At 40.7% G+C, this 110,011-nt stretch overlaps 4 protein-coding genes and 1 pseudogene across 4 annotated transcripts; 4 read left to right on the forward strand and 1 right to left on the reverse strand.

Moving 5' to 3' along the window:
* The first annotated feature begins 26,319 nt into the window (after positions 1-26,319).
* LOC139784041 (putative nuclease HARBI1) lies at positions 26,320-31,670 on the forward strand (annotated as a pseudogene).
* Positions 31,671-36,804: 5,134 nt separating this feature from the next.
* On the forward strand, positions 36,805-63,083 carry LOC139784042 (esterase E4-like; the record flags this gene model as incomplete). Its single annotated transcript, XM_071723209.1, has 3 exons — positions 36,805-37,135; positions 62,284-62,428; positions 62,512-63,083. Coding segments are annotated over 3 exons (639 nt in total), but the record flags the coding sequence as incomplete, so codon positions are not given.
* A 15,110-nt stretch (positions 63,084-78,193) lies between these two features.
* LOC139784043 (uncharacterized) lies at positions 78,194-78,808 on the forward strand. The gene has a single exon (XM_071723210.1). It carries the CDS (start codon positions 78,194-78,196, stop codon positions 78,806-78,808), a length of 615 nt encoding a protein of 204 aa, XP_071579311.1.
* Positions 78,809-89,721: 10,913 nt separating this feature from the next.
* On the reverse strand, positions 89,722-90,366 carry LOC139784044 (uncharacterized). Its single transcript, XM_071723211.1, has one exon. The coding sequence runs from the start codon at positions 90,364-90,366 to the stop codon at positions 89,722-89,724; it is 645 nt and encodes a 214-aa protein (XP_071579312.1).
* A 275-nt stretch (positions 90,367-90,641) lies between these two features.
* Positions 90,642-96,652, forward strand: LOC139784045 (uncharacterized). Its single transcript, XM_071723212.1, has 3 exons — positions 90,642-92,127; positions 92,219-92,295; positions 93,737-96,652. The coding sequence occupies exon 3, from the start codon at positions 95,487-95,489 to the stop codon at positions 96,183-96,185; it is 699 nt and encodes a 232-aa protein (XP_071579313.1). The 5' UTR covers positions 90,642-92,127; positions 92,219-92,295; positions 93,737-95,486; the 3' UTR covers positions 96,186-96,652.
* Positions 96,653-110,011: the final 13,359 nt, after the last annotated feature.

Here is a 110,011-nt window from a genome sequence, read left to right on the forward strand (position 1 = left end):
ATCTAATTTTAATGATTTAATAGCGATTTAAATGAACGATTTCTTTGAAATATATGTATAAGAGGTACAATTTTTTATTATATTTATATTCACATTTACCAATCATATGCAAAAAAACTTAGATAAAATAACCAAAAATCCAGAAAACGACGAAAAATAGGCATTTTTATACAAAAAGTAGGGTTTTCTCGTTGAGTTATGACTGATTTCATGCTCAAAAACATATGAGACGTATCGGAATGTATCAAATATTGACAACATATATCCGAAAGTAATATATTATTTTTATTTTAGAGTCAGTTAAGGCACTATCAATCATTTGAGGACCATAAAAGGCTCAAAAGTGGCTAAAAATAGGGTTTTTCGCATTTTTGAGTACGGCCCACCATTCCGAAAAATCTGGAAAAATTCTAATACATGTAGAACACTAAAATATACAATTTTCTAGAGTAATTAGACCTGCAACTATCAAAGAAATTAGAAAAAAATTGATTCAAATATTTATTTTATTTTTTTAGGTTAGGTATTCAACGCGCCTAAAGCTAAAAAAAATTGTGTGCTAAGTACTTTTTATAAGCTATATTCTCAAATTTTTTCAAAATTTTTAACATGAAGGAACCGGAGAAAAAAAATAATTTTCGAAAAAAGCGGTTTTTTGGTGCCACTAGGAAAAGGAGGGGGGATGGATGGTCGGAAAAATCGTAGAAAATTCTTTTTTTAGTGTACTTATGCAAATCCAAAGTTATTTTTCCGTTTCATTGACAGTGGCATTTTGCCTATCTTACCGTGAGGTACCCTTTGTAGTACAAAGAATGGAATTATAATAAAGTAATAAATAATCCTGTTTATATATCCGGAATTCACGGATTCTATCAGTTTGAATCGGTCAGTCAATCCGTATAAATCATTATAATTTCGCGATTTCGGGGTTCATGAAATCATAACGATTTAAACGATTGACTAAGACCGATTCAAACCGATAGAAAACGAGTGAAATTACATCCTTGAGTACGAATCCGTTTCAATCGTTTCCAATCGGTATAATCGTTATGAAATCATGACGATTCAAACCGATAGGAACCGATTGAAATTACATCGTTAATTGATTACGAATCCGTTTCAATCGGTTTCGATCGGTGTAATCGTTACGAAATCATAACGATTCAAACCGATAGGAACCGATTGAAATTACATCGTTGAATACCAATCCGTTTCAATCGTTTTCAATCAGTGTAATCATTTATAAAATCATAACGATTCAAATCGATAGAATCCGATTGAAATTACATCCTTGAATACCAATCCGTTTCAATCGTTTTCAGTCGGTGTAATCGTTATAAATCCGTGATTTCCGGATCAAGAATCCAGATTCATTCGGATTCAAAATTTTTAATCGGATTCAATCGGTCATTTTTAGCAGGGTAGACGCCGGCGCTAGCTACAGACCCAGTGAGAAATACCTCATCAAAACGATATCAAATTGACGTCAAATAGATGAATTTCATCTATTTGACGTCAATTTGAGATCGGCGACCAATGATCGGCGAGAAGCCGCGACACGTGACGGTAACGTGATACGCACACTACAATACTGGGTGCTCTGCGCCGCTAAACGACTTAGCAACAGCAATTTTCTTACAGTTCGGCCAGCCTGAAAGAGCATTCGTCCCGAATGATAAAATTATACAATGAATTTGAAATCAGACGAATCGTATAAAAGAATACAAAATAATTTGATAATTCGAATGTCAAAGTTAGACATCGCAGGCACAATAATAAACTTTAAAATATGTGACAAGACTGGTGAACTTAAACAAAGATAACTTTGACCTATAATAGCTTAATGTAAAACACAAAGTAAAAGTTTTCCGAAATTGACGTATGTAATTTCTTAAGAGAATAAACGCAAACTTAAAGCTAATTCCTTATAAAGGATTTCGCATAATACAGAGAATTCTTATAAACTAAACGTAAAAAGGGCAGGTAATTATTTAACTTGTATCACGCACGACTGGTTTTATCCAAGGTTTAATACAATCGGTAGATAAAATTGAATTGGCCTGGAAGAAACGTTAAATCCAGGGATATCCTGAATAACATACCGATTGTTGTTCAAAGCTTTTGCAACTTGATAGGACCTTTATATTCAGGTTTAAATTTTCTATCCTCTCCTGGTTTAACTACCGAATCTCTAATCATGACGTAATCGCCAGGGTTATATGAAGAAGGTTTCTTATGCCGTTGGTCGCGTAATAAACCTTGTTGTAATTACGTATTTTATCAACAGTTTCTAACGCTAATTTACGACTAGCGTCACGCTCACTATCGCAATCAAGTTCAACTTTAGCGATATTATTAAGATATCTAACTAATTCAGCGTCCGAATGATTCCGCTGATCATATCCTAAGAATAATTTTGACGGTGAAGCTTTCATAGACGAATGGTAAGTGTTATTTATTACATATTGTACAGTACTCAACAGGGTGCTCCAGGTCTTAGGTTCTTCAGTTATTTTCCACGCACGTGTGATATAAAATAGTAACACGTGTAACACGTGCGGGTTGAAAATTGGACACGCGTGCGGGTGATCGCACTCGCCTTCGGCTCGTGCGTCCACTCCGCACCCGTGTCCAATTTTCAACTTCCCGCACTTGTTACACAATAACTATTAACTGTTTCTTTTGAACTTGTTGACTTAACCGCAAAGAGCCAAGTAAATCGAGTGAAAACATCTATGACAAGCAAAACGTGCTTGAATCCTTTTGAAGATTCTTTAAAAGGATCAAATGATTTGTATGTAAGATCTGAAATGGCTCAGAGGGATTGTCAAAAGCCTGTAATTCACCTTCGCGTGAATTGGTTGATGGATTTATAATTAGACAAGTTAAACAGTTATCAACGTAATCGCGAATTCATTTTCGCAAAGAAGGGAACCAATAATTAGCGGTAATACCTTGCAAAGTTTTCTCAACGCCGCAATGTGCTATCTCATCGTGGTGTGCACGAATTATATTATTTATTATTGCATCAGGTATCGCAAAACGCGGTTTATTTGCGCATTTCCTGAAGACCAGACCATCTATTAATTCAAATTTCTCATCGTCGGAAAACTCTAAATTTTCCGCGATAGCTTTAAGACGGGGATCGAGTACTGTTTGAGCTCGAGTTCCCTTTCCAACGGTACTGGTTCTAAATAGTGACGATTCGACTTAACGCATCTACATGAGCCATTCGGCGTCCTTCTCGGTGGACTACATTAAATCTATAATTTCTGCAAACGAAGAGTCCATCTCGAGATTCTAGGATTAAGATTAACCTTATTGACCGCACAAGATAATGCTTGACAGTCTGTAATAACCGTAAAATTTAATCCGTAAAGATAATATGGAAACGTTGATGGCTTTGACTACGGCCAACATCTCAAGCTCAAAGCTGTGATAATTCTTTCAGCTCTATTTGTAGTTTGACTATAATAGGCAATCGGTGCCATTTGATTTGAGCTTTGCTTTGTAATAGAATAGCAGCAAGGGCTAGAAAACTAGCATCGGTATGCAGTTCTGTATCTGCATGGGTTACATAACCGCAGAACAGGGTAAGCCGTTAATTCTTTCTTTAAGTTTCAAAGGCTTGAACGCAACTATCATCAAATTAAATTGAACTGACTTACGCAAAAGATTGTTTAAAGGTCTTGCTTTAATAGCATAATTCTGAATGAATTTGCGGAAATAATTTATAAGACCAAGAAACGTTAAACCTCTACAACCTTTCTGGGTTGCGGGAAATTTCTAACCGCTTCTGTATGGCGTTCACTTAGGGTAATACCCGACGGTGTAATAATATAACCGAGAAATTCGATTTTGGTCTTCAAGAATTGGAATTTTTTATAATTAAGTCGGAAACCATATTGCTTAAGTGCTATAAGAACCTGTCTTAGGACGTCTAGATTTTTCTCAACCGTATCAGAGGGTATAAAAATATCATCAATATAATTTACAACTTTACCCGAACGAATTAATTGATCGATTGCTTGAGTCAGACGTTTTTTAAATTCGGCTGCCGATTCACAATAGCCAAATGGTAAATACATAGACTCGAATTGACCATCAGGGGTCTCAAATGCGAAATATTTAGTATGATCCGGATGAATCTTAATCTGGTGGAAACTATCGATCCTTTAAATCGAGCGACATAAAAACGGACTTATTACCCGCACTCGCTATACAGTCCTCTGTCGCAGGAAAAGGACATTTTTGTTTAACAACTCTATCGTTTAGAGGCCGGAAATCTACACAAAGACGCAATAAGCCATTTTTTTACGCACTAAAACAACGCGAGCACAATAGGGAGAAGTGCTAGGCTTTATAATACCTCGTTTCAGTAAATCGTCAGTAATCTCTCTAATTTGCATCCTTTCTGCCCATGAAAATCTTCTTGGGGCATATGCATAAATTGAATCATCCTTCAGATTGACTTTTACAGAGTAATCGTGCTCTATAAGCGGGAAATCAGTATTTTCTATTTCTGAAATTAAAGAGATTAGTTTATCTTTTACATTATTATCAAAATTAATCTCGATTTTGGATAATACGGTATTCAAACTCTCAGGCGATTCTTCGGCAACCTCCGCTGAGGCTATCTCAGAAAACAATTGTAGCCTTTCCTCCAAACGTTCCTTATTAGGATTTATTAGAAAGGAAATATCATTCGCCGTAAAAAAATCTAGGCCTAAAATCAAATCGGTAGACAGTGAATCATTATTCAAAACATTAATATCGATTGCTGACAAATTAGGAAGTGACTGTAAAACAATGTCAGACGATATCGTACCCAAAATCTGAATAGGCATACTATTAACGGCTGTATATTTTTTACCATTAGCTTTAATAGAATCAATCGAGAAATCAAAGAATTTCTTAAAAATTGAAGGACGAATAAATGAGATCGGACTTCCCGAATCCATAAGAGCAATCAAATTACAATCTACATACCTATTGATCCCCGTCCTAAGGCCAGCTCAGCGAGGACAGAAACCTTGCGTAGAGCAAAAGGGCAAAAGCTGGCTTGATCTCGATGTTCAGTACGCATAGAGACTGCGAAAGCACGGCCTATCGATCCTTTTGGCTTGAAGAGTTTTCAGCAAGAGGTGTCAGAAAAGTTACCACAGGGATAACTGGCTTGTGGCGGCCAAGCGTTCATAGCGACGTCGCTTTTTGATCCTTCGATGTCGGCATACCGTTTGTGACGTCGAAGAAGACGTAGAGGAAGACGGGGCTGATGAAACGTCCTCGTTGACTGCTGAAATTGGTGCTGTCGTTGCAGGGGCTGCGGCAGGTTGAGCCTGTTCTTTCCTCTTAAGTTTAAAGCAGTCTGCTCGCAGATGTCCTTTGGCATGGCAGTAGACGCAAAAGATGCCCTTCGACTCCTGCTGGATACGGTCTTTCTTTGGAGATCCATTGGGACTTTTCGTTTTCTGAGGTTTATGAGAAGCCGGCACTGGTTTTTTAGAAGGTTCCCCGAAAGCAAGAGTAATTCGATGCATCTCTTCCAAAAATTCATCTACCGAGTTGACCCTTAGAGTAGCTGCGACCTTATGCAACGAACGACTGCCAATTCCATTTATTAATAGATGAATTGCATCAATATCTGGTAATCTCAAATTTTTAATGAGAACCAGTTTATCCATGGCATAATCCTGGAAGGATTCTTTGAGGTAATTCCATTTACGTGCCTCAACTTTTTGCATGGCCACATGAAAGAGAACGGTTCGTTTAAACCGACGTAAGAACGAAGTCTTCAATATGGACCAGGATTCGATCAGTGTACGAATATTAAGATCGAACCATTTACGGGCATTGTCCTTGAGCTTTTCCGTAGCGGCGAGTTTGTATGTATGTATGTATGTATGTATGTATGTATGTATGTAATGTAATTTATTGCTTTCCCCGTAGGGTTTACAATCTTGTCTCTGTGGCGTTTTAAAGGGACGTACCCAACCCTGTACACAATCGCTTATCCTTAGACACAACTCTTATCATATGGCGTTTTCCAGGGACGTACCCAACCCTTTACAAACGAAAGTTTCCTGTCCCGGCCTGACCATAGCAGCCTTTTACACTCTAGCTCCCTCCCTCCCTTCCTCGCACCTCTTCCTTGCCCCTCTCCCTCTCCCCACCCTTCCATTTCCCTCCTTCCCTACCAACTCTTCCTCCTATTCCTCCCTCTCTTCATTCCACTCTCTATTCTCTATCCAGATTCTCCTGTTCGTAATCCGCACTTTCCTTCCTTTCGCCCTCTCCTCCCTCGCCTTCATCACGATCCTCCACCTTGATTTCCTCTCCTCCATTGTCAAATCCTCATCCACCACCACCTCCCACTTCCTTCTTATCTCCCAGCTCCTTTCTAGTATCTCAACCCTATCCCTTTCGTCCTCCACCTCCACTAGTAGCACCACTCTACCCGCCTCTCCTTTCCTTTCTTGCACCTCCTTCACCCCTATCCTTCTCCCTAAAACCCTCATCGCTAAACCCTCCATAAATTATCTCCTTTCTTCCGCGTCTCTCCCCTCAATCCCCCTCCAGACCAAGTTCCTTTTCCTTGCTTCCCTCCTTTCCCGCTTTTCCTCCTTTTCCTTCCTTTCTTTCTCCTCTCTTGCCCTCTCTCTCTCTTCTCTCTTCCTTCTTACTTCCTCCTCCCTTCTCCTTACTATGTCTTGACCTTCTCCTCCCTTTCCCTTACCTAGTCCTGATGCCTCTTCTACCTCCTCCTCAACACTTCTTTCCTTCCCCTGCTCCCTCCACTTTTTCAGCCGCTCTACTCCAAATTCGGCCTCCACTCTCTTCCGCGACACATCCTCTATCCATCTCCTCATCCTTTCTCCTACCCCCTCTCCCTGAACCTTCCTTTCCTCCTTTCTACCCTCCTCCACACCCTGACCTCTCATCTCTTCCAACTCATCTATCTTTCCCTCACTCCCCCCTTTTTCTACTCTCCTCTCGCTCACCGTCCTCTTCTCCCTTTCCTCCTCTTTCTCCCTCTCCCCCGCTTCCATTGATAATTTTTCCCACCATCCCTCCGACCCGCACTCCTCCTTTTTTTTCCACCCTACTATTCCTTCACCCTCCTCACTCTCCTGTCTCTCCACCTCCCCCCCCACTCTTACTTGCTCTCCCCTTACTACCCTCCATAATTTTTCTAATCTTCTCCAGCTCTTCCCCCACCTTCGCTAACCCCCTCGCCATCTCTTCCACCCACTCCATCTCCCCCTGCCCTCCCTTACGTTCCTCTTTCTTCTTTACTTATGTCTGTGAAGTTGGCATATCATTTTCCAGCAGATCAAAAATAAAAGGGAGTTCTTGTCGCATGCAGTTGAGTTCTATAGTTCCTGATACTTTTTAGTAATAGTTCTGGTGATTTTACCCAAAAAACAGTCGATCGAAAAAATGATCTGCTAACTTCCCGTAGCAGATCATTTTCTAGCAGATCAAAAATAAAAAAGAGTTCTTGTCGCATGCAGTTGAGTTCTATAGTTCCTGATACATTTTAGTAATAGTTCTGTTGATTTTGCAAAAAAAAGTCCATTGAAAAAATTATTTGCTAGTTTTCCGAAATCTCGGAGTTCCGGTTTATTTAAAATATTTTTCGAACAGTTCTGAGCATACTGAAGCATTTTCTAAAGAGTTCCCGACACTAGCAATGTTGTATGCTTGTTTAAAAAATTAATACTGCCCAAAAACCGAGTAATTAGAGAGAAAAGAGTGATATGCTGTACGAAATGTCGCAGTTCCGGTTTATCTAAAATATTTTTCGAATAGTTCTGAACATACTAAAGCATTTTCTAAAGAGTTCCCGACACTAGCAATGTTGTATGATTTTTTTATAAATTAATACCGCCCGAAAGCCGATTATTTAGAGAGAATAGGGTGATATGCTGTACGAAATGTCGCAGTTCCGGTTTATCTAAAATATTTTTCGAATATTTCTGAACATACTAAAGCATTTTTTAAAGAGTTCCCGACACTGGCAATGTTGTATGATTGTTTAAAAAATTAATACCGCTCGAAAACTGAGAATTTAGAGAGAATAGGGTGATATGCTGTACGAAATGTCACAGTTCCGGTTTATCTAAAATATTTTTCAAATAGTTCTGAGCGTACTGAAGCATTTTCTACAGAGTTCCCGACACTAGCAATGTTGTATAATTTTTTTATAAATTAATACCGCCCGAAAGCCGAGTATTTAGAGAGAAAAGAGTGATATGCTGTACGAAATGTCGCAGTTCCGGTTTATCTAAAATATTTTTCGAATAGTTCTGAACATACTAAAGCATTTTCTAAAGAGTTCCCGACACTAGCAATGTTGTATGATTTTTTTATAAATTAATACCGCCCGAAAGCCGATTATTTAGAGAGAATAGGGTGATATGCTGTACGAAATGTCGCAGTTCCGGTTTATCTAAAATATTTTTCGAATATTTCTGAACATACTAAAGCATTTTTTAAAGAGTTCCCGACACTGGCAATGTTGTATGATTGTTTAAAAAATTAATACCGCTCGAAAACTGAGAATTTAGAGAGAATAGGGTGATATGCTGTACGAAATGTCACAGTTCCGGTTTATCTAAAATATTTTTCAAATAGTTCTGAGCGTACTGAAGCATTTTCTACAGAGTTCCCGACACTAGCAATGTTGTATAATTTTTTTATAAATTAATACCGCCCGAAAGCCGAGTATTTAGAGAGAATAGGGTGATATGCTGTACGAAATGTCGCAGTTCCGGTTTATCTAAAATATTTTTCGAATATTTCTGAACATACTAAAGCATTTTTTAAAGAGTTCCCGACACTGGCAATGTTGTATGATTGTTTAAAAAATTAATACCGCTCGAAAACTGAGAATTTAGAGAGAATAGGGTGATATGCTGTACGAAATGTCACAGTTCCGGTTTATCTAAAATATTTTTCAAATAGTTCTGAGCGTACTGAAGCATTTTCTACAGAGTTCCCGACACTAGCAATGTTGTATAATTTTTTTATAAATTAATACCGCCCGAAAGCCGAGTATTTAGAGAGAATAGGGTGATATGCTGTACGAAATGTCGCAGTTCCGGTTTATATAAAATATTTTTTTAATAGTTCTAAACATACTAATTCATTTTCTAAAGAGTTCCCGACACTAGCAATGTTGTATGATCGTTTAAAAAATTTAACCGCTCGGCTTTCGAGCGGAGATAATTTATAAAAAAAGCATACAACATTGCTAGTGTTGGGAACTCTTTAGAAAATGCTTTAGTATGTTCAGAACTATTCGAAAAATATTTTAGATAAACCAGAACTGCGACATTTCGTACAGCATATCACCCTATTCTTTCTAAATACTCGGTTCGGGCGGTAATAATTTATAAAAAAAATTATACAACATTGCTAGTGTCGGGAACTTTGTAGAAATAGCTTCAGTACGCTTAGAACTATTCGAAAAATATTTTAAATAAACCGGAACTGCGACATTTCGTACAGCATATCACCCTATTCTCTCTAAATACTCGGTTTTCAAGCGGTATTAATTTTTTAAACAATCATACAACATTGCCAGGGTCGGGAACTCTTTAGAAAATGCTTTAGTATGTTCAGAACTATTCGAAAAGTATTTTAGATAAACCGGAACTGCGACATTTCGTACAGCATATCACTCTTTTCTCTGTAAATACTCGGTTTTCGAGCGGTATTAATTTTTTAAACAATCACGCAACATTGCCAGTGTCGGGAATTCTTTAGAAAATGCTTTAGTATGTTCAGAACTATTCGAAAAGTATTTTAGATAAACCGGAACTGCGACATTTCGTACAGCATATCACTCTTTTCTCTGTAAATACTCGGTTTTCGAGCGGTATTAATTTTTTAAACAATCACGCAACATTGCCAGTGTCGGGAATTCTTTAGAAAATGCTTTAGTATGTTCAGAACTATTCGAAAAGTATTTTAGATAAACCGGAACTGCGACATTTCGTACAACATATCACCCTATTCTCTCTAAATACTCGGTTTTTGAGCGGTATTAATTTTTTAAACAATCATACAACATTGCCAGTGTCGGGAACTCTTTAGAAAATGCTTTAGTATGTTCAGAACTATTCGAAAAATATTTTAGATAAACCGGAACTGCGACATTTCGTACAGCATATCACCCTATTCTCTCTAAATACTCGGCTTTCGGGAGGTATTAATTTATAAAAAAATTATACAACATTGCTAATGTCGGGAACTCTGTAGAAAATGCTTCAGTACGCTCAGAACTATTCGAAAAATATTTTAGATAAACCGGAACTGTTACATTTCGTACAGCATATCACTCTTTTCTCCCTAAGTACTCGGTTTTTGGACGGTATTAATTTTTTAAACAATCATACAACATTGCTAGTGTCGGGAACTCTTTAGAAAATGCTTTAGTATGCTCAGAACTATTTGAAAAATATTTTAAATAAGCCGGAACTCCGAGATTTCGGAAAATTAGCAGATAATTTTTTCAATATACTTTTTTTTTTTGGCAAAATCAACAGAACTATTACTAAAAAGTATCAGGAACTATAGAACTCAACTGCATGCGACAAGACTCTTTTTTATTTCTGATCTGCTAGAAAATGATCTGCTACGGGAAGTTAGCAGATCATTTTTTCGATCGACTGTTTTTTGGATAAAATCACCAGAACTATTACTAAAAAGTATCAGGAACTATAGAACTCGACTGCATGCGACAAAAACTCCCTTTTATTTTTGATCTGCTGAAAAAATGATATGCCAACTTCACAGACACTCTTTACTTTCCCTTTTTTCACCCTTTGCACCCTTTCTCTCTTTCTGTCCCCTCTCCGACTTTCTTCCCTGCTCCTGCTTCGCCTCGTCAGCCTTCTTGTCTCGTCCCTCTGCCCGCTGCTTCCGCTTTCTGTCCGCTCTTCCGTATTTCTTCCCCTTTTGCGTCTTCCTACAAACAAACTTTCCTTAACTCCTGACTCTTCACCTCCTCTCTCTCTACCACTCCGCGTCTCCTCCACCTTCCGTGCGTGATTGCGTGCATGCATGTGTGTATCCCCTGCCTCTCTTCTCCATCTCCCCCGCTCTCTTCTTCCTCCTCTAACCCCCTTACGTGTGCGTGCGTGTGTGGGAGTTGCGTGATGGCTGCTGTAGCGTACACACGCGTTTTAACCTAGCTAGCGATCGCGAAAGTTTTAGATAGTTTTGAGGTATTTTAGAGGGTTACGAGAGTAGTTTAGGGGTTTATAAGGGAGTTATAAATAGAATAGAATATAGGGAAAAAGAAGGAGGATAGGATTTCTCCCCCTCCGGGAGGGGGAAATATGAGTAAAAGCGTAATAGCGAGAAAGTATAGGACAAAAATCCCGCAAGCCAAGAAAGCAACGTTAAATGTAGCAGCAGTTAACGGAAAGGAGAGAATAATGGCTGGACAAAAAAGATCAGCGGGTAATGAAGATATGGAGAACAAGGAAGAGAAGGATACAAAGGGATATTCACAGGAAGAAGGAGAATGGAAGATAGTAGAAGGGAAGAAAATGGCGAAGGATAAGCGCGCCAAAATACAGGCGGAAGTGGCAGCCATGAAGATGAACAACAAGGAAGACGTTAGCAACCAATCAAAAGAGAGTGACGTCAACACGGAAGATCCAATGGACCAATCAGGAGAGATCAACCTGGAAGAGACAAGGTATGACACGGCTAGTGAGATGGAAACGGACACTGTAAGTGTAGCACGTGCGAATACAGCAAAAGCGAGAAGTGAGAATACGGAAGTAAACACGAGCGAAGTAAAAATGGCAGAAGAGGATACAACAGCAAAGAAGAAGTGGTCGAGGGATGAATATATTTGTTATAAAGGAATGCTGGAAAGGATAAGTGAAATAGATGCTTCAGAAGTAATGGGAAAGAAGCAGGTTAAGTTTAGAGAAGGGACCAATGACACGTATAAAATAATATTAAAGTTAAAAAGGGATGGGATACAAACAAGAAGAGGTAAGAACTTTTTTAAAATATGGAAAGTACTTACACGGGAGGCGAAAAAACCGGATGAGATAATAATGCTGTCATTTTCGTCAGCTTTATGCAAATTTAAAAATTGTAATGATGCTAATATTTGTTTAGAAGCAATCAACAAAAGTTCGGACACCATAGGGTTCACAGCGGAAATCGACCAAAGAGGTTCAAAATTCGTAGGAGTTATCACAGACTGGGGAGATAGTATAATCGACCTGTGGGACTCAATGGATGATCATGACAACGTGGAGAAGATCGGACGTATGTACAGAAAGAAATGGGACAAGGAAGAGAATAAACTAATAGAAGAGGATACAGGAAATTTAATAATTACATTTAATGGAGATACAGTGCGGAAAAAGCTGAATTTATTTGGAAGAAGCACGGCGATTAAGATAAGACCATTTATTTCGTCAGTGAAACAATGTTTTAAATGTTTCAGATATGGCCATATCAAGTCGGCCTGTAAGAGTGAGGAGAGATGTATCATTTGTGGAGAAATAGCTCATGGAAATTGCACGAAGGAAAACAAATGTAGGAATTGTGGAGGAAAACATAGATCCACATATAGAGGGTGCAAAGTATATGAAATGAATAAGAACATCAATCTGACAATGGGATACTCTAATGTTTCTCGTAGGGAAGCAGAACGAATATTAGCAGGGAAAGAAAAAGACCAAAATCAAGAATATGATAGATACGAGAAACCGGCTGAATGGCCAAAATTACCACCACAAAGAAGGGATGGAGAGAAGAGGGAAGTTCAACCGGTAGTAAGGAAAACAATAGTATATGAAGAGGAAAGGGAGAACAACAAACAAAGAAGAATAACAACATATAAAGACAAAGTGAATACAAATAAAAATTACCAAGGTAGAAGTAATAATGAATACTATAAACAATTTGATAATAGAAGTGAGGAGATAACAAAAGAAAAAAGAGGACTCGCATATACCCAGGACATGAAGCGACGAGACGAAAGATGGGATGCAGAAGTATCAGAAAATGAAAATGAAATGGAAACAACAGAGGAAGAGGCACAAGACAACGGAGCAGAGTCAATACAAAAGATCCCGGTAGAATTGAATAGGGAACAGGATATTATTATAAACTTGGCTGCGAAATTGAAATATTATACAGATCATGATTGAGAATTCAGAAGGATCATACAGGAAATGATACAAGGACCAGAACAAAAGGAATTAAGGATAAGTGACCAAGAGGAAGCAGGAAGAGTTAAAGAAGAAATTATACAAAGAAAAAAGGAGTTAGAATTAGAAGAAAAAAATAGAAGACAAAGGATGATAGTAGGCGATATCAAAAAAGATTTTTGGAAAGGAAGAGGCAGGGGAGTGGCACGTGAAGGAGACCGACCGGGCACTTCACAGAGCCGCTTCTAAATATTAGTCATGTTCACACTAAAAATAGCAGTTTAGAATTGTAGAGGTTATCAAGGAAAGAAGAACGAAATATATAAAAGAATACAAGACTACGATATTATGATTTTAACGGAAACAAAGAGTAATAAAAATAATATAAATTTTTCAGGATATAGAACTTATCGGAAAGATAGTAGAGGTAAAAGCGGAGGAGTAGCAATATGCATTAGAGATAATATAGAATTTGAAATAATAAACGGATGGAAGAAGATACATGAAAGTTTGGACATAATAGGAGTAAGACTGATAAATACAACAGAGAAGATGAATATAATAGCAGTATATAGAAGACCAGGAAATCTCACGGAAACAGCATGGAAGGATATATATAAATTTGAGAAAAAGGACTTGGAAACAATAATAGCAGGAGATTTTAATGCTCATCACACACAGTGGAATTGTCAAGACATTGACCAGAATGGAGAGATATTAAATGAGTTAATGTATAATCGGGAATATATTTGTGTTAACGAAGATACATTATCTAGAATCGGTGCGATTGGTCAAAACTCTAATAATTTGGACTTAGCATTCGCTACTACAAATATATATGACAACATGGAATATGAACAAATAAAGGACCCGTGGGACTCGAATCATTATCCAATAGAGATTAGAATAGGAACAGAAATTACAAGCTATAATAAGAAGTCAAATAAATTTACCACCAAGAAAACGAAATGGATGGACTACAAGGAAAATATGAGAAGAGTTATAGATAAAAATAAGGACAAGATTAAGGACGCACTTTTTGACAATAATACCAGCATGGATGAGAAATATAGTGCCTTTGTGGAAATTATTAAAACAACAATTGAAAAAATTACATCAAATTATAGGAAAAAAAAGGCAACGACTAGCGAAGAGGAAAAGAAGAAGAAGAAACAAGAAGAAAGACCAAGGGGAAAAAAAGTTAAATAGTGGGATGCGGAATGTGAAGAAGCTATAAAGAGAAGACAAAATGCATTAAAGAATTAAAAAAAAATAAAAAATTTACATTTATTAATGGAATACAATAAAAGAAAAGCTGAGGCGAAGAAAATTATCAACAGCAAGAAGAGAAATAGTTTTGACAAATTTTGTGCGTCAATCAATAGATTTACTAGTCCAACTTACGTTTGGAACACAATGAGAATATTTAAGAACGTCAAGAAGAAAATAAATTGGAACAGCTGGACACACAAGAGTAGAGAAGAAGAAATTAGGAAAGAAATACAGAAACTGCCACCACCAAGTGTACCAACGGAAATGATGGGAAAGGATGGAGAAGTATACAAGGAAACAAGTCTGGAAGATAAGTTTACACGGGAAGAACTACATAGAGCACTGGAGATGATCAGAAAAAATTCAGCACCAGGAAGAGATGGAATAGAATATAAAATGCTGAAAGATATGACAGAGGAAATGGAAGAGGCATTACTGAACATCTGTAATGAGGTTTGGACAACAGATTGGTACCCGGAAGATTGGAGAAAATACCAGACAATGTTTATAGATAAAATAGGTAAGGAAAAAGTGAGACCTATTGCATTATCATCATGTGTGGGCAAGGTAATGGAGAGAATGGTTAACGAACGCTTAGTCTGGTGGGCTGAACGAGAAAACAAATTAGATAAGGATCAGAATGGATTTAGAAGAGGACGGTCATGTGCGGAAAATTTAGTGAAATTGACGACGGACATCAGAAATGGTATGTACAAAAACCAATACATACTGGCAGCTTTCTTGGATGTGTCATCGGCGTACGATAACGTAATATACAGTATTTTAATGAGAAAGTTAAAGAAACTCAAGTGTCCAAAAAATATTTTGAGATTTATAGGTAAATGGCTTTATTATAGAGATACGGAATTTATAGTTAATAGTCAGGAAACAGAACATAGAAGAGTTTATAAAGGGTTACCACAAGGAGCAGTACTTAGCCCGATACTATATGCTTTATATACTAGCGGTAATACAAATAAAGACGAGGTAGAATATGAATCGGTGCAATTCGCGGACGATATAGCGGCATATGTTATAAGTAATAATAGAAGAGAAAATAAGAGTAAGTTGGAAAAGGCTGTGAATAATATAAATAAGAATCTAGAAGAACTAGGCTTACAATTAGAACCGAACAAAACAGTTCTAGTCCAATTCTCCAAATACGGTGACTGTGATGATACATATATAGAAATACAAAATACAAAAATAAAGGCACAGAAAGAGACTAAGTTTTTGGGAATATGGCTAGATAATAAGCTAAATTTTCATAAACAGGTACAAGAAACAAAAGGCAAAGTGAGTAAAGCGAACTCACTAATGACGTATTTAAATAAGAAATCGAAAGGTATGGAAGTAAACACGGCATTGATGTTATATAAAAGTTTGATTAGAGCAATTACGGATTATGGGAATTTTGTATATTTCCCTAAAGAACAGAATCAAAAATTAAAAATGGAAAGGACACAGTATTTAGGAATAAGAACAGCGCTAGGATATAGGAACAGTACTCCGAATAATGTGATAATAGCAGAAGCAAAAGTTACCTTGTTAAGAGATAGAGCGGAGCTACTAGCAAGAAATTTTCTCAGTAAGATCAGTATATATGGTGAAGAAGATCTCTGCAGGAAGATAGAAGAGTTAATTCAAAATGAAGATTATGCAAGATATAGACAACCTCTACATCAGAAGAGTATAATAGGAGAAGCGTGGAGAAGAATTAAGTGGTGTAAAAGAAAAATGGGACCAAGAAGAAAATTTGAAATATTTGATATGGACTATAATACAGTTACACAACGAATACATATAGATTTATTTATAGGATATAGTCGAAAGAAGAAAGGAGCCACAGACAGAGAATTACTGGAGAAGATTAAGCAAAAATACGACCTGGAAGAAGGACACACAGTAATATACACAGATGGTTCTAAGAAAAAGAAAGAAAAATCACTAGGCGCAAGTGTAGTGATAGAAGAACAAGAATTGGCATATAACATCAGTATCCCGAAGAACTGTTCGTCGTTCACAGCAGAAGCAATTGCTATAAAAGCAGCATTGGAATTAATGGAAAGTGAAGTTGATAAAAGACCCAGGGATATTACGATTTTAACAGACTCTAAAGCAGTGTTACAGGCAATACAAAACAATCACCTGAGTGTATATAAAAATAAATATATAAGTGAAATTAGAGAAAGACATTTTTTAGACTAATAAATACACACGAGAAAAGAGTTTTTTATATATGGGTTCCGGCACATGTCGGGATAATAGGTAATGAGATGGCGGATAAACTAGCAAAGGAGGCGACAGAGAAAGAGGAGGATACACAAATAGAAGTCCCGTTTATGGATTTTCGACAAGAGTTTAAAAGGGAAATATGGAACATGACACAGGACTCATTGGTTAGGGATGCTAGCTACAAGGGAATCTATTATTTCAAGAATTTCTATAATAGAACGAGAAAAAAACCGTGGTTCCATAAGATGAATGAGGAAAGATATTATGTAACATTGATTAACCGACTGAGGAGTAACCACTTCAACGTCAATGAATCTCTGGCAAGAAAGGGGTACATAGAGGACGCTAGATGTGAGTGCGGTAACGAGTGTGAGAGTATCGATCATGTGTTATGGAGATGTAGCAGATACGATGAGGAGAGGGAGAGACTGGATAGGGAGCTTAGGGCTAGAGGAATAAGAGAAGAAATAGATGTGACAAGAATACTTAGAAGAAAAGAATGGATAACAATCAGAAGCATATACAACTTTATTAAAAGAATAGGAAGAATAATCTAAGGGACAAGAGATACAAATACTCAGGACAAGTACCGATGTGCTATATAACTCCAGGGAGGAGCTGAAGGCACCTATTATCCCTCATCCGAGGGAAACATAAAAAAAAAGCGTGCGTGTGTGTGCCTCCCGCCTCTCTCATCCTCCTCTCTTACTTACTTTTACTTGCCCTTTGCCTTCACTCTGCTTTCGTCAACTCTTTTCTTCCTTTCTTCTAGTCCTTTCTTTATTCTCCCTCGATGCTTGCTTTCCACTTTTTCTCGGTTCGTCTCTCAACTCGCATTTCGCTCTACTGCCACTACGTGCGTTTCCTGCGTGCTCGCCTCGCTCTATCGATCCCTTCCTTCGATCTCTCGATCTCCGCCGCTTGTCTCTCGGTCATTGTCTCGGTGACACGCGCTGCGTATCCGCCTTAACCTTTTCCTTTCGCCCACTCGCCTCTTGCGCCATCTCCTCCTTCGTCGGTGCCTGCATTCTCCTCCTTGCCGACCCGTTCCGTGCGCCAGCCCCGTACACGCTTCCCGCCGCCCCGCAGTGGTGCCAACCTACTCTTTTGAAGCAGTTGACACCCCGCGCCGGCTCGGACCGCTATCTGGAGCTCACCTCTGCCTTGCCTCCTTCCCGTCACCGGCCAACCAACGCGCCACGCGTCACCACTCTGACCGACCACCTTGCTCCGTATCATCCATCACTCCCCTTCCACAGCCTCTCACCTCTTCCGTCCCATCCCTCTCTTCTTCCTGCTCCTTATCCTAACCTCCATGCGCACCCTTACTTTCTCCTGTCACTGCTCTCCAACCACGCCAATCTCGACTCCTACTTCACTTTTTCGCCTTCTTTCTAGCCTCCTCCACCCACTCCGCCACACTGCTTCATCTTCCCTGCCTATCCTCCTCTCAGAACCCTTTATTTTCTCCTCTCACACTCCGAACCAACCGTCCGCTCCGACTCCCTCCTCCCACTCCTTATTAATTAAAATATGTTGAGTTTTAAGTGCAATTCTTAGTAGCTATTAACTTTGGTAAATGTATCTCACAACGAGTTCTGTTAGAAATATTAACGGGATTAACGAGATTCCCACTGTCCCTATCTACTATCTAGCGAAACCACTGCCAAGGGAACGGGCTTGGAAAAATTAGCGGGGAAAGAAGACCCTGTTGAGCTTAACTCTAGTCTGGCACTGTAAGGAAACGATGAAGGGCGTCGGCCATTACGACGGCACGGCGTCTAACGGTCGAACATGAGTTTCGCGAGTTCGATGTCGAGACTCGGAATCGTCTGTAGACGACTTAGTATATAGAATATATATATATATATATATACAATTTCGGAAAATGACCGCATGGATATATAATAAACTTTTTTATGATTTAACATTTACCAGCTTGCCAAATGTCGACCATTATCCAACCATCTTTTGCAGTATGCCTCATGAACGAATATGGCTTTTGCGGTGTTAGCCATACTATATCACCTCCTTTTAACTTTAAAGATTTTGTCATTAGACTTATGGGTATCCGCCATCTACCATAACTGTGACTCGATACATTGAATTGTGTTAACTTTCCGTGATAGGCATCCTCTTGTGTCCAGTTTATGACAGGATAATGTTTGGAGATTATCCAATTTAAACAATCTTTTGGCATGTAATATTTAGACTCGACCCGTAGCAGCGAGTAATAACACATCATCCGATACACCATGTACTTATGCGACATGTTCAATGGTTAGAATCCATTGTTCGGCAACTTCTTCTTCCGCAGCTTTGAATTCTGGGATGTGCGTGGCGAGCAAATTAACCGAATGGGCCTTCGTGACCGATGATACCGGTGCACGCCACAAGTCCGACGCGCCAGGGATTTGCTGATGATTATGAACCGGCCCTGAACGGCTTTGTAACTGCGCACCATCGCGGTTACTGTTTATTGCTGATAATAATTGCTGCATTGTTGCATATAGCTGAGAAATATCGGATGACCCTGATTGGATACCACTATTTGTATTTACTTGAGTGGTACTTGTTGATTGTATAGTATCCGGAACTGTGGAACGCGCCTCATTTTGTTGTAAAGGCGTATCGTTTTGGAGATCTCGTAACGCATCCTTCGTTAAATGCGCCATGATTGCATCTATGCATTGATTCCGCTGATTTCTTGTCAAAGGGGGAGACAATCCGTAAAATCGAGCCTCTTCCTGCAGTTCCTCCAGAGATAATTCTTCTAATCGCTGGCGATCCATTCTTATGTTGGATAACGCGACGTAAATTCCACAATGCGAGCGTCGAACAACACGAGTGTTTATTACGACACGAGCGCATAAACGACACAAGCACAACACAAGCGTAAACGACGCGAGCGTAAAAACGACACGAGCGTTAACGACAAGCAATGGCGGCACACGACGGATTACTATCCCACTTCTGAATTACTGTAAGGTATTTGTAGAAGACCCGAATATTATTGAGACGGTATAGAACGAGTCGAAAGAGAGTATTGGCGATTACCAGACCTCTCGTATAATGTCAGGAATGTCAGGAAAGTAAGAGGGCAGAAAAATGGGTACGTCGGTGCATAAAGCCAGTCTCTATGTGAAAGAGATAATTTACGTATATTTCGGATATCGCGTACAATAAACGATAACTTAATAGCGCGGATTAAAATGATTCGGAAGTCTCGCGACGACCGGCAACGGACTACTAATGACTTCTACGGACTTCAACGGACTTTTACGGACTTCGCAGGATCGTGTACGCACGAGCCTATATATTTTAGCGCGTAGGAATACATCGCCCTAGACGCCGGCGCTAGCTACAGATCGGCGACCAATGATCGGCGAAAAGCCGCGACACGCGACGGTAACGTGATACGCACACTACAATACCGGGTGCTCTGCGCCGCTAAACGACTTAGCAACAGCAATTTTCTTACACAAGCTTTAGTGTGCACTCAGTGTGCACTAGTAGTACATTACAAACGGTCGGAATTTACTATAAATCTTTTGCAGTAAATGCTCCCAGGAGATTCAGCCCATAATTTATCTGTCTGCAAAATAAATGACAATGAATAATTAGTACATATACAGTGTTAGCAGTGCAAAGTTTATCTCATAGAGAAAGATACTTACGAAAATGTCGTCTTCATATTCCACATCAGATTTTCTATTTAATTTTTTTATTAAATTTATTGCTCATTCAGCAAGAGCTTCGTTGAACATAAAATTTGTTTTCTCTTGCATTTCTGCCCTTCCGTTTAAAATATTATTAATAATTGTGCACCATTTAATTATAAATTCTTGTGCTATTTCCTCATCTAAGGCCTGCTGCAGAGTGAGACAATGTATTGTCTTCATTATAGATTCATCTTCGTGAAAGATTTGTATTAGTTTCTCCTTTATTTTGCATGTATAGCAGAAGTAGGGAAATCGTATTTCTGCAAGTTCTACTTTCTTCTTATGTTGCACCTTGCCGATCTGGAAGGATCGGCAGCAGGTTTACACTTTATTGCAATATGAAGTTTTACAATCGACAACGTATGCGAGGCGCGCGACTGTGAGCGATTCTCCCTTTTGAAAAATCCGAAGATACGTACTCGTCTAAAGCGACTTATAGACTCCCTTACGCCCACTCACGGCTCGCCCGCCCTCATTCCCCCGATCAAGCTACTCGATCCACTCGACACGGGGAGAGGGCTAAAGCGAACACGCGAGTGTCGCGTGTCGCAACCGCGTACACGGAAGCGAAAGTCGGAGACAAACTCGATTTAGGCTCCGAGTCTGAACATCTTAATTTCTTCCAAAATCCTGTCACCTTTCACACATTCTGCGTATTCAAAACATTCCATTGCTACTGTATTTCTTATATTTTTCAAAATTTTTTGCGCATTCACGTATATTTCAGTGTTCGTTGTTTCTGGTATCGCAGGTTCAGAATATTCCACGTCTGTATTGTCTTCTTCGTTTAGAGACGCTAGGTTACCAGCGTGAAACATTTTTAATAAGGCTAATGATGTGCCTTCGTCACTCTCCTCACAATTGGAAGATAGGGATTTCTTACAGGTCAAATTTGTGCATAGTAGCGTTTTAAAAGATGCACTGAAATAATGCGGCGAAGAGTTGTTATTCCTATAACCGTGGTCTCTAACTCGGCTGAAAAAATTTTCCACGATGTTCTGATTAATATATTTTAAATTCAGCGCTGGTAATCCACACTGTTCGAGAGCACGCGGTAGCGCGAGGAAGCGCGAGGTGATAGAACGACCACAAAAAAAAACAGCAAGTCCACAAATACAAGAAAATAAAGCAAAGTCTATTTAAAGTCTAACAGTATGTACAATTATTTACAGAATGGTATAGTGCCGTGAGTGATAGCTCGCACAGAATCTATCACAGCGAAAAGCAGAGAAGTTAGCTGCACAAGCTAATTCGGTGTCGAGAGCGGATTGCGAGTTGTGTTTAAGCGGTTTGCACGAGCGGTGATTCTAAGCGGGTGAACTTCGGCAAAGAGAGGGCCCTCGGCACAGCGGCGAACCTTTTATTATCTCCGAAACGAGGCTCTCTCCGAACTAATCACCAATAACTTTATCGCATTTGAAAAACATAGAAGGTTGTTAAAGGACTCAAGTGCGTGATTGGTAGCCACAGGCCGCGCGCGGAAACGTATGTACGCGCCTGACATGCGCGGAGCTCGGATTTCGGGAGGGTGATTGGCATCGGCGGCCCACGTCATCGCAACTACGTCTGTAGTGAACTGTTAGCTTGACTTTGTTATTAATAAAATGTTAGCGAATGTTCCGGAATGCGAGTAAAGAAAAGATCCATGCTATAACTTGACAATAATACGACTTCTTTAATGCGATTTCAATCGAATACTTTATCAAAAGCGTGCTTGCGCTGACATGCAACCGAAAGCGATTTTCTTGTGATACGGATTATTACGATATCAAACACACACTGTTGTAATGTTTTCCACAAATAGATACTGCTTTGGATCGTCCATATCCAATTTTTCAGACATTTTGGTTTATTTCTTCGTAAAGACCTGTGGCTTTCTTGTTCAACGTATTCCATGTCACGAAGTTTTTGTACTGCTTCTTGCCAAAATTGTACGTGTGCACTTGTCGCATTTATTATACTTGTGAGGCCTTGTCCTTTTTTCCCATTAATTAAAGGAATCAAACAGATCGTCGAAAAATAATATGACGTCTGTTGTTCCAGCGGCACTCTGCGGTAATAACTTTTCACCGAATTGAGTTGTCATACTACCTATTACAAAATTTAATTGTTAATTTTTATTATTTATTTAATTTTTATTATTTATGTTACACTTTGCTACGGCAATCTTCATATTTTTTAACCGCAGAATTATTTACTTCCAAACTTTTACTTGCTACAAAAATTTTATTTTATATTGTATTAGTTTACTGTTTACCTTTATTCAAATTTAGCACCACATCCATAAAGTTCGCTACAGTGTGACTTAATATCTGTGTTGCATATTTCACTTTCATCTTTGGTATTAATGCAGGTATAACATGTTTCTTTGTTAATTTGGGCATCTGCCGCTGCCTCAGAAAGGAATACTGATCCATCTCGTATGCTTGTTCAATGTCCTTCCAACAAGCATATTGTTTATTCTTGTCTTTATTATATTTGACAAGTAAATCTTTTGTTAGGAGATTATTACGGACTCCTTTTTGTAAATGTACATAATCGTACAATGAAATAATTTCTTGGCCTTGTATCACAAATGTATTTCCTAAAAAAAACGCACAAAACATTATAGGTATATTACTCACTGTACAAGAAAAATTGCCAAATTAAAATCAATTTAATTGTTCACAATATGTAATTTACAATTGATATTATAATGTTTAATAAGTAAAAACATTAATGGATATATACTTACTAGGTTTCTTATGCTCCATATGCCGATGTTTATTAGCATTTTCAACCAATAAGTTGATACATGCTACATTCGGGCCTCCCTGATCACATACAGTGGCAACAGGCTTAAATCCAGATTTTATGATAAACATTAGCCACTGTTTAACCCTTTACGGCACAGCGGGATAGAATCTATCCCACCTAGATTACCACCATTTTTTCCGTTTTTAAGCCAGTTTTTAATCGATTTTTTCGGGTTTTTTTTGTAATTTCAATATTGTAACATGTCAGAGAATCTAAAATTACACGCAATTGGTGAATATTGTCACCGAATTTGTTGATATCAATAAACAAATGCTAAAAAATATCACTTTTTAAGCAAAAAATTCATTATTAGGAAAAGTATTTACCGAATTCATGTATAATATCATACATAGGGGCTTTCGGGGTCGCTGATCACGAATATGACCTCAGATTTTCAAAATTCAAAATTGCGGATCCAATATGGCGGACCGAATTCGTAAAAAGTTTCTTGCTCAAGCTGAAATTTGTTACTCGGGGGTTTTCGGGGTCGCTGATTACGAATATGACCTCAGATTTTCAAAATTTAAAATGGCGGATCCAATATGGCGGACCGAATTCGTAAAAAGTTTCTTGCTCAAACTGAAATTTGTCATTCGGGGGTTTTCGGGGTCGCTGATCACCAATATGACCTCAGATTTTCAAAATTTAAAATGGCGGATCCAATATGGCGGACCAAATTAGTAAAAATTTTTACCATAACCACCATTATTTTATGACATTGATCCGCCATATTGGATCCGCCATTTTGAATTTTGAAAATCTGAAGTCATATTCGTGATCAGCGACCCCGAAAACCCCCGAGTAACAAATTTCAGCTGTTTTCCGTGTAAAGAAAAATGTATGCTTCAAAGGGTTAACGCATCTCACAAGTTGTATAGCGTTATGTGGCACTATTGCAAAATCCATAACCAAGGGGTATATGGTTGCCAGATGTAAGACACCTCATATAAAACACTATGGCATGATCTGCAAATTTTCTAGTTCGTTTAATGCCCCTATCTTCAAAGCCAACAATATAGTCTCTTGATTTATCGTAATAAACGGCAGGTTTGAGAGACATTTCATCCCACAATAAAACGGTATATAAATCTAGTTTATTTGTCATTTCTTTAGTAGCCGAATCAAGATATCTGAATATAATGCTGTTACACCCAGGATATAAAGGAATATGTTTTAGTTGGGTATTTAATGTGGTTGTAGAAGGACACAGCAAGTATTTAGACAAAAATTTATAAGAGGCACGAGATCTCTTGTACAAGCCAATACAAAACATTTTATCCTCTATAGTGTAACGTCTTGCCTATCAGAAACACATAAAAATATTTATACTTTAAATACTTAAATACTAGGTGAAGATTATTAAAAATAGTTCAAATAAATCATTACTTGAATAAATCGTCAATTGAACAAAGTTTTCTTTAAATAACAAATAATGGAAATGTTTAAACTTCTTTTATTAAAAACTTGAAAAAAAAAATAGTGAGCAGAACATTTCCAATATTGCTCAGAAGACAGACAACAACATATATCTATGGCCATTAGTATTCATAGTTAGATCTATTTATATAATATATATAAATATATATATTATATATATATATTATATATGTGTGTGTGTGTGTGTGTGTGTGTGTGTGTGTGTGTGTGTGTGTGCGTGCGTGCGCGTGCGCGTGCGCGTGCGCGTGCGCGTGCGCGTGCGCGTGCGCGTGTGCGTGTGCGTGTATATATATACATATATATATATATATATATATATATATATATATACTTATTTAATTATATATATACATATATATAAACATATAAATATATATTCTATATATAGGGGAGACCGGGGCCTAACCGTCGCCGGGGTTGAACCGTCAAATCAAATATCTCGGAACCTGTATATTGTGCGAACTCGCTATTAACATTGTAAACGCTGCTTATGGTACCCATGTGACCAACGGAGTTTCGGCAGGTTACCTGCCGTGTTATGATTTTTACGAGGGCAAACGTGTTTTCGGAAGGTGAAAGTTACATTTTCTGCGCGTGGAAATTTTGTAATATCTGCAATAATATTTGCTCTCCAAATCTCGAGGTACGCGATTATAAAGAGTAATGCATGCTGAACACGAATCCAGTGTAGTTTTTTCATTATCGTTGATGTCTAATATTTCGTGGGCGATCAAACCTGAAACTTGTGTTTGGGGTTAATCCGTCAGTAAGCAGTCCGGGTGCATTTCCAAGGCATTTCCGGGTATTTCCAGGCTCACTACATATGGAATATGGATGAGACGGGAATTACAACCGTTTAGACACCGAATAGAGTCATCGGACGTCGAGGAGTGAAACAAGTCGGGCGAGTGACTTCTGCGGAAAGAGGAACCCTCGTAACTATTTTTTAATAATGTTTCGCATAAAAATTTTAAATAAATTTTTATATTTTTCTCTTAAAAAACAATTATTAAGATGTATCCTATCATTTTTCAGGATTAGATGTACGTATATGTATTGAAAATGCAGTGTGACGGTTAAACCCCGGCATTTTTGAGATTTCAATTTTTCCACCGTTGTCGTTTTTGCTCTATACCGGTTAAACAAAGCAACGTAGATAAAAATTTCCTATATAAATTTTGTAGCTAAAGGTTCACTCTTTACAGTAGTATACCACATTTAACTAAAATTATTTATTTTCTTGTTAAAAATCGGCACCGAAAAAAAACTGACGGTTAGGCCCCGGTCTCCCCTATATATAAATATTGTGACGGGACAAGTCACGTCCCCTGTCCAGACGGTAGCTCGGCCGAGGGGAGCGTCCGGGATGTCGCCTCCGCCCGAGCGGGGCGGGGCGACCGCGTCGTAATCGATTATCTTTTATTATCTTTTTGCGAGCTTTTTAGATGTTGAGTAGTTGGCTGATGGAAATTGTAACGGCTTGAGCCGCACCGTGGGAACTATCAGGGGGCATACTGTGGAGGAGTTGGCCGGCGGGCGGGTCACGCTTGGGCCCATTGTCGGTGTTGCTTGGAGCGACTCGCAGGGCGAGCGCTCAGCCCAATCGGCGCTGAGAAGCCCGATTACAGAAGAGATCGCCACGGATACTGCCTCCGGTTGACGTAACCATGGCCCGGCCAGCCTGGCAGTCGAATACCGGTCCCGAAGTCGCGGCCTGGTCAGCCGGACTCGAAGCAGCATTTAAATACACCGCCGGAGAGCGAGGAAGGCGCGAGGGGCGCCGACAGGAGCGGAAGGCGCTCAGTTCGGACGCGGCGCTCGCGAAGGGCCGATCGGTTGAGGAGGGCTCAAGCACGGCGCGCAGGCGCGCGGGCCCAGCGTGGTCTCGCCGGGCCAGAATCGTCACTGTCGTGTCAGCGTGGCGAGAGGAGACATCCTGAGGAGCTCCAGCTGCCGTACCTGCGACGACGAAAACTGTAAGGCCACTGCTCGAACATTTTATAATCAAGTAAGGTTCTTCTCAAGGCCGAGACCCGTCCGAGAGTCGCGTAAGATCGCGGAAGGCATGAGTACCGTAAGTAAATACCGGAAAGAAACTGACGGAGGGTCCGGCCGAGAGAGTGCGTAGTCGCCCCTCTCGAGAAACTGTACGCGACCGGCAGTCACCGCGGTATTAGAGCCACGCGGTAAATTCCGTCCCGCGATGCGGGAGCGCATATCGAGGATCGGCGGAGAGTCAGCCGTAGTACCGTGTACTGACCGGTAAGGCGGCGTAGAATCCGTGCATTATTACCGGAAATAAGTTGGCGCTGGAAGTTCATATTTTTTAATGAATTGTAGCTTAAACGATTGCTCCTTAATTGCTCCTTCAGATTCATGAATTGCTCCCCTTTTAAAATTAATATTTTTTAAAATATTTACAAAAAACAAAAATTAAAATTTTTACTCCAAAACATATTTCTAATAGCTTTGTGCAACTAAATCCGGCATCAAACGATTGCTCCTTATTGCTCCATCATTACTTTAGTGATTTATTGCATTTTTATTGAAAAATAAACTAATTAATTATTTCACAAGTGACAACGCCGCCACCTATCGGCCGCCTATCGTAACTATATGGTTCGGCAGCCAACGGCGGAAATATTCGAACGTAACATAACAGCTATATCGTTTATAACTATATCTCAAAGAGTTTAATCAACATTTTCGATTGATTTTTGATAGATAATTGTTCCTCGCTTGCTCTATTGGGATATTCAATCGCTCCATTCGTATAATTAATTTTGCATAATATTTTAGCAAAAAACTATTCAAATGCAATAAATCATTAAAGTAATGATGGAGCAACGCGTAGCAATTAAGGAGCAATCGTTTTATGTTGGATATACTTGCAGAAGACTGTGGAAAATGTATTTTTTCAAGAAAATGAATAGTTTTTTGCTAAAATATCATACAAAATTAATTATACGAATGGAGCGATTGAATATCCCAATAGAGCAAGCGAGGAACAATTAATCTATCAAAATCAATAGAAAATGTTGATTAAACTCTTTGAGATATAGTTATAAATGATAGAGCTGTCATGTTACGTTCGAATATTTCCGCCGTTGGCTGCCGAACCATATAGTTACGATAGGCGGCCGATAGGTGGCGGCGTTGTCACTTGTGAAATAATTAATTAGTTTATTTTTCAATAAAAATGCAATAAATCACTAAAGTAATGATGGAGCAATAAGGAGCAATCGTTTGATGCCGGATTTAGTTGCACAAAGCTATTAGAAATATGTTTTGGAGTAAAAATTTTAATTTTTGTTTTTTGTAAATATTTTAAAAAATATTAATTTTAAAAGGGGAGCAATTCTTGATTCTGAAATAGCAATTAAGGAGCAATCGTTTGAGCTATAATTCATTAAAAAATATGAACTTTCAGCGCCAACTTATTTCCGGTTACATTATTCGGGTATAGTGCGGTCGCATCCTGTATACTACGTTTCGTGTGATCGCGTCTTGTAGATTGCGTTCGAGTGATAGCGTGCGTTTTGTGTAATCGCGTTCTTTAGTGAGGTGTCCTTCGCGCCAATCGGACAGTATTGTCGCGGAACTGAGGAGTGTGTTTGCGTAATCAGGTTCTGGGGTGCGAGGCACTTATATTCGGTATGGCGGACTTCGCGAGGTATCGTCGCGTGATTGCGGGATACAATTCGCAGAGTTATTACGGACCATTCGCGAGACGTCGCGGAGGGTTATTACGGGACTACTCGCGAGACGTCGCGTGTAGCCACTACGGGACTATGTGCGAGACGTCGCGCGTAGTTAGGAGAATACGGGCGAGATACCAATCGCTTCCTTAAGTGTAGTCGTCGACGTGATTTATTGTGCATTCGTGTAATCGCGTCTTGTGCACTGCGTTCGTGTAATCGCGTCTTGTACATTGCATTCGTGTAATCGCGTCTTGTGCACTGCGTTCGTGTAATCGCGTCTTGTGCTCTGCGTTCGTGTAATTCGCGGCCATCAATTGTATTAGCCGATGTTATTTGCGTTATTGCTATTCGCGGTAATTAATCGTAGTAGTCGCCGTTATTCGGGAGGTGATTTATCATTCACCGATTCCTTCTGAAGTAACTTTGTTTTCTTTTGAAATACATTATATTTGTTATCCTTATTATTATTTGTGTGTGCTAATTGCGCTGCGCTCCCTCTCCTCCTTATATCCGATATCTAACAGCGATCTAAAACATTAGGAATTCACGCCTGAGATATTTGGCGTTTGGACCTAGTGTACCGTGGTGCGAGCATTCGCGCCTGGCGCTTATACCGAGCTTTAAAGGACATGCCTGGTCGAGCTACCAGTCTGTACCAATAATACCTTTTACCGATTTCTGAAATCTTTTGTGAATTGACGGCGCGCTCCTTCTCGGCGGGCGAGACCGAGGCGGACTCGTCGTCGTCATAATATATACAAATATTTATTTATTTATATATATAAATAAATGTGTGTATATATATATATATACATATATATATAATAGAAATAATGCCATTCCACCTGTGATCCAATTAGTGGTTGCTCTGCGGTTTTATGCAACTGGATCATTTCTTATGACTGTTGGTGATTTCTGTGGCATCAGCGAAGTAAGCGCTCATAGTATTGTTCATCGAGTTTCTCCTGCCATTGCTGCGTTAAGAAATCAATTTATAAAACTTACTACTTCACCAGAAGAAATTTGTCGAAATCAGCAAAAATTTTATCAAACAGTTATACGTGTTGTTGGTTGTATGGATTATACACATGTAAAAATTCAATCATATGGTAAGAATAATGTAATTGCAGGATATATAAACATATATAGGGGAGACCGGGGCTAGACCGCTAACGGGGTAAATCCGCCAAATCAAATATCTCGGAACCTGTATATTGTGCGAACTCGCTATTAACATTGTAAACGCTGCTTATGGTACCCATGTGACCAACGGAGTTTCAACAGGTTACCTGCCGTGTTATGATTTTTACGAGGGCAAACGTGTTTTCGGAAGGTGAAAGTGAAATTTTCTGCGCGTGGAAATATTGTAATATCTGCAATAATATTTGCTCTCCAAATCTCGAGGTACGGGATTATAAAGAGTAATGCATGCTGAACACGAATCCAGTGTAGTTTTTTCATTATCGTTGATGTCTAATATTTCGTGGGCGATCAAACCTGAAACTTGTGTTTGGGGCTTATCCGCCAGTAAGCACCCGGGGCTGGTCCGCCAGCTCGTCACTGTGGCGCGCCGGGCGCACGACTTCAGCTCACGGCGATTTCAGGTTAGGTTTCCCTCGAGCGTGATTCTATCTTCCCTTGCACGTGCGTCAGTTTGTGTAGGAGGGAAATGGTACGCACGTATCGTCGCAAAACGGGTGTTTTGGCCAACCGAAAAGATGGCGGACCGTTGTTTTCGAGATCGCTCGCGCTCACGGCACGTCGGCGAGGTACGGCGAGACACGGCACGGCTCTGAGATCCCGCGATTTCCGCGCGAGAGTTGACATGCCGCGCGCGCGGTAGATCGTCGTTGTTGGTCGTTGTGTCAGTGACAGTCGCGCGTGCGACCGCATCGTCCAGCGTTCGCCGCATCGTCTCGGCGTCATTGTCGCCGCCGTTGTAGTGGTGGTGGTGTCGGTGGTGGTCATCGTCGTCGTCGTCGTCGTCGTCGTCGTCGTCGTCGTCGTGGTCATCGTCGTCGTCGTCGTCGTCGTGGTGGTGGTCGTGGCCATTGTCGTCGTGGTGGTCGTGGCCGTCGTCGTCGTCGTCGTCGGCGCGTCGAGGAATCGGCGCGAGGACGCCGTCGAGTCGATAAAATGGTCGCGCTCCACCGCGAGCTTTTCTAACCCCCCTGTCGGTATTTATCGCTCACCCGCGAGAAACGCGGCTTGGTTAGGTTGCTCGAGGGTCCGCGCTGATCCTATGGCACCGGAACACCGTCACGCGTGTTCCCCGTGGTTGCCCGCGTTGACAATGTGACGTGCCGTTGGGGAGTTTACGATTTGGTTAACCTCTGTATTCACGTACCTAAATTGTTTTATGGAATAGGTAAAACAATTATTTTTTAATGTTTCGCATAAAAATTTGAAATAAATTTTTATTTTTCTCTTAAAAAACAATTATTAAAATGTATCCTATCATTTTTCAGGATTAGATGTACTTATATGTTTTGAAAATGCAGTGTAACGGATTAACCCCGGGGGGTGGCGGTTCAACCCCGGCATTTTTGAGATTTCAATTTTTGCACCGTTGTCGTTTTTGCTCTATACCGGTTAAACAAAGCGACGTAGATAAAAATTTCCTGTATAAATTTTGTAGCTAAAGGTTCACTCTTTACAGTGGTATACCACATTTAACTACAATTATTTATTTTGTTGTTAAAAATCGGCACCGAAAAAAAACTAACGGTCTAGCCCCGGTCTTCCCTATCTTGTTTTTACAAAGTTTCTTTATATTCTATAAGGTGGAGAAACCAGTGAGTCGTACCGTAATAGAAAAGGATTTTTTTCAATAAACGTACAAGTGATTATTAATGCAAGATTGGAAATAATTGACATAGTAGCGCGTTGGCCCGAATCTACTATTTTTAATCACTCAAGAATTAAAACATTGTTTGAATTGGGTACATTTGGTGACGGTTTACTCTTTGGAAATTCCGGTTATCCAAATTTACCATACTTGATGACTCCGGTACTAAATCCCACAACACCAGCAGAGTATTATATTTGAACACGCTCAAAAATTGAAAGATGTTTTGGAATTTGGAAACAAACATTTGCAGTTTTGTCAATTGAAACACGTTTTCATATAGTTAAAAGGGCGCTTCCTGTTATTGTGGCAACAGCTGTTCTACATAATATTGCTCAACAGAAAGTTATTCCAAAATCCAATTAATCCCCAGATATACAATAATGCTGTTGCGCAAATGCGATATGTAAATAATGAGATAAATATCAATAATAAAAAAGATTTAATTTTGGAATATTTTAATAGGTAATGTTGATATGAATCAATTATAACATATAGGTAATCTTATATTTGATATTATGACTAATATATATTTCAATAATAACAGGTTACTGTAAAACATATAATTAAGAACAACATATTTGGAAACAGCAAATAAATGTTATCTGCGGGCAACTTTGAATCTGTTGGTGCATCCATATTTTGGTAAAAAAGGAGTAACGAATTGTAAAAATAATAATTAATGCCTAGAGAATGTTGCGTATATATTTTATTATAACATCTTTTAGTTTATTTTGAAACGTTACAACATAAGGAAACATTTTATAACAAACATGTTCTCTTCTTCATACAAAATATCTTTCCCTGCTTAACATTAAGAGGAATGAGAAATGATAACTACCACATTTTATTTCTCATTTAATAACAGAAAACAAATTATTTTGTATGTTTCTGCTTATACTTTGAAATAAAAAAGTAATGCACATAAAACGTAAAAATTAAAATTATTTATTATTGTAATACTGTTTATATATTTTAGTATTATAGTTAAGGGGATCCTGGAGTGACGGCCGAACTCCGACGGAAAAGCGCACTCATCTAAGCGGAATTAAAAATATCGATTATTTTGATCATTATGTCTTTATCCAACGAGATCCTACGAGATATCTGTCCTTGTCAGATTGCAACGCCATGTACACTGACAAGGGAACGGTCGGGGGTGTCCGAGACCGATTTGGATGCGCTTTGGATATGTTGTTGAGCATAAAAAAATATTAGACTCGTATTTTTTTTTTGCGGCTTATCTCGACGTTTATTGGTCGAAAAAACCCGATTTAGAACCTACCCGATTTGGATGCGCTTTGAATATGTTGTTGAGCATCAAAAAACATTAGACACGTGTTTTTTTTTGCGGCGTATCTCGACGTTTAGGGGTTGAAACAACCCCTCGAAAATAACGGATTTTATAGTTTTTAGCGAATATCTTCGAAAATATAAGGCGTATGAAAAAAAGTTTGGTACAAAAGGTTTATGGCTTTTTGTGCTCTTTACAATGGCGTAATCAGATTTTTCAAATTTGTCACATTTTTTAATTTAACCCCACCCCCACCTATTATTTTTGCCAAATATAACAATTTTTCCAACGCAAATTTAAGAGCGTCAAATGCCAAATACATCCATGTGTATTTTTATTATGATACCATTATTAGATTTTTGGCAAGACGAGATGATATGTGGTATAGGCGTCGCGCTGTAGGTAGGTGTTGCGTTATTTCTGTTCAAGTTGCGCCGTACGCTTAAAAATTTCCATTTCAACTCCGGGATGACCGAAAGCGCTGATGCGAAGGCCAGCGCAAGGCTATTTCGAGAGTCCTGGACTAGCAACGGAATGTCGACTCCGACATTATAAATACCGCCGAATTGTATCGGGCGGGCAGTCGCAAATTGGAAAGAGACGGTATCAAACCTAACAAAGACCACTCCATTAATTATAAAGTGCGTATTTATTTATATAATTAAAGTTCGAGACAAATATTTAATTTTAATATCTTTCAGAATGAAGTTTAATCCATACAATGTAATAATGCTACTTTCTGCAACTTTCACTGCTTTCAACTATTCACCTCTCTCTCTCTCTCTCCAAATTATGTTATGTACTTCTCGCTCAGCGACTCAAATCTATCTGCCGTCCGTCCGTGCCTTCCTTCAGAACGCGCGAAGGCTTTCCCCTACTCCATATAACCTTTCGGACTTCCTGCTTATTTATTTTCGTGCTAACGCTATCGAAATAGCGTAAACTCCTCGCTGTCAGCGCCTAGTGCTGACCTTCGCATCAGCGCTTTCGGTTGTCCCGGAGTTATAATTGGGATAGTGTATTATTGTAGCGGTTAATGTGACGCACGTTCAAATTTGCGACTGCCCGCTCGATCTTACAATTCGGCGGTGGTATTTATAATATCGGAGTCTACATTCCGTTGCTAGTCCAGGACTCTCGAAATAGCCTTGCGCTGGCCTTCGCATCAGCGCTTTCGGTCATCCCGGAGTTGAAATGGAAATTTTTAAGCGTACGGCGCAACTTGAACAGAAATAACGCAACACCTACCTACAGCGCGACGCCTATACCACATATCATCTCGTCTTGCCAAAAATCTAATAATGGTATCATAATAAAAATACACATGGATGTATTTGGCATTTGACGCTCTTAAATTTGCGTTGGAAAAATTGTTATATTTGGCAAAAATAATAGGTGGGGGTGGGGTTAAATTAAAAAATGTGACAAATTTGAAAAATCTGATTACGCCATTGTAAAGAGCACAAAAAGCCATAAACCTTTTGTACCAAACTTTTTTTCATACGCCTTATATTTTCGAAGATATTCGCTAAAAACTATAAAATCCGTTATTTTCGAGGGGTTGTTTCAACCCCTAAACGTCGAGATAAGCCGCAAAAAAAAAAAATACGAGTCTAATATTTTTTGATGCTCAACAACATATCCAAAGCGCATCCAAATCGGTCTCGGACACCCCCGACCGTTCCCTTGTGAGTGTGTGTACGCATCCATAAAATCTGCGATCAGTGAAAATCTTTCTTATTAGGCTTTTAATCTTAGTTTCAATGATTTAACGTTGTTCTTTGATCTAGTCCGATTAATGGGGTATTTTCGATTTGTACACGTAAGCTATATAATTCGTATATTAAGCGAAAGTTTCCATGAAGTGACAGCTCTAGATACAAAAGGTTAGGTACACCAAGTAGTATCAAATATAATTTTTAATTTTTTTAAGTTTTTAGTCTTCAATTTACCACTTCACCCATCATTTCTGTATGTACTTTAAACGTGTTAAAGGGATTTCAAATCTGTAAAGCCAATTCGAAGAAAATCATACACCTATAAATATCGGTCATTGCTGTCGCTCCAGAATCCCCTTAACTTATAAAAAAAAACTTATTTTTGTACTTTGTTTTTGGCTTATAATTTAAAAGTTATATCACTCTGTACTTTACATTTATTTTTTATTATTTTTAATAAATCGATTTTTAACTTCTCTTTTTCTAATTTAGCTTTTAGTATTTCTATTTCATAATTTCTTTTTTTTTCTATATCTGCTTTCAAGATACCTGCTAATTCAGTTTTTGCTTCATCTAATGTCTTGTCGTCTTCAAGCTTCCTTTTTGTAGGTTTTACATTTTTTGATGTCGTCGGTATATTTTCTTTCAACGGAGAACTTATTTTAGATTTCAATTTTTGTCTATCCCAAGTTTTCCAATCACTAATTTGTTTATTTTTCATTAGATACTAAAAATTTAAAGCAGATAGTAAACTCTCACAGATCTTCCATATTTTTTTATTTTTTTATAACTTGCTGTAAATACCTGCGCCGGATCATTATCGTCATTTTCTTCTGAAATAACAGAAGAAGCATTTTCTTTCTCATTGTCAATGCAATCAGAATCAAATGGATTATTTAATCCATGTACTGCTGTCTCACCCATGATTTCTTGGGCTAGCTCAAACATCTCATCTTTTTTACATTTACTGTACCTCCACCTACAAATTTAATTAACATAAAAGAAATGTACCTTAATTATAATTTTAATGATAAATTTATACATGTTTTGTAACTTTCTTGCTTAACTGCTGCACAATATTTTCTGGTGTCTCTTTTTATGTTATCCCAACAACTGCGTAAATTTTTTTCGGTCCGTATAATTGCCCTGTTCTCATTATATTCTCTGGTAATGTTGGCCCCTGCTTCGTCTTTTTTCAAAATTAATGTAATATTACTCGGTAATTATTCAGTTTACACCCCGCACCTCCGATTTTGATGAACTTAGGCTTATTACTCTGTTTCTTTTCAATAATATGACGATATACGAATATCTTATCTAATAAATCAATTTTCTCCTCATTTGTAAAATTGGTTTTGTTGCTCGTATTGTTTGCATATTTTTGAGAGAGATATTTTAATTTATCACTTATCACAATATGCACATACAATAGATATATCACGCAGAGATGATGACAGATTCGCGATTTTTTTTTGCGTCATACCGATTAGTTTTATGTTGTAATTCAACATAAATTTTTTCTAATATCATGTTAAAGTTTTGTTTTGATATTGCAAATCTTCTTTTAAAACGATCATCATCAAAAATTTATAAATAATTTATACGTGGCCTGATTATACGTGGTTTTCGTCGATTTCTTCTTATTGGAAGATCATAACCCTTGTATTTATCATTAAATAATAAAAAATTAATAATTCTATCTATGTTACATAAACACGTTTTTGAGATAGATATTTTAAATAAAAATCGAAACAGCTTTATTCAAATTAAAGAGAAGTGGTATATTATTTTGAAAAGATTGGTTAAGAACGACATACACAACGACAAATATCTTGCTGTTGGCGACACTGCTGATTGAGTTAATCGTCGATTAAAGTTAATCGGCGTTGGTCGAAGTGACCCTAAAAGAGCGTGTGATTCACGAGTTACGATTTCTCGTAAATGCTTGAGAGTCGCATCGTATAGCATCTGTTACTTCTATACAAATACTACATTCTTGCAAAAGTTCGCCAAAATCGGTGATCCGGAGGGTTAATCTTTTCCTTAGATAGAATAACGAAGCTGACTATGTACACAGCGAATAATGCGTGAGAAACTAATGTACCTGGCTTATAAATAAATAATTTATTGAAATAAATTTATTTTGAAATCGTGGAAATGATAAAAGTAAAGACAGTTGTTGATAAAAAAGATAGCTCTACACTACTCTACAGTACCTATTACTTCTAGCAATAAAAAATACGAGCAATGTATAATTGTTCAAGAAAAATATTGAAGATAGGAAAAATGTAATATTTACTGTTAAAATATAGAACATTTATAGAAGTAGTCTACTTAGAAATAATTTCGTTACTTTATAACCGCATTTCGAATATATTAACATACAAATGTCATGTTTTTTAAGCCATTTTACATAAAAAAATAAGTATTTTAAGAACAAGTTTTGTAATATTACGAAGTCAATTATTTCTTATATAACGAAAATGTTCTTAAAATATTATTTTTATTTATTATTTATTATTATTTATATTTATTTTTTATTTATTATTATTATTTTAGCAATATTCTATACATATAGTTATTAATTACGATTTTTAAAAATTATTTCAGATATAAGTAACAAGGTTCTTAAACAAATCGATTCTGATTTCGAGAAGGCCGGACAAGCCAAAGTTTGGTCTGGATTATCACAAATACCGATTACACCGGAAGACTTACGATTTTTATATTTCGGCAATAAGCCAGTGTCAGAGGAAACTTTAATGGATTATTCGAATTTTCTCGGCGACGAACTCTTTTATCGCGGCACTATGGAAATAGCCGACATCCAAACGAAGCTGAATAGTGTAACGTATCTATATCAATTTTCATACAAGAGTGAAACTTCAGTCGTCAGGAAATTACTGGATATAAATCTCTCAGGTATTATCGATAATTAATTTAGGATTACATAAGAGAGAGTTTTTAATCCTAAAGAATACGTTTATAAAGGTATATAATTTTAAAAAATATGCTTAAACATATGAAAAACATTGCATTTAAAAAAAAAAGTTTCAAAAAGGTGTTTGGTTTTGAGGGGGACACAAAATGATAAGTCAGTATAACCTTGCGTTACAATTCCAAAGTCACGTAAAGGTCACATTAAAATTTTTAAATAAAAACTCTAATTTTTTGTTGTAGATTCTTGTAGCTGACATCAAGACTTTTTCAAATTACTATGATTAAATTGAATTTTGTTCAGGATTTTCTGAGTTATGAGACATTAAAGTTTGAGAATCATCGGCATTAACGTTACTCAATGTACACCGCGGGAAGATTGCTTAATTTTGTAAAACATCAAGTAAAGACCGTATTTATAGTCGGATCTTATATTTAAGACCGTCTTAAGTACGATCTTAAGATGTTATGAATAACCAATCACAGAGCCGTATTGGCATCTTAAGACATTACTTAAGATAGTCTTGAAATAAGATCCAATTATGAATACGGGCCGTAATCCTAAAAAGGGCTGATATAAGTATGTACGTGTGGGTGTGTGTGATTTAATTGGGTACAAAACAGAAAATTAAGATGCTTTGAAAAAAATATGATAATTATGCATATTAGCTCCGACTTCACGGATTTCAATAACCTTAACATATATTGTCAAGGACATAACCCTGTTTGAGTAACGCTCAAAAAGTTTTAGCCGTCGCTCATTATTTATTAAAAAGTTATTAACAAATGTAACTGAGAAATATAACAGTTTGTGTCGATACTAAGGGAAGTAATTTGCTGATATGTGTGGTATAGACAGTACACATATCAGCAAATTAATTTCATAGCACTGGCACAAACTATTATATTTCTTAAATTCTTTTGTTAATAACTTTTTAATAAATAACGAGCGACGGTTAAAACTTTATATATATATATATATATATATATATATATATATAAGCGTTACTATTTCATATATAATTCTTTAAGATTGGGTCAATTATTTCCCGAAAAATTGGAAAAATTTCGGAACCGGTTTCCAAAAAATCGGTAACGAAAAATTATACACTTTATGGCAATCCCCGGAAAATTCTACCCCTACTTCATATATAATTCTTTAAGATTCGGTCCATTAACGAATGAGTAGTTCTCGGTCAGACAGACATCAGGTACTTATATATATGTCGTAGGCAAATGGTTATTTTAGGAAAATAGCTTCTGACTAGGCAAATGCTATCTGCCTGGCCAAATAGCTTTCATCATTTATTCTTGCTATTTTCCTAGTCAAATGCTATTTTCCTAGGCAGATGCTATTTGACTGAACCGCTGTTAGGCAAATGGTATTCCGCGAAGGGTAATTATTTAGTTTAGGGGTCTCACCTCAAATATCGATGAAATTATGCTCAATTGACGCGTTTTTGCGTGAAACGACCGAATCTGGCAGAAAAAAGTGTCGCTCTGCCTCGCGACGCGAGATATTAAACGTTAAAGTTGGCAGAAATCAGGTTATGATTCCTGTCATACCGACGAGCTGTAGCGACTACGAACATGCCCTGCAGCCATATGCGCATGCTCAGTGACCGCACGCGCATGCAAAAGTGCGCGAATTTGAAACGTATGTATACTTATAATGCATATCACTTACAATTAGTTTTCAATGTTATATAAGATATCATATCAAAGTACATGCGTGTGCGGGGGGGGCTACGCCCCCCCTGCACCCCCCATTGTGTGAGTAAACTTAGGAGTGTGGGCGGGGGGGCTCCGCCCCCCTGCACCCCCCGTGCACCTGGCGGTGTGGGTTGGGTTGATGGGTGGGTGGGCCCCATGGACACGCTTTCGGCGTGCCCGGGTAGGAAATGTATTTCGCTTTAAGCGTGAGCCCCCCCCCGGCTTCGCCCCCCCTGCCCACCCATCAACCCAACCCACACCGCCAGGTGCACGGGGGGGTGCAGGGGGGCGGAGCCCCCCCGCCCACACTCCTAGGTTTAATCACACAATGGGGGGATGCAGGGGGGCGTAGCCCCCCCCGCACACGCATGTACTTTGATATGTTATATAAGATATCATTGAAAGCTAATTGTAAGTGATATGCATTATAAGTATACATACGTTTCAAATTCGCGCACTTTTGCATGCGCGTGCGGCCACTGAGCATGCGCATATGGCTGCAGGGCATGTTCGTAGTCGCTACAGCTCGTCGGTATGACAGGAATCATAACCTGATTCCTATCAACTTTAACGTTTAATATCTCGCGTCGCGAGGCAGAGCGAAACTTTTTTCTGCCAGATTCGGTCGTTTCACGCAAAAACGCGTCGATTAAGACTAAGTTCAACGAAATCGGTGAGGAGGCCACTATTCTTCAGATTTACCAGAATTACCCACCAATGCATGCTTCGCCTAACAGCGGTTCAGTCAAATAGCATCTGCCTAGGAAAATAGCATTTGACTAGGAAAATAGCAAGAATAAATGGTGAAAGCTATTTGGCCAGGCAGATAGCATTTGCCTAGTCAGAAGCTATTTTCCTAAAATAACCATTTGCCTACGACATCCCTTACGAAAAAGTAGTATTAGCAATCAGTACTCAGTACTGAGTGATCAGTACTCGTAGTATTGAGAGTATTAGTATGTTAATACTCATGAATACTGCAGAATGGTCAGTACTGTGTCTGTCAGTGCTTACAGTACTGGCAGTACTACAAGCAATAATACTCATTAGTACTTCAAGTATTGAAGTGGTCAGTACTTTATCAGATTAATATTCGGAGTACTATCATGATAGTACTGCCAGTACTGTAAGAACTAATAGGCACAGTACTGACCATTCTGCAATATTCATGAGTATTAACATACTAATACTGTCAATATATACTACGAATACTGATCACTCAGTACAGAGTACTGATTGCTAGTACTACTTTTTCGTAACGTATCTTGGAAATATTAAATTAATAAAATACTAAATTAACACACTAAACTATCAATATAACGTTATTTTGATATTGTTACGTCCAACCCCGGGATTAGGATAAGAAAATCCGGGAAGCAAAGGAAAGGCTAACCAGAGGGGTCGGGGTAAGGAAGGACGCAACTAGACGCTTAAGAAATTTGCTCGCAGGTACACGCTCTGAGGCGCGTGGCGCGAGCCGGACGCGCTTTCGATGGCTCGGGAAGGGTCAACGTCCGTAGAGACGATAGGACGCCTTCCGTGAGCGGTGCGACCGTAGGTCCTCTTTCGAGTCAGGGAATTTAATCCCTTTAACTCAGGATCGGACCTCGTGCGATTTTGAGAGGAAGGATGGTACTGAGAGTGAGGTTTTATTTAAAATAAAAGAACATTTAATTAAATTTTATAAACAAATTAAACATTTATTACACAATAAAACAATACGTGTTGCTGAGATTGGTAGAGTGAACATTACAATAAAATAATGGTTGTACTGACATTGGTAGAGAATCAGGTATTGAGATAAGCCGGAGTGTATGTTATTTGAGTGTGTGAGTGTATAGTTATCGCGGGTGTTACATTGTTGCGGGGGTGATCGGGCAGGATCTTTGAAGGGGAAACCTATTCAATGCACCTCCTGCCCGCTATTATTACAATTAGTTTAGGATTGGAGTTACACGAATTTAACTGTGTGCGTGTGGGATGTATGTGAGTATTTAAATTAAACTAAAACATAAAAGAAAAGTAAATAATTTTTATGCTATAAAGATGTTAATTATTAATCGAGGGTAACTACTTCGGGTTCGACTTCTTCCTCGAGATCGAGAGTCGAGGCGGTCGAGGAGGTCGGGGAATCGGGAGGTTCTAGTAAGGGGGCGGGATCGGGATTGATGGGGACCACGCGAAAAGGGGCCACGCGACAAACAGGGCGAGAAGATGCGACGAAAGGGCGAGAAGGTAAGACGACAGGGCGAGAAGGTGGGACAACGGGGCGATTCTCCTGTGACGTACAGGGTTCCTGCGTAAAGGCTGGTGGAGGTGGTGGAGTGGCGAGTCGCGGAGGACTTGGGTTGCCTGACCCCTGAGGGAAGTCAAGTTTCCTTCGCGCCCGTTTGTTCCGTCGGTTTCTCTTCTGCTTGATCATGCGGAGATTCTGTCCTTGAAGGGGTGGAACTTTTGGGTCCACTAAAATTATTTTATTTATTTAGTGGTCGATCTCCCTCGGACCCGGTCGGAAGCATACAAAACGAGCAAGGAAATCGTTACGGGCTCAGGGGGGTCGGTGAACCAGCCGAGTCCGCAACAGCGACGAAGACGCCGGGAGTCAAAGGCCGACAAGTCAGCCAGACCCGCGACAACGCCAACGACCGCCGGGAACTCAATACCTACACCGATCGACCCAAACCCACGATGACAATCTATCACGAGCTCAAGGTGTCAGTGGACCAGCTGAGTCCGCAACGGCGACGAAGACGCCGGGAGCCAAAGGCCGATAAGTCAGCCAGACCCGCGGCAACGCCAACGACCGCCGGAAACTCAATACCTACACCGATCGACCCAAAGCCACGATATCAGTAGACTCGCCATAATAAACTCCCGGGGATCCAACAATCTATAGACCACTTGAGAAGGGGGATAATAACACGAGAAAGAAAAGGAAAAAGGAATTACGAGACTTACTACTTGTTGAATTTCAAACGTGGGAGCGGCTCCTTTTTCTGAATGGACCTTAGTTGGAGGATGAGTCGGGGCGACTGATCTGCTGTCGGATTTCTTGCACTGACTCTAAGTGCGGAATCGTGGCTCAAAAGAGATCACGATTATAATGCCGAGATTAAAAGGGCGAGACTAAGGCTTGAGATGCTTGAAGAGAGTTGAAAGCTTTTTTGTGTCCCGAGTGCCGCAATGCCAGGGTTTATATAGGAAAATGTAAGGAATGGAAGGGATGGGTTTCGTGTGGAATGTGTCTGGTTTTCATTTTGGGAACTTCTGGTTGGCGGGATGTTTCTAATTTGGGTTTAAAGGATTTCCCATTGGATGGGTTGGTCTTCACCCAAGAGGTGGATTCTTCAGTTTTCGCCTATCCTAGAGAGCTAGAGACGGTTATCGATTTTTCCGGCTGTTCATTGGTGAGTCGTCTCGTAAGGCCCCCACTGTCTTATCGGGGGTGCAACCCAGCGATTCTTCCAGTGACTTATTTGTTTTCGACTATCGCCGATTTCTCTTTTTATTAGGGTCCCTTATTTATCTCGCGACTCTGCTTTCAGTATCGACAGACAAATGCATTCCGTCTAATCTTAATTGCAGTTTTATTGCAAACAGAAACTTCCGCCACGTGCTCTTACAAGATTTCCAAAAGCACGCTTTAGATCTCGCCTCTATTTGTCGGAACATTGCGCGGGCAATTTTGAGCTAGTCGCGCGATGCAATAAGGATCCTAAGCAAACTCTTCGTCTGGGATTAAGGCCCTTTTTGGCGCGTCGTGGCCCCAGGTTTATAGTTATGGGTTGATAAAGACCGATCACGTAGGTCCCGTCTGTCAGTAGTTTGTCATCTGGAAGGTTGCTTTTAGTTGCCCAAGCAAATAGGTATTTTGATCATAAAAAAAGGAATGTGAGGGGATCAAGGCTCACTCGCCGATCGATAACCGTCCGTGCTCAGTTTACTTATCTTAATCTTAAGGCCTATCCTAGGCGCATAGGAATTTCCGCGAAAAAGGGAAATCGTTTAGTTCGCAGGACGTAACAATATCATCTTGACTTTTTGTTCTACTTGGATAGTACTGCGCAAGTAGGGGAGAGTGGGCTCCCTTGAGCCACGGGGTCCAATGTGACAGTGCGAGTTTTCTGTATTAACATTCTGCAAAATAGTGACGGTGGGTATAAAAACTTTCGTTTTCAAAATATATAACTTCCATCAAAAAATTATGCCGAAATAAGCATATATACTTTAGTTAAAGGCAGATATGTAATTGGAGCCTTGCAAAGTAAATTTTTACTTGTCATAACTTTTTGATATGTATAATATGGATTTCTAGGGATTCTACAGTTAAAAAAAAAATCATAAGACACGTTCGTCGGGATCTAGGTTCAATATCAACGTGCGCACAAAAACGTTTAATTGTTCTGTATCTGAAATATTTGCGATAAATAATATCGATGTTCAGTGGGGTCCAATGTGACGCAGGTTGATGGGGTCCTCTGTGCTACGCTTACAGAACTACCTAACCTACCTACGTGACAGCGAGAGTTTCCGTAGTGTGTTTTGATCGCGGAATAGTAAATGTTAGTGCCTAAATTTTCCTATAAAATGAAATAATTACCATCGATAATCATGTCCACACTTTCATTTTCTCTTTTTTTCACCCTTTAGTTACAGATCACATGTAATCGAGTCGCTGTGAGGCAATATTCGTTGATCTCTGCTAGGTTACGACAAAAAGTGAGGTTAAAGGACTTTGTTTTCAGTTTTCAATTTCTTAGGTCATCTGATGAAACAAATATGACACGATTATTGATAAATTGGTTCTCTAGCACAGTCTTGGTTTTTCCTTTTTGTAGAGAGAAGAGTTAATAGACTACGTGTCACAGGGTATACCCTACCTTTCACATTACATGTCACAGGGTACCCTACGCTATGGCTCAATCGACCCCACGCGTGGGGTCCACTGTGACAAACGCAGCATTTCGAAATATCATTATTTTTGCAAAATATTTCTGAAAATTTACTTCTTAAATCATTTACAAACAAAGTTTATTATATTAAACATCGAATAGTCTCATTTATATTATAATGAAGTTACTAAAAACCATTTTTAATGTAATTTGAAGAAACGTGGTTCAAGGGTGCCCACTCTCCCCTACTGCGCCTGTACCACACGTTAGTATCCCACGAGTATTCGATAAGTACTAAAAGAGTACTGGAGGGAGTACTGGAGGGAGTACTGGTGGGAGTACTGGAGGGAGTACTGGAGAGAGTACTGGAGGGAGTACTGGGGGGAGTACTGGGGGGAGTACTGGGGGGAGTACTGGGGGGAGTACTGGGGGGAGTACTGGAGAAAGTACTGGAGGGAGTACTGGAGGGAGTACTAGAAAAAGTACTGAAGGGAGTACTGAATGAGTATTGGATGAGTACTGGGAAGGAGTACTGACGAAGTCAGTATGGTCGAATTTAGTAGTACTTTGAGTAGGGGAGACCGGGGCTAAAAGGTCAGTTTTTTTCGGTGCCGATTTTTAACAAGAAAATAAATAATATTAGTTAAATGTGGTATACCACTGTAAAGAGTGAACCTTTAGCTACAAAATTTATATAGGAAATTTTTATCTACGTCGCTTTGTTTAACCGGTATAGAGCAAAAACGACAACGGTGGAAAAATTGAAATCTCAAAAATGCCGGGGTTTAAGCGTCACCCCCCCGGGGCTAATCAGTCACACTGCATTTTCAATACATATACGTACATCTAATCCAGAAAAATGATAGGATACATTTTAATAATTGTTTTTTAAGAAAAAAATATAAAAATTTATTTAAAATTTTTATGTAAAACATTATTAAAAAATAATTGTTTTACCTATTCTATAAAACAATTTAGGCACGTGAATACAGAGGTTAACCAAATCGTAAACTCCCCAACGGCACGTCATATTGTCAACGCGGGCAACCACGGGGAACACGCGTGACGGCGTTCCGGTGCCATAGGATCAACGCGGACCCTCGAGCAACCTAACCAAACCGCGTTTCTCGCGGGGGAGCGATAAATAGCGACAGGGGGGGTTAGAAAAGCTCGCGGTGGAGCGCGACCATTTTACCGACTCGACGGCGTCCTCGCGCCGATTCCTCGACGACGACGACGACGACGACGACGACGACGACGACGACGACGACGACGACGACGACGACGACGACGACGACGACGACGACGACGACGACGACGACGACGACGACGACGACGACGACGACGACGACGACGACGACGACGACGACGACGACGACGACGACGACGACGACGACGACGACGACGACGACGACGACGACGACGACGACGACGACGACGACGACGACGACGACGACGACGACGACGACGACGACGACGACGACGACGACGACGACGACGACGACGACGACGACGACGACGACGACGACGACGACGACGACGACGACGACGACGACGACGACGACGACGACGACGACGACGACGACGACGACGACGACGACGACGACGACGACGACGACGACGACGACGACGACGACGACGACGACGACGACGACGACGACGACGACGACGACGACGACGACGACGACGACGACGACGACGACGACGACGACGACGACGACGACGACGACGACGACGACGACGACGACGACGACGACGACGACGACGACGACGACGACGACGACGACGACGACGACGACGACGACGACGACGACGACGACGACGACGACGACGACGACGACGACGACGACGACGACGACGACGACGACGACGACGACGACGACGACGACGACGACGACGACGACGACGACGACGACGACGACGACGACGACGACGACGACGACGACGACGACGACGACGACGACGACGACGACGACGACGACGACGACGACGACGACGACGACGACGACGACGACGACGACGACGACGACGACGACGACGACGACGACGACGACGACGACGACGACGACGACGACGACGACGACGACGACGACGACGACGACGACGACGACGACGACGACGACGACGACGACGACGACGACGACGACGACGACGACGACGACGACGACGACGACGACGACGACGACGACGACGACGACGACGACGACGACGACGACGACGACGACGACGACGACGACGACGACGACGACGACGACGACGACGACGACGACGACGACGACGACGACGACGACGACGACGACGACGACGACGACGACGACGACGACGACGACGACGACGACGACGACGACGACGACGACGACGACGACGACGACGACGACGACGACGACGACGACGACGACGACGACGACGACGACGACGACGACGACGACGACGACGACGACGACGACGACGACGACGACGACGACGACGACGACGACGACGACGACGACGACGACGACGACGACGACGACGACGACGACGACGACGACGACGACGACGACGACGACGACGACGACGACGACGACGACGACGACGACGACGACGACGACGACGACGACGACGACGACGACGACGACGACGACGACGACGACGACGACGACGACGACGACGACGACGACGACGACGACGACGACGACGACGACGACGACGACGACGACGACGACGACGACGACGACGACGACGACGACGACGACGACGACGACGACGACGACGACGACGACGACGACGACGACGACGACGACGACGACGACGACGACGACGACGACGACGACGACGACGACGACGACGACGACGACGACGACGACGACGACGACGACGACGACGACGACGACGACGACGACGACGACGACGACGACGACGACGACGACGACGACGACGACGACGACGACGACGACGACGACGACGACGACGACGACGACGACGACGACGACGACGACGACGACGACGACGACGACGACGACGACGACGACGACGACGACGACGACGACGACGACGACGACGACGACGACGACGACGACGACGACGACGACGACGACGACGACGACGACGACGACGACGACGACGACGACGACGACGACGACGACGACGACGACGACGACGACGACGACGACGACGACGACGACGACGACGACGACGACGACGACGACGACGACGACGACGACGACGACGACGACGACGACGACGACGACGACGACGACGACGACGACGACGACGACGACGACGACGACGACGACGACGACGACGACGACGACGACGACGACGACGACGACGACGACGACGACGACGACGACGACGACGACGACGACGACGACGACGACGACGACGACGACGACGACGACGACGACGACGACGACGACGACGACGACGACGACGACGACGACGACGACGACGACGACGACGACGACGACGACGACGACGACGACGACGACGACGACGACGACGACGACGACGACGACGACGACGACGACGACGACGACGACGACGACGACGACGACGACGACGACGACGACGACGACGACGACGACGACGACGACGACGACGACGACGACGACGACGACGACGACGACGACGACGACGACGACGACGACGACGACGACGACGACGACGACGACGACGACCACCACCGACACCACCACCACTACAACGCCGGCGACAATGACGCCGAGACGATGCGGCGAACGCTGGACGATGCGGTCGCACGCGCGACTGTCACTGACACAACGACCAACAACGACGATCTACCGCGCGCGCGGCATGTCAACTCTCGCGCGGAAATCGCGGGATCTCAGAGCCGTGCCGTGCCTCGCCGTACCTCGCCGACGTGCCGTGAGCGCGAGCGATCTCAAAAACAACGGTCCGCCATCTTTTCGGTCGGCCAAAACACCCGTTTTGCGACGATACGTGCGTACCATTTCCCTCCTATACAAACTGACGCACGTGCAAGGGAAGACAGAATCACGCTCGAGGGAAACCTAACCTGAAATCGCCGTGAGCTGAAGTCGTGCGCCCGGCGCGCCACAGTGACTGACCAGCCCCGGGTGCTTACTGACTGATTAGCCCCAAACACAAGTTTCAGGTTTGATTGCCCACGAAATATTAGACATCAACGATAATGAAAAAACTACACTGGATTCGTGTTCAGCATGCATTACTCTTTATAATCACGTACCTCGAGATTTGGAGAGCAAATATTATTGCAGATATTACAAAATTTCCACGCGCAGAAAATTTCACTTTCACCTTCCGAAAACACGTTTGCCCTCGTAAAAATCATAACACGGCAGGTAACCTGCCGAAACTCCGTTGGTCACATGGGTACCATAAGCAGCGTTTACAATGTTAATAGCGAGTTCGCACAATATACAGGTTCCGAGATATTTGATTTGACGCTTCAACCCCGTTGACCTTTTAGCCCCGGTCTCCCCTACTTATGTCTCCAGTACTTTCACCAATACTTTTTCCAGTATTAAAACCAGTACTACTTTTTCATAAGGGATATACATTAGTACACGCTTCGCGCGGGCTCAAAATCTATTTCCCTCTCCCCAAACTCACTCATTAATTAGGATCACCTTTGATATTCTTTCTCCTCAAACTCTAACCTACATCTTCGAATTCTTTTTAAAAAATAAAAGATAATAGATAATATTATAAATGCAGATTAGCATAGTTGTCAAATATTTCAAAATGTAATCCCCTATATTAAAGTCTTTAAATTTTATTTTTGCTCGCGCCTCACGCGTTTTTACCCTCCGTTGACCCGCCATTATTAACTCTCTTTCATTTTCTTCCATTTTATTTTTTCTTTTCAAAATCATCAAAAAATTAGAAAAATTTTGGCACCGGTTTCAAGAAAATCGATTCATTAATGAAAAATTATCCATTAATAAAAGATTAAACTTATCCTCCAAAAATTAAAAAAATTTTGACACACTTGACTCCTATTTCATATATAATTCTTTAAGATTCGGTCAATTAATTCCCGAAAAATTGGAAAAATTTTTTAACCGGTTTCCAAAAAGATTGGTAACGAAAAATTATACACTTTATAGTAATCCCCAGGAAATTCTACCTCTATTTTATATGTAATTCTTTAAGATTCGGTCGATTAATTCCCGAAAAATTAAAAAAATTTAGTAACCGGTTTCCCAAAAGATCTGTAACAAAAAATTATACACTTTATAGCAAACCCCAGGAAATTCTACCTTTATTTCATATATAATTCTTTGAAATTCGGTCAATTAATTCCCGAGAAATTGGAAAAATTTCGTAACCGGTTTCCAAAAAAATCGGTAACAAAAAATTATACACTTTATAGCAAACCCCAGGAAATTCTACCTTTATTTCATATATAATTCTTTGAAATTCGGTTATTTAATTCCCGAGAAATTGGAAAAATTTCGTAACCGGTTTCCAAAAAGATCGGTAACTAAAAATTATACACTTTATGGCACTCCCCGGAAAATTAGAAAAATTTTGGCACCGGTTTTAACTAAATCGGTAGATTAATGTAAAATTAAATTATTAAAATTTTTAAACCTGTTTCAACAAAAGCAGTAGATCGTTACATTACTTAAAAATTAAATCCCTCGTCGCAATCTCGTTCGAATCGGTTTCCAATGGCAATTAAACCCATCCTTGAAAAATTAATAAAATTTTTAAACCGAAAAATTGGAAAAATTTCTGATACCGGTTTCCAAAAAGATTGGTAACGAAAAATTATACACTTTATGGCACTTCCCTGGAAATTCTACCCCTACTTCATATACAATTCTTTGATATTCGGTCAATTAATTCCCAAAAAATTGGAAAAATTTCAGTACCGGCTTCCAAAAAATTGGTAACAAAAAATTATACACTTTATAGCACTCCCCGGAAAATTCTACTCTTGTTTCATATATAATTCTTTGAGATTCGGTCGATTATTTCCCGAAAAATTAGAAAAATTAGAAAAACCGGTTTCCAGAAAATCGGCAACAAAAAACTATACACATCATGGCACTCCCCGGTAAATTCTACCCCTATTTCATATACAATTCTTTGAGATTCGGTCAATTATTTCCCGAAAAATTGGAAAAATTTCGTAACCGGGTTCCAAAAAGATCGGTAACGAAAAATTATACACTTATAGCACTTCCCGGAAAATTCTACCCCTGTAGTAGTAGTAGTAGTAGTAGACAAGTGGGTGGTTCCACTAGGGCCCCTGACGGTACCTAGATCTAACTGATCCTTTGTGCCTCCCCACTCTTTTAACTGTTAGGTCTATAAGATTAGCCCTGAGCCTTGTACCAGGTTTATTAAGTCTATAACCCTAGCATTTGCCAAATCCTGGGGACTTAGGTACGCTTGTCCCCAAGTTTTATATCTTTTGCATACAAGTGCCAGACAATGGCATAGTATATGCACGTTGTCTTCTTTCTCGTCCCCACATAAGCGGCACTCTTTTTGTTCCGCGAGTCCGAGATTGAATAAATGGGCTCTAAGTAAGGCGGAGTGGCCAGTGAGCAGCCCCACCGCCATTCTCAGTTTTTGTTTAGTCAGCTCCAGTAATTCTTTAGCTCTTCCTGGTCTGCTGTTTTCCATCAAATTCTTGGCCTGGCGGCAGGTTTCTAATTTCTCCCACCTGGACAAGTGCTCCCTTTTCATGCAGCTTTTGATGTTTTCTTTTCCTACTGCGAAGGGTATTCCCGCTACCTGGTCAGATGGTGCTTTGTTAGCTCCCTTCTTAGCCAGTGAGTCTGCGATTTCATTTCCGGGTATTCCTTGATGCCCAGGTACCCATTCCAAGGTGACTTTATTTAGTCCACTTAGTCTCTCTAGCGCCAGCATGCAATCCCAAACCAATGCTGATTCGGTGGTTGTTTTTGCTAGCGCTAGTATAGCTGCCCTGCTGTCTGAGCAGATATTTATCTTCCTTCCCCTCGTGTTGTTACTAAGGAGGTGTTCCGTGCACATCAGGATAGCCAATATCTCAGCAGTAAATACTGTTGAGTGGCTTCCCACAGGAATACTCTCCCTGTGGTCATCCTTCGGCCCATAAAATCCTGCTCCAAAGCAGTTGTTGATGCCCGACCCGTCGGTGAACCATAGATCCACATTGGGATCCCTGACTCTCTTCGGGTCCGTCCATTCTTTTCTGGTTGGTATTCGTATCGTAAAACGTTTTACCAACTGGTATTTCCTTAGAATTCTATCCTGTTTTAGAGTGAAAGGGTTTTTCTGGAGTAGGTCGAGCCTTGTGTGTCCCAGGCCTGTATTCCTCCATTCTCCCTGACACTTTAGTCTGTATGCTGTGTTCCTGGCTGCATGTTCCACGGCAAGGTCCAGTGGAGGTATACAGAGTGCAATTTCTAGCGCCTCCGTGGGTGTGGTCTTCATAGCCCCTACTGCAGCCCTTAGGTAACTCCCTTGTAGGCTTTTCAGCAGGTTCTTTGCCTCCACTTTCCTCGCCCTGGGCCACCAGATCACAGACGCATAGAGCAGCCTCGGCAACAGCACCGCCCTGTATAGCCATAATGCTATACTAGCTTTGATGCCCCAAGACTTGCTCATAGCTCTTCTACACATCCACATGCACGAGTAGAATTTCTTCCTGCTTTCTGCAAGGTGTATTTTCCAGCTAAGTTTGGTGTCTATAAACAGGCCCAAATACTTAACTGATGTTGTGAACGGGATAACCTTTCCCCAGAGTTTAAAAGGCTCAATAGGTTCTGGTTTGTATTTCCTGGTGAAGATCATTATATTGGTTTTTGATGGGTTAACCATCAGACCTTTGGCCTCGCACCACTTTTGTACGATTTTTAAAGCATCGTTCATTCGATCCCTTAAAATATTTAGAAAGGATCTTGTGATCACTATGGCTATGTCGTCTGCATACCCATAGGTCAGGAAACCTTTTCTTTGTAGTTTCATCAGAAGGTCATTGACTACGAGGCACCACAGCAAGGGAGATAGAACCCCTCCTTGCGGGCACCCCTTGCTCGGTTTGCCACTAATGATAGTGTCGTTGTGCGTGACCGTTAGGTTCCTCCCCGCCAGCATACTCATTACCCAATCCACTAGCGGTTCCGGGACCCCGTGTTTGATCAGCGCTTCCCTGATGGCTGTGTTCGAGGTGCTATCAAAAGCCCCTTTTATGTCCAAGAAGGTTCCAATAGCATATCCTTTCGCCTCTAGCTGTGTCTCTATCCTGCCCGTCAGGTGGTGTAGGGCGGTCTCCGTGGACTTGCCCTCCCTGTAGGCATATTGAGCACTAGCCAGAGGATGGTCTGCTAGTGGTCCGTTCTTGAGAAACCTATCAATCAGTCTCTCCAGGGTCTTTAGCAGGAAAGATGTTAAGCTGATAGGTCTGTAATCCTTAGCCCTGGTGTGTTCATTTCTTCCGGGCTTGGGAATAAATACCACTTTAGTGGCTCTCCATGTTTGGGGGACATGTCTTAGAGCAATGCTTGCCCTAAAGATTTTGGTCAATGGGCCTATCATTTCTCCCAGTCCCTCCTGTAGAAGTATGGGGTGTATGCCGTCCGGTCCCGGTGCCTTATAAGGCTCAAAGGAGCGAACTGCCTACTCCACTGCTTGTGGATAAACCACCTTTGCCGCCAACGCCCATGCCCTGGGCTTATAAGTAGCCCTAGGTTGTTGTTGGTTTTCCATGGCTGAGGAGGACTTCCGAAATCCCGGAAAGTGGACTTCCATGAGATAATTTAGAGTCTCCTCAGTTGTTTCGGTGAATTCCCCACTAGGGAGCTTAAGGCAGCTCCACTGTGGGTTACTCTCTTTGCAGAGGATTTTGCAGAGTCTGGACGCTTCTGGAGCACTCTCGATACCCTCGCAAAAGTTCCTCCACCCCATCTTTTTCGTCTTAACTATCGCTTTTTTGTAAGTACGCTGAGCGTTTCTGTACTTTTCCCAGTCTCCCGGCGTATTTACATTTTTGGCCCTATTGAATAGTCTTCTTGCCTCAGCCCTGAGTCCCGATAGCTTCCCATTCCACCACGAGATCCCGGTCGAAGCATTCCTCAATTCCGAAGGGCAGTTTATTTCAAAGAATTCCCTGATTGCATCACTCATAAAGTCTGACGCTGCCTCTAGGTCCTCCCTTGTGTGGAATCTGGTCGGTGCCTTTTTTAGCCGACTAGTTAAGTCAGCCCTAAAGCCCTTCCAGTTTGTTTTCCTGGGGTTTCTCCCCCATTGTTCCTCTTTTCGCACTCTCACAAGGTCGAATCGAATCTGTCTATGGTCGGACCCTGAAGGTTCATTCGAGACCCTCCATCCCGCCACCAGATCCATCACGCCCCTTGTGCATAGTGTGATATCAATTACTTCCTGTCTTATAGAGTCCAGGAAGGTGGGTTCCGTTCCTCTGTTTAGGATTTGTAAGTCGGTGTTCATGACAAAGTTAAGTAGGCTTTCCCCTCTTGAGTTTATATCGGTGCTCCCCCACACCAGATTATGTGAGTTCGCATCGCACCCCAAGAGTAGCTCTAGCCCTCTTTCCTTTGCATAGGCCACTAACTCTATCATGTTTCTCTGGGGAGGCAGTTCTTCCGAATCGTAGGGCATGTAAACAGACCCCACTATCAGATCCCTGACCCCCCCGTCGTCCATTTTGAGTTTCAGTTTTACAGCGACCAAGTCGCCGTCACTAAATTGTGGTAATAGACAAGCGTCTAGTCCTTTTGTCACAATGCAGGCCCTTGGTCGTTCTGCATTGTCGGCTTTAAATAGCCTACCACAACCACCCAGGCCCCTAATGTGTCCCTTAATGAGCCACGGTTCCTGGATGAGGAATAAGTGCTTTGTGTGCATTTCAGCTGCGCACCTGGCTAGTACCGCCGAGGCGCTTTTGCTGTGATGCAAGTTAATTTGAATGAAGGGGACATTCGAGTCTGTCATTTTTAGGCAGTACCCGTCTTGTCCTCCTTCTTACTTGAAGCCCCTCCGCGATCACCCCCAGGCAACTTAACCGTCGCCTGGCCGAGTCCGCAGAAGGGTTTGAAGTTGAGCGCTTGAAGAGCCCTCAACGCTCCCTCCCCAATAAGGGCAGCAAAGTGGGTGCTCGTGGCATCCCTGCTCTCACTGCCCCTCGCGACCACCCAGTCCGCGGCTTGGAGACCCTCGTTTTGCCTGTCAAGTAGCTCTATCGCTTCCTTGACAGGCATCTTAGGGTCCTCTACATGCACTACCACTCGATGTCGCCTAGGCAATTCATCGAGCCGCATTGCGCGCAGCCGGACCCCGTTTAAAACTATTACCGAAGTTAGGCTTCGAAGCCACCCTTCGGTTTCTACATCGGTGCAGTTAAAAATAACTGCACCGTCCCTATCTGCGGTGCCCTTGAAGGTGGGAGCTTTAGTACCCCTCGCAATGCTGAGGATACTTTCCCTCACTTTTTCCTTCAAGAGAGCCGCCTCTTTGTCGTCCAGCTTTCGTTCGGGATATTCCATGGGTACCATGGCCACCCTTACTAGGCCGGATGTTGTCTGTGCAAAAGTCCTCTGATCTACAGCGATCTTAGGCCTTTTTTCCAGCTGTGCAGTGCTGGGACTGGGTGTGCTCTGTTCCGATCTGAGTCGTTTGCACAACCCAGCGGATGCTCGCTCCCCCGTCCCTTGCATTGCTGCAGAAGCAGAGTTCAGTTCTGTAGCGGGCTTTTCAGCGCCGCTGCTCCCCTCCATCTGCTTCTGCTTTCTGTAGCGACGACGTGCCGCTCCACTATATCTTTTCCGGCTTTTACCAGCTTGTGGTTGGGCCTTATTCGGCTCCTCCCCCAAGCTGCCCGGTCTAGTTTCCTCTGGTCGCTCGTCACCTAAGGTGGCCACGCCCTGGAGGACTTCCTCATACTCATTGTTGTTGTTGTTTATGTTTTCCATTTTGATCCCACGAGTACCGCGGTCGCGCGATATCACCCGGGCAGAGTCGCGAATGCCCGGGGCTTGGCTTCCCCCGAAGGGGTTACTCCCGGAGGTCGCCCGGTTTCCGGGAGGCACCGTTAGTGACGCAGCACCCCCTGCGCCACGCAGCCATCAGCACGGTTGCTCACACCTTGGCTTGGGGGGTTCCTTTTGGTCGGGCGCGCCCGGCTACACCCCTGAGCGGGTGATCCCCGTGCGCGCCTTTAAGCCCCCCCACCCGCCTCAGAGCGGCCACCCGCAGCCCCCGAGATCACCGGGTCCGACGAGCGGTCCCGCCGTCCCCGCGCCCCGCGAACCACGCGCACCCACCCCGAGGCTTCGGCAAGGTAGGAACCCATCGGGGGAGAAATTCTACCCCTACTTCATATACAATTCTTTGAGATTCGGTCAATTATTTCCCGAAAAATTAGAAAAATTAGATAAACCGGTTTCCAAAAAGATCGGTAACAAAAAACTATACACTTTATGGCACTCCCCGGGAAATTCTACCCCTATTTCATATACCTTTGGTAAAAATTCGGTCTACTAACGAATGAGTAGTTTGCGGTCAGACATACATACATACATACATACATACATACAGACGACGGTACTTATATATATAGATAGATTATATATAATGTAAATAATATAAAAGGCAGCACCACTACACATGGTCCCAAAGCGGACCTGTGGAGAGCATGCGGAGACTACCGCCCACTGAATAACCGGACAAAGCCGGACACAGATACCCGGTACCACATATTGAAGACTTAAACATTTTTAATATGAAATATGAAATATCTCGTGAAGTATTTACTTTTCGATAATTTTATCTTGATACTTTTGTACGTAAAATAATAAAAAAAATCGAATATTAATATTAATTTTTACATTTGCAATTTTGCAAAATTGAATGCGTCTACAAAATGCAATCAAATTTTTTAAAAATCATTTTTTTCTAAAATTCGATGTTTTTTTTATATATTTAAGTATATTTTTTAAAATAAGATACTCTGTATATGGCAAATATGAAATAGTATAATACTTCTAAATCTGTATACATGATTGTTTGACTGTGATTTTGTAATATTAATAAAGAATTTTTTGTATATTTTTTTAATATACTAGTCTTAAAATTAAAAAATATTAATATATGTATATAATGTGTTAGGTTTAAGTGTAGACTTACAACTAGTTATTTTTTTTAAATAATAGAATCATACAAAAATTTCTTGAATAAAAATTATTTTGTTCAAAATTTATACATATACATATAATGACTTAAATGAAAGTTTTATGTTTTTAATAAACACTTTTTTATTATTGATATTTTGTTGTTCCGCTCATATTTAAAAACAGCACAAACGACATCTCATAAACAACTACTGAAAATTACATTTTCTTGCACCGTATGTATGTCATAAAATTTTTTACAAAATTGTAATGAAATAGATACAATGTTTTATTTAAAAAAAGACTAAAACTCATTAAAAATGTTTGAAAAATAATAATTTAAAACTTTTGCTTAAGTCGTTATACATGACGTAGTCTTTTCGTTATATTCGTCATTTCATGAAATACCTAGGCACTTCCAGAAACGTCGACGTTTGGTGAAACTTATTCAAATTACTTAACGTGCCTAGGTAGTTCGTGAAATGACCACTCGGCGCCGGCGCTTCGTGATAAATACTCATATACGTCATCTGACTAATTTCACACTTCGATGTTTCATGTAATGCCTGGCATATCGTAACACGTCCTAGAGTCAAATACTTATTCTACAACAACAGGTTATTAATGAACAGACTTGATACGTTCTTTAACGTGGATAGTATTTAATAGAATTTCTTGCCATTAACAAATTTTATAAGAATTTTTTTAAATAATATTAAATTACATTCATAATAATAAAGTATAAATAATCATATTATTTCGTCAATTTTTTAAATTAGCCAGATTTGAAAATTATTTATTAGCACATGGTCCACTTTTATGGCACCGTGAGTTGCATTGAAGCTTGGACTTAAAGCACAAACACCGGTTCGTTTGACATTGAGTCTTCGATGGCTGACACAAACATTTAACAAAACCTTGTCCTTTAAATAAAGATTGTGCAGCAACTGCTTCTCGGAGTGATATAAATGTATTTGAGTTGACCTGCTCAATTTTGAGAAAATTTGATGATGCTTTCTTGAGATCGCATTTATTAAACCAAGATTTTATTAAACCTGCAACCGTACCAACTTGATAGACTTCATTTTTAAAGTCAGTAATTACCGCAACGATATTTTGTGGATCTCCTGGACTTCGATCAACTTTATCTACATTGACTAGTACACAATCACCAACAGTTATATCTGGCAATATTTTTTTAGTTACGGTTAACATTTTTTCAGCTTGAGTTTTAATACCATTGTATGATTGGACTTGGTTACAATCGATATTTTTCGCTGAAATACACAAATGACACAATCCATTTTTCCCCATACATGATAAATGAATCGGCATAGCACACGTCTGGCAACGGTGATTCAGATCAGAAACATTTTTTTGGCAAACAACACATTCTTCCGGAGTCGTCATCTCAATCGCTGCAGCCTCAGTCAAATCAGACAAATCGGTACTTACATTATTATTATTATTATTACTATTATTATTAAGATTATTATTATTATTGTTGTTAATAACGTCATTCGATTTAATAATTACGTCGGCGTCTGCTAAATTTAGCTCGTCTTCATTTGAATCAACTGTCAATCCATTAGAATTAATTTCAATTTTTAAATTATTCAGTTCTTCTTCTGTAGCCACTGACGATAGAACATGCTGAGGAAGATTAGTTGAAGCAAGTCCTAATTTTGGATCACTACCAAAAACTTCTTTAAAAGGACTTCTGCCGATCACCCGATGCAAGGAATTATTTTTTTGCCACTGAACGAAGTAACAACTTGTAGCCCAAGAAGTTGAATGATTATCCGTCATCCATGCGCGAAGCATATTTTCAACATCTTGGTTTGCTCTCTCAACACTACCCTGACTTTGTGGATGCCGAGGTCTGCCATGAACAATATGCAATTGCGGCCACAGAACTTTGAATTCTTCTATGACTTTATTTACGAATTCGCGTCCGTTATCACTTTGCAGTATTGCTGGAGCACCGAATTGTAAAAATATCTTGATGAGTTCGTTAGCCACATCTACTGCCTGTTTGGCTTTCAAAGGTCTGAGACATAGATATTTAGTAGCATGGTCTTGATAATTCAATAACCATCTGTACTTTCCATCAGGAATCGACTGAAAGTCTATCAAGTCTACCTGTCCTCTAGTCATGAAACTTTTTGTTAGAATTGGCTTCACGACCACTTTAGCGACAGTTCTACCTTTTTTCATTTGGCATGTTTTACAACATTTTAAAAAAAGTTCTACACATGGTCGCGGAATAGAACAGCTTTGCTTAATAATGTCCATCATTTTGTCTCGAGATTCATGGCCACAGTTTACGTGAATGTCAAGTAATAACCTGTCGAACACATTCTCCTCAGGTGTTAAATAAATAAGTTTATCATGTTTTTCAGATTTTTTGACCACCAATACATTGTTATCTACCGTGATGATGTCATACTTTCTCAATAGATAGTACTCTCGACGAGTTTTGGTAAGTGCTTTTTTATTTATCGCTGTGATAATTTCATCAGCAATCTACAAATTGAATAAGAAAACTGTTAGTTCAGTAAGAGTTGTCCTAACCTCAAAAGTATTTAATATGAGTACTTTGATCTTATATTTACCTCTTTTAATTGAGCTGAAGTATATGGTCGTTTACCAGGTTGTTCCTCATAGTATTTATTGTATTTTTCGATAAATAATTCTTTACTCACTATATCTTCCATTTCCAAAATAATTAATTTTCTCGAAGCACGTGTTACGATATGCCAGGCATTACATGAAACATCGAAGTGTGAAATTAGTCAGATGACGTATTTGAGTATTTATCACGAAGCGCCGGCGCCGAGTGGTCATTTCACGAACTACCTAGGCACGTTAAGTAATTTGAATAAGTTTCACCAAACGTCGACGTTTCTGGAAGTGCCTAGGTATTTCATGAAATGACGAATATAACGAAAAGACTACGACATATAGATCATTTTAAACAAAATAGCTTTATTCGAAAAATTTTTATAACTCCCCACACAGAACATAACATCCATTAGACGTCCCTACAACCTCCATGTCTGTCACGTTACACTGTAGCGCGACAAAGTTGCTCGTCTATTTGCGCCCTTACGAGTTATAGTTGTTTGTACTCCAGTGGAGCTGCTTAACATTATAGATGCTCGAAATGCCATTCGGTTTATATTGTAAACAATGCTCAATATCTCCACACTATTGGGATCTGATGACATGGAGGCGGGGCTTAACCAATATGGTTAAGCCCCGCCGATTGGCTCACAATTTTGGTGGGCTTCAAACGCTGTGTTATAGTCTGTTAGGGTTAAAATGTTAATATCCATGGAAAATATTTGTGATTGGGCTGGTGCAAATCCTGCGCAGAGACAATTTATTGAAGGCGAAAGAGTTTTAAAAGCAGGACATATAATTAAAATGAGTAGTTCGCGGTCAGACAGACAGACAGACAGACAGACAGACGTCAGGTACTTATAATAATAGATTTTTCGTCCCCGCTTCGCACGGGCTCAAAATCTATTCCTCTCTCCCCAAACTCATCCACTAATTAGAAGCACCAAATTTGATATTCTTTTTCCTCAAACTCTAACCTACATCTTCGAATTCTTTTTTAATAAATAATAAATAATAGATAATATTATAGATGCAGATTAGCATATTGTCAAATATTTCACAAATGTAATCCCCTATATTAAAGTCTTTAAATTTTATTTTTGCTCGCGCCTCGCGCGTTTTTACCCTCCGTTGACCGGCCATTATTGACTCTCTTTCATTTTCTTTCATTTTATTTTCTTTCTGTTCCTCCTTTTTCTATAATGTTTAAAAATTTTACCGGGTTTAGTTTTACATTTGCTGCCTTTCTGTTCTAATATCAATTCATTTTTTCTTTTTTTTCGCCCGCGCTTCGCGCGCTTTCACCCTTTGAAAAATTATCCATTAATGAAAAATTATACTTATTCTCCAAGAATTAAAAAAACTTTGGCACTGGTTTCAAGAAAATCGGTCCATTAATACTTATTATTTCTCGAAAAATTTGAAAAATTTTGAAACTGGTTTCCAAAAAATCGGTAACGAAAAATTATCCATAAAAATTATCCATAAAAAAATTTAGCTTGATATCTCAAAATTTGCGAAAATTGGAGCAATCACGTACATTTTTTTAAACAGAAATCGGATACTCCTTTATTATTAGCAATTTTTCTAATTCTATTACATTCTTTAGTTCTTTCTACCCCTATTTCATATATAATTCTTTAAGATTCGGTCAATTATTTCCCGAAAAATTTAAAAAATTTCGTAACCGGTTTCCAAAAAGATCGATAACGAAAAATTATACATTTTATGGCAATTCCCGGGAAATTCTACCCCTACTTCAGATACAATTTGAGATTCGGTCAATTATTTCCCGAAAAATTGGAAAAATTTCGGTACCGGCTTCCAAAAAATCGGTAACAAAAATTATATACTTTATAGCACTCCCCGGAAAATTCTACCCCTGTTTCATATACAATTCTTTAAGATTCGGTCAATTATTTCCTGAAAAATTGGAAAAATTTCTGATACCGGTTTCCAAAATGATCGGTAACGAAAAATTATATACTTTATAGCACTCCCCGGAAAATTCTACCCCTACTTCATATACAATACTTTAAAATTCGGTCCACTAACGAATGAGTAGTTCGCGGTCAGACAGACAGACAGACAGACAGACGTCAGGTACTTATAATAATAGATCTGGAATAAATGAACAAAACATGAGAAGTGATGTTGTGAGCTTTACAGCTCTGTGTTTACAAACTTCTCACAGCAGTTTTCTTCAAGCGTCTCGTTTTTGCAACAACATCTATCATCAAATTATTCACCATTAATTATTATTGAAAATGTATCATTTACACATTCACGATGTTCACGCTTTAAACAAAATCTCAAACTAATTTTTCCTGTCAAAAATTAACTTACCTGGCAGTATATAATCCTCTTTCTTGAAACGCAGTGAACACACTCTCATACAAGGGGTCACTTTCTCCATTTTTAATGCATTTTTCCAGGCTTTGAAACGATCAATTTTCTCTAAATTGCCAAAATAATTTTTGACTTGTACGAAGCACTCTTTGGGCTTGGGAAAGCGATAAAATAGAACATTTAAATTACTATCAACCTTACTTCCACAACCGCGAACTAAACACTTAATTCTGCTCGTAGATTTGCAACGTGGAGAAAATTCATCCATATTAATAAAAATACAACGCAAACCCAGTACGACCGCACTTAAGCCTGTACAATGCCACGAGATCTGTGAGCCCTGAGTGCTTTCACTTTCGACCACCAGATGTCATGGCGACGAATGTCAGATCCCAATTTCCTGACCTTGTTGATTTCACACATTTTATTTGTGAATCTCCGTATCAAATCCGTATTAAATCTCGGATTATACCGGTGTAAACCGAGATTTGATACGAATTTGATACAAATGTGAGTATATACACTATATACATGGTACGTGTACCAAACAGTCGGTGTAAACTAGACCATTGATTGAATTTACTCACTTCAGTTGGTTCTCTTGCTAGAACCACTTAATAATTCATTTAATAGAATGTGTGAAATCAACAAGGGGAATATTCTGAAAATATATTGCACTGTTTACAAATACAAACCAAATAAGGACGATTTCGAGCACCTCCTATAAAGGTAAGCAGCTGTAAATTACTAAAGCACAAAAATGACTATAACTTGAAAACAAGGTCAAATAGCTGGACATATGTTTATATAAACTTCCTTCATTGTTTTTGTATCCTGAATCCACCACTGTAATACTTCTCACATATTTCGAAACACTCTGTATATATTTTAATCAAACACTGTAGATTAATATATGTAGTAGATGTTAAAAACTAAAGAGATTGTTGTTTCTCTATATAGCAATATAGTCAGTACACTGGTTGATAAGAGAGAAAGAATTATATTCTAACACAAGTTCACAATATGACAGTCGGGTTTACAGCAAATATAATTTGAACAGACATATCACTTATCTCGTATGTAGCTCACAACACGGTTTACATCACTGCATGTATCACAACACAGCTCACAACGTCTTATTATATCTGCTCACAATATATATTTGCACACGTCCGCTCCGTCTTATTATATCAGCGCACAATATATATATTTGCACACGTCCACTCTAGTCCACACACGTCCACACAGCACGACGGTTCGCGAAGGAAAGGGACGAGCAATAAGGGACTAGCAACACGTTGTTCTAACGTTATTTTAATATTTGACTAGTTCACTCTATTAGACTTTTCATAATTAATTTGATGTAAATTACTTCACTACTTCAACAGTAGAAATTATCGGTTTGCATTTTTAACATTAATTTATTGTATGACAATACATTTTATAGGTTCAACTCATTTCGAGGATGTGGGTTATTTATTTTGTCCTCACATGATGAAAGACTTGGGAATATTGTTGCCTACACTTGATTCGAAGGATTATAAAATGATAAATTACATAACGCAGCTGTGGGCAGATTTTGCTAAAACAGGGTATTATGGACTTAATATTTTTATTCGCATTTTATATGGAGAGTATATATTGCATATTAATAATTAATGCTAATTTTATTTAGGAATCCAACGCCTGTTATTTCGGATTTGTGTCCTATTAAATGGATACCGCTAAAAAGTGCAAATGTATACGATTATCTAGACATCGATATAGAACTTCAGATGAAAGTTTTCCGTAAAGGAGAACAACGATGGAACTGGGAAAATATTAAAAAAAAATTATAAACAATTATATACACATTGCTGAGAACTGCTTTTACAGTTCAGAGTATATATATTATTGAACTTTTCGGAATGGATTCTGATTAGAATTATTCCATTTTCTCTAGAAAACGTAATAGAAATCTAGGAAATAACTACACAATTTCGGTCAAAATCCATTTCGAAAAATTTTATAATATATGTCCAAAAGGGATCTTAGTTTAAAAGAAACAGGTGAAATTTTTGTTGAAATAATAACCAATAACACAAGAGGGTTGGGTACGTCCCTTTAAAAACGCCAATGGAAATATGTATGAGGATAAAAGAGGTGTTGGTTTTGTAAAGGTGTAAAGGGACCGTTCCTTGAAAAACGCCTTTCAAATCCTGCGGGGACAAGAAATAAACCATTACATACATACATAATAACCAATAACATGACGTTCTAATCTCTTGGAATTAGTAATTAGTGCAGTTTCTTAAGAGAAAAAATAAATAGGAAAAGATCGGTATACATGGTGCAATATGATCCGTTTGAATACGATTAATCCTTATTAGTTGATTGTGGATCAGATGTTCAGGAAAGGATTTTAGATATTATAAAAAGTAAATGAGTCATGAGGTAAGGGTTTAGACAAATAGTGGGCTTATTGGAGTATTTGTTTGGGAAAACTGTTAAAAAAAATTTTGGAATAGAAATCATAAATATTTAAAAATATTTAAAATATGAGTTGCGACACGCAACAGCGCACAAAATGTGTGTACGATTTTTTATATTAAAAAGATCAACTTTTTCTTATGACAAAATCACATTTGTGTAGTTGTTTTTAAATGAAAGCCAGTATCAGATATTTACTTATGTGACTGTTTTTGAATAAAAAGTTTGGCATATTGTGTTTGAGAAAAACACTTTATTTTCAATCGAAGTATGCACCCATATTATTAATACATTTTTGTCATTTCAATGGTAAAATCCTGACAAATGCGTAGCGATGAAATCACGGAAGGCACTTTCGACAGCCTCTTGTGAATTGAATTTCTTCTCGTGTAAAAAGTTGTTCAAATTCCAAAAGAAGTAGTCTGTTGGTGTAAGGTCTGGGGAATACGGCGGTTAACGGAGAGTTTCCAATTATAGCTCTTGCAATTTTGACACAATTTTTTGTGTCAGGATGGGGGAAGAGCGATTGATTAATCTCGATTATTATTTAATTGCAAGCTTCTCCATCATGGTTTACAATTCCTTGCAGTTACATCTGCCGTAATCGAAGTTTCATGCCAAGTTTCATGAAACTGAAATGAATAACACCGGCAGAAGATCACCAAACAGTGATTATAATCTTCTTCTGGTAGACGTTTCAGGCACTGTTTTGGTACTGTTTAAACTTCTACTGCTCCTGACCGAATACCCAGAAGTATCTCTCCTAAATTATGTTCAAACAGCGACAAGTCGCAGTAGGGCGAATAGTCCGCAAGAAGCACACAGTAAAGTTTAGCACCCTTTGGTTTATTGCACTCTAGTCTAACTATATACAGATTGATTATCAGAACTAAAAAGCGCATATGTTTTCGAAACATGTCCCTTTCGGGAAGTGCCGGCGTAACGCGCCTTTATTTCTCACTTCTCTCTTCCGCTCATTGTTAAACTACTCGATCGACAAGCCATCTGACTAGAGCCTGGAAAGGAGAAGTGACATGGACGCGACTCGCGAGCGTGACTACGAATTCGGAATTGGGGAATATTCCAAGCAGGTGCTTTACTTGGACCCAACTATTGCAATTTTCGTACAGGATCCATTTTTCATCACAATTAATAACAATTCGATTAAAAAATTCATTTTTGTTTCGACAGCAAAATACAGACTTTAAAACGTGCTCTTTCGGGCGTTCATTCAATTCGTGCGGCATCTACTTTTTCAATTTTTTTATTTTACCATTTTTATTTCAAATGACCAATATTGTTTTAATACTAACATTAAACCTTGTTGCTAATTCACCCGAAGTTTGAGATGGATCCGCTTCCACTATCGCCTTTAAAGATGTATGTCGCTATAGCTATATGTAGTATAATTTTGTTTTCTTGATTAAACAGTGTAGAGCTAATCTCAGAAATTATTCATAAACAACATGGTATCATTGGGACAGAAAAAGCGTAAAAATTGCAATTTTGTCCCATTTTTGTACTTGATATTGTTTAAATAAATCATTAAAAAATTGAAAAAAAATATAAACAGAAAATCTTAAAAAACCGTAACTGCAATTCTCGATGTCATAGAAGTGTACCACAAAAAGGACCCCGCACTAAACCACGTGATTTTGGGCCCCGGTGAAAATGGCTGAATTTTTAATATGTTGTACTTTTTGAGTCACTGAACAAATATTTCTTCGGGCAAAATGTCAAAAAATGGACTGTTTCAGCGTTTCAACCCTTAGAAGCTTGAGGTCAGACCAGCAAAGATATCACTTTCGGATCAATGCGGTTACTGTTATAAGGGAACAATATGAATTTTTGGTGAACAAAATAATTAAAAAGTAATTTGTTTATGATAGTATTGTTTAAACAATATGATAGTATTGTTTAAACAACATGATAGTATTGTTTGAACAATTTGAAAACGTCATTGTTTACAGGAACGATTCGGGGTGCTTTCTGTACGTGAGTCCCCTTGCCTCTCACGATTCGGGGTGTTTTTTGTACATGAGTCCCCTTGCCTCTCACGATTCGGGGTGCTTTCTGTACGTGAGTCCCCTTGCCTCTCACAATTCGGGGTGCTTTCTGTACGTGAGTCCCCTTGCCTCTCACGATTCGGGGTGTTTTTTGTACATGAGTCCCCTTGCCTCTCACGATTCGGGGTGCTTTCTGTACATGAGTCCCCTTGCCTCTCATGATTCGGGGTGCTTTCTGTACGTGAGTCCCCTTGCCCCTCATGATTCGGGGTGCTTTCTGTACGTGAGTCCCCTTGCCTGTCACGACTCATAAATCTCGCTCATCTATTTGTGTGAGGGGCAAGGGGACTCACGTACAGAAAGCACCCCGAATCGTGAGAGGCAAGGGGACTCACTTACAGAAAGCACCCCGAATCGGGAGAGGCAAGGGGACTCATGTACAAAAAACACCCCGAATCGTGAGAGGCAAGGGGACTCACGTACAGAAAGCACCCCGAATCATGAGAGGCAAGGGGACTCACGTACGGAAAGCACCCCGAATCGTGAGAGGCAAGGGGACTCATGTACAAAAAACACCCCGAATCGTGAGAGGCAAGGGGACTCATGTACAGAAAGCACCCCGAATCGTGAGAGGCAAGGGGACTCACGTACGAAAAGCACCCCGAATCGTGAGGGGCAAGGGGACTCACGTACAGAAAGCATTCCGAATCGTGAGAGGCAAGAGGACTCATGTACAAAAAACATCCCGAATCGTGAGAGGCAAGGGGACTCACGTACGGAAAGCACCCCGAATCGTGAGGGGCAAGGGGACTCACGTACAGAAAGCACCCCGAATCGTGAGAGGCAAGGGGACTCATGTACAAAAAACACCTCGAATCGTGAGAGGCAAGGGGACTCACGTACAGAAAGCACCCCGAATCGTTTCTGTAAACAATGACGTTTTCAAATTGTTCAAACAATACTATCATATTGTTTAAACAATACTATCATATTGTTTAAACAATACTATCATATTGTTTAAACAATACTATCATATTGTTTAAACAATACTATCATAAACAAATTACTTTTTAATTATTTTGTTCACCAAAAATTCATATTGTTCCCTTATAACAGTAACCGCATTGATCCGAAAGTGATATCTTTGCTGGTCTGACCTCAAGCTTCTAAGGGTTGAAACGCTGAAACAGTCCATTTTTTGACATTTTGCCTGAAGAAATATTTGTTCAGTGACTCAAAAAGTACAACATATTAAAAATTCAGCCATTTTCACCGGGGCCCAAAATCACGTGGTTTAGTGCGGGGTCCTTTCATTCATTTTTACCGTACATGAGCAGAGATACATATTATAATATTTACATGAGAAGTATATCTATATATGTATATACAATTTCTGTAACTTTTAAAGCAAATATCTCAGAAACGGGTCGGACAATCAATCGCAAATTTAACACAGGTTTTTGGAATATATAAGTGCACAATCTCTGTAAATTTCAGCTTTATTCCTTGTCACGTCTTTTTCGCGCCCGGTCGTACCCGGGACGTGGGACGGATCAAAAGGGGAAAGAAGAGGAGGATAATAGGCCTCTCCGACTGTTCTCTCGCACCTCCGACGCTTCACGAACCGAAAGTTTATTGTTGGGCGCCAGACGCGTAAATTCGCGTCCACTAACGTACGCTAAGATCGCGGACAACCAAAGAAAGACGCAAGACGCTATAATTTCGGCGAGAAATCGGCCAGCTCGACCTAACGGTGATGACCTAACAAATGAATAACAACGTTTATTCGGAGGTAATTCTCCGGGGAAATAATCAGTGCCACTTCGGCTTCCATTACCAAATTATAGAAATCTAGTGAATAACTGATAACGCGGGCGTCCGGATTTGAGCAACAAAAATAATGGTAACGCGGACGCCAGAGATGAACGGAGCATTACATTATTGTAGAGTAAACGCGCGGAATGCGCTGTTATCAAATCAGAAAAATATAGTAGAACTAAACTTACAATTAATATAGAACATCGGCAAAGATACGGCCGAATACGGAAAAATCAAAAACGCGAAATACTCGTGTAAATAGGAAGTATGGTCGCGCAGGAAATATCGCGAAATGGAGGTGCGTTACGCTCGGAGTGCGGGAACGCCACGTCCAAAGCCGCGCAAGAATTCTGTCGCCAAATTATCTTAATTTAACGCAAGTAATTAGGACCGAACGCAACAAGGACATGCCGAGGCATTCGGCATGATACCGAATGCTATAACTAACGCGAAAATACGGTGCTACCGCGAGTAATAATGGAACGCGAAGAATAAGTCGACGCGAACGACATTCCGACGCGAATAAATCCAACGAGAGTAGTATCTGAACGCAGTTATTCCAACGCGAGTAACGTTCTCACGCAATGAAACCAACGCGAATCACACTCTCACGCAATTAATATCCGAACGCAACTATCCCAACGCGAATAACGTTCTCACGCCAACAGACCAACACGAATAACATCCTCACGCAATTAATATCCGAACGCAAGTAGCATCCTAGCGCGAATAATATCCTAACGCGAGTAATATCTTAACGCAAATAGTCGACACGAACAACATTTTAACGCAACTAATGTGTCGACGCGGATAACATTCCAACGCAAGTAATATTTGGTAACGCAAGGACGAACTCGATACGCCGCGAACGCCGGGCGCACGAAACGCAACCACAAGCGCGGACATTACGCGACAACGGGCTCGCAATACCAGATTTCGCCAACGAATCTATCGCGATCTCCAGAGGCTCGCCATGACGTTTCTACCGCGATACCATCCCGAGGCCCTTCGCTCTCGCTGTCGATCGCAAAATTACGCTCGGTTCACGAGGAACCGTACATACCGTGGTATTACGCACGTTTTCCCGAGCGAGAGCGCGCACCGGAAGGCGGCGTCGTGGCTCGACATTTACGGTACTACTTGCGGGCAACCTCACCGATGCAATGCCTTCCCCCGGGGCTCCTCGCCGTCATCTCGTGCCACAATTGCAGTAATACGGAACTGATACCCGTTTTGGGGCGGCTATCGCGGATCTCAACTCGAGATATTCGGGCGCGCCGACGGACGACCAGAGAGTGTCGCGCTAAATCCGCTCGATTGCGGAATCGATGTGGCACCCCCTTCCTTCGGGGCATGCGGACCAATCGGGGCGCGAGCTTGCAAGCTTGCGGTATCCCGGCGCAGGGTCGTCGCGAGGGGATCCTTCGGTGGCGTGCAACGGTCCCTCGGCGGCGCAGCGACTCCTTGAATTTTGTCCTTGGTAACGGACGGGACTTCGTCCCTTCCGGTGTGCCTCCGGTTTGACCCCGGGGCGGTGGCCAGCTACCCCGTGGGCCGGTATTCCGTGTAGACGGATTGCTGAGGCGTCTGGGGGGGGGGGGCTATCGGCGGCCTAGTCCGTCGCTGCTTTACGCGCCGCACGCCTTCCTGCCTCGTTGCTCTCGCCGACCCGTGATCCCTGCCGTTTCCGCTCTCGCCACTCCTCCTCGGTCCTTAGTCCTCCCGGACCCTTCCTTTACGGGTACTCCGGCGGAGAGGTTCGCCGTGGTTTGGGTGAGGCGCCGCGTGTATTACAAATATATAAAATAAAAATAAAAAAGGATCAGATTGCGGAAACGCGATTAAATTCGGCCCCTGGAGATCTCGCCGTTGCCTCTCTGGTTCGTCCCTGGGCGCGAAATTCCGCGCCTTGTGACGGCGGCGGGGCGCTGCCACGATGCGGCGGGCCGCAACGTCACACCCTTTATTTTGACATAAACGACATACATCTTTAATTTATCATTATCGACCTTCGTCTCAGGTCGCACACACGACTCATTCTCGAGATCACCAGAAACAAAAACGATTACACCAATAACGGACTGTACAAGTTAGAGTCAGGCAAGTATATTTAATTGTTTCACTCTAACTTATTGCGAATGTGCATCAGTTAAGAAATTCCTTCGAAAAAGAATAGACGCCATGGTATAAATGGTACATGTATAAAGCTTTTAGAACATTCTGACGCATGTCTCAAAGACGTCATAAACACGTTCAAAAGACGTGAAAAATAGGAATTTTAAATTTTATTATTAAAAAAAAAACGTTTCTATAATAGTTTCTTAAACGTTATTTTATCGGGAAAGAAACGTTCCATCGAATGATGTTCAAAATTGCCGTTATGAAAATGTACACTCAACTTTGATGGTTAACACCCAAAGTTTAGTGTTTGTCATCAAAGTTAAGTGTCAACACTTAAATTTAGGTGTAGATTGAGTGTTGACCATTAAGGTTTAGGTAAGTTGTGGGTTTAATCCTCAATGATGAGTGTATATTGAGAGTTTATTCTCAATGATAAGTGTAGGTTGGGGATTAAGCCTCAATGTTTAGTGTAGGTTGGAGATTGATCCTTATCGTTGGATGTTGGTTTGGTGTTAACAGGGTGTTAACCTTTAATGTTCTATGTCGATTTAATCAGTGTCGCCATGATCCCTTTATCGTTGGGTGTCGTTTAAATGTTATTGTGTTAATCTTCGTTAAGTGTCAATTGACGGCTTGGTTTATTGGAAAAGTGTTTCAGATAAAAGTTGAAAGGTTTGAAGGGGGCCAACAGACGATCTTATTGGATTTTGGATCCAGGGCCTGTATTGAGCCCAATAGGGCCTAAGTCAAATTTTTTAAATGAAAACTCCTATTTTTTATTGTACCATCTTTCTATATAATACTTTTATATTGTATAATATATAATACTTTTTGAGATATTCAAGGAAAACTTGGTAACTTTTTCAATATATATTTAGCTTGTGATATCTTGATGATTGTTTGCCAGAGAAAAAAGTGGTACAGAGGACTTTTTAACTTAATTTTATTTCAAAAATGTGCTATTGCAATAGTATACTCCAATTTTTTTTAAATATTTGTGTATGCATCTTCTTAGAGTGTTTACAAATATTAAAAAAAATTGGAGTGCTATTGCAACAGCATATTCTTAAGATAAAAACAAGTCAAAAAATCCCCTATACCACTTTTTCCTCTGGCAAACAATTATCAAGATATCATAAGCTAAATATTGAAAAAGTTACCAAGTTTTCCTTGAATATCTCAAAAAGTATTAGGCAAATAAAAGAATTTTTCAAACAAAAGTTGTTCAAATTAATTAATAGAGAAAGATGGTACAATAAAAAATAGGGGTTGTCATTTAAAAAATTTGACTTAGGCCCTATCCCATCGAATCAACGTCTAATTGACGTCGAAATCATCGATATTACATCATATCGAAATAATGCTCGAAATTTGAAGCTTATTTCGATGTTTGTGCTATATGACATTTTTTTAAAGAAGAGATTATTTGTGACATACATTCATCGCGCCAGACTCTAAACAGGCAAACTATGTATTTTCTGTTAAGACATCGATATTTCATCATTTCGATATCGATTCAAAGCTATTTTGATTTGCGTGTCAAATATATAATAACATTGCCATTATATAGAATGCAATATGAATAAAAAATTATATTGTATTGGCAGACATGGATAATGTAAATATTTTATGATTTGAGCATTATAATAATTGCGTTACAATATTAATTTTTTTAGGCTTCCATTTCCATTAAATAGTTACTTTATAACTGTAAAATAAGTCACAACAAAATTCCTGTTTGTGATTTGACAATTTTGAAAATTAAAATATTACATAATAGGTACATTTTCAGTACTGCATCCGCTCATTTATTAAACAAGAAGTTAAATTAAGCAACTAATTAAATTATTAATATTAAATATTAATACAATAAGGTATTTGTATTTACATTTATCAAAATAAAAATTAAGTTTAATTATGAAAATAAATATTAATAACACAGCCCCACAAAAAAAATTTTTTTTCTGTCCGGCGGACCGGACTAGTCAATTCTTACGTATTTTTGGCCGCTGAATCCGAATCCGAGGTCAGAATTCAAAAGTTGGTTCGTTTTTTTTTTTCTAATCTCAAAAAACATACTTTTTTAGTACATTTTGAGCCGTAATGAAAAAGCGCGAGCTAGTTTCGAAATTCTGACCGTGGATTCGGATTCAAAAGCTTGAATTACATAACAATTGACTAGATTTTTTAATACAAAATGGCAGATCCAATATGGCGGACCCAATACGGCGGATGTTTTTTCAAATTGATCCGATTCGCTTGAAACTTGGTACTCGGGGGTTTTTGTGGTCGCTGAGTACGAATCTGATGTCAGTTTTCCAAAATTCAAAATGGCAGATCCAGTATACCCGATGAGTTTTTGAAAATTGACCAGATTCGCCTAAAATTTGTTACTCGAGGGTTTTTGGGGTCGCTGAATACGAATCTGACGTCATATCATAACATAATCAAACTGAAAATGCAGTTTTTCCCACATGACTCTGAGAAAGTACAAATCTTATATATTTGACGTCCAAGACCACAATAGTCAAAATATATCCACCCTGGCGAAAATGAGAAGTTTCATAAACGTTTGTTTGATGTTTACGTGAGCGTTTGCGGAAGTTCGTTGAGAGTTTAGAAACGGTCAGTAAAGAGTTCGTAGAGCGGAAATTGCAACGCTGCAGCGTTTGAAAGGCGTTTGTATATAGTGTTTTTGAGAGTTTGCACAGCGTTTACATGACGTATGACGTTTGCTGAGAGTTCTTTAAAACATTTAGAGATCCTCTGTTAAGCGTTTAGGCTGCATTCGGAAACGTCACCCGGGTACACACGGGTATACTCCCTTCTCCTTCTAACTCGCTGAGATAGAAAGAGAAGGGAGTATACTCGTGTGCACTCGGGTGACGTTTTCGAACGCAGCCCTGATAAGTCGAAAGCGTTTGCTTTCATCATTGAAAACTGCGTGCAGCCTCTATTGAGCTTATGGCCCTAAGCAGAATGGCTGTCTTGGCAATGTTTTATGCCTTAAGTCTTTGTCCCTAAGTTATGCCTTAAGTCTTGGACCTAAGTCGTCTACAGACGATTCCGAGTCTCGACATCGAACTCGCGAAACTCATGTTCGACCGTTAGACGCCGTGCCGTCGTAAGCGGTGAGATCCCGACGACGGGCAGAGGCGCCGTACGGCAAACCGGGCTCGTGCGACGACCGGCCCGCGAGGACCGGCCGCCTAGTAGTGTGTCACATTGTTTTGAGCCTTTCGACTCACGAGACTCCTAGAGATATCATTGCCACCTTTGACTAGAGAGGATACGGCCTTAGAGGCGTTCAGGCATAATCCCACGGATGGTAGCTTCGTGGCCCGGTTTTGGGCCCCTGTACTGTACAGTATTGTGCGTTACATAAGACAAAGACTTAAGGCATAAAACATTGCCAAGACAGCCATTCTGCTTAGGCCCTAACGGGCGTTTACTCTTGTCGTTAGAAGAAACGGCGTAAAGAGCGTTAAATGTTAAAATCTGCTTTTCGCCTCGCAGGGGGTCTGCTTATATACGCGGCTGGATGTATTTTAAATGCGAGAAAGATACGCCGCCTAGCGGCATTGTTAGAAGAACGTTTGCTGAACGGAGGGAAAACGCTTGTGTTACGGAGTCGGGAAAAGCGTTTCTTGGGCGTCTTTAAGCCGTTTGCGTTAACGCCTTACAAATCGTTCACTGCGCCTCTATAATTTGCCATCAGAAGAGCGTTTGCTGAACGGATTGAAAACGCTTGTCTTACGGCGTTGGGAAAAGCATTTGCTAAACGTTTGAAAAATCTGACAGCAAACTCTCTGCACGCAGCGTTTACTGAGCGTTCTCTGAAAAGCGTTGCCTCAGCTTTTCAGAACTTTCATGAAACGTTATATACAGCGTTTTAATAGAGGCTGCACGCAGTTTTCAATGATGAAAGCAAACGCTTTCGACTTATCAGGGCTGCGTTCGAAAACGTCACCCGAGTGCACACGAGTATACTCCCTTCTCTTTCTATCTCAGCGAGTTAGAAGGAGAAGGGAGTATACCCGTGTGTACCCGGGTGACGTTTCCGAATGCAGCCTAAACGCTTAACAGAGGATCTCTAAATGTTTTAAAGAACTCTCAGCAAACGTCATACGTCATGTAAACGCTGTGCAAACTCTCAAAAACACTATATACAAACGCCTTTCAAACGCTGCAGCGTTGCAATTTCCGCTCTACGAACTCTTTACTGACCGTTTCTAAACTCTCAACGAACTTCCGCAAACGCTCACGTAAACATCAAACAAACGTTTATGAAACTTCTCATTTTCGCCAGGGTGGATATATTTTGACTATTGTGGTCTTGGACGTCAAATATATAAGATTTGTACTTTCTCAGAGTCATGTGGGAAAAACTGCATTTTCAGTTTGATTATGTTATATGACGTCAGATTCGTATTCAGCGACCCCAAAAACCCTCGAGTAACAAATTTTAGGCGAATCTGGTCAATTTTCAAAAACTTATCGGGTATACTAGATCTGCCATTTTGAATTTTGGAAAACTGACATCAGATTCGTACTCAGCGACCACAAAAACCCCCGAGTACCAAGTTTCAAGCGAATCGGATCAATTTGAAAAAACATCCGCCATATTGGGTCCGCCATATTGGATCTGCCATTTTGTATTAAAAAATCTAGTCAATTGTTATGTAATTCAAGCTTTTGAATCCGAATCCACGGTCAGAATTTCGAAACTAGCTCGCGCTTTTTCATTACGGCTCAAAATGTACTAAAAAAGTATGTTTTTTGAGATTAGAAAAAAAAACACGAACCAACTTTTGAATTCTGACCTCGGATTCGGATTCAGCGACCCAAAATACGTAAGAATTGACTAGTCCGGTCCGCCGGACAGAAAAAATTTTTTTTTGTGGGGCTGTGTAATTGGACTTATTAAAAATTAAATAATTTGTTCAAATATTGCGCTCGAATTCTTTTCGCGTTTTACAACGCCCGATCGTTTCACATTAGATGGCGCGACACGCGAGTCGCCACTCTCAAAGAGCCCCCGCCTCCTTCCTCACTCGTTAGGTGTCATGGCAGCACTTGCTTGCGTTTCTTCGAACGTGTCGAGTCCGTTACCTCTTTCTTGACGGATTGATCGTTGCGGCGCGTGTTCTGGAGACCAACCGAGCGAGAGTCGGATCACCAGGGAGAGCTCACCGCCAGGAAAGGGAGAGCTGCGGCAGCTAGCGTCCGAGAGGGAGGATCGAGGCGAGGAGTCCGGTTCAGCGAGCGGAGCCCTTAAGAGATTCTCATTAGGACGCCATATTTGTTACTTTCATTTGAGGGTTCATATTTTTAGGGTTTATACCGTCATTTTTAAGGATTAACCATTAATTGAAGGTTAACTTTCACTTGAAGGTTAACCATCATCCAAAGAAAAACCCTTAAAGTTGGGTGTGATTTCGGACCGCCAATTGAAGATTAACCTTCAAATGATGGTTAACCTTCAATTGGCGGTCCAAAATCACACCCAACTTTAAGGGTTTTTCTATGGTGTTTTTTTAACGGTTAACACCAAAAGTTGAGTATTTTTCCATAAGGGTAGAATATTGTTAAATTCGTTAGCTTATTAAAAACATCATCTAAAAATATAAATTATTAATTTCAAAAATGTAGCAATGTGTTTTTTGTGAACTTACAGCTATCTTCGAGTGATTCTCAATATCGAACCACATTTCCATAATAAAATATATTTATACGTCTTATTTTTAAAATTATAATTGCGAATTATTATTGCGATAAGTAAGTAAATAAATATTATACGCTGCTTCTATTCTCTTGATAACGAAAAATATGTAATATCGTCATATAAAATAAAATATTAACTTTTTAGGTTATGACAATAAAAATCTGCTAAAATTATTTACTAAATATATACATATACATGGAGATCCCCCGTGGCCCTCGGCGGGGGAACAGGTGGGGCGTGGAAAGGGAGGAAAAGAGTACCGGAAAAAGGTGATATAGGGGAGAGGGAAGGTGGAGGAAGCAAGGTAGGCGTGAAGGATGCCAAAAGAAGGTGGAGTAAATGGAGACGATGTGGAAAATATAGCTGGACGGCGGAAATCTGTTGAAGATGAGGAGGCCCGAGAAAGAGGTTTAGTTAACGGTGAGCTTTGGCTACGGAGGAGATGGCACAAGAGGCGAGAGCGGCAGAAGGAACTAAGGCGGATGCGCAACACGCGTCTTCGCAACGTGTGTCGACGGATAAGCGGCGAGATTGAGAGATCGAAAGAAGGGATCAATAGAGCGAGGTGAACATGTAAGAAACGCACGTGGTGATAGTAGAGCGGGCGAACTGTAAGACGGAGAAAACGGTAGTAGAAAGGTAAGCGATGATTATTGAAAGAATCGTTTGCGGAAGGATCAAAGGTAAAGGTAGAGGTGAAAGAGATAAGCGTAATAGGTCAGAGAGAAAGGGAGGGGAGCGGGAGAGAAAGCAGAGTAAGGGAGAGGAAAGTAATTATATGTGCATGTTACAGATAACCAAAGAAAGATGGAAAGGAAGATAATAATAGAGAAGGAGGCGGTGGAAAAGATAGTGGAAGAGAAAGTATGGAAGATGATAAAGAAAGTTAAAGAGGAAATCCTTTGAACCCTCTAGAATAAGAGATAAAAGGTCTCATACCTGCCAGAAATCGTTTTCATTGAAATTTTGAGCTTTTACCCAAGCGCTCCGGAGTGCTCCAAAACGCCTACCTGCGGCAAATCGTTACCTGCTCGGCGGGTACAGCGTAATGATTTACTATTCATTTTTAACATTTTTTTCAACGTTGAGTGAAATGGTGAAATGCAAAGAGTGCGGTGGAAATATCACCACGCTATGATATGGTCGTTTGCTCCGAAACGAGTGTTTAGTGGCGCAAAAACAGTTGAAGTGGCATCGTATTTTGCAGCAAGCATCTTCAATCACGGCTACGAGAGTATCCTGCAAATGATGAGCGTCCTGAATTTGTAAATTGGGCCAAATGCCGTTGAAATGTGCGACAAAGCAGATGAGTTGAGAATTTCGTTTGCTGACAAGCGGTTGTTCGACACCTCTAAAGAAGGACGAATTGAGAGAAGAACAGCACGATCGGCTCTCGAAGAGGATTTTCACGAGCAGGAAGGTTCACTGTATGACGCAGGAATGGCTGATTAACGGTAAGACGCTTAAAATGCAATTTTTCACTAAAAAAAACTAGTCATGAAACTTTAAATGCGTTTTTCTCGAAACTATGTTTTTCAAAACGGTGTACACGATATCTCGAGTTCTAATCGATGAATCGACTTGAAATTTTGCACACATATTCTATGGAATAGTAGTTTCGGAATGACGGACGATTTTATCGTTATAATATTTTGTTCAATAATTATTATTAATAATAATAACATGTAATTTGGGTCCAAAAATGCAGTTAAAAATTCAGGAATTTTTTTCTTGACGCCAAAAACGAGGAGAGAAAAAAAGTTCCGTCATTCCGAAGACAATACAATATAGTTAATGACCATATTTTTTTTTGTTTCAGACCACCCACATTTCAGAAACCATGTACACCGTCTGACCACCTCTAAAAAGCATAGTTGCGCGCGAAGGAGTGCCTCATCGCCATATTGAAATTTTTTACACCAAAAAATTTGTACATGTTCTTGAAACCCTAATAAAGATAATGAAAAAAAAATCATTCATGTATCACCGATATTTTGTCTGAAATTAATTCCTGAAAATTCGCCTGTTTTTTTGCTCTCCAGGGTAGACTAACCCCTTAAGAATAAATGTTAATCGCGTTTCCTGTTTTACGTAATGCTAGCGATTGTATATTGACTATGTTTATCGATAAGTCCGTACTCGCAGAAATCGAGATGAGCGCCGAGCTTATTCCTGTTAGCATTCGCGCGCACTAAATCTCGAGCAAGCCGGTCTCGCCTAGCGACTGAACAGTCGCAGTCCGGAAACATATGAGAGCGAACACGCGCCATACATTGTAATACAATGAAGCTTATATATAGACAGCAACAAGTGAAATTAACCCGTTTCTCTCCCGCTCGGTTTCATGCAACTATTCTGCTCTAACAGTAGGTTATGGGCCCAGCTACTTTAATCTGTGCAATAGTTGCGTGAACGGAGAGAGGTTACAAAAAGCTTCGCGAGACATGAGGCAAAAAGTCGGCCATCTTGAGTCGTGAGTGAGTCGCGAGTAAGGGCCAGCGCACGTACATTGTCGTAGCGTCTTACGCCTTACGTGAGAATCTTGTGTTACGCGACACGTAAGCCAATCTTACGGCAACGCACAAAGAAAAACATAACGTAACTAGTCTTACGTTACGTATGTACGTTACGTTACGTTTTTTTGTAAGATTGGCTTGCGTGTCGCGTAATGTAAGATTCTCATATAATGCGTAAAACGCTACGGCAATGTTCGTGCGCTGGCCCTAAGTAATAGTGTCGGACACGTGTGAGCAAGAGATTTGCATCCGCGTCTACAGGAATCTTAGTAAAAGGGATCAAGAGTTTTGACGGGACGAATTTCCAGGGATGGAAGGCTCAAATAGATGCACTATTTTTAATGAACGACGTCCTGGACGGAGTCGATGGCACAAGAACAATGCCGGCTGCCGTCGCCGGAAACCAGGCTGAAGCGAAGAAATTCATAAAGGACAATGCCATAGCACAGTACATCATCTTATCGTCGATGGAAGAAGCGCAACAAGTGAGTATGTTATCCTGTGAGAGTGCAAACGCTATGTGGGAGAAACTCGGACTCATACACGAGCAGAAAACTGAGTCAAAAAAGCTGGGGCTGCTGCAAAAATTCCATGCTTATCGCATGAGTGAGAAAGACACGGCGGTGCAGCATGTGGCAAAAAATCCAAAACATGGCGGGTCAGCTCAGAGACATCGGCGAAGCAGTGTCTGATGCAACAATTATGACGAAGGTTTTGGCGAGTCTTACCTCACAGTTTAGTACGCTACAAATTGCGTGGGACAGCGTAGATCCGGCTCGACAAACGTTGAACAATCTACATGAGAGGCTCATACGAGAAGACATGCGACTCAGTACGGACGAGGACGCAGCGAGTGCGTTAGCTGCAACGAAAAAAGGGAGTGATAGGAAGAAACCGCGAAAGCCGAAAAAGGACACAAAGGACATCGAGTGCTACAAGTGCCACGAGATGGGACATTTCGCGCGACAATGCAGAAATGCGTGTCGAAAGAAAAGTGACGACAAAAAGTCTCGCGAGTCTCGCGACTGCGCGTTTGTGGTGGAAACCAGTGTGAAGCCGAGTGCGAAGCGTGCGATAAGTAATCGTGCAGAGCCAATGAGCAAACAGGTGCGAGAGATAATGGCCGCGAAGCAAAGCGAGGTTTGGCTTATCGACAGTGGCGCATCGCGACACCTCACTTACCGACGCAAGTGGCTCACTGATTATTACCATGAGAACAAAGACGGCGGAGGGATTTCGCTTGGCGACAACGAGGTGTGTGGCATTGTCGGGGAAGGAAGAGTACGAGTCAAAAAGTTAATCGACGGTGTGTGGTGAGATGCACACATTGAAAACATATTGCTAGTCCCGAAATTACGAAAGAACCTATTCTCGTCGGCGTGTGTACGAATATCGGCTTAGAACTGCGTTTTCGAGAGGATTATGTCGAAATAATACGTGATGACAGTGTAGTCGCGACGGGAATGAAACAGGGCAACGACGTCTGTCGTATGCTATTAAAGTCGTGAAACCGAAAAGTGTCGAGGAGACGAATATTGCGACAACAAACCTGAGTGTATGGCACGAGCGGCTGGGGCACGTGGACAAACGCGCGATACGTGAGCTAGTGAAAAAGGGCTTGGTAAGTGGAGTATCGCTCTCTGATAAGACTGACCTTTTCTGTGAACCGTGCCAGTTAGGGAAAGTTCATAAACTGCCGTTCAAGAAGAACGCGGAGAAAGTAAAAACGGAGCCCGGCGAACTAAAACACACGGACGTGTGTGGACCAATGTCCGTAGAGTCACCCGGTGGATCGAAATTGTTGAGGACGATTAGTTTTCGCGCTGTTCGAACTTTCACGATAGGAATGCTGACACGAGGTCGGCACGAGGCGGGCCGGGATAGGCCAAACCACCCCTCTTATCACCTGTGCCCCTACTCCGAATTCTGTCGCGGACACGAACTACCGACGTGCGAGTGTATATCGTCTTCAGAATAAACGCGACTTTCATACACAACGGTCTGATTTCTCTGTGCTACCCTATCTCTCACCAACCGTGCGTTCCCAGATTATCGCAACAGGTTATGGGCCCAGGACGTGTACCCACCTGAAATTATCTGGAAGGAGAGACTTAGAAAGTCCCGCGAAAAGATCGGGAAGACGCGTGTGGTAACAGATCTCCGCCGCGTGGCAGATCGGTATCGCGATCGAGTTACGGCATTGTCTGCCATTTTTCTTGACCTCTTTTTGTGTCGTGCGAGTTGAGTTCGACGATGGCAGAAGAAACGACGACGAGGAACATTGCGAAACTCATCGGAAGTAATTATCAAACCTGGAAGTTTCAAGTGACCGCCCTGCTCATCGCGAACGGCGTTCACGACGTCGTCTCAGGGGAGAGACGTATGCCGACAGATGCGGCAGATGCGGCGAGTCAAAGTGCACGCAAGCAATGGGTGAAAGACAACGCGAAGGCGATGGTCCTGATCTCCACATCCATCGGAGAATCGCAGCTCGAGTGCCTGCTGACGTGCACGAGCGCAAGACAAATGTGGGATCAGCTCAGTGCCATTCACGAGCAGAAATCCGCCTCGAACAAGCTCGTACTCACCCAGCGCTTCCACGAGTACCGCATGTCCCCCAGTGACTCCGTCGTGCAGCATGTTGCCAAAGTTAGAAATATGGCGAGCGCTTTGAGTGATCTCGGAGAGAGAATTTCCGAAATATCGATAATGGCCAAAATTCTCGGAAGTCTCCCTCCAAAGTACCACGCCCTGCAAACTGCATGAGATAGCGTTGCTTCGAGCAGCCAAACGATTGATTATCTGCAGGAGAGATTAATCAAGGAAGAAAGCCGGCTCACGGCCGAAGAAGACCGCGCCAGTGCACTCGCTGCCGCGAGTACCGACGGGAATCGCAAGTCGTCGGATTCCGGTGCGAAGGGGCAGCGGAGCAAGAAAAAGGGCCTCGAGTGTTTTTATTGCCGTAAGAAGGGTCATTTCGAGCGGAACTGCCGAAAGAAAAAGCAGGACGAAAACTTGGGCCGAGGCAAAAACAGTGCGCAAGAGGCCGCGTTTATTACTGTGTGTCCTTTGGCCGGAGGCGACGGACGGCGGAACGATCGAGCCTGTGGGCCAACCCATGAGCAGGTGAAGAAGATATTGGATGAAGATCTAACGGAAGTATGGATCACCGATAGTGGGGCGTCCAGACACATCACCTACAGACGTGATTGGTACAGTGATTTTCGTCCAACGAATAATGTTTCCGTATCGCTCGGCGACAACGGGATATGTCAGGCATTAGGCTCAGGGACAATCTTCTTCGAGAGACTTGTCAACGGCATTTGGTGTGGCGGACGTATCGAGGATGTCCTCTACGTGCCGCAAATAAAGAAGAACCTGTTCTCCGTGGGTGTTTGCACAACCAAGGGATTCGATGTATACTTCCAAAATAAACAAGTCATGTTTCTGAAGGACGGCGAGATGATAGCGCAAGGCGTTAAGCAAAGTAACGAAATCTACCGAATGTTCTTCAAAGTCACCTTCAAGGAAGAAGCGAACGCGTCGTCGACGAGCCTTCAGACCTGGCACGAGCGGCTGGGTCACGTCAACAAGCGGACGGTGAAAGAAATGGCCGAGAAAGGACTCGTCAAAGGGATCGAACTCACGGGCGCCAAGGATTTCTTCTGTGAACCATGCCAGGCCGGGAAATCGCACAGACTTCCATTTCGCCCGCGGGAATCGGAGAGGGCGTAACAACCCGGTGAGCTCTTCCACTCCGACATTTGCGGTCCGATGTCCGTGGAATCCATTGGCGGTGCGAGATACTTTGCGACCTTCAAGGACGACGCCTCAGGTTTCAGGAAGGTATACTTTATAAAGCATAAATCCGATGTACTTGAATGCTTCAAGGAGCTCGAGAGTCTTGTGCTGAATCTATTCGGACGACCGATGAAGAAGCTTCGCACGGACAACGGCCGCGAATACTGCTCCAAGGAACTCAAACAGTACCTGGCGAAACGTGGCATCCAGTCGGAGTACACGGCGCCATACACACCGGAGCAGAATGGAAAGGCCGAGCGTGACAACCGGACGATCGTCGAAAGCGCTCGAACAATGCTCCACTCAAAGAAACTTCCCCTGACTTTGTGGGCGGAGGCGGTGAATACGGCGGTCTACATTCTGAACAGGACTCCATGCGCCCAGACTCCAAGGACGACGCCATACGAGATTTGGACGGGCAGGATGCCGAATTTATCTCATGTAAAGATCTTTGGATCAGACGCGTATGTTCATGTACCCGGACAGCTCAGGACGAAGCTGCAACCAAAGGCGAAGAAGGTCATCCTCGTGGGTTACCAGGAGGGTACCAGAAATTATCGCCTCTTTGATCAAAGCACCAGGCGTGTTTCAGTTGCGAGAGATGTCACGTTCAATGAGGAGACGACGCGCGCGATACCCTCAGCCAAGGGATCCGGAGACTTCGAGCCGGCGCTGCCAGTGAACGAAAACGTACGAGTCGACGGCGTTGGGATGGACGAACCAGCGGATAATGGAGGGCCGGTGGATGAGATTCCCGCCGACCAGGCTTCTGGAGCACTGGAAGAAGAACCTCCGCTGCGTCGGGACTACCGTCAGCTCAGAGACAGGCAGAACATCCGACGACCGGACAAGCTTGAAGTCAACGTCGTCGAGGTTAACGTGCCTGCAACATATCGAGAGGCGGTGACAGGTCCAGATGCATCAATGTGGACGAAGGCAATTGAGGATGAGCTGCAAGCTCACCGGGATAACGGCACGTGGACTGTAGTGCCTCGAGGGCAGGACCGACGACTCATTGATGCAAAATGGGTGTTCAAGGTTCAGCGGACGACAACTGGAGATATCCGGCGTTTCAAAGCGCGCCTGGTCGCCAGAGGATTCAAACAGAAGGAGGGGGTGGACTACACCGAAACCTTCTCGCCTGTCGTACGATACGACTCGCTGCGTGTTTTGCTGGCCGTAGTCGCTGCGATGGACCTCGAGCTCGTCCAGTTTGACGTGAGGACGGCATTTCTCTACGGAGATCTCACCGAGGAGATACACATGGAGATACCGGAGGGTCTTGTCGTCGACGACGCCGAAAATCGGGTTTGTAAACTTGAAATATCACTATATGGTTTAAAACAAGCTTCTAGGTGCTGAAACAAGAAATTTTCGGACTTCTTGAAGCGGTTTAACCTGGTGGAGAGCATCGCCGATCCATGCGTGTTTTACGGTTACATCAAAGGGATTGCGGTCCTCTTGGCATTGTACGTCGATGACGGACTGCTGGCTGCAAAATCCCGGGAAGTGCTCGACGCAATAATCTGTGCCCTACACGAGACCTTCAAGATCACGCTTGGAGATCGGAGCGTCTTCGTCGGGTTGCAGATCGAGCGAAACAGGCAAGATCGCACCATTTTTATCCACCAAGAAGCTTATGTTACGCGATTGATAAATAAATTTTTAATGACCAAGGCTAAAACCACAAGTGTACCCGCCGACCCGCATGCTCCGTTAATTCCGGCCGAAAGGAATGATTTTCCTTGCGTCGAAGTACCTTTTCGCGAGGCGGTCGGGTCGTTAATGTTTTTAGCCATGGTCTCGCGCCCCGACATTGCGTTTGCAGTGAACGCTGTCAGTCGTCATTTAAATCGGCATAACAATAGTCACTGGCAGGCTGTTAAAAGAATTTTCAGGTATCTGCTAGGAACGCCTAATTTAGGTATTATGTACGGAAACGGCGGGAGCGAGCTTCAGCTAGAAGGATACTCCGATGCAGATTACGCCAGTGATCTTGAGACCAGAAGGTCGACAACGGGATACGTTTTCGTTCTGGCCGGCGGGCCAGTGTCGTGGACATCCCAACGGCAGAAGCTCGTCACGCTCAGTACAACAGAAGCGGAATATGTCGCGGCCGCAGCCGCTGCGAAAGAAGCCGTATGGCTTCGAAGATTGTTAAGTGATCTCGGATGTCAGTGTCGAGATGCCACCACCCTTTTTGTCGATAATCAAAGCACGATCCGATTAGCAAAGAATCCCGAGTTTCATCAACAAACTAAGCACATTGACATTCGACATCATTATATTCGAGAAAGAGTTCATGATTCTGAACTCCATGTGAACTACATACCGACCGCTCTTCAGCGAGCGGACATTTTTACGACACCTCTGCCGAAGGATCGTTTTAAAACTCTCGCATCTCTAGTATAGGGTTAACGAAGCGCTCAAACGGCGAGAGTGTTAAGGACGATTAGTTTTCGCGCTGTTCGAACTTTCACGATAGGAATGCTGACACGAGGTCGGCACGAGGTGGGCCGGGATAGGCCAAACCACCCCTCTTATCACCTGTGCCCCTGCTCCGAATTCTGTCGCGGACACGAAATACCGACGTGCGAGTGTATATCGTCTTCAGAATAAACGCGACTTTCATACACAACGGTCTGATTTCTCTGTGCTACCCTATCTCTCACCAACCGTGCGTTCCCAGATTATCGCAACAGAAATATTTCCTAACATTTAAAGACGACGCGAGTGGTTATAGACACGTATATTTTCTAAGACAGAAATCTCAAGTGTACGAAAAGTTTAAAATTTTCGAGAAGATGATATTTAATAAATTCGGGCGCTCAATTAAAATCCTGAGATTGGACAACGGCCGCGAATTTTGTAATAAACAAATGGACGAATATCTCGCATCGCGCGGTATAAAACGGGAGACAACCACGCCGAACATCCCGGAGCAAAACAGGAAAGCCGAGCGGGATAACCGCACAATCGTCGAAAGCGCGCGCACAATGATTCATGCGAAGAACTTATTGCCTCTCCCTTATGAAAAAGTAGTACTGGTTTTAATACTGGAAAAAGTATTGGTGAAAGTACTGGAGACATAAGTACTACTAAATTCGACCATACTGACTTCGTCAGTACTCCTTCCCAGTACTCATCCAATACTCATTTAGTACTCCCTTCAGTACTTCTTCTAGTGTACTCCCTCCAGTACTCCCTCCAGTACTTTCTCCAGTACTCCCCCCAGTACTCCCTCCAGTATTCTCCCCAGTACTCCCTCCAGTACTCCCTCCAGTACTCTTTTAGTACTTATCGAATACTCGTGGGATACTAACGTGTGGTACAGGCGCAGTAGGGGAGAGTGGGCACCCTTTTGAACCACGTTTTTTCAAATCACATTAAAAATGGTTTTTAATAACTTCATTATAATATAAATGAAACTATTCGATGTTTAATATAATAAACTTTGTTTGTAAATAATTTAAGAAGTAAATTTTCAGAAATATTTTGCAAAAATAATGATATTTCGAAATGCTGCGTTTGTCACAGTGGACCCCACGCGTGGGGTCGATCGAGCCATAGCGTAGGGTACCCTGTGACATGTAATGTGAAAGGTAAAGTATACCCTGTGACACGTAGTCTATTAACTCTTCTCTCTACAAAAAGGAAAAACCAAGACTGTGCTAGAGAACCAATTTATCAATAATCGTGTCATATTTGTTTCATCAGATGACCTAAGAAATTGAAAACTGAAAACAAAGTCCTTTAACCTCACTTTTTGTCGTAACCTAGCAGAGATCAACGAATATTGCCTCACAGCGACTTGATTACATGTGATCTGTAACTAAAGGGTGAAAAAAAAAGAAAATAAAAGTGTGGACATGATTATCGATGGTAATTATTTCATTTTATAGGAAAATTTAGGCACTAACATTTACTATTCCGCGATCGAAACACACTACGGAAACTCTCGCTGTCACGTAGGTAGGTTAGGTAGTTCTGTAAGCGTAGCACAGAGGACCCCATCAACCTGCGTCACATTGGACCCCACTGAACATCGATATTATTTATCGCAAATATTTCAGATACAGAACAATTAAACGTTTTTGTGCGCACGTTGGTATTGAACCTAGATCCCGACGAACGTGTCTTATGATTTTTTTTTAACTGTAGAATCCCTAGAAATCCATATTATACATATCAAAAAGTTATGACAAGTAAAAATTTACTTTGCAAGGCTCCAATTACATATCTGCCTTTAACTAAAGTATATATGCTTATTTCGGCATAATTTTTTGATGGAAGTTATATATTTTGAAAACGAAAGTTTTTATACCCACCGTCACTATTTTGCAGAACGTTAGTACAGAAAACTCGCACTGTCACATTGGACCCCGTGGCTCAAGGGAGCCCACTCTCCCCTACTTGCGCAGTACTATCCAAGTAGAACAAAAAGTCAAGATGATATCAAAATAACGTTATATTGATAGTTTAGTGTGTTAATTTAGTATTTTATTAATTTAATATTTCCAAGATACGTTACGAAAAAGTAGTACTAGCAATCAGTACTCAGTACTGAGTGATCAGTACTCGTAGTATATATTGACAGTATTAGTATGTTAATACTCATGAATATTGCAGAATGGTCAGTACTGTGCCTATTAGTTCTTACAGTACTGGCAGTACTATCATGATAGTACTCCGAATATTAATCTGATAAAGTACTGACCACTTCAATACTTGAAGTACTAATGAGTATTATTGCTTGTAGTACTGCCAGTACTGTAAGCACTGACAGACACAGTACTGACCATTCTGCAGTATTCATGAGTATTAACATACTAATACTCTCAATACTACGAGTACTGATCACTCAGTACTGAGTACTGATTGCTAGTACTACTTTTTCGTAAGGGTCTAAACCTGTGGGCAAAGGCAGTAAACTGCGCGATTTATGTTCTAAACAGAACCGTGTGGTCAAGTGACAGAGTTACACCATACGAGATGTGGGTGGGGAAGACTCCAGATCTGAGTCACTTGCGAATCTTCGGTTCAGAGGCGTTCGTGCACATTCCAAAACAGTTTACGCAGAAACTCGACGCTCGTGCGCGGAAGGTAATCTTTGTGGGTTACAAGGACAATTCCGCAATTTACTGACTGTATGATCCCATGACGAAAAAGATGAGTGAGGCGAGAGATGTCATTTTCAACGAGTGAATTGGTAAAGTATCTACAAAGATGGAACCGCAAGATGAAAGCGAAAAAGAGATAGTGCTTCCGGTAACCGGGGAGGGGCAGGATGAAGAGAGCCAGAGTGAGAAGAGAAGGAGACACCGGAGAGCGCAGCTGCTGCGAGAGCGGACACTGCAGTACCGGTAGCAGCAAATCCTCAAGTTACTCCGCACGCACTCAGAGATCGGTCGAAAATTAAAATCTCGATGAGATTCAATGCGGACGTAGCCGAGTATATGATTCCCAATACATGTAAGGAAGCAATGGATAGCACAGAAGCCACGCAGTGGGCAGACGCTGTAGAAGACGAACTAAAAGCACAAGAGGAAAATCATACCTGGACACTCGTACTGAGAACTCCGAATATGAAGACGATCGACTCCAAATGGGTTTTTCGAGTGAAGACAGACGCAAAAGGAGGGTCACATCGATTCAAGGCTCCACTGTGCGCAAGAGGATTCTTGCAACGCGAAGGAATTGACTACACCGATACGTTTGCTCCAGTAGTCAGGTTGTAACCGAACACGGCTAAGTGACGGCTCAGATTCGCGAATTATATGACTCTACTGCCCGGTCGCCACTCGGTTTAACCAAAATCTACCGAGAAGGTTTAGCTTTTATTTCTCGTTAACTTATACGAACGATATCATCGTAGTTACTATAAAATCTCCCGTTTATGCGGAGGAATTATCGTATCGTTCGTAAGTTACTACAGAATTAAGTAACGCTCGCGTAAACGTAGTATAGGTTAGATTACCGATTTCTTACAAATTTTACATAAAACGCAAGATTCACTTATGGGAGTTTTCCAGCAAGCGACACAAGTCGACACAGGTATCGTTTTGTCTTTGTTACTTATTGCCAAAAAAGAAAGATAGAACGACGTTTGTGTCGGCTTGTGTCACTTGCTGGAAAGCTCCCTATGTATGCAAGTTTAACGCCTATTGAGTTAATATGAAATAATTTTCCTAAATGTAAAAATAACACGATGTTATATGTGCGGTTTGGCGTGAATATATATATGTACATATATGTGTGATTTCTGCCCAGTGCTCTGAATGTTATGTGATTTTTGCCCAGTGTTTTATGCTTTGATAGAAGGAACGTGAAAAAGAGCAGGAAAAGGAAAGAACGCTAGCGGCGAAGCAGATAGAAAAGAACAAACAGAAGAGACAGATTCAAGCTTTGTCTTTTAATCTGGACGAAGACGAAGATGAAGCTGAGATGTCTTCTGACGAAGACAATGCCGAAAAATCCCCGCAGTCAGAAAATGTGCAATCTGATGGCTCCGCGATTAAGAAGATTAAGAAAAATCCAGATGTAGATACAAGTTTCTTGCCAGATAGGGAAAGGGAGGAGGAGGAAAATAAACTTAAGGAAGAATTGAGGCAAGAATGGGCTAGAAAACAGAACGCATTGAAGGGAGAAGAAATTGAGATCACATTCAGTTATTGGGATGGATCTGGCCATCGTCGGAGTGTTATAATGAAGAAAGGTGAATGTCTTAGTGATTTAGAGAATTTTTAAGTTATTAAAATACTCCAGTGTCACTTTTGGAGTAATTGGCGTGGTATATAATGTTCTACTGCATAAATTAAATTTTCACATACAGGTAATTCTATCTATCAGCTTTTTCAGAGATGTTTAGAAGTTCTGAGGCGTGAATACAGCGAGCTTAAAACAGTAATGACAGATCAGTTAATGTATGTCAAAAGAAGGATCTTTCTTATATTACCGCACCATTATACGTTTTACGATTTTATTGTAACTAAGGTAAAGATACTAAATAAAACTATGAAGCAATATCACAATGTTGGCATGTTATTTTAATGTATGTAATATTGCAATTAGGCACGAGGAAAAAGCGAACCTCTGTTTACATTTGACGTTCACGATGATATTCGTGTTATGCACGATGCTTCTGTCGAAACCGAGAAATCACATACCGGAAAAATTTTACTTAGGTATTTATCATTAAAAGAATACTTTGTATAATTCTCTTTTATGTTATTTCTCATTAGATCATGGTACGAGAGGAACAAACACATTTTTCCAGCGAGTAGATGGGAACCTTTTGATCCAACGAAAAGTTACGACAAGTATACAGTGTCGGATAAAAATATGAAGAAAGATAAAATCTGATAAACTTAGATTCAACGAATTGTCCAATTTCGTTTAAAGAATTCAGATTCAAAGCCGATCGTTACCTCCGGTCACCTATTCGGCGGTTCCGTCGTCGGTCTCGCTGTCTCCGCTCGGGCTGTCGAATTCATCTCTCTCGGCTGGCCTGGTATCTCGACCATAACTCGTCATTACACTTGGTAGATCAAAAGGAAATCGCGCTTGTATACTCCTCCTATTCTGGGGAATAGGAGTTACTACTCTTATAACAGTAATGGTCAATATACCACAAATGCATAAACATTCGGCCCGAATATTACTATATGTCTATATTTATGTGAAAACGAGTGTGTCATCGGAACCGGTAATCGGTTAAATGTAATTGTCATTACACGTATATCGCACGCAAATGTTAAATCATGGATATGAAAGAAACCATAACGAAGTCGAATGTCTATCAACGAAAAGAACATCTCCTTACGGAATGCAACGGGCTGCCCCGCAAAAGGAAAACTAATCTATTTTCTTTTATTTATACGGCCCGCTGGCCGTCGCAATTACCCATCGCATGGGTCCGTCGCTGCCTCTACTCGCCTTTATCCATCGCTTAGGTGCATGGTCAGCTCCTTTGACTGCTCGGAAGGGGGCGGTTGCAAGGTATGACTCACTGCGAGTGTTTTTAGCGATAATCACCATGGAAGATTGATGGTAATTGTGAGCGGGTGATAATGATCAACGAGCGATTGCAAGACAACGTGGTACACACCCAATATATTTTCTGTAGTATACGAAGAAGAATCCAAGTTACATAGATACATGAATTTAGTGTGTATATATGGAAGCATAGATACGTATCGCGTGTCGATAGAAGCGCAGTATATCGATCATATCGAATCGAGATCACAAGCTATGATTGGACAGTTTCAACATCCCCACTTGAACTCGAGTCTTAACGAAACAATGCTAATTATTTTTCAAACCCATACCCTCACGACATAAATTATTCTTTTCGCTGAAAACTCTTTTAGTCAAAGAATCTGCAATCATTTCACGTGTATTCAAATAATGCAAAGAGACAACTTTATCATTTATTTTTCTCGAATGAAATGAACTCTAGTGTCTACATGCTTCAAACGCGCCCGATATGCACTATTTTTGGCGGATTTGATTGCACTCTGATAGTCCGTGTATATCACTGTAGGTTCTTCGACCAACTCCTCCTTGATTTCCTTGAGTAGATGACGAAGCCAGATGGCCTCTTGAGCTGTTGCTGAGACTGCCATGTACTCTGCTTCGTTGGTAGATAAGGCAACTGATCTTTGCCTCTTGCTATTCCATGTTATTGCTCCACCTTGCAATATGAAGTCCCCTGTCGTCGACCTTCTATTGTCGGTGTCGTCGGCCCAATCGGCGTCGCTGTAGCCAATCAGGTTGGAGTTACCATCACGTGAATACTCTAATTTATAGTGGATGGTTCCTTTGAGATATCGATAAACTCTTTTCAACGCTGTCCAGTGTGGTTTGCCCGGGTCGTTGGAGAAGCAACTGAGCGTCGTGATTGTACAAGCTATGTCGGGCCGAGTGCCTTGGCATGCGAACATAGCACTTCCTAACGCTTGTCTGTATGGAATCCGCTCCATCTCTGATCTTTCCGCTGTCGTCTTCGGTGACATCTCCTTGCTTAATTTTTGATTCGGATCGAGGGGTGTCATCGCTGGATTTGCGTCCCACATGCTGAATCTCTTCAGTATTTCTTGTACACTGACTGGTCGATTGAAATTTTGCCTTCCTTTTGATTCCTGATGACTCTCATCCCCAGTAGACTGCTAACTGGTCCCAGAGCCTTCATTTCGAATCTATCATGTAACTTCTTCTTGATCGTGGCCTTCATGGACTTATCATTCGTTGCAAGGAGCAAGTCGTCGACGTAAACGCATATAATTGCGATTTTTCCCTTGCGTATATATATATATATATATATATATATATATATGTCGTAGTCTTTTCGTTATATTCGTCATTTCATGAAATACCTAGGCACTTCCAGAAACGTCGACGTTTGGTGAAACTTATTCAAATTACTTAACGTGCCTAGGTAGTTCGTGAAATGACCACCCGGCGCTTCGTGATAAATACTCATATACGTCATCTGACTAATTTCACACTTCGATGTTTCATGTAATGCCTGGCATATCGTAACACGTCCTAGAGTCAAATACTTATTCTACAACAACAGGTTATTAATGAACAGACTTGATACACTTTAACGTGGATAGTATTTAATAGAATTTCTTGCCATTAACAAATTTTATAAGAATTTTTTTAAATAATATTAAATTACATTCATAATAATAAAGTATAAATAATCATATTATTTCGTCAATTTTTTAAATTAGCCAGATTTGAAAATTATTTATTAGCACATGGTCCACTTTTATGGCACCGTGAGTTGCATTGAAGCTTGGACTTAAAGCACAAACACCGGTTCGTTTGACATTGAGTCTTCGATGGCTGACACGAACATTTAACAAAACCTTGTCCTTTAAATAAAGATTGTGCAGCAACTGTTTCTCGGAGTGATATAAATGTATTTGAGTTGACCTGCTCAATTTTGAGAAAATTTGATGATGCTTTCTTGAGATCGCATTTATTAAACCAAGATTTTATTAAACCTGCAACCGTACCAACTTGATAGACTTCATTTTTAAAGTCAGTAATTACCGCAACGATATTTTGTGGATCTCCTGGACTTCGATCAACTTTATCTACATTGACTAGTACACAATCACCAACAGTTATATCTGGCAATATTTTTTTAGTTACGGTTAACATTTTTTCAGCTTGAGTTTTAATACCATTGTATGATTGGACTTGGTTACAATCGATATTTTTCGCTGAAATACACAAATGACACAATCCATTTTTCCCCATACATGATAAATGAATCGGCATAGCACACGTCTGGCAACGGTGATTCAGATCAGAAACATTTTTTTGGCAAACAACACATTCTTCCGGAGTCGTCATCTCAATCGCTGCAGCCTCAGTCAAATCAGACAAATCGGTACTTACATTATTATTATTATTACTATTATTATTAAGATTATTATTATTATTGTTGTTAATAACGTCATTCGATTTAATAATTACGTCGGCGTCTGCTAAATTTAGCTCGTCTTCATTTGAATCAACTGTCAATCCATTAGAATTAATTTCAATTTTTAAATTATTCAGTTCTTCTTCTGTAGCCACTGACGATAGAACATGCTGAGGAAGATTAGTTGAAGCAAGTCCTAATTTTGGATCACTACCAAAAACTTATTTAAAAGGACTTCTGCCGATCACCCGATGCAAGGAATTATTTTTTTGCCACTGAACGAAGTAACAACTTGTAGCCCAAGAAGTTGAATGATTATCCGTCATCCATGCGCGAAGCATATTTTCAACATCTTGGTTTGCTCTCTCAACACTACCCTGACTTTGTGGATGCCGAGGTCTGCCATGAACAATATGCAATTGCGGCCACAGAACTTTGAATTCTTCTATGACTTTATTTACGAATTCGCGTCCGTTATCACTTTGCAGTATTGCTGGAGCACCGAATTGTAAAAATATCTTGATGAGTTCGTTAGCCACATCTACTGCCTGTTTGGCTTTCAAAGGTCTGAGACATAGATATTTAGTAGCATCCCAGATAGCCAAACCTGAGCAGCAGATTCCAAGCAGAGTCTGCATTAAATTTTTGGTATCAGAAAGGCAACAAATTGCACGCGGAAACTGCTCTATCAGACGATGTTGTCAAACTGTAGCCAGAAATGCGACAGAGCCTGCTGACAGGCAATGTGAGCAGATTAGCAACAGAAACCGCGCAGAGCCTGCACACATACTTGGCAGCAGATTGACAACAAAGATCGAGCAGAGCCTGCGCGCATGACTTGAAAACAGAGTGGCAGCAAAAACCGAACAGATTCTTAATTAAGAAAGATGCATGGTAGCGCATCTTTCCGTGATAGTTTGCAACGACGCCACTAAGCGGCGCATAATGGTAAGACGAACTCGTAAGTAAATTTCAGTTGAGGGCTAATATAAGCAGGCTTTCTGCGAAGCAAAATCATGATATCCGCGAGACATATCTTTGTCAGCAATACAACGCAAGGCTCAACCAAAATTGCTGCAATGATATAGATATGCAAAATAATATTTTCCTAAGTAAGATGTAAAGTATATTGTGTGTAATGTATATTTTTCAAATATTAAAAAAATCTTTCAAACGTGAAACAATTATTGCTGATTGGGTTAAACATATTTTATTTTTCGAAGCAATATTTCTGATAGAAAGATTTTACAAATATTATTGTATATATTTATTTGCAATTTTTTAAAAATATTTTCGAAAATATTTTTCTGACATAATCTGGCGGACATAGAAAGATTTAAAAAATATTTTTGTGAATTATTTTAATCTTCCTAAAAAATATTTACAAAATATTTTGTGCTGTATGGGTATGGACAAAGTCTGCTCGGTTTTTGCTGCCAATCTGTTCTCAGGTCGAGCGCGCAGGCTCTGCTCGGTTTTTGCTGCCAATCTGCTGCCAGGTTATGTATGCAGGCTCTGCGCGGTTTCTGTTGGCAATCTGCTTACATTGCCTGTCAACAGGCTCTGTCGACAGAACACGAGCTTAATGCGGACACAGATGGCTATGGTTTTGGTGTGGGATTTTGATCAAATTTGTTGCCAATCTGCGCGCATTCTGCTAACATTTTGCTATCTGGGATGGTCTTGATAATTCAATAACCATCTGTACTTTCCATCAGGAATCGACTGAAAGTCTATCAAGTCTACCTGTCCTCTAGTCATGAAACTTTTTGTTAGAATTGGCTTCACGACCACTTTAGCGACAGTTCTACCTTTTTTCATTTGGCATGTTTTACAACATTTTAAAAAAAGTTCTACACATGGTCGCGGAATAGAACAGCTTTGCTTAATAATGTCCATCATTTTGTCTCGAGATTCATGGCCACAGTTTACGTGAATGTCAAGTAATAACCTGTCGAACACATTCTCCTCAGGTGTTAAATAAATAAGTTTATCATGTTTTTCAGATTTTTTGACCACCAATACATTGTTATCTACCGTGATGATGTCATACTTTCTCAATAGATAGTACTCTCGACGAGTTTTGGTAAGTGCTTTTTTATTTATCGCTGTGATAATTTCATCAGCAATCTACAAATTGAATAAGAAAACTGTTAGTTCAGTAAGAGTTGTCCTAACCTCAAAAGTATTTAATATGAGTACTTTGATCTTATATTTACCTCTTTTAATTGAGCTGAAGTATATGGTCGTTTACCAGGTTGTTCCTCATAGTATTTATTGTATTTTTCGATAAATAATTCTTTACTCACTATATCTTCCATTTCCAAAATAATTAATTTTCTCGAAGCACGTGTTACGATATGCCAGGCATTACATGAAACATCGAAGTGTGAAATTAGTCAGATGACGTATTTGAGTATTTATCACGAAGCGCCGGCGCCGAGTGGTCATTTCACGAACTACCTAGGCACGTTAAGTAATTTGAATAAGTTTCACCAAACGTCGACGTTTCTGGAAGTGCCTAGGTATTTCATGAAATGACGAATATAACGAAAAGACTACGACATATATATATATATATATATATATATATATATATATTGTTGCGCTTCCCGCGTCGCTCTATCACACATTCACACTCACGCGCTTGCACTCCCGACGCTCGCGGAAATAAGGGAAACACTGCGGATATAAAGGAAAACAATCTCAATGTTTATTAACGTCGCGATACAGAAGAGCGTGGACACACGTCCGAACGGTCCAGCAGCTCAAGACAAAATCCCGTCAGTTGTTGTTTAAAATCAATCAATACAGCTCGTTGCTAAAGACGTTTCGCATCTTGACGAAAAGACGGCTCGTTGCACGCTTCAGCTCGGAGTTCGAGAGCATACCGGGCGGCATGCACGCAACAATATATATATATGCCTTGATCGAGTTCCCCCGTAGCCCTTGGCGGGGGAACAGTTCGGTTAGATAAAGGGAAGAGCAGAGTGTTTGGAAAAGGGTGATAGGAAGGAGAAGGATGGAGGAGGAGGAATGGAAGGCGTGAAGAAGGTGGAAAGGAGGTGGAGGAAATGTAGGTGAGAAAAGAGGTGGAGCAGAACAAGAGAAATCGGTAGGAGAAAAGGAGCCCGAAGAGAGAGGTTATGGTTGACGGACAACAGATGTAGGGAAGGGAGCAGGTCTCAGGACGAGAAGGAAAGGAGGTGAATGGACAGGAGTGGAAGGCGGAGAGGAGCAGACAGATGCGGCAGCTGTGGTGGAGGCGCGGAGGAACGTGGATGCGGAGGGTAAGACCGTATGTAGGGGAGTCGATAAGGTGGAAGATAGAGGTACCGTCGGAGAGGACTTGCAAAGGAGCAGGTTGGCAGGCCCTGGCGATGGAGGAGATGGCACAAGAGGCGAGAGCGGCAGAAAAGATTAAGGCGGATGCGCAACACGCGTCTTCGCAACGTGTATCAACGGACAAGCGGTGAGATCGAGAGATCGAAGGAAGGGATCGATAGAGCGAGGTGATCAGGCAAGAAACGCATGTGGTGGCAGTAGAGCGGGCGAGTTGTGAGACGAAGCGAACGACAGTAGAAAGTAAGCGGTGAAGCTGATTATTGAAAGAATTGTTTCGGAAGGATTAAAGGTAAAGGTAGAGGTGAAAGAGTTAAGCAGGATAGGTCAGAGGGAGAGAGAGGGCGGGAGAGGAAAGCAGAGTAAGGGAGAGGAGAGTAATTAAATGTGCGTGTTACAGATAACCAAAGAAAAATGGAATGCAGAGGGAAGATAATAATAGAGAAGGAGGCGGTGGAAAAGATAGTGGAAGAGAAAGTATGGAAGATGATAAAGGAGGTTAAGGAGGAATGTAAAAGAAGAGAGGAGGAGATGAAGGAGGAGGTAGAGGGATTGAAAAGAAAGGTGGATAGGATGGAACAGAGCAGTGGCAAAAGGAAGAGGGATGATAGTGAAGAGAGTAAGGGTAAGGCTGGTAAGAGGAAATGGTGGGTGGAGGAGTTTGAAAGGAGCGACAACGAGAAGAGAAGGAAGAATGTGATAATAAGGATTGAAATGGAGAGATGGGAAGGAGAGGAATCAAATTGGGAGAAGGTGAAGGAATTGTTTGCGGATGGATTAAAGGTGAAAGTGGAGGTAAAAGAGGTAAGTGTGATAGGACAGAGAGGGGACTGGTTAACGATATTAGTAAAGATGGGAAGTGAGGAGGATAAGTGGAAGGTTTTGGAGACAAGGAGAAAGGAAGGGAGTAGATTAAGGGTGAAAATGGACGAGGATAAATCAGTGGAGACGAGGGTAAGAGAAAGAGAGGAGAAAGAAAGGAGAAAAGAAAGGAGAGAGGAGGAAAGCAGGAGTTGGAAGGGGACTGAGGAGGACGAGATTACGAAAAGGATGGAGGAGAGTCTGTTGATGGAGTCAGGCGAGGATGAAGATGATAGGAAGAAAAGAGAATAGGAGGACTGTGGGATAGCAGAGAGAGACGAGGGGAGATAGAGAGAGAAGAGGAAGGGAGAAGGAGAAAAAGGTAAGAGCGTAGGATTAATAGCTATATTTACAGAGTAAGGACGGTGAAAGAGGGAAGGAAGGAAGGTGCCGAACGTAAGGAGGAGGTGAGCCGGACGAAAGTGAGGAGACCCGCCGGGAAAGAGAGAGTCAGAGGGATGCGGAACTGGAGGAAGTGGAGGGAGAGGGCCAGAGGGATGCCGGATGAAAGGGGAGGGGAAAAGAAATATGATGTTAGGTCGCATATGGCCAGGTCGGGTCGAGACGGGTATAAGTGTAAAGGGTTGGGTACGTCCCTGTAAAACGCTATGTGATGGATAAGAGGAGGTGTGGAAGAAGATTTTAAAGGGTTGGGTACGTCCCTATAGTAAGAAACGCCCTTTAAGACCCCTTTGGGGTAAATAAAGTACTATTATCTATCTATCTATATATGCCTTGATTGACACTTGACTTGACAAATCCGATTTCAGTGAGAGCAGCGTCAAGCTTGCGATTCCATTCGTAACTGCCCTGCTTTAGCCCATAGAGTGTTTTCTTGAGACAGCATACCAATGACTCATTTCCCTTGACGACGAAACCCTCGGGTTGCTCCATGAATATTTCCTCCGTCAGGTCTCCTTGTAGGAACGCTGTGATCACATCCATATGGTCCACGTCCAAGTCATATTTGGCTGCAAGGGCGAGTAGAAGCCTAATAGATCCGTACCTCACGACTGGTGAGTAGGTTTCTTCATAATCAATGCCTTTGACCTATGAGTAGCCTTTAATGACAAGACGAGCTTTGTGTCGTTTAATTTCACCGTTGGAGTTTTTCTTCCTCTTGAAAACCCATTTGCTCTTCAAGGCCTTTCGATCAGCTGGTAGCTTGGTTAGTGTCCATGTACCATTTTCCATGAGAGATTTGTATTCTTCGGCCATAGCCTTTTTCCATTCAAATCTATCAGAACTTTCGAAGACTTCCTTGATCGTAACTGGATCAGTCAAGGTCTCATCCGTTGCCTTGTAGCTCACGTAGTCAAACTTCCTTGGTGCTGGTTTTCTCGATGAACTCCTTACTTGCTCGGCGGGTTTCTGGAGTGGCGCGGTTAGTTGGCGTTTGTCATCTCCGTTATCGAGTTCCGACTTTGCATCACTTTCCGACGAAACGGTTGACAGGGAATCTTCTTCTTTGGGCAGTGCCCCCACTTCATCGACAACTTCTATGTCGTTGACTGGAATGCTGATCTCGCCCTTCATTTTCTTCTTTTCAGGTTCCCTTTTCTTGCGATCACCTTCCAGAAAAACGACGTCTCTGCTCTTGATTACCTTTTGTGACGATAACTGGTATAGACGATAGCCCTTACTTTCTTCTAGGTAACAGAGGAAAATGCATTCTTCTGATTTCACGTCCCACTTGTTCCTCTTCTCCTTTGGCACATGAGACATGGCACGACATCCAAATACGCGTAGATGTGATAAATTTGGTCTCTCACCAGTCCAAACCTCTTCTGGAGTCTTATGTTGAAGCGCCCTCGCTGGAGAACGGTTTATTAAATAAACCGCAGTCGACACTGCCTCTCCCCAGAAGCTAATGTCTAGCTCTGCATCGGCTAAGAGGCACCTGGCTCTCTCCACTATGGTGCGGTTTATCCGCCCAGCCGTCGATGCCACACTAAACTCTCTTCCTCTTGTTGACAATCGTAGGAGACCGTGGACGGACAATCAAGACGATATGTGTAATTGACGCGAGATCCCGTCGCCAACGGCTCTTTACTCTTGTCCGTTATCACGCATTTCTCCTTCGTAAAGGTTACAGTATAACCCTTTGAGGTTATCTTGAGAGCCTCGCGTTGTTGGCGACCTTAATCTTCGTATTCTCACACTTTTTCAATTCTTTGTACCACTCTCGATCTCCCGTCATGTGGGAAGACGCTCCGGAATCGATCAACCAATCTTCTGCTTTTCCCGTCGCATTTCCTGTGAAAAAAGCTTTAGGCTCATTTGTCTTCTTGTTTTTCGGTTTTTTTTTTTGAGGACATTTCGGCGCTATATGACCGAATTGATGACAAGAGAAACATTTTAACTTTTTCTTCTGCTTTTGCTTACTGAGAAATGCAGCATCGGGCTCGCTACTTTTTGGTTTAGCGCTGTCACTTCTTACCTCCTGCAGAAGTTTCGTCTTGATCGAATCTTTAGTAATTGGCATACCAGAGCTTTCAAGCCCCATTATCATTGGCTTGTAACTGTCTGAGAGCCCTGCGAGCAGCAAAGTACCGATCCACTCGTCCTTTACCTCTAAGCCTACGCCGCACAGTGCTGCATTTTGGACAAAAATCTCTGGACAGTGCAATTCTCAACCGAATTGAAGAAATCTTTCTCAGAAATACTCGTAAAAGCGTCAACAATACGGAGGTACTGCAGAGAATTGTATCAGAAGATTTTCAAAATGGCGGCTATACTTAAAAAAAGAAGGTAAAAAATTCGGAAAAATTTTTTTTTAATTTTACTGAAACGTGGCATCTAAAAGTTTTTTCAGTCGCTGATTACGAATCTGTAGTCGAATTTTGAAAATACAAAATGGCGAATCCAATATGGAGGACAAGTTTTTTCATTAATCGAAGTATGTTGATTAAAATGTGCTATTCGGGGTTTTTTTGGTCGCTGATTACGAATCTGAAGTCAGATTTTGAAAATTCAAAATGGAGAATCCAATATGGCGGACAAATTTTTAAAAATTGAAGCATTTTGCTTGAAATGTGTTGATCGGGGATTTCTTTGGTCGCTGATAACGATTCTGAAATCAGATTTTGAAAATTCAAAATGGGAAATCCAATATGGTGGACAAATCGAATCATTTTCTTAGAAAATGTTTTGAAGGGGTTTTTGTGGTCTTTGATGTATAGACATTGAGAAACCTCATCTTAGTATAACGATATACTGCATGTTGTAATTATAAAACGATGGTGCTAAATTGAAGGCACATACCCTATCAAGGTGCGGAATTGTATGGACAATTCAAGATTTTGCTCTCAGTCCATAAAATCATATGTGGTGCTGATGTGATGAGATTTTCCGAGCGTCAAATAGGTTGGTATTGAGAACAACCCCGAGACGGAAACAATAAATTACTTCAGCAATGCCACATGAGAGTACAACTATGTGATTAAGAGTAAATACACAAACATGAATCATTACGATATTTCTTGGGATACCACAATCAACGTATACATAAAATTGAAAACCAATCGAATAAACATTGAAAGAACGTTTCATATGAGATATAATTATGTACAAGTACGCAGCCCGGCTATCTTTGGTTTTATTAATGTTTTAAATTATCTAATTCAAATTAAATATTTTATTTTTAACTTAATTTTTCTATTTTAATGTAATATACAATTTAAAACACAATAATTAAGCTCTTTAACCACGTCAAGGTAACAGCCATGAAAAGAGTTTTTTTTTTAACATCTTTTATGTTTTTTATTTTTTTTTGTATTTTTGTTTAACTTTTTATGTTTTTATTTTTTTTTATTTTTTTTACCTTTTTTTTACTTTTATGCTTTTCATTTATTTTTTTCCCGTTACTTTTACATTATATTTATTTCATTTTTTTAACTGTGTTTTTTTCTAATTCTTACAGTTATTAAATGTTCAAAAAATCATTCTTTAAGTAATTTTGTAGCTCCTTCTGTAAGTTCGATCGGCTTTGATTTTTCTGTGCGTCTTGAATGATTTATTAAGGATCTGAAGAAATTATCAAATGTCGTAGAGTATCTAAGTTTGTTAATTGTCGGTCAGTCATGCGACTGTGTTCTGCTCTTGCCTTTCTAAATGTTTTATTATTTCCTTCTTGCGGTTCTTCAGAATACCAACCGATTGGAAGCTCAAACGATCTAGCTATGTCCGCTCCATGTATTAGTACTTTGTGGACTGATGGTGGCATCTTATACCATCCGTACAACTCAATGCAAATCTCAGCCGTTTGTAAGCAATATGCCTCAAATTTATCACAATCGATATATTTCGAACAAGTTATTGCTTGTAGTATATCGTGCAGTCTCGTGAGGAAGTCAATATTAAGGCCTGTACATTCAGCTGTGATATTTGCATGTCTGAAAAAAGTACGAGCAACGTTTCCAGTGTTCGAGGTACCGAATCCTTGTTTAACGATGTCTACTGGTAAGGACAGCTTTGCTTGCAATGCCTTCTGAATAGATCGTTTTCGCTCTTGCTTCAATATTTTGTGCTCGGTAGTTACACACGCACTTGCCTTGAAGTCTAAGTTATAAGCAATATGCAGCGAATATTCCAAGAATCGTATCCAGCAATGAAGGGTGGAAAGACCATATCTGTAGTTACTTTTGTTGTATTCCGGTTCTAAATTTTTACATAATCCAGATCATTTATAAACTTTGGACCTACATTACAGATATTGCATCGATTTGAGGCATCTTGGTTAGTGACAAAATTACACATTTTCCCATCAATCATTGTGAATTTCATGTCAAAGCTTACCTGAAATGGGATTTCGTTGATATCAAAACAATATGTTTGAACTTTCTGTAAAAGGTCCTCGTAATAGTTGAATTCCTTCAGAGCATGTATTTTATTTTCCTTAGTAAATTCATATTTTATTACACGACAAGAACGTACAGATGATGGCGATGTGTTTCTCCAAATTTCATCATCGTCTGCTTTTAGCATCAGAGGAGCAAACGATATTATAAATACTGCACTATCTGAAAATTTATCTTCCTCTGATTGATTTTTCCATTTTTGCCGAGTAGTTTGCTGACCACTGGCTCCATCCATGCCCCATTTCCCTATTAAAAGTAATTTCTTCGTTGACAATTCTTTCAACTCCACTTTAAGACATAAAAGAATTCGTTTAACGGTGTGACCTAATAAAGATATCAAATCGACTTCTGCCTGTACATCTAACGCTTGTATATGATCGGGATAGCAATCTTCTTTAGCTGTTACGATTGTCCGGTAGCTTGGATAAGAAGTACCTTTAATTTTTCTGTTGTGATATCGCATATTCTCATACGTCCTTAATGTTAATTGTAGGTCTAAGTACATAGCTGACACATCACTTCGTTTTTTCTCATCAGTGGAGTAAACTATGTCAATCTCGGAATCTGAGGTTTCTTCATAATTTTCGTCTCTATATTCAGCAGCTTCAATCAACTCCTGTCTGCTGTACATACCTGCCAGCTCACAAGTTCGTCGCTTTTTCGTCCTGTCTGAACCATCAGAGTATGATATCAGCGGGCGACCTCTTTTTGTCGCAATATCCGTTGAGGTACTTTTTTGTAAATTTTCAGATACAACGTGGTCTCGTAGCTCTACTATAAAATCTTGTTCTAAAAAATCTGCGAATTTCTCTAGAAATGATTCTTTTTTTCGATAAACGATTTTCCATTTTTTCTTGTAGAGAGGATAAAACCTATTTAAAAGTTGCTCTTCTATCTGAAGTAAATGATTTTCGTTTAAATTTTCCGCATTTTTTATGTATTCAATGACGTGTTTAATCGGTGTAGTACCTGAATTGGAATCCCATATTATATTGCAAATCTTGGAATGTTTCATTTTATACATTTCCATATTTGCGCGAAAAGTATGACTAAGTAAAAAAAAAAGGTAATTAAAGTACAAGAAAGATTAAGATTTCCCTTACAGGACGAATTTCATTAGCATATAATATCCAAGATATACATACATGTAGTGCTGATATGTAACTGTAAACCGACTAATCTACTTCACAGAAATGCATTTTTATCGTGAGAGCGGAAGAGACGAGCTGTGCGACAATCGCGCCCAGTGAATAATGACAATGGCCGGCCAGTGAAGGTATCAGTTATATGAAGGTGCGCAGATGCTTCTACTATTAATCTTATACCATTTCTGTGAAGTACATTAGTCGGTTTACAGTTACATATCAGCACTACATGTATGTATATCTTGGATATTATATGCTAATGAAATTCGTCCTGTAAGGGAAATCTTAATCTTTCTTGTACTTTAATTACCTTTTTTTTTACTTAGTCATACTTTTCGCGCAAATATGGAAATGTATAAAATGAAACATTCCAAGACTTGCAATATAATATGGGATTCCAATTCAGGTACTACACCGATTAAACACGTCATTGAATACATAAAAAATGCGGAAAATTTAAACGAAAATCATTTACTTCAGATAGAAGAGCAACTTTTAAATAGGTTTTATCCTCTCTACAAGAAAAAATGGAAAATCGTTTATCGAAAAAAAGAGTCATTTCTACAGAAATTCGCAGATTTTTTAGAACAAGATTTTATAGTAGAGCTACGAGACCACGTTGTATCTGAAAATTTACAAAGAAGTACCTCAACGGATATTGCGACAAAAAGAGGTCGCCCGCTGATATCATACTCTGATGGTTCAGACAGGACGAAAAAGCGACGAACTTGTGAGCTGGCAGGTATGTACAGCAGACAGGAGTTGATTGAAGCTGCTGAATATAGAGACGAAAATTATGAAGAAACCTCAGATTCCGAGATTGACATAGTTTACTCCACTGATGAGAAAAAACGAAGTGATGTGTCAGCTATGTACTTAGACCTACAATTAACATTAAGGACGTATGAGAATATGCGATATCACAACAGAAAAATTAAAGGTACTTCTTATCCAAGCTACCGGACAATCGTAACAGCTAAAGAAGATTGCTATCCCGATCATATACAAGCGTTAGATGTACAGGCAGAAGTCGATTTGATATCTTTATTAGGTCACACCGTTAAACGAATTCTTTTATGTCTTAAAGTGGAGTTGAAAGAATTGTCAACGAAGAAATTACTTTTAATAGGGAAATGGGGCATGGATGGAGCCAGTGGTCAGCAAACTACTCGGCAAAAATGGAAAAATCAATCAGAGGAAGATAAATTTTCAGATAGTGCAGTATTTATAATATCGTTTGCTCCTCTGATGCTAAAAGCAGACGATGATGAAATTTGGAGAAACACATCGCCATCATCTGTACGTTCTTGTCGTGTAATAAAATATGAATTTACTAAGGAAAATAAAATACATGCTCTGAAGGAATTCAACTATTACGAGGACCTTTTACAGAAAGTTCAAACATATTGTTTTGATATCAACGAAATCCCATTTCAGGTAAGCTTTGACATGAAATTCACAATGATTGATGGGAAAATGTGTAATTTTGTCACTAACCAAGATGCCTCAAATCGATGCAATATCTGTAATGTAGGTCCAAAGTTTATAAATGATCTGGATTATGTAAAAAATTTAGAACCGGAATACAACAAAAGTAACTACAGATATGGTCTTTCCACCCTTCATTGCTGGATACGATTCTTGGAATATTCGCTGCATATTGCTTATAACTTAGACTTCAAGGCAAGTGCGTGTGTAACTACCGAGCACAAAATATTGAAGCAAGAGCGAAAACGATCTATTCAGAAGGCATTGCAAGCAAAGCTGTCCTTACCAGTAGACATCGTTAAACAAGGATTCGGTACCTCGAACACTGGAAACGTTGCTCGTACTTTTTTCAGACATGCAAATATCACAGCTGAATGTACAGGCCTTAATATTGACTTCCTCACGAGACTGCACGATATACTACAAGCAATAACTTGTTCGAAATATATCGATTGTGATAAATTTGAGGCATATTGCTTACAAACGGCTGAGATTTGCATTGAGTTGTACGGATGGTATAAGATGCCACCATCAGTCCACAAAGTACTAATACATGGAGCGGACATAGCTAGATCGTTTGAGCTTCCAATCGGTTGGTATTCTGAAGAACCGCAAGAAGGAAATAATAAAACATTTAGAAAGGCAAGAGCAGAACACAGTCGCATGACTGACCGACAATTAACAAACTTAGATACTCTACGACATTTGATAATTTCTTCAGATCCTTTAATAAATCATTCAAGACGCACAGAAAAATCAAAGCCGATCGAACTTACAGAAGGAGCTACAAAATTACTTAAAGAATGATTTTTTGAACATTTAATAACTGTAAGAATTAGAAAAAAACACAGTTAAAAAAATGAAATAAATATAATGTAAAAGTAACGGGAAAAAAATAAATGAAAAGCATAAAAGTAAAAAAAAGGTAAAAAAAATAAAAAAAAATAAAAACATAAAAAGTTAAACAAAAATACAAAAAAAAAATAAAAACATAAAAGATGTTAAAAAAAAAACTCTTTTCATGGCTGTTACCTTGACGTGGTTAAAGAGCTTAATTATTGTGTTTTAAATTGTATATTACATTAAAATAGAAAAATTAAGTTAAAAATAAAATATTTAATTTGAATTAGATAATTTAAAACATTAATAAAACCAAAGATAGCCGGGCTGCGTACTTGTACATAATTATATCTCATATGAAACGTTCTTTCAATGTTTATTCGATTGGTTTTCAATTTTATGTATACGTTGATTGTGGTATCCCAAGAAATATCGTAATGATTCATGTTTGTGTATTTACTCTTAATCACATAGTTGTACTCTCATGTGGCATTGCTGAAGTAATTTATTGTTTCCGTCTCGGGGTTGTTCTCAATACCAACCTATTTGACGCTCGGAAATCTCATCACATCAGCACCACATATGATTTTATGGACTGAGAGCAAAATCTTGAATTGTCCATACAATTCCGCACCTTGATAGGGTATGTGCCTTCAATTTAGCACCATCGTTTTATAATTACAACATGCAGTATATCGTTATACTAAGATGAGGTTTCTCAATGTCTATACATCAAAGACCACAAAAACCCCTTCAAAACATTTTCTAAGAAAATGATTCGATTTGTCCACCATATTGGATTTCCCATTTTGAATTTTCAAAATCTGATTTCAGAATCGTTATCAGCGACCAAAGAAATCCCCGATCAACACATTTCAAGCAAAATGCTTCAATTTTTAAAAATTTGTCCGCCATATTGGATTCTCCATTTTGAATTTTCAAAATCTGACTTCAGATTCGTAATCAGCGACCAAAAAAACCCCGAATAGCACATTTTAATCAACATACTTCGATTAATGAAAAAACTTGTCCTCCATATTGGATTCGCCATTTTGTATTTTCAAATTCGACTACAGATTCGTAATCAGCGACTGAAAAAACTTTTAGATGCCACGTTTCAGTAAAATTAAAAAAAAAAATTTTCCGAATTTTTTACCTTCTTTTTTTTAAGTATAGCCGCCATTTTGAAAATCTTCTGATACAATTCTCTGCAGTACCTCCGTATTGTTGACGCTTTTACGAGTATTTCTGAGAAAGATTTCTTCAATTCGGTTGAGAATTGCACTGTCCAGAGATTTTTGTCCAAAATGCAGCACTGTGCGCCGTTGAGCTGATGCGCCGTCGTGATGATCTGATTGACGTATTCCTCCACTGAACTGCAATTTTCAAGTTGCGTCGTAACTAATTTCCTCAAAAGTCCGACTTTTCGTGTTAGATCCGTATCATCGAATACTTCCCTTAATTTCTCCCAAGCTTCTTTTGGCGTTTTGGTCCTTTGCAGGTGAATGTAATTCACAGGATCCACTGAAAGTATTATTTTAGCCCGCGCACGTGTACACTTTTTCTCGTCTAAATTTGCGCCACGTACACAGTCCCACAAGTCCTCAAGTTCCAAGTAGCTTTGCATCGCAAACTTCCATGTCGTAAAGTTTTCACGACTGATTAACTTTTCTATAGGAGATAATGCGTGCGTACTTGTTTGACTCATTTCTGGGAGCGATTCCTACTTGCACGAAGGAAAATCCGAGTTACACGACGCGCCCCGGCGTTGCGACTCGCTAGCTGGCGGCCACGTGTAATTCGGCACCGGCGAAAATCTTTCCGCGATAACTCCGCGATCAAAATAGCTCTCACACCGTAACTCTCACAAATTCGTTTACGCAGTTACTTGGCGATAAACTAGGCCCACAACCTGATGGTAATTGTGAGCGGGTGATAATGATCAACGAACGATTGCAAGACAACGTGGTACACACACAATATATTTTCTGTAGTATACGAAGAAGAACCCAAGTTACATAGATACATGAATGTAGTGTGTATATATGGAAGCATAGATACGTATCGCGTGTCGATAAAAGCGCGGTATATCGATCATATCGAATCGAGATCACAAGCTATGATTGGACAGTTTGAGATCTTGAGTTGATGCAGTTCGACATACAAACAGCATTTCTATACGGAAAGGTGGACGAGACGATCTTCATGGAGGTACCAGAAGGACTCGACGTCGGAGAAGATACAAGAGGAAACGTGAGTGGTATAGTGTGTAAACTCGTGAGATTTCTGTACGGTCTAAAGCAGGCCCCGAGATGCTGGAACAAAAGTTCACGAAGTTCCTAAACGAGTTCAATTTTAAAAAGTGCGAAGCCGATAAATGTGTGTTTGTTGGGCTGTTTGAAGGTGAAATAGTATATATATTTAGCCTTATTTGTCGACGACTGCTTGGCCGCAGCGAAAACTAAAAAGAATCTAGAATTTTTTATTAAAAGACTAGAGTGATACTTTTAAGATAACTGTTGGAGATTCTAGCACATATGTCGGTTTGCAAATTATACGAAATAGAACAGAAAAATCACTGATAATACATCAGAGCGCGTATATTAAGAAAATAATCGAAAATTTCGAATGACGTGAATGATTGACGCGAAAACTGTGAGCGTGCCGGCCGATCCGCACGCGGTGCTGTCTCCGTCTGAGATAGACGATGAAAATATAAGTAATGTCCCCTACTGAGAAGCAGTGGGCTCTCTAGTCTTCCTAGCAGCAGTATCGCAACCGGACATAGCGTACGCGGTAAATTCGGTAAGCAAGTTTTTGAACAGACACAATACCGAGCACTGGCGCGCGGTAAAACAAATTCTTGTGTATTTAAAAGGTACTGCTGACTACGATATAGAGTACAAAAAAGTGTGCAAATTAGAAACTTGCACATTGCTTCCTCATCATTACAGATTGCTCCCATTGCTCCTATTTTATTTCGCTCACAAAACTCCTCTCTGAGGAAACTTGTATTTTATTCCATGCATAATTATTAGTATTATTAGTTTGGCTTCCTCATAGAGGAAGCTTTATGAGCGAAATAAAATAGGAGCAATGGCAGCGATCTGTAATGATGAGGAAGCAATGTGCAAATTTCTAATTTGCACACTTTTTTTAATTTTAAATTTAATCTTTTTATGAATTGATAGAGGGTTAGCTTGAGGTTTTACAATCGACGCAATGTCAAATCAATGTTGACTTTGGAAGTTCAGGCTACATGGTCTATATATGGACTTCGCATATGGACCTTTAATCACGTATAAAGCTGGGTCTAATCAACCAAATCTTAAATAATTATATATGAAATAGGGATAGAAAGGACTGAAGAATATAATAGAATTATAAATAGTCTGATATCTCAAAATTGGCGGAAGTTAGAGCAACCACGGACATGTCTAAAAAAATTCAAAATTTTATGAAGAAAGAACCATTTTACCGATTATCGTCAAATTCAATACCAACCTTTTTTTAATGATACTCTATATAAAATTACATGTATAACTTATATGTGCAACTTTTTGAGCAGAAATCGGTAACTCCTTCACCGATCCTCGCCAAATTCAATATCTTTCTTAAATGATATTCTATCCATCAAATAACTTACACATTTTTTAAGCAGAAGTCGGTAACTGTTCGGGATGCGCAGAGGCAGTGGTGTAGGTGAAGCAATGAATGTTATGCAATTTCTATTTTTGACAAATCACATAATCTCACGTATATTTTCTCTCACTTTGTACATTTGTTTTATCTGGTAAACGGTGAATATCCCCCGGGGAAAATGATCCCAACAAAAAAATCCCACTCTAAAGATCCCGAAAAATATGTTTCCCGAATAAAATAATCCCAACAACAAGAAAATCCCACTCTAAAGAAATCGGTCAATTCTGCCTTTAAGGGTAAAGCCAGCGAAATTCTATGTTAAGAATAGATTTGGTCGCCGAAATTTACATTTAAATAGCCGAATATTTCCCGGTAACTGAAGGGCAGAAAAACAGAGCTCTATTGTTGGCGATAATGACTCGCTCCTTTGTCTCGGAGACTCGGTGCGCGAGGCATACACCCGTGACAAAGCGAGCGACCTATATATCAAAACAGCTGATCGGTGATTGGTCTCGAGTTCAGCGTGACATTCGTCAAAACGAATTACTCGAGACGTCGACAGCTGATTGGATCAGCCGAATTTTCGGCTCGTTACCGGGGGTCCGGAGGAATCGAGAACATTCTGAAGTCGTGGGAATAAATCCCCGGACCCTCGCGCGCGAGCCCGCTAACGACAAAAGAGTTGCAGTCAATGGAGCCACGTTTACAACCGGTGACAGTGATGGTTGACTTCGAACGCGCATTTATCAATGCAATCACTAAAGTGTTTTGTGGCGTTAATGTTAAAGGTTGTTTTTTCCACATGTCACAGGGTATTTGGAAGCACATTCAACAATTCGGACTGCAACCAGCATATGCTCGTAGTGGTGACTACGCGTTGAACCTCAGGATGCTGAGTGCACTCGCATTTGTACCCCCGGACAACGTCGAAGCTGCATACGAAGCATTAATCGCGTCACCATTTTACTCTGATCACGCTGGCGAATGGGAAATGTTGCTCTCTTATTTTGAAACAACTTGGATCGGCACTATTAATCGGCGTAAAGTGAGAAGTGGTGCTCTTTTTCCCGTAGCCCTGTGGAACCATTACGTTACTACTCTAGAAATGGAGATTATACCAACAACATCGTTGAAGGTTGGCACAACGCCTTTAACATTCGTGCCCAAGCGGCTCATGTTACACCATGGAAATTTATCGATTTAATTCGTGATGAGCAAGCTATGACTGAATTAAAGCTTGAACAGATACTTCGAGGCGACGTTGGACCAAAGAAAACTAGAAAATATCGAGATCGTAATAGGCGATTGCTTAATGTCGTGGGCACCTATGGTAAAGGCGACGTTGTTGAATATCTGCGTGGTGTTGCCCATAACTTAGCCTATTAGGATTATTAATTGTTCGGTGCAATGTACCTAATATATGTAACTTCATTTCTTGTTATTATATTTAAAAATTGATATCTCGACAGCTGCATTGTAGCGCAATGTGGTTTGCGGAACTCTTCTACTAGATTATTTGTAACGATCACTAATTGTGCGGTGCAATGTATCTGATTATATGTAACTTCGTTTCTTGTTATTATATTTAAAAATTGATATCTCGAAAGCTATAATATAAATAATGTAATATAATGATACACATCTGGGACATATATGCATGGATGTTGTCGATTCGGGGACCTTTTGCATCTGGGACATTTATGCACGGGATCTTTTGCATCTGGGATATTTATGCACGGGATGTTGTCGATCTGGGATCTCTTTGGTGGGATCTTTTTGGTGGGATTTTTTGGTTCGGGTGATTTTTTCAGGGATCTTATCGATGCCAACCGTTTTATCTTTGGTATTAATTCAGGGCGCCTAACGGCGCTTGAGATCGAGAGATCTCGCTCAAAAAAGGAGGCGTAGCTTAGCTACTTGTCTCGCCGTAAGTTTTCTTCCGGGCAGTAGGCCTATTCTGTAACTCGTTTCGTTAACCGAAAATGTCGCTTGGCGCTAGTGACACGTTAACGATACAGCTATTCTGTAACTCTTGCTAACGACAGGATATCGATACATTGTACTCGTTAACGTTGGATAATGTTATAGGTTCATTAATACCAAA

This window comes from Temnothorax nylanderi, unplaced genomic scaffold (assembly GCF_030848795.1).
Source record: "Temnothorax nylanderi isolate EJ_2023f unplaced genomic scaffold, tnyl_v1.0 TNYL_tig0576_pilon, whole genome shotgun sequence".
NCBI lineage: Eukaryota > Metazoa > Arthropoda > Insecta > Hymenoptera > Formicidae > Temnothorax > Temnothorax nylanderi.

Coding starts and splice junctions, on each gene's coding strand:
- LOC139784044 (XM_071723211.1), bottom strand. CDS start 90,366: ATGTGGGACGCAAATCCAGCGATGACACCCCTCGATCCGAATCAAAAA.
- LOC139784043 (XM_071723210.1), top strand. CDS start 78,194: ATGACGAAGGTTTTGGCGAGTCTTACCTCACAGTTTAGTACGCTACAA.
- LOC139784045 (XM_071723212.1), top strand. CDS start 95,487: ATGGAATGCAGAGGGAAGATAATAATAGAGAAGGAGGCGGTGGAAAAG.